General features: G+C 46.5%; 2 protein-coding genes across 2 annotated transcripts; both read right to left on the bottom strand.

The window, feature by feature from the left end:
- Window positions 1-42,466: 42,466 nt before the first annotated feature.
- LOC127049853 (olfactory receptor 1009-like) lies at window positions 42,467-43,060 on the bottom strand. Its single transcript, XM_050951145.1, has one exon. The coding sequence runs from the start codon at window positions 43,058-43,060 to the stop codon at window positions 42,467-42,469; it is 594 nt and encodes a 197-aa protein (XP_050807102.1).
- Window positions 43,061-79,991: 36,931 nt separating this feature from the next.
- On the bottom strand, window positions 79,992-141,652 carry CAPN13 (calpain 13). The gene is made up of 23 exons (XM_050948671.1): window positions 141,618-141,652; window positions 140,002-140,373; window positions 130,391-130,642; window positions 119,558-119,627; window positions 118,545-118,663; window positions 114,501-114,634; window positions 112,504-112,678; window positions 111,203-111,277; window positions 106,298-106,383; window positions 104,136-104,210; window positions 102,837-103,003; window positions 101,062-101,210; window positions 100,732-100,743; window positions 98,409-98,620; window positions 96,087-96,123; window positions 93,353-93,415; window positions 91,784-91,841; window positions 90,770-90,837; window positions 88,157-88,225; window positions 86,607-86,685; window positions 84,321-84,437; window positions 81,142-81,194; window positions 79,992-80,340 (listed from the first exon to the last, which is right to left on the bottom strand). Exons 3-23 carry the CDS (start codon window positions 130,631-130,633, stop codon window positions 80,314-80,316), a joined length of 2,088 nt encoding a protein of 695 aa, XP_050804628.1. The 5' UTR covers window positions 130,634-130,642; window positions 140,002-140,373; window positions 141,618-141,652; the 3' UTR covers window positions 79,992-80,313.
- Between the last annotated feature and the right edge of the window lie 2,527 nt (window positions 141,653-144,179).

The following is a 144,179-nucleotide window of genomic DNA, read 5'->3' as shown; positions in this document are numbered from 1 at the left end:
GCTTTAGTCCCCTACCTTGCTCGTATGGCCCACAGTTTGGCCCATGTGAGCAAAGGAGGGATGACTGCATCAGTGGAATGGCATTGGTATGCCCCAAAATTTCCGATTATGGTTCAGCAATACTGTAATTCTTGACCTATTTGTCTGGCTCACAAGGGGTGGAAAGCCAGTCCGGACTAGACCGGCAGCTCACCCCACTCCATGGGGACCCTTTTTAAATATTCAGATTGACTTTATAAATATGCCAAAATGCTGCTCTTATGAGTATGTGTCTGCATGTACTCTGGATGGGTTCAAGCCTACCCTTATGTAAAGGCTGATTCTATCACAGCTGCAAAAAAACTGCTGAAGGATTTTATTCCCCAATTTGGACTGCCTGTCTCCATAAACAGCAACAGAGGCACCCACTTTACGGGCCAGATTATGCAGCAAATTTGCAAGGCTCTCAACATAGTGCAGCATTTGCATTGTGCCCATCACCCACAGAGTGCAGGAGCAGTGGAACGGAAAAATGGGAAACTTAAAAACAAATTGGCCAAACTCTGCAGGGAGACTAGTCTCAAATGGCCAGATGCACTGCCCCTGGCTTTAATGCAGATGAGAAATACACCTGCACGGAAACACGGCTTGTCCCCACACGAGATACTCATAGCTCAGCCAATGAGAGTGCCAGTTTCCCCACCTTTGCTCCCTAGTCAATTGAACTTGCATTTAAATGATGAAACTGTTTTAGATTCTTGCAGGACATTAATCCGCCATGTCAGATTTGTTCACTCACAGGTGCAAAGCGCCCTGCCTGAACCAGTGAACACTGCCTGCCATCCGTTGCAGCCAGGAGACTGGGTCTACCTTAAGGTGCACCAACGGAAGTCCTCCCTGGATCCTCAGTGGAAGGGCCCTTACCAGATCCTGTTGACTATCCATACTGCAGTCAAGTGCAGAGGGCTCGCCAACTGGGTCCAAGCTTCGCACTGCAAGAGGACCCCACCTGTCATAAACAGATAGTTAAGGGTTAATGTCTCTTTTACCTGTAAAGGATTACAAGCAGTGAACCTGGACCACCTGACCAGAGGACCAATCAGGAGACAAGATACTTTCAAATCTCGGTGGAGGGAAGTCTTTGTGTTGTGTTGTTTGTTTGTCTGTTGTTCTCTCTGGGTTCTGAGAGTGACCAGATGTGCAACCAGGTTTCTTTCCAATCTCTCTGATACAGTCTCTTATATGTTCAGAATAGTAAGTACTAGGTAGATAAGGCGGTTTAAGTCTTTTGATTGTTTTCTTTGTTTGCAAATGTGTATTTTGCTGGAAGGATTTTAATTTGTATTGTGCTGGGGGGAGGCTTTTCTCTAGTGTCTATAAACTGAAAGACCCTGTAACATTTTCCAACTTGATTTTACAGAGACAATTTTTATTTTTTCTTTCTTTTATTAAAAGCTTTTTTTTTAAAAAAGACCTGATTGATTTTTCCCCTTGTTAAGGCTCAAGGGAATTGAGTCTGTACTCACCAGGGAATTAGTGGGAGAAAGGAGGGAAGGGAGGGGAGAAGGTGGAATTCCTCCGTGTTTTAGATTCACAGAGCTTGAATCTATATTACCTCTTGGTGAGGGGAAAAGAGGAGGGGGGAAGGTGACATTCCTCTCTGTTTTACGATTCAAGGAGTTTGAATCACAGTGATCTCCTAGTGTACCCAGGGAGGGCAGGATCTAGGAGGAAGAAAGGAAGGCAGGGGGAATGGTTTATTTCCCTTTGTTGTAAGACCCAAGGAGTTTGGGGTCTTGTGGTCCCCAGAGAAGGTTTTGGGGGGACCAGAGTGTACCAGGCACTGCAAGTCCTAGTAGGTGGCAGCACTACAAGATCTAAGCTGGTAATTAAGCTTAGAGGAATTCATGCTGGTACCCCATCTTTTGGACGCTAACGTTCAGAGTGGGGGTCATACCATGACACCATATCCATAACCCATCCCGATTTAAGCGACATTATACACGATACCTTTCCTTCTTGGCCAAAACCTTCCCAACGTAGCAATTTCCAGGAATATTGCTCAACAAGGCTGGTTTTTTTTGATCTACAATAATTCTTATGAACGTGTGATCGAGTGGGCTGGAAATAAAGTAATGATACAAATCTTTAATATCACTACCACTAGGCCCAAGGAAACACTCTTTGAAATGGACAAATTTTATGACAAGGTAGATAAGATGTTGGTCCCTGGGACTCTGCCATGCCAGTCATGAACAAGGTCCCTCTTGTTTCTTGGTCACCCAGGTCATAAACAACCATACGCATACCCGTAGAACTTGCCTAAACACAGGGATATTTTCCTGCGTTGAGGCTATTCCGGTGACCAACAATATAACTTGCACCCTGATACAGTATTCTCCCTCACACGCAACCAATCCAGAGGCCGATAAATGGCATCTTGAGATGTATAGTCAACAGCTATGGTATGGTTCCAAAAGAAAAAGGGGCCAAGGGGAATTCAGATGGACCCTACTTAATGCCACGTTGGGGACTGTAAAGTTTACTTTACCCTTATCCAACTTCCAGATTACTGCCATTTATGCCAATTGATCCTTCGGAGCCGCCATAAGGCTAGCACAACAACAAGCATCATTGCCCCCCTGGCGAAAAAGTGGCCTGACAGGATCCTTATGGGACAGGGCAAATAGTGCCATGTCTGTCTGGAATATTTATAAAAATCAACAGCATGATGAAAAATTAGGCCAACTAGAAAAGGCTACCGATCTTGTTACTGGAGTGCAGCTGAACCAGGTACGGGCAGGGCTGGGTGAATTACACGTGGTCTCCACTCTTAGAGCCATAACCCAAGACTTGCTTAAGACATTAATTTTAGATACCGATGAGGCGGGGAAGGCATTGCAGTGGGATCGAGCCTGCTCTGAGGTGCAGGATTATCTAAATGAGCAACTAAAGGCCATACGGGATGATCTTGAGCACCAGACCTGGCCCACTGCCCTTACCAATACCTCTGCCATGCCATTGGAATTGTGGCCTTGGAGACATACATGGAAATTTTCCAGGTTAAAGTGCTGGTGCTCACAGTGCTCCTTCCAGGCATATGGGCCCGTGAAAGGAGTGTGGGCTCCCACATACTGGATCCTCCCAGGACCCATGGGGAGGTTGTATGTGGGATTGGGTAATCCACCGGGAAGTGTGGGAAGTAAAGCCACCCAATGGCCCCAACTGGTTTTTAATTGGTGCTCCAGAAATAACACCTGATATTTGGATAGGATTAGGGAACAAGTGGACCTTCTGGCCATTAGAACCTCCGCAGCTTCAGTGTATCTGCAGATTAAGGCCAGGAGAAATTGTCACTGTCCATGACCACATTTGTTGGGAGGGGAATTGTCGAATAACTACTATTGCTGCGCAGCCACTTTTCCAGGCCAATAACAGCTATGTTTATGTAAATGGTACTATTCTACGGGATGTACACTTTAATCTACACACAACCTCAAGAGATCATGTCGTTTACTGGCCTGCCAATAAGAATGTTCAGGTGAGCCTCCCATTTCAGGTGCCAATTAATTGGACCACTCTGGTGCCTGATCGGTTCCACAATTTACTCTCCCTCCTACCGGAGGTCCAACAAATCTCTGAGTTGCAGGAGCAAGTCCTCCAGCTCCAAAACATGTACCAGAGTGAAAAAAACGCCTTTCAGACGGCCTATAGAGTCTCATCTCTGTGCACTAAGTATGATGCCTTGTGCTTTATAACCAAAACTTTCCAGCAACCCCAACCTCAGCACATTATCACCTGGGGAGCTATAGCGATTCTTATGTTAATCAGTATATGCTTCTGCTGCTGTTGCTGTAGGCGATGCTTCCCCCTTTGTTGCCTCCCTCACCAGACATCTATTCCTCGAGTGACCTCCGACCAGATAGCCCTAATTCCTCTTAGGAAATTAACCTGCCAAACGCAGGATATATCCACGTACGAGAAAATGACTTCAATAGGCGGACAGCAAACTACCAGTAAGGAAATTCAGGATTTAATGAACATCGAAGTTTAAATTGGTATGATGCCGGTGGGGCATCAAAGGAGGGAAATGTCTGGGAAACCCCACCCCCCCAACCCCTTAGGCTTGAGCAAAAGTTATAAAGCAACAGCCAAGCTTGCAGGCCTAAGGCCTATTGAGCAAAAGTTATAAAGCAACCGCTAAGCTGGTTTTATCCTGTACAAAGGGCATGCAAAGAAAAAAAATTGTGAACAGGACTCCAAATAAGAGGAACCAAGTATGGAACAGGGAACTAGGGGATAGGACAGAGGGTCCCTAAACATGCCAACTTGCAACAGCTGCCCTTGCACAACCTGACCACAATGAAGGGGTCGTTAGAACAGTCAAACCACAGACTTGACTGGCAAAGGCAATAACAGGAAAAACCGAACATGGAAAATTAATTGGTCAGCTCGCTTGTTATCAGCATTATATTCCAAATAAGGCAAATAACATGTGTAACCAGTGTGCTACGTTTTGCGGTTTTAACCTTTATAAGCATGGTAAAATTTGTAAAAAGCAGAGCAGCTTACCTCTTGCAAGAGGTCATGCTATCTCTCCCTGCATATATGCTTGTATCAAAATAAAGGAGCCTCAGGCCATCTGATCTAAAATCAACTGTGTGGTCAATTTTCCACAACAGTACCCCTTGCGGTTTATGTACTGGCCGCCCTGGTGTGCCGGGGCCAAGATAGGGATATGCGTTCCGTCTATCACCCCACCTCAGTTAGGGAACCGCAGCACATTAAAGCCATCCACAATGGTCTGCACATTTCTCAGAGTCACTACCTTGATAACAGCTGGTCAATGATTGCACTGGCTACTTGCAGCACTGCAGCCCCCACAGTAGATTTGCCCACTCCAAACTGATTCCTGACTGACCGGTAGCTGTCGGGCGTTGCAAGCTTTCACAGTGCTATGGTCACTTGCTTCTCAGCTGTGAGGGCTGCTCTCATTTTGGTATCTTTGCGCTTCAGGGCAGAGGACAGGAAGTCACAAATTTTCACGAAAGTGGCCCTATGCATATGAAAGTTTTGCAGCCACTGGAAATCATCCCAGACCTGCAACACTATGCGATCCCACCAGTCTGTGCTTGGTTCCCAGGCCCAGAATCAGCGTTTGACAGCATGAACCTAGCCCAATGCCACCATGATCTCCCAGTCGCCACATGCCGTGCTTCTAGGAACGTCTGCGTCCATGTTCTCATCAGTATAGTAATCACACTGTCGTCGTTTCCTCACTCGGTTTTGCATGCAATGCACATACTGCTGGATAATGCGCAAGGTATTTATAATAGTCAAAACTGCAGCGGAGATCTGAGTGGGCTCCATGATTGCCGTGCTATAGTGTCTGCATGAGTAATCTTGGAAAAAGAGTGCGAAACGTAGGAGGCCTGTTTGGTTCAAGATGGCCGATAAAAGGTGGTAAATGGTTGTCTTCTGAAGCTTTCATGGAGTTGGGAAGCTTGCTGGACCTGCAAGAGTGGGAGAGCAGAGTTTGCAGCGGAAGCTGTGCGGCTCAGGTCACAATGGCCAAAAAATGGCGAGGAATTGTTTTCTTCTGTAGCTGGCACGCAAGCCCAGGACAGACAACATGGAAAAATTAGCTAGTGATACAAGAGCAGGAAAGCAGAGTTTGCAGCGGAAGCTGTGCTGCTCGGTTCACGGTAGCCGAAAAAAGGTGGGAAATGGTTAGATAAAAGAATAGATAGAAAGATGAGAGGCCATGCGAGGTGGATTCATAGTATCAGGAGACAGTCTGCTGGCAGTATGGCATTTGCCGTAGCTTTCACGGAGGGAGGAGCAAATGATGACACATACTCAGAAACACCTGCTGGACTGTTTTTGCCCCATCATGCACTGGGAGCTTAACTCACAATTCTAATGGGCTGGATACTGTGGGATAGCTTCCCACAGTGCACCACTCTGACATTTGACGCACTCCACCAAATTCACGTGCTTTAGTGGGGACACACAACACCAAATGTATAAAATCACTTCCGAAAATTCGAACAGAATAAGTTCGAATTAATTTCGTACTGTAGACATACCCTTGGAAGAGACAACTAGTATATTTCTCTATAAAGGAAGCTCTGATATATGAGTCTGAGCTGCTAGTGACAGCCCTTCAACCTACTGTATACATGACGTACATGAAAATGAGGCACATACGTTTAGTGGCCACCTTTGAACATTTTGAATTCAGCGACTTGCCTAGCACCACATAGCAACTCTGTGGCAGAGGGGATAGAATCTAGTCCTCGATGGTGTCATTCAGTTACCTTAATCATGGGACCATCCCGTCTCTCCTGCAATCCCCAGCTTCATTCACTACACACCTTCCAACTCTGACCCCAGTGCACCTGTGTGGTGTTAGGAGGCACTCTCATTGCTGGACATAGTTTCTCTGGCATGCTTGTTGCCCGATCTATGGAGTGTGTATTACTTGTATTGATTACTTAAGACTTCCCAGTTAATACTCTGAGGTTGAATAGGTTCTTGTCCCAAGATCAGCCCCAGTATTAAAATTACTGACCAGTTGGGAACCCCGATATGCATAGTTGCAACACTCTCACTTAGGAAAACCCTTCTGTATTTGTAATAGTTTTAGTACAGTTCAGAGTCACCAGCACTCTAACCCATCAAGGCGGATACAGCTAATACAGAATGTACAGCTCAGCAGCCATATACTCTCTCCAGCCCTTGCAGAACAACCTGAAATGTTAGTCACTATCATCCTCATCACCGGTGCCTGTCATCCTGGCAGTGTCACCCGCCCTGCACCTGCAAGGGCTACATCTCTCTCTCCCCAAGCACACAGGCTGGGATACAACTTCTATAATACGTTATGCTGGCATCACTATGCCTGATGTATATTTAGCAGGGGTTTCCTCCCCTTCCCTTATTTGTATTTCCTCATCCTATTAATGTCAGGGTGCCCTTATCCCATAGGTTAGATCTATTAATGACCTCAGCTTATTATCCTATGTCAATTTGTTACCATGCCTCTCTTGTGATCAGATATCTGTGGAAGTTTCTATTGTAAAATGTCCTTGTCGCTATTTGGTAAACCCCTAAACATACCTTGCCCGGTTCCCCAACACTCAGAGTGACTATCGGGCCATCTATCTGCGCCAAAGTTCATAGACCTTAAAGTATTATGCTAATTGCTTAAGCTTATACCTCACAGGCCTGTAGGTGCCTTGTGTTACTGTCACACAAAATACATTTAAGCTAGCTCTATAGGCTACATGCTGTAGTAATACAAGAACATGCAGCTGTAGATATTTTTACAAGAGAGACATTCTGGATTAGACTTTTTTATTGTTGTGCCATTTCTACAGGCAGCCGCTGTCAATGCTGAGGAGTAACACATCCAGCAGGGCCTCTGTTTGGTTGGAAGGCATCTGTGTGGCAATTCCTTGTTCATACACTGAGCCCTGATGGGAGAATGTTACAGCTGCAGTCTGGAAATATGGCCAGAATTCAACTGTGTATCACTCACAGGACACTTGGATAGATGCTTGTCATAAACAGATAGCTAAGGGTTAATGTCTCTTTCACCTGAAGCACCTGACCAGAGGACCAATCAGGAAACCGGATTTTTTCAACTTTGGGTGGAGGGAATTGTGTGTCTGAGTCTTTGTTTTCTGCCTGCCTGCTTTCTCTGAGCTTTGGAGAAGTAGTTCTACTTTCTAGTCTTCTGTTTCTAAGTGTAAGGACAAAGAGATCAGCTAGTAAGTTATATGGTTTCTTTTCTTTGGTATTTGCATGAATATAAGTGCTGGAGTGCTTTGATTTGTATTCTTTTTGAATAAGGCTGTTTATTCAATATTCTTTTAAGAAATTGACCCTGTGTTGTATCATCTAATACAGAGAGAACATTTGTATGTATTTTTCTTTCTTTTTATATAAAGCTTTCTTTTAAGACCTGTTGGAGTTTTTCTTTACTTCAGGGAAATTGAGTCTGTACTCACCAGGGAATTGGTGGGAGGAAGAAATCAAAGGGAGATCTGTGTGTTGGATTGCTAGCCTGATGTTGCATTCCCTCTGGGGGAATAGGAAAGTACTTTTTGTTTCCAGGATTGGGAACAGAGAGGGAGATTCACTCTGTTTGGATTCACAGAGCTGGTGTCTGTGTATCTCTCCAGGAGCACCTGGAGGGGGGAAGGGAAAAAGGATTATTTCCCTTTGTTGTGAGACTCAAGGGATTTGGGTCTTGGGGTCCCCAGGGAAGGTTTTTCAGAGGGACCAGAGTGCCCCAAAACACTCTAATTTTTTGGGTGGTGGCAGCAGGTACCAGGTCCAAGCTGGTAACTAAGCTTGGAGGTTTTTCATGCTAACCCCCATATTTTGGACGCTAAGGTCCAAATCTGGGACTAAGGTTATGATATGGTGGCAGCGGTGGGATATAGACAGAATCCAGAAGCCAGTAGAAATATTATATTTTTCTTTTCTCTGCTAAGGGCTTTTTAGCAGAGAGAAGCAGTTGGTTTTAAAAGGGAACCAGAGAGAATTTTTTTTTTCTGCTCTCTCTCGCAGTTTGTGGCTTGCATGTTAAGGGTCTTTTGTCATGCAATAGCCCTCCCATTAGGAGGCAAGTACCAGCACTTATATGCATGTAAATAAAGTGGTTTTTCTGGTTTCCCTTCATTGAACATTAGCTAGAGAGAGAAAAGGAAAAAAGCACTGTTGCTAGGCAGACTTCAGGAGGCAACAGAGAACCTGCAGTTCAGAAGATAAACACCGGAGGGCACCCCAACACAAGAAAACAGGAACCATGACTTCTAAGGCGAAAATTGAGGCCGAAGAACAAATCAAAGAAGCTGAACACAGGCGACAACTGGAAATAAAACAAAAAGAGATGGAGATGAAAGAAAGAGAAGAACAGATCAAAGAGACAGCCTACCAAAGAGAACAGGCAGCCTACCAAAGAGAACAAGCAGCCCAAGAGGCAGCACACAAAAGAAAACTAGAGGAAGAAGAGTTCGCCCACCGAAGGAAACAAGAAGAAGAAGAGTTGGCCCACCGCCGAGAAATGGAAAAGCACCAAAAGAAATGGAAAAACAACAAAAAGAGAATGAAGAGAAGGAAAAACAGAGAAAACATGAACTGGAGTTGGCAAAAGCTGGGCTGCATGTGCCAGCCAACCCTAACAACCCGGCGCCAAATATTGCTCCACAGCACAGGAAATTTCCCACCTACAAGGCAGGTGATGACACCGAGGCCTTCTTGGAAAATTTTGAAAGAGCCTGTCTTGGGTACAGCATTCCCGAAGACCAGTACATGGTAGAATTGAGGTCACAGCTCAGTGGACCTTTAGCAGAGGTGGCAGCTGAAATGCCTAAGCTGCAAATGAATGACTATAAACTTTTTCAAACCAAGGCCAGATACCGAATGGGGATAACTCCAGATCATGCCCGTCGGCGCTTCAGAACCCAAAAGTGGAAACCCGAGGTGTCATTTCCCAAACACGCCTACTGCATTGCAAAAAACTATGAGGCCTGGATAACAGGAAACAACATTCAAACCTTGGAAGAACTGAACCTCCTCATACAAATGGAGCAGTTCTTGGATGGTGTTCCTGAAGACATCACACGGTACATACAAGATGGAAATCCCAAAGATATCGTTGAGGCGGGGGAGATTGGAGCCAAATGGATGGAACTGGCAGAAAGCAAGAAAGCTACTGTCAAGGGGAACGATTACCCCAGGGGGCACACAGACCATAAACCCTACAACCGAGGACAGCCAAAGACCCCACATACCACCCAAGTAAAGCCACAGATACCCTACCCTTCAACCTCACCAGTCTCCAGTAACTCACCTCGGCCCAGTGACCCATCAGATGGAAGATGCTTTAAGTGTAATGAACTGGGACATATCAAGGCCAAGTGTCCCAAGAACACCATGCGAGTGCAATTCATTACACCACCATCACACCAAAGATCCCCAAGCCCGGATGTCTCTCAAATACCCTTGGAGCGAAGGGAAAATTTGAGAGTGGGCGGAAAGAAGGTTACTGCGTGGAGAGACACGGGGGCACAAGTGTCAGCTATCCACCAATCCTTCGTTGACCCCAAATTCATCAACCCAAAGGCCAAAGTTACAATTTACCCCTTCATGTCACAAGCTGTAGACTTGCCTACAGCTCAACTGCCTGTCCAGTACAAAGGCTGGTCAGGAATGTGGACTTTTGCAGTCTATGACAATTATCCTATCCCCATGCTACTGGGGGAAGACTTGGCCAACCAGGTGAGGCGGGCCAAGAGAGTGGGAATGGTTACACGTAGCCAAACCAGGCAAGCTTCCAGACCCATTCCTGTTCCTGAGCCGTCCACAGAGGCCCCGTCTGTGTTACCAGAGACCCAGACAGAGGTAGTGGACCCGGATTCCATGCCAACCACTGAAACAGCCACAGCACCTCCAGTCCCAGGCCCGGAACTGGAACAGCAACCAGCACCAGCAAGTGCAACCACATCTTCAAACTCAACGCCAAAGGGCGCCAGCGAGCCAGAACTGGCAGAAGCAAAAGACAGCCATACCCAAAAGGCTCAGCCAGAGCCTGAAATACCCTCAGGTGCACCAGCGGAGAGCGGTTCACCAGCAACGGAAACAACCCCATCACCTACATCGCTTCCAGAGGGACCAAGCCCAAGTCCACAGTCTGAGGAAGAACTGGTGACCCCAGCCTCAAGGGAACAGTTCCAGACTGAGCAGGAAGCAGATGACAGCCTTCAGAAAGCTTGGGCGGCGGCACGGAGCACCCCACCGCCTCTCAGCTCTTCTAATCGATCCCGGTTTGTTATAGACCAAGGACTTTTATACAAGGAAATTCTTTCTGGTGGACACCGGGAAGAATGGCAGCCGCAAAAACAGTTGGTGGTTCCAACTAAGTACCGGGGGAAGCTCTTAAGCTTAGCCCATGATCATCCCAGTGGCCATGCTGGGGTGAACAGAACCAAGGACCGGTTGGGGAAGTCCTTCCACTGGGAGGGGATGGGCAAGGACGTTGCCAAGTATGTCCGGTCTTGTGAGGTATGCCAAAGAGTGGGAAAGCCTCAAGACCAGGTCAAGGCCCCTCTCCAGCCACTCCCCATAATTGAGGTCCCATTTCAGCGAGTAGCTGTGGATATTCTGGGCCCTTTCCCAAAAAAGACGCCCAGAGGAAAGCAGTACGTACTGACTTTAGTGGACTTTGCTACCCGATGGCCAGAAGCAGTAGCTCTAGGCAACACCCGGGCTAACACTGTGTGCCTGGCCCTAACAGACATCTTTGCCAGGGTAGGTTGGCCCTCTGACATCCTTACAGATTCAGGGTCTAATTTCCTGGCAGGGACCATGGAAAAACTGTGGGAAACTCATGGGGTGAATCACTTGGTTGCCACCCCGTACCACCATCAAACCAATGGCCTGGTGGAAAGGTTCAATGGAACTTTGGGGGCCATGATACGAAAATTCATCAACGAATTCTCCAATAATTGGGACCTAGTGTTGCAGCAGTTGCTGTTTGCCTACAGGGCTGTACCACATCCCAGTTTAGGGTTTTCACCGTTTGAACTTGTGTATGGTCACGAGGTTAAGGGGCCATTACAGTTGGTGAAGCAGCAATGGGAGGGGTTTACGCCTTCTCCAGGAACTAACATTCTGGACTTTGTAAGCAACCTACAAAGCACCCTCCGACACTCTTTAGCCCTTGCTAGAGAGAACCTAAAGGATGCTCAAGAAGAGCAAAAGGCCTGGTATGACAGACATGCCAGAGAACGTTCCTTCAAGGTAGGAGACCAGGTTATGGTCTTGAAGGCGCAACAGGCCCATAAGATGGAAGCATCATGGGAAGGGCCATTCACGGTCCAAGAGCGCCTGGGAGCTGTAAACTACCTCATAGCATTTCCCAATTCCTCACTAAAGCCTAAAGTGTACCATGTTAATTCTCTCAAGCCTTTCTATTCCAGAGACTTACAGGTTTGTCAGTTTACAGTCCAGGGAGATGATGCTGAGTGGCCTGACGGTGTCTACTACGACGGGAAAAAAGACGGTGGCGTGGAAGAGGTCAACCTCTCAACCACCCTGGAACGTCTGCAGCGGCAACAAATCAAGGAGCTGTGCACTAGCTTCGCCCCATTGTTCTCAGCCACCCCAGGACGGACTGAACGGGCATACCACTCCATTGATACAGGTAATGCTCACCCAATCAGAACCCCACCCTACCGAGTGTCTCCTCATGCCCAAGCTGCTATAGAACGGGAGATCCAGAACATGCTACAGATGGGTATAATCCGCTCATCTACTAGTGCATGGGCATCTCCAGTGGTTCTGGTACCCAAACCAGATGGGGAAATACGCTTTTGCGTGGACTACCGTAAGCTAAATGCTGTAACTCGTCCGGACAACTATCCAATGCCACGTACCGATGAGCTATTGGAGAAGTTGGGACGTGCCCAGTTCATCTCTACAATAGACTTAACCAAGGGGTACTGGCAAGTACCGCTAGATGAACCTGCCAAGGAGAGGTCAGCATTCGTCACCCATGCGGGGGTGTATGAATTCAATGTCCTTCCTTTCGGCCTTCGAAATGCACCCGCCACCTTCCAGAGGCTGGTAGATGGTCTACTAGCTTGACTGGGAGAATTTGCAGTTGCCTACCTCGATGATGTGGCCATTTTTTCAGACTCCTGGCCCGAACACCTACTACACCTGGAAAAGGTCTTTGAGCGCATCAGGCAGGCAGGACTAACTGTTAAGGCCAAAAAGTGTCAAATAGGCCAAAACAGAGTGACTTACCTGGGACACCAGGTGGGTCGAGGAACCATAAACCCCCTACAGGCCAAGGTGGATGCTATCCAAAAGTGGCCTGTCCCACGGTCCAAGAAGAAGGTCCAATACTTCTTAGGCTTGGCCGGATACTACAGGCGATTTGTACCCCACTACAGCCAAATTGCTGCCCCATTGACCGACCTGACCAAAAAGACCCAGCCAAATGCCGTTAAGTGGACTGATGAGTGTCAAAAGGCCTTTACCCAGCTTAAGGCGACGCTCATGTCTGACCCTGTGCTCAGGGCCCCGGATTTTGACAAGCCATTCCTAGTAACCACAGATGCATCTAAGCGTGGTATAGGAGCAGTGCTCATGCAGGAAGCAACAGATCACAACTTCCATCCTGTCGTGTTTCTCAGCAAGAAACTGTCTGAGAGGGAAAGTCACTGGTCAGTCAGTGAAAAGGAATGCTATGCCATTGTGTACGCCCTGGAAAAGCTACGCCCATATGTTTGGGGACGGCGGTTCCAACTACAAACTGACCATGCTGCACTAAAGTGGCTTCATACTGCCAAGGGGAACAACAAGAAACTTCTTCGTTGGAGTTTAGCTCTCCAAGATTTTGATTTTGAAATTCAACACATCACAGGAGCTTCTAACAAAGTAGCTGATGCACTCTCCCGTGAGAGTTTCCCAGAATTCAGTAGTTAAAAAGTGTTCTTAAAATGTAGAAGTCTGTTAGTTATATACTTAGGAGTATATGTAAAGGTGTATGTGTTGTATTAATCTGTTTATTTTCAAGTTCTAGAAGGAAATCGCCGCCAGTGAGCTTCCCCACTGTCTGCAATTTGGGGGGCGTGTCATAAACAGATAGCTAAGGGTTAATGTCTCTTTCACCTGAAGCACCTGACCAGAGGACCAATCAGGAAACCGGATTTTTTCAACTTTGGGTGGAGGGAATTGTGTGTCTGAGTCTTTGTTTTCTGCCTGCCTGCTTTCTCTGAGCTTTGGAGAAGTAGTTCTACTTTCTAGTCTTCTGTTTCTAAGTGTAAGGACAAAGAGATCAGCTAGTAAGTTATATGGTTTCTTTTCTTTGGTATTTGCATGAATATAAGTGCTGGAGTGCTTTGATTTGTATTCTTTTTGAATAAGGCTGTTTATTCAATATTCTTTTAAGAAATTGACCCTGTGTTGTATCATCTAATACAGAGAGAACATTTGTATGTATTTTTCTTTCTTTTTATATAAAGCTTTCTTTTAAGACCTGTTGGAGTTTTTCTTTACTTCAGGGAAATTGAGTCTGTACTCACCAGGGAATTGGTGGGAGGAAGAAATCAAAGGGAGATCTGTGTGTTGGATTGCTAGCCTGATGTTGCATTCCCTCTGGGGGAATAGGAAAGTACTTTTTGTTTCCAGGATTGGGAACAGAGAGGGAGATTCACTCTGTTTGGATTCACAGAGCTGGTGTCTGTGTATCTCTCCAGGAGCACCTGGAGGGGGGAAGGGAAAAAGGATTATTTCCCTTTGTTGTGAGACTCAAGGGATTTGGGTCTTGGGGTCCCCAGGGAAGGTTTTTCAGAGGGACCAGAGTGCCCCAAAACACTCTAATTTTTTGGGTGGTGGCAGCAGGTACCAGGTCCAAGCTGGTAACTAAGCTTGGAGGTTTTTCATGCTAACCCCCATATTTTGGACGCTAAGGTCCAAATCTGGGACTAAGGTTATGATAATGCTCCCTATAAAGGATGCACCCAATTTCTAAATGGCATGTTGCATGATCCAGGAGAGTGATCAGAGCACTTTCTACTTTCATTCCAGGACTACAACTCATGGTTGGAGCAGTGAACAAGGACAATGTCTCAATATGATCAGTAATCAGCAACTTTTTAAACCGGTTGTTTTTAATGCAGGACGTGAACTTTTAAAAGTCTCCCATTCCCTATTTCTGACCGGTTAAACAGAGTACACTGCTGCCTTGTTTCAAATGGCTATAGTCTACTCATGTGTTGAGAATGTGTGTGGTATAATGGTTTGAGCAAAGGCGATTAAGAGTCAAGACTCCCGAGTTCTATTCCCAACTCTGAGAGGGAATGTGATCTAATGGTTAGAGGCCTGAGAATCAGAATATTCTTGTTACAGTCCCACTTTTGGCACAGGGGTTTTGTCATCCCTCGTTATCTTCTGCTTATGAGAAACATACAAACCTTTTTATAGTCCTGAGTTGGAGAGAACAAAACCCACCTATGTCTGGCTGTCAATGTGAGTCAGCAAAACAGCCCTGCAGCTCAACACAGGGTCCCAGGACCAAGAGCCAGAGTCCTGACATACCATTATTGCAGAGGTTGAAGATTAGGTGACAAGGTGCACAATTCCCATTGGGATAATTCCTTCTTAAAACTCCTTGTCCCACCCTGTCCTGCAATAAGTAGATACAAAGTCCTTCTTCTGAGCCTGTCCTAAACTGTTGCATGGATTTGCTGCTAATTGCCATATGTCACCAAAGAGATGTCTGCATTCTAGCACTGGGAAAGTGATCCCTGTGCGGCACTGTGTGGATGGTTAAACAGCTGGCACACTTGACCTCAGAGGTGGCTGCATTTTAGTCCTGGGCGAATTGATCCCTGACTTGAATTGAGTTCTGGGGTCCCTCTGGCTGAAAAATGCAGGCTATTTGCTGTATTGTTGGTTAATGGGAGCTTCTTAAAATGAAGGCACTGAAACTGCAAGGTCCTCCATACAACACTGATTAACTAACTTATGCTGGACTCAGTGTAAAATCTAAGGGGTGGATTCCATCCAGTTTCCTCTATCTCCCCAGCAGCTGGAGGCTCAGCCAGGCCTCCCAGATACAGAGCTTCTCTGAGGGAAAATCCAAACTGGATTTCAAATTTTCAGATTAACAATTCAGTTCAATAATGTTTCTAATTCCCAGCGGTGTCCTGGGGCTACATTTGATTTTTGGAGCGATTTCTCCCCCCCGATCCCCACCAGCTTCGCTTCCCCTTCTGAAGTTTTTTGGTGGTTGGTGCCCCTACAGGCATCAGGGAGAGAACTAGGCTGAGGCAAGCCAGAGACAAAAGGAAAAAGTTTGTTTCCTGCTTTATGCTCTTATCAGGTGTCTCACTAGAAGAGATGTCTGGCTGTGTGGGCAGAGAACAGTTTTACTCACAGCCCAGTACAGACCGAGTCACCTTGACTCCCTCCCTCAGGCAGGACAGGAGCCAAGCAGGATTGCAAAAGAACTGGCTCTGAAGCAAGCAGCCTCCCATCTCAAACAAAGTTTCCACACAGTTTGAATTCCGCTTTTGTCTCCTTTGTTTACCAGGGATCACTGCTTGCTGGGAACTCTAGACAGCACATAAAGATATCTAGTGGTTGAATAATATATTGTAGTAAATATATAATTACACTGCCCACTCTGCCTATTCTTGTCCCCAGTCACCACTGGGGCAAGCCCTGTTTACTCTGGCTCAGCCCACCCAGGTTCTCTCTCCTTTACATTAGTGCTCCCACTATTGCTACCAACAGTACACATGAACTGGTGTCCTGAGTGCAAAGATGGAAGCTTTCCCAACAAAGTGCAGTGCAAATAAGGCAAAAGAGATTTTCAAGTAATCAAGGGGCTTGAATAAGAGCTGTGAACACCATACTTGCCTTTCATAGCTGAAGCTTTAGTTAATAAACCGTTCCTCCCGACAATTTTAGAAGCTCTTGCAGTACATGTTGTTGCTATCCTGGGGATGAATTGAAGCAAAGAAGACCTCACAACATTGACATGTGATTTTAACAGAAGCACCTCTGTTGCTTAGACCTGGTATAAGAACAGCAATCTAGAGCAATCACCACAGTAGCTGCTGGGGAATAGCACAGTGAGGTCTACTGGCGAGAGGGTCCATATTCTATCCCTGACTTCTACTGGCCTGTAGATAATAATGTTCAGCATCTTGACTTGCAGAAAGGTCTGTTAAAGTCTCCTTAAACAACAACAATCATTAGCTCTGTCCCCTGGTTCTGGCTGAATATGCATCTTGATCTTAAATACATGAGTGTGATTCTCATAGGTATCGGAAGGCAGAACATGAGGACGTGATAAAGAATCTGTAGCTTTCATGGCTTCTGATCTCTTATAAGCAGGACAGCAAGCTGGCTCCAAATTGGCCTCACAGCCATAGTTCACTTTTTTTTGGCTACTCTCACCTGTTCTGCTGTCAGTTAAAGAACCCTTTGTTTTCTAGTGACCAGCCATTCTGCCTATATTTACTGTTCTCTATAAGCCTTATCAGATGATGAATTCTTTGACCGTTTCAACTTCAATAATCACAATTCTAATATTAACCATTACCTGGGTCCATTCAATATAGCTTTACATTTATATCATGGTTTCCCTTTGTGACGGGTTCGATCACAGAGACCCCCCTTGGGACTGCTGCCTGATGTGCTGAGACTATCTCTGAGCTCGTTTTCCTTGCCAGCTTGGGACTTCAGTACCCTGTCTTGTTGAGCCAGACACGCCAGTCTGCTGCAAACAGATCCAGGTCTGAATCATGTCCCCCAAAAGCTGCAGACTTAACGGAAAACAGCTTAAGAAGTGCTCCTGTCTCTAGCACCCAGACACCTAGCTCCCACTGGGCAGGGCCGGCTTTAGCAAGTGCAGGGCCCAATTCCTGGGGAGGCGGGGCTTGTACTCATCGGGTGGCACTCCCAGTCTTTGGCAGCACTTCGGATTGCCGGCTGGGAGAGTGGGACCACAGGGCTTGCCGCACTCTGGCTGGGAGTGGGGCCGTGGAGCTGCCGCGCTCCAGCTGGGACAGTGGGGCCATGGGGCTGCCATGCTCCGGACAGAGCTCCAGCTGGGACAGTGGGGTCGTGGGGCTGCCGCACTCCAGCCGGAGCTCTGGCCGGGAGAGCGGGGCTGCCGAAGACCCTGGTGGAGCTGACCGCTGCCGGGGTGAGTAAAAAAAAATTAAAAAGGTGCCTAAGGCATGGGACCCTCTTAGCACGGGGCCTGATTCCGGGGAATCGGGTGAATCGGCCTAAAGCCGGCCCTGCCAGTGGGATCCAAACCCCAAATAAATTCATTTTACTCTGTATAAAGCTTATACAGGGTAAACTCATACATTGTTCGCCCTCTATAACACTGATAGAGAGATATGCACAGCTGTTTGTTTCCCCAGGAATTAATTACTTACTCTGAGTTAATTAATTAGCAAAAAGTGATTGTATTAAGCATAAAAAGTAGGATTTAAGTGGTTCCCAGTAATAACAGACAGAACAAAGTAAGTTATCAAGCAAAATAAAACAAAACACGCAAGTCTAAGCCTAATATATTAATAAACTGATTACAGATGAAATCTCACCCTTAGAGATGTTCCAATAAGCTTCTTTCAGAGACAGGACTACTTCCTAGTCTGAGCCCAATCTTTGCCCCGGTACAGTCCTTGTTCCAGCTCAGGTGGTAGCTAGGGGATTTCTTATGACTGGAACCTCCTTTGTTCTGTTCCATCCCCTTTTATAGCTTTGGCACAAAGTGGGAATCTTTTGTCTGTCTGGATCCCCACCCCTCCTTCTCAATGGTAAAGCACCAGCTTTAAGATGGATTCCAGTACAAGGTGACATGGTCACATGTCCTGTGAGACCCCAAGCCTCCATTCTTCCCAACCTGACTCACAGGAAGCTTGCAAGTAAACAGAGCCATCCACAGTCAATTGTCTTGGTTAATAGAAGCCATCAAGATTCCAAAGCACCATTAATGGCTCACACTTTGCATAATTACAATAGGACCTCAGAGTTATATTTTATATTTCTAGTTTCAGATGCAAGAATGGTACATTCATACAGATAGGATAAACACACTCAGTAGATTATAAGCTTTGTAATGATACCTTACAAGAGACCTTTTGCATGACGCATATTCAAACTCATTAGCATATTTTCATAAAATCATATGCAGTGCAACATCACACCCTTCTTAACAGATCCCACACTGCTTAAACAGATTTCACTATTAATCACTCAGTGATGAAAGGCAGCCCTTCCAATGTGCAATGTGGTAATTGTTTACCAGGTCGCAACCTAGCAAGTCCCCTACTGCCAGTATACACTGGCATGGAATAGCTTTGTGTGAGTGAGCAATAGCAGCATGGATATTATTGACACATAGAGAGGTTCTTTTCTAGCTGAAGTGTCAGAGGGCTTTACTTTTTCTACAATAGGAAAAGGGATCCAGTCCCAAGTCTTCATGAGTGTGATTTATATACCAGTAACGGTGACTCTTGCCAGCAGCACCTGAATTTCATTCTTGGCTACACTGGAGAGTTGCAGCACCGGCAGTGGCTTTATAGTGCTGCAACTCACTCACCGTCCACACTTGCAAGGCATGTACAGCCCTGTATCTCCCTGGCTACAGCGCTGGTTGTACTCCACCTCGATGAGAGGAATAAAGACTATAGCACTGCTGATGCAGCGCTGCTCTGCCAGTGTGGCCACCAAAAGGGCTGTTATTGGCCTCCAGAGGTATTCAGAGTGTGATACAGCATGGCCAGAGGGCTGCAGGAGAGTGTTAGCAGGGAGCCTTATTCCTTGCAAGGGGAGGAAGGTTTGCTATAGATTAACTAGAGCACCTGAAGCCAATTAGAGCACCAGCAATCAGTCATGTGATAAACCCCCCCTGCTTCAGTCAGACAGTGGGGGAGCTGGAGTAGGAAGGTTTGGTTGGAGCAAAGAGCATTTTGAAGGAGTTAGAACAGAGAACAGTTTTGAAGAGAGACCGAAAGGAAAGTTTGGAGGAGTGCTGTGGTGGACTGAGAAATCCAAAAAAACCCTGGGTAAGGGGCACCTGGTTTATGTAGAAGGAGGGCAAGAAACCCCTTCACAAGCTGAAGGGCAGGAGAGGGAAGTAGCCCAGGGGAAGGAACTGCTAGTTCAAGTGGTTCACCACAAACCTCAGGGCCCCTGGGCTGGGACCTGGAGAAGAGGGTGGGCCCAGGTCCCTCCCTCTCCACTCCCTCCTCAAGAACACTAGTGGGGTAATTAAAATACTGATTCAGAGGCAAGCAATGGTGCCCTGAACCTTCCCAAAGAAGAGAAAGCGCAAGACCCAGCATGACAGTACTGGCAATTTGCCACAGGAGGTATCCCAGAATGCCTGTTCAGCCACTCTGCTCATCAGTTCTAACTCTACTGCCCTGGCCTCAGGTGACCCACCCTTTAAATGCCCTGGGAATTTTAAAAATCCCCTTCCTGTTTGCTCAGCCAGGTGTGGAGTGCAATCAGTGAATCTTTCCAGGTGACCATGCCTCCATACGCCAAACGAGCCCCAGCATGGAGCAATGGCCAGTTGCTGGACCTCATCTGTGTTTGGGGGGAGGAAACTGTGCAGTCCCAGCTGCTCTTCAGTTGTAAGAATTACGATACCTATGGGCAGATATCAAGGGCCATGATGGAAAGGGGCCATGACTGGGACTGCTGCAGTGCAGGGTTAAAGTGAAGGAGCTACAGAGTGCCTACTGCAAAGCCTGCGAGGGAAACCGCCACTCTGGTGCTGCCTGCATGACCTGACATTTCTACAAAGAGCTAGATGTGATACTTGGGGGTGACCCTGTCATAAACAGATAAGAAAAGTTAATAGCACAGAAGTACTTTATATCTCTTTCACTATAGAGGGTTAACAAGAACAGTGAGCCTGGCTGTCACCTGATCAGAGGACCAATCAGAGGACAGGATACTTTCAAATCTTGAGGGAGGGAAGTTTGTGTGTGTGCTGTTAGAATTTGGTTGTTCACTCTGAGGGCTCAGAGGGAGCAGATGTGCAACCAGGTTTCTCTCCAATCTCCCCAACACAGGCTTTTATAAGTTCAGACTAGTGAGTACTAGGTAGATGAAGCGAGTTAGGCTTATGGTTATTTTCTTTATTTGCAAATGTGTATTTGGTTGGAAGGAGTTCAAATGTGTATTTGGCTGAAAGGAGTTCAAATTGGTATTTTGCTGAAAAGATTCTAATTTGTCCTTGTATACTTAGGCTGGGAGGGTATTCCCAGTGTCTATAGCTGAAAGACCCTGTACTTATTCTATTTTTTTAAATTTACAAAGATAATTTTTACTGTTTTTTCTTTCTTTAATTAAAAGCTTTTCTTGTTTAAGAACCTAATTGTTTTTTTTTATTCTGGTGAGACCCCAGGGTACTGGGTCTGGATTCACCAGGGAATTGGTGGGGAGAAAGGAGGGAAGGGAGAGACAGAGGCTAAATTCTCTCTGTGTTAGGATTACTGTCTCTCTCAGAGAATCTGGAAGGGGAAGAGAGAAGGAGGGGAGAAGGTGCATTTTCCTCTCTGTTTCAAGATTCAAAGAGTTTGAATCACAGTGATCTTCCAGGGTAACCCAGGGAGGGGAAGCCTGGGAGAGGCAACGGTAAGGGAAAGGGTTTACTTTCCTTGTGTTAAGATCCAGAGGGTCTGGGTCTTGGGGGTCCCTGGGCAAGGTTTTGGGGGGACCAGAGTGTACCAGACACTGGAATTCCTGGTTGGTGGCAGAGCTACGGGTACTAAGCTGGTAATTGAGCTTAGAGGAATTCATGCTGGTACCCCATCTTTTGGACACTAAGGTTCAGAGTGGGGTTTTATACCATGACAGACCCCACCTCCACTCTGAGGACCACCATGGACACTTCAGAGATGGGGAGGAGGAGGAGGAAAGCGAGAGTGATGGTACTGGGGTGGGCGGAGACATCCCGGAGTCCCTGGAGGCATGCAGCCAGGAGCTCTTCTGAAGCCAGGAGGAAGGTAGCCAGTCGCAGCAGCCGGTACTTGGTGGAAGACAAACAGAGGAGCAGGTTCCCGGTAAGTGGCTTTTATTTTCAGGATGGAAATTTTTTGGAAGAGGAGGGAGTGTAAGGGCTGCATACATGCATGCCTAGATGCAGAATAGCGCATTGATGTGGTCTATCACATCACGGTAATCGGCCTCGGTAATCTCTTCAAAAGTCTCAGCCAGAGCGTGGGCAATGCGCTTGCGCACGTTTATTGGGAAAGCCACTGTGGTCTTTGTCCCAGTCAGGATAACACGTCCGCACCACTGTGCCGCAAGGGGTGGGGGGACCATTGCTGCATGCAGGCAAGCTGCATAGGGGCCAAGGCAGTATCCACATTGCAGTAGAAGACCCTCCCGTGCTTCCCAGGTAACCCGCAGCAGCAAGATATCTTCCTGGATAAACTCCTGTGGAAAACGAAAGCCCAGTACAGCCCTGAACCAATCATTCCCCCTTCCCAGGTGAGCCGCAGCAGCGAGATATCTTCCAGGATAAACTCCTGTGGAAAATGTTGGGATAGTGTTCAGTGTAGGTGCCCCCTGCAGCTGTTTGCTTTCCCCAATGCACAGAAACCCCAGTACAGCCCTGAAACAATCAGTCCCCCTTACTCACCATTTTGGAGCTCCCATGGGTTATGTGCGCTCTCTTTGGGATGGGAAAATTATGCATTGTGAAGACTGTTAATGTGCCCTGCTTCAATGTAGGGGAATTACTCTGCCTGGTATAAACAATGCTGTCTCTGTTAAGTGTTGCATTTTGCCTTTATAGATGCAACCTTGAGATCTCGGCTATCCATGTTATCACCGGCTGAGAGACTACAAAACCTCCGGAAGAGGCCGTGAAAAAGCAAAGAAGACCTGCTGCAAGAAATGATGCAGCAATCTCTCACAGAGAATCAAAAAGCGTGGGAGTGGAGGGAGAGGGAAAGCAGGATCCTCAAGGAAAACACAGTGCAAAGGAAGCAATGCGCAGAGCAGCTGATAAGCATCCTCGAGCGCCAAGCAGACTCTTTCCAGGTGCTTGTAGCCATGCAGGTGGAGCACTATCATCAGCGCCCCCCCCTCCTGCCGCCCTTGTCCAAAACCTCTTTCCCTTGGGCCCCCATGTTAGCTCCACACCCCCTTCCCCAGCATGCAGGTTCTTACCACCACCAGCTGCCTCCAACACCTGTACATTCACCAACCAGCCCTGAGAACTACTACCCTTACCCTCTGTACTCAACCCCCATCACCATGCAGTACAACCATTCTGAAGTGCAGCAGTCATTGCACAGCACTCCAGACTGAACATATGCAAACCTGTGATTGTACAGTTCCCCACCCTATCCCCTTGACCTTTCAGATTCCAAAAAAGTTGTGTGTCTTCAATAGATGAATTTTTGGCTTTGAAAACAGTCTTTATTATTGCAGAAAGTTAAAGATACCTTAGCTCAGGAAAGAAACATGCACTGCGAATCGGCTTAGGAAACACAGATTCCTACTAACATTGTAACCACTGCACTTCACTCCCATGCAAGCCACCAAACATTACTGTTGGTTTTCAGCCTCAAATTCCTCCCTCGAGGCATCCCTAATCCTTGCACCCCTGTGCTGAGCCTCTCTAGTAGCTCTTCTCTCTGGCTGTGCAAATTCAGCCTCCAGGCGTTGAACCTTGGAGGTCCATGCCTGACTGAATCTTTCACCCTTCCCTTCACAAATATTACGGAGGGTACAGCATGCAGATATAGCCGCGGAGATGCTGCTTTCCCCCAAGTCCAGCTTCCCATACAGAGATCATCAGCGCCCCTTTAAACGGCCAAAAGCCCCTTCCACAGTCATTCGACAAGGGCTCAGCCTGTAGTTGAACCATTCCTTGCTGCTGTCAAGGCTTATTGTGTACGGTTTCATAAGCCACGGCATTAACAGATAAGCGGGGTCTCCAAGGATCACAATGGGCATTTCGACGTCCCTTAATGTGATCTTCTGGTCTGGGAGAAAAGTCCTGGCCTGCAGCTTCCTGAAGAGGACAAAGTTCCGAAAGATGTGTGCGTCATGCACCTTTCCAAGCCAGCCTGTGTTAATGTCAATGAAACGCCCATGGTGATCCACAAGCTCCTGGAGAACCATAGAGAAATACCCCTTCCGATTAAAGTACTCGGATGCAAGGTGGAGTGGTGCCAGAATAGGAATATGCGTCCCATCGATCGCCCCTCCACAGTTAGGGAAACCCGTTTGTGCAAAGCCATCCACAATGTCCTGGACGTTCTCCAGAGTCACGGTTCTTCTTAGCAGGATGCGATTAATGGCCCTGCAAACTTGCATCAACACAATTCCAACTGTTGACTTTCCCACTCCAAACTGGTTCGCGACCAATCAGTAGCTGTCTGGAGTTGCCAGCTTCCAGATTGCAATAGCCACCCTCTTCTCCAGCAGCAGGGCAGTTCTCAATCTTGTATCCTTGCTCCACAGGGTGGGAGGCGAGCTGCTCACCCAGTCCCATGAAAGTGGCTTTTCTTATCCAAAAGTTCTGCAGCCACTGCTCGTCATCCCAGACTTGCATGACGATGTGATCCCACCAGTCAGTGCTTGTTTCCTGAGCCCAAAAGTGGTGTTCTACGGTGCTGAGCATGTCTGTGAATGCAACAAGCAATTTGGTGTCATATGCATTACACGACTCATTATCATTGTCGGACTCCTCACTGTCACTTTGGATCTTAAGCAATAGCTCAACTGCCAAACGTGTTGTGCTGGCAAGATTCGTCAGCATACTCCTCAGCAGTTCGGGCTCTATTTCCCACAGACCGAAACGGAACACAGAATCACGCTGCACTGAAACAGTGGAAAGATGGCGCCAAAGTGGACGGAAACACAGGGATTGCTGGGATGTGAAGTGATGCATTATGGGGCGCTGGGACAGGAACCACAATGACCTGCACCCTCCGCCCCCTTCCCACGACCCACGGTGCCAGAATGGGAAGAGGTGCTCTGTGGGATAGCTGCCCATAATGCACCACTCCCAACAGTGCTGCAAATGCTGCAAATGTGGCCACACTGCAGCGCTGGTAGCTGTCAGTGTGGCCACACTGACGTGCTTTCCCTACATAGCTGTACGAAGACAGCTTTAACTCCCAGCGCTGCACACCTGCAAGTGTAGCCAAACCCTCAGTCAGGGAATAACAAACTCACTCCTGGGAAGCTTCCAATGGACATTCAGAGTCCTTGCAGAATTCACACATTCAGCAACGTTAGCACTAACAGCCTTGTGTGGATTCCTCTAGGCCAACAGTGCTCAACCTGAAGGTGAGTTTCTAATGAGAGCGGAGGTTCTCTAGTAATTAATTACCACATTTTTTACAACAACAACAAAAATCAAAGAGTTGGTACTACTTCTGGTCTCACTTAAATCTGTTTAATACTGGTGGAGTTACTCCTACTTTACATCAGGCTAAGTGAGACCAGAATCTGGCCTTCTATTTTTATGCAGCAACACCACTGTCAGAAGAAATACTAGGTGCTTTCCCACCTAAGTCGTGACCCAATCTACCACTGTTTAGCTGGGGCTAGCTGACAAGCTCCCAGCCCCACACAGCAGTGGTATAGGTTATTTTTATGAAGAATCCAGCCGCATATCCAGGGCCACCGAGAGCAGGTTCGAGCCCCGGTGAAAATGTTTTTTGGGCCACCCCAGCAAGGGTGTACTGGCTAAAGAGGGCCGATGAAGCTGGGGAAGCCGGACCCCGGGCACCCTTTCACACTGTCAGGCCCCACTAATTTGTACTGGTTTTCCCCTCACACCACCCGTCGGCCCAGAGCATATCCTGTGATCAGCTCCAAACCCTGACAATTATTCCCATGGTCAGACTAGACCAAAGGGATTGGAAGTATGCAGCAAAGCAGGGGTTGGCAATTATGCAGCTAAGGGCTGCTCTAAATGACCAATCAAACCTCGAACTGAATCAGAAAAGTTTGGTTAGCTGTGTTTGGCCATGAAAGACCCTGGCCCATTTTTTTAGAGACTCAGATATGCTCTTGAACTTTAGGGGTACTTCTCTGAAATTCATCCATCACTAAAGGGAGATTTTCAAAGGCACAAAGAACCAGTTAGGTGACCAACTCCCACTGGAACAATGAGCCTACCACTTATTAAATCAAAGAGAGACTGCATATGCATTGATAGCCTGAGAAACCTAGCTCTCTTTGGAGGAGCAGATTCGCACCAAATATAACCCTATCCATGAGTCCTCAAATCACCCCATTGTGAGACACCAAGTCCTTACTGCACCTAGAAGCCACACAATTCACCAGGAAGAGCAGCATAAAGTATTCATGGCCTGCAGCGTCTCAGAGCTTTGTGTTGTGCAGCAGCTGCTTCGTTGTCTTGGCACCAGCAGGTAGCAAGCAAACAAGCCACATCTCATTTTGAATGCCGTGGCATTTTACAGCAGGTATATTTCCCTCGCTCCGTTTGCAGTAGGCAGGCAAAGTGACACCGAACAAGGACAATTATAACTGTTCCTTAGACACACGCTTTCCCAGGAAGATGCCACTCAGTAATTTACCTTTTTTAAAGCATCTGTATTCAGAGCATGAATAGATGATTGATGTTTGGATTGAAGGAGCCATGTCTAAAAATGTCTCCTGGGCTGGCAGTGATTTGGTGAATTGCTCTTTGCGTTTCTCTCTTTGAGCAGTGGCCAGAACCAGCCCAGAACCTGTTGCCTGCAGATTTTTTTCTCTTTAAATATATTATTCATGCAGAGATCAGTGGGTTTTATTTCAGTGTGTGAACTGGATTCAGTGCATGAGGAAGATGCTGGAGTGATAGCTCTAGTGCCCTGAAGTCTCATTCTACACAGGCCACTTTACACTGCTCTGGCTGTGCAAAGCAGCCTTAAAGGGGTGTAAACATAATGTGCTTCCACCTGAAAGCCCCTGTACGCTACTTGAGCAGCATAAAGAGGATGGAGACTTAGGGCAGGCTGTGTTGTGTCCTAACTGAGCATGAGTTTCTGGAAAGAATCACACAGACACTGTAAATAGTTTCAAATTAAGATTCCACAGACTACGTGTTTAATCCTGCAACTCACAGAACACAGCACGCACCTTCCTGGGCCATAACGAGCTGAACTCCAATAAAAACCCAAAGCCTGGAATGGACTAACATGACCTAGCTGCTATACTCAATGCTCTAAAAACAACCAACCAGACAAAACAACTCTGCATGAGTCATGGAATGAATTCTCCATAAACACTGCAGTATGGTGCAATGGACAGGGCACCAGATTAGGAGGCAGGGTACGTGGGTTATATTCACAGCTCAGCTACTGGTTTCCTGCGTGGCCTTGGGCGAATGACTTCCCTGCTCCATGCCTCCATTTCCCACTCTGTAAAATGGAGATAAAGATATTGACTTCCTTTGTAAAGTGCTCTGAGGTACACAGATGATGAAAAGTGCTATTGAAGAGCTAGATATTAGTTATCTGTGGAACAGGTTTAACCTAGGCACCAGACATAGAAACTTCCCTTGATGTCCATATTCCCTAGTCTGGAGAGACCATCTCTGGATAACTTACTCTGCCTACACTACAATGGGCCTGAGCCAAAGATCCACTGACTTCAAAAGGGTCATATGGTTAAAAATTGTAGTTAAATGGGACCTAACTGTATCTCAAAGGGTGGATAACATTTTGCTTTTGACATGATTCCAGAGACAGTTTGGTCCTACCTAAAGCTGAGCAAATAATTTGTTTGGTTTTCGTGAGGGGGAAAAATCAGTTTTGGTTTGAAGTAAACCAAATTCAGGGGGAGGGGGAATTTTTTGGTTCAGACACTAACAACTAAATGATTTGGGATTTTTTGTATTCAATTTTTCATTTTATTTAAGCTTGGGATTTTTTTTTTACTTGTTTGTGTGCAAATGTAGCAAAATTTAGTTAAACGAAATGTTTTGGAATGCGAAGTCAACATGTTTTGTTTGGAAATGCTCAAAATGAACTTTTGACTTTTTGAAAAAAATATTTTCCAGCTAAAAGTATTTGCTGAATTCACAAGTAGGTTCTGTTCTCAGGAAAATGCATTTTTTGGTATATTTGCTCTTTGCCAGAAGAATTCACCCAGATCTAGTCTGTGTACACTAGAACTTTTCATGTGCTGCAGACAGGACTGAAGTGCAATGTCTTGTAATACTATATCAAAATGAAACAAGTTTACACCTGCACACTAATAACAATTAACCGGCTCTTCTCCAATGTCTCTTTTCTGGAGATTTCCAAGTGGCTTACAAACATGCATTATATACTACCTTGGGAGGTAGATATGGGGTATTCTGTAGAGAAATACATTTGCTCACCATGAAAAATGCAGCAGCCTCTAGGGTGGAATATGGTAGCTGTTTAACAACACTCAGCCATGCTCCATGACCGTTTAGGACAGGAATTGAAATACTTTACCCATTTGAAATTGTGGGACAATTTAGCCAGGAGGAACGTAACTGCTGGAGTTAGAATTTGACCAGTACACGAATACTAACGTGTTTGCTCTTACACATACATGCTCATACACAAGCAGCTGTATATGGATTTCAACACAACTATGAGAGATTTGGGGACTGCAGGATTAGAATGCTTGGCTGCAGACAAATGCAATTATAAAATGTAGTTCAGCAAATAGAATTCTGCGCCCCCCCCCAAGGATTAGCCATCGGATTTGAGTAAATTTAAGATAAAGCAAAATTGGGCACCAACAGCAGAGATTATAAAGGACCCGGACAAAGGCCAGTGCACGCTGCAAAAGGAAAAATCCTTCTTTGCTTTCTTGGTTTGGTCAGAATGCTTCCATGAGTTCCTTTCAGTGCCAAGTCAGCATCTGACCAACTTTGAAGGCCAAAGCTGGACTAGAGAAGGGATTGGGCCTCTTTCCCCATTGGAGTGTAGATGAAATTACTGAACTCTGCCAAAGAGCATATGAGAAAAAAGAAAACATCAGTTTGGCCTGATTCTTATTTATGTTGGGGCCCATGAAATTGGCTTGAGCATAAAAGCCCCTTTCCATTGCCAAAGCTGTGTAAAGGGGCCTGAGGGTATATGAGAATCAAGCCTGTCATTTTTTTTTTCTTGACAGTTTTCTGACCATGTGGGTTTGTTCTCTAGCTACAGTACAAAATGAGATGAAACAGCTGATCTGGCTCAGTATCGGTTTACTGAGTTGGACCAGAGCAAAGTGACCAGAAATATCTGCTTATGTGCATGTTAATTTTCTGTAATAACTAATGAATAAATATGAATGGTTTGCCCTTTAATAGTGCCCTTCACCTGTGGCCCAAACAGCACATTAAAACAGTTCATTCTCATGGCACGCAAGAAGGGAAGTGATTCACAGACAAGTTAGCAGTCTTGCTTAAGGTCATGCAGTGAGTCAGTGTCAGAGTGTCCTGATTCCCAGTCTCATGCTCTAGCCATTTGGCCTCTGTGCCTTTTTAGTTGAATTTGGGCCTAAAAAAACTGTCCTGGGCTTTATGTGAAATGGCTGGACACTGCCCTGCTCCTTTCCTTCTCCAGTGGAATGTTTCTTTATGCCTGTGGGAGGAAAGCTAGTTCTTAACAGGCCTTATACCCCCTCAGGTCTTTAGACTCTCCCTTTGCTCATGTTGCCCACATCCAGTGTCCCAGCAACACCTAGTGAGCAGGGGCCATACACATCTCTCACCTTGGAACACGGCTTAACCCTTTACCTCTTTCTTGATTCCACCTCCTTCAGGGTCAGAAATGAAGGCCTTTCTTGCTGCATGTCAGACATTGCATGTCATAATTAACATGCACCACTTCTGAGACTCTTAAGGCCAAGTTTGTGAACGACTCTCAACCTTGTTAGCCAAAGCACTGGGATTACGCATGCATGACACACAAACCATGCATGTAATATGCAAATGTGTCCTTAACAAGGCGTAATACTTGCACTTTCCTTACATTAAACTTTGACTAACTGAACCATGCACAAGACATGCATATTTATCAGAATAGCCAGGGCACAATGGGTTGCAAACCTGGTCACCTTTAATAAAAAAAAATTAAAAATCCATATTAAAATCCTAATGTCAAATATATGCGAATAATCGCAACTGGTCTTTGGCCAGTGCCAGAGAGTGAATAAACCAGAGCAATCAGTGATACAGTCACCTGCATTGTATCTAATCTATTGCACCAGGATGTTAGTAACAAAAAAATGGTGCCAATAATTAGTCAACCTTGTCACTTCACCAGCTGGAATGTTCCAGTGAGATGTTGCGGTTCCTATTCTATTTGCTTTAATGATTGCATTGTAACAGAGCTGCAGAAAGAGCAGCAATGTCTGGTTAAATAGGGGCACAGGCCTGGTTAATGGATGCCATTAATGGTTGAAAGCTGAGATTCTCATGTAATCACTTGACTCTAGGGGCTCGAGAAACACCAACCATCATAATGCCCATGATACACATGATGAGAGTTGGTAACCCTGCGTCCCTTGTGCTTAGATAATATATTTTTCACAGGGATTTAAAGATCGCCCGAGGGAGGGGTGTGCTGAGCTTAGCTCACTGCTCAGTTTAGGAGATGCTGCTCATGTTTTTGTTGCTGTTGAAAGTATTTTGTTAGTCACCGTGAGACCAAACAGGATCTGGGCACTGACTCTGCAGTTCAATTCTGCCATCTGCAGGTCATATCTGAACTGCCAAAGGTTTTTGAATCTAGCCTAAACAAGCCATTGTTTGTTCTAAAGCAAGTGTTGGTGCTAAAATGCTCAAGGGGGGAGATACAGGGGTTTTTTTGTTGTTTTTTAAAAACGAGCTATACTGTATATGATGAAAAAATAATCTTTTGCCTGGCAAATGCACAAGGAGAGATGAAACATGCATAGACCATTTCAATCATAAATCAAATAGTGTTTCCTTGCCCCATTGGAGTATGATCCTCATTCTGTCAAGCACTGTGTGAACACAGGCGTGCAACAGTATCTCCACATTAAAAAAAATCATGCACAGCTGTCTTCCATATTCATGTCCAAGTCCTGTGGCAATGGAGACAGGACAGTGGTGACCAGAAGCTCTTAGTTGCAGACTGGGACGCAGGTGGAGGCTGTCAGATGGTCATTTGGACAGAGGCACAAGTGCAACTCAGCTGCTGCAGCTGTGACTGAACAGCCATTTTTGGGACCAACTGCTCACCTCACATGGGGAGGGGGCTAGAAAAAGTGCCCTGAACATAGTCTGCCTCGCCATTACCTGACTGGATAGCTGCATGCAGAGGGATCACCTTTGAAAACAACAGGAAATGGAAACATGGGGAAAGGAGGAAAGAATGCGCCAAAGCCCGACTCAACAATCCAGCTCTGCCCCTTCTGCCGAGAAATGTCTGTCCCAACTGTGACAAGGTTTGTGGATCCCAGACAGTCTCATTAGCCACCTGTGTATCCACCAACAATAACTGGCTATCATTTTATGGAAGACAATCAAAGTGAGGGTATACCCTGAGACATGTAAGTGACATCATAGGTTTCTGGGTTTTGTTTCTCAGTGGCTCAAACCAAATCTGCTCAGCATACAAGTAAAACTAAAATGTCTGTTCCAACATTCCATCCCTGCAAACTCAACCTGAAATCTGAAATCCAAATGATGTGCTTTCTGACTCGTGCAGTATTGCTTGTAATTGCACTGATCTGGCATGAAACAGAATAGAAACCTATTCACTCTCCCACATCATGGACCTGAAAGAGTAAAAAGCATCCAAAGTATTTTAATTGGTAAAATAAGCAGATATGACTCTAAATGCAAGAAGGAGCAAAACAGTTTGATAAGGAGCTGTCATTTCCCCATGGTCAATTTTCTGACCATAAATGCTGTAGAACATTTTTTCCCCCCAGCTCATGAACCCTTTCTCACGCAAAAATGTTTGGGCAGCTTTTTCTGGAGAGATGAATAATCCAACTAGATGTATCTTCAGGAAACGTGTCACAAGTTTCCAGATGTGACTAGTTGTTTTGGGTGCCCAACTTGAAACATCTTAAAGGGCCCTGGTGTTTAGAAACTGTTGAATACCCACAGTCTGAGAATCAGTCCTTTTTAAAGGGTCTCAATTTAGTCAACCAAAGTCACTTAGTCACTTTTGGAAATCTTGGCCCTGGTTTCTATTGCGGGTTCTCCTACTGACTTACTGTGGAACCTTGAGAAGGCTATGTCACCTTTCTGTGCCTCCATCCCCTCATCTTTAAAATAGTGATCTTTCATTTGAAAGTGTTTTGCAATCCATGGATAGATACTGTTATGAAAGAGCAAGGTATATTATTGCAGGCATTATAACGTTTAGTAGTTCTTTTGTAGTGTCTCATTGGAATACCCTCTCCTCCCCCACCACCCGACCTCACAGGTAGTCTAGCCATTATAAAAATGATTTTTCAAGAGTGACTCATGGATCCCTGTAAACTGGGTCACTCCTGAACATGTGCCAACAGTTTGCATGGCACAACAACACAGAAAACACTTACTGAGAGGACCAGCTGGGATGGATCTGCATGCATGCATTTGTTATCCAAACCTTTTCCACAATACAAACAAGTAGATTATAGCTGTCTGATTTCACATTGACAGGTTTCAGAGTGGTAGCCGTGTTAGTCTATATCAGCAAAAAGTACAAGGAGTACTTGGGGCACCTTAGAGACTAACAAATTTATTCGGGCATAACCCTTCGTGGGCTACAACCCACTTCATCGGATGCATGCAGTGGAAAATACAGTAGGAAGATATATACACACAGAGAACATGAAAAAATGGGTGTTGCCATACCAAGGCTAACTGAGACTAACCAATTAAGGTGAGCTATTATCAGCAGGAGAAAAAAAACTTTTGTAGTGATAATCAGGATGGCCCATTTCAAACATTTGACAAGAAAGTGTGAGTAACAGTAGGGTAAAAAATAACATGGAGAAATAGCTTTCACTTTATGTAATGACCCATCCACTCCCAGTCTTTATTCATGCCTAATTTAATGGTGTCCAGTTTGCAAATTAATTCCAGTCCTGCAATTTCTCATTGGAGCCTACTTTTTAATTTTTTTTCTTTTAGGTCTGTAATTGAGTGACCAGTGAGGTTGAAGTGTTCTCTGACTGGTTTTTGAATGTTATAATTCTTGACATCTGATTTGTATCCATTTATTTTTTTGCGTAGAGACTGTCCAGTTTGGCCAATGTACATGGCAGAGGGGCATTGCTGGCACATGATGGCATATTTCACATTGGTGGATGTGCAGGTGAATGAGCCCCTGATGGCGTGGCTAATGTGATTAGGTCCTATGATGGTGTCCCTTGAATAGATATGTGGACAGAGTTGGCAATGGGCTTTGTTGCAGGGATAAGTTCTTGGGATAGTGCTTTTGTTGTGTGGTGTGTGGTTGCTGGTGAGCATTTGCTTCAGGTTGTGGGGCTGTCTGTAAGCGAGGACTGGCCTGTCTCCCAAGATCTGTGAGATTGAGGGATCGTCCTTCAGGATATGTTGTAGATCCTTGATGATGTGCTGGAGAGGTTTTAGTTGGGGACTGAAGGTGACGGATAGTGGCATTCTATTACTTTCTTTGTTGGGCCTGTCCTGGAGTAGGTGACTTCTGGGTAGTCTTCTGGCTCTGTCAATCTTTCTTCACTTCAGCAGGTGAGTATTGTAGTTTTAAGAATGGTTGATAAAGATCTTGTAGGTGTTTGTCTCTGTCTGAGGAATTGGAGCAAATGCGGTTGTATCTTAGAGCTTGGCTATAGACAATGGATCATGTTATGTGGTCTGGATGAAAGCTGAAAGCATGTAGGTAAGTATAGCAGTCAGTAGGTTTCTGATATAGGGTGGTGTTTATGTGACCATCGCTTATTATCACTGTAGTGTCCAGGAAGTGGATCTCTTGTGTGGACTTGTCCAGGCTGAAGCAGATGGTGGGATGGAAATTGTTGAAATCATGGTGGAATTCCTTAAGGGCTTCTTTTCCATGGGTCCAGATGATGAAGATGTCGTCAATGTAGTGCAAGTAGAGTAGGAGCATTAGGGGACGAGAGCTAAGGAAGCATTGTTCTAAGTCAGCCATAAAAATGTTGGCATACTGTGGGGCCATGTGGGTACCCAGAGCAGTGCTGCTGACTTGAAGGTATACGTTTTCCCCAAATGTGAAATAGTTGTGAGTGAGGACAAAGTTACAAAGTTCAGCCACCATGTTTGCCGTGACATTATCGGGGATACTGTTCCTGACAGCTTGTAGTCCATCCTTGTGTGGAATGTTGGTGTAAAGAGCTTCTACATTCATAGTGGCCAGGATGGTGTTTTCTGGATGATCACCAATGGATGGTAGTTTCCTCAGGAAGTCAATGGTGTCTTGAAGATAGCTAGGAGTGCTGGTAGCATAAGGCCTGAGGAGAGAGTCTACATAGCCAGATAATCCTGCTGTAAGAGTGCCAATGCCTGAGATGATGGGGCATCCAGGATTTCCAGGTTTATGGATCTTGAGTAGCAAATAGAATACCCTTGGCTGGAGTTCTAGGGGTGTGTCTCACCATACTCAGTGATCCTGCTTGAGTTTGGGACAGGAAGTGAAAATATCTTCTTGAGTTGAAATTGTAGAAGGGGGATTTAAATTAATAGAATGCATCAAAAGCCTGCTGAAACTGGCATGTCTACTTTTATAAAAGGACTGTTTAATGGAAAGGTTTCAGGTCTGCTCTGTTATATCACATCCAAATTTCACTGCTTATATTCACTCAGAACATCTGACTTTAAAAGCATGTTACACTATGTAAGAATGTTCCTGCAGCCCTGTTAGGGAGATGCTTAACTTGCATAATCTGCTGTTTACTGGAAAAGAAGTAGGTCTAAGCAGCAAAGATTGGTGGCAGAAGATGCTTCCATCCACCTGCCATGCAGCTCTGTCACATTGTAGATATTCTTTGCAGGGCCTGTAACAGGAAGGCAGGATTTCTGACCACACATAAGATCTCCTCGGTTCTCCACCCTGTTAGCGTAAAGCTGTTGAGTAAATTCTGCTGACTCTTTGCGGCAGGTGTAGCTTGTTGATTCCAACAGATTGAAAATGAAGAGGGCGTGACTGTTTGATTTCAAAAAGAGCTGGGGCAGTGATGGATGCTGTAGGAAACCCTCAGAAAGGGTCAAGGTTTGTGCTCTATTATTACTGAATAACCAATAAATCCTAGCCTGAGGAAGGGAGTAAGTTTGACCTTGTAGGCAGGGGCTGGGCTCTTTCAGGGAGTTAAGTTTTGCACCTTTTGAATCCCCAACTATGGAGTGTAAGCTTTATTTAGAGCAGGTAGGGAATGGCACCTGATTCTCCTCTTCCTTACAGCAGTTACTCCAGAGAAGCCAATGGCGTTAGTGGTGTGAAAGCAGACACATGCCTGATCTGTCTGTCTCTCTCTTGTCATTTTGGCTATTTCTAAGGCACAACTCCCCTTGCTTCCTGATCCTTTCTCAGTTCTCTTCAGGTTTAGCTGGTGCTTATACAATAATCCTCACATTTCATCCTGCTCAGTAACCCCTGACACCTGGTTGGCCAAGTTTTGACAAGCAGCACTGATCAGCTGTGACATGTAGTAGTGCATTCATGGAATTGCTAACCAAGAAAGCATATAGGCTAGGCTGCTTGGGAATGCAGGGATGGCACTGGTAAACAGCTCACCTGTGTCCCTCCAACGCCACCTTGCTGATCTAATTCACCTGAAAGTGGTGAGTGTGAGCTGACCTCTCTAAGCCCCAGTACCCATTTTCTCTGCCGTTTTGGTCTGTAGAAAGCAGAGCCCAGTAAACTAAGGTGATCTGTCTCCACAAGCACTATGTATAATTTCCTGTGCCACTTCTGGAATTCCCTTAATAAACAAAGAAGTGGTCAGCGTTTCTATAGTGCCTTTCACTGGAGGCTCTCAAAACTTTAAACAAATAGTCTTTGCTTAATACTTAGAACCCTCCCACCCCCCTGAGAGGTAAAGATTTATATCCATTTTACAGATAAAACACAGAGAATAAAGGTCTGATTTGTAGGTGTTTCAGACCCCCTGCAGCTCCCTTTGACTTCAGCTGGTGCTGTGAGTGCTTAGCATTTCTGGAAAAGCCACATATAGGACCTTCATAAGGTAATTTAGCAACTGACTGGCAGATCCAGGACTAGAACCCATGAGTCATGATGCCTCATTTCATGCTCTGATTGCTAAACAGCACTTTGTAACTCTCTTCAGCCCCTTGATATTGATAGGAAGCGTTCCCCTCTGGATCAGGCCCCTGTGCATTTTCTGGTTTGATTTCGAATGAAATGCTCTGCTGTGACTTTGTTCCTTGGATGTGTATATTTATCAGCTTGTCTAACCAGAGCACCACAGTCCCTGAGATAGGAGAGCTCAGGAGACTGGATGGAAGAGACAAATGGCAAAGATGCAAGGGAAGTTATTATCAAAGGATGCTTTGAGGCTAAAGGCCCCCTTTAGAATGAGGTCTCTGACTCTTTATAGGAGAAAGGCCAGGAGCTGTTTGAGACTTATACCTACATGGGCTTCTTTTTAATGGCTGAAATGACATGAGAGGGTAGAGAGGGCTGGTTGGAATAACCCCAAAATCTCTCTGCAAATGTTGGTTAATGCAATTCTGCCCCCTCCCCGCCCTGTTTCAATTGTATCTGTGTCTTGAGCAGTAGACTGGTGAATTGATATATGGTGGAAACTTAAAAGAGAAGGAATCCCTCAGCATTTGATGTTTTCTGAATGAATAATTGTGTGCCCTCAATCGGGGGCTTTGTCACATGTTAGACCTGTACTTGGTCCTTGGCAGGTTGAGAGCTATAGTGTGTGATTGAGTTTGTAAAATAACAGCAAACCACTTTATCCTTTTGAAGGTGAAGATTAGGGCTGGCTGGAAAATGGTGTGGTGGGTTTTTTTTTTATTCTCTCTCCTCCCCTGCCTATGTGCTTTCCCTCTGGCCTTACAGAACATGTCAATGAAAATTAACTTCTTTTTTTTTTTAAATCAGAATTTTCAGTGGACTTTTCATGTAGGAAAAGTAATAGTTTTGGCTTTAAAAATCTGCTAAAACCTGAAAAGTTCTTGGGTTTTTGTCCAAAAGTGTTTGTCCACATGTGACAAGCCATCAGCATTGCTGAGACGGCTCTCTGCTCTGTGTTGCACACGGAACTGGAAAGGTTGGAGGGATAAGAACCATCTGGTCACCCTTGTGTTCTTCTTCTTGTTCCACTGCATCCATTGAAGAGGAGCATGGTCGGTCACGAGGACAAATCTGCACCCGAGCAAGTAGTAGCGCAATGCTTCCATGGCCCATTTTACGGCGAGGCACTCTCTCTCCACCACTGCATATTTTTGTTTCCTTGGAAGAAGTTTCCTACTGAGGTAGAGAATTGGGTGTTCCTCCTCCCCAACCATCTGTGATAGAACGGCCCCCAACCCTACTTCTGATGCATCTGTCTGCAGGATAAATTCCTTGGTGAAATCAGGGGCTAACAGTATGTGGTTACTGCAGAGGGCAGTCCTTAGGTCTGTGAATGCTTCCTCTGCTGCGTCAGACCATCTCACCAGATCAGGTCCACAGGCTTTCACTAGGTCTGTCAGGGGGCTTGCCCTTGTGGCAAAGTGGGGGATAAATCGTCGGTAATACCCCACTACACCTAGGAATGCCCGGACTTGTTTCTTGCGACATGGTCGGGGCCAATTTTGGATGGCCTCCAACTTGTTCACTTGGGGTTTTACCAGACCTTTTCCCACAATGTAGCCAAGATATTTGGCCTCTGTAACCCTACAGCGCACTTGGCAGGGTTTGCTGTAAGGCCAGCTCGCCTGAAGGTATCAAGGACTGCCTCCACCTTCTCTAGGTGGGTTTCCCAGTCTGGAGTATGAATGACCACATCGTCCAAGTAGGCAGCAGCATAAGTGTTATGCGGGTGTAATAGCTTGTCCGTGAGGTGCTGGAAAGTAGCTGGGGCCCCACGTAGTCCAAAAGGGAGGACAGTATATTGAAAAAGACCCTCTGGTGTAGAGAATGCAGTCTTTTCCTTTGCGTCTTCTGCAAGAGGAATCTGCCAGTACCCCTTTGTCAAGTCTAGAGTAGTCAAGTACCGGGCATTACCCAGACGGTCCACTAGTTCATCTATGCGAGGTATGGGGTACGCGTTTGTCATAACATATTCCCAGATTTGGACCTTAGCGTCCAAAATATGGGTGTTAGCATGAAAACCTCCAAGCTTAGTTACCAGCTTGGACCTGGTACAGCTGCCACCACCCAAAAAATTAGAGTGTTTTGGGGCACTCTGGTCCCCCCAAAAACCTTCCCTGGGGACCCCAAGACCCAAATTCCTTGAGTCTCACAACAAAGGGGAATAAACCATTTCCCTTCCCTTCTCCCTTCCAGGTATTCCCTCCCTGGGTTCCTGGAGAGATACACAGAAGCAAGCTCCGTGAATCTAAACAGAGGGATTCCACCCTCCCTATTTCCAGTCCTGGAAACACAAGTACTGAGAGCCAATCTCTCCCCCACCCCCCCTTCTTCCAGAGGGAATGCAAAGTCAGGCTAGTAAATCTAACACACAGAGATTTTCTTTTCCCCCTGACTTCTTCCTCCCACCAATTCCCTGGTGAGCTGCAACTCAATTCCCTGGAGTCCCACACTAAAGAAAAACTCCAACAGGTCTTAAAAAGAAAGAAAAAAATACATAAAAATGGTCTCTCTGTATTAAGGTGACAAATACAGGGTCAATTGCTTAAAAGAAATATGAATAAACAGCCTTATTCAAAAAGAACACACTTCAAAACACTCCCGCAGGTACACACATGTAAATACAAAATAAAAACCCTATAAATCACTATCTTATCTTTTGTACTTACAACTGGGAAACAGAAGATTAGAAAGCAGGAGGCAGAAAAATCCTCTCATAGCCGAGAGAGTACAGGCAGAAGACCAAGAACAAAGGACTCACACACAAACTTCCCTCCACCCAGATTTGAAAAAGTCTTGTTTCCTGATTGGTCCTCTGGTCAGGTGTTTCAGGTTACTCCTTTCCAGGTAAAAGAACATTAACCCTTAGCTATCTGTTTATGACAGCGTTGAACTGGGATACTTCGTTTAGTCGCCAGAAGTCATTGCAAAACCTTGTGGTGCCATCAGGTTTGGGCACCAGTACGATTGGGCTGGACCACTGACTGTGGGATTCTTCGATGATCCCCAACTCCAGCATTTTTTTACTTCTGCTTTTATTTCCTCTCTTTTGGCTGCTGGCACCCAATAGGGCCTCATTGTTATTCTGGCCCCAGGGTTCATGACGATGGGGTGATATATCTCGGTTGTTCGACCCGGTTTTGTCAAGAACACATCTTGGTTAAGGAAGATCATCTCAGACACCTCATTCTTCTGGTCTGCTGTTAAATCAGGAGACACTCTCACCTGTTTGGAAGGCTTGTTTTCCTGGGTTAGGTCTTTTTGGACAGTTATGCATGCCTCTTGTGCATGCCAGGGTTTCAGAAGGCTGATGTGATAAATCTGTTTTTGTTTTCGGCGTCCTGACTGCGGCACTTTGTAGGTTACTTCCCCGACGGGTTCAACCACCTCATAGGGCCCCTGCCATTGGACCAGAAGCTTGCTTTCTGCTGTGGGTATCAACACCATCACCCGATCCCCTGGTTGGAACTGTCGGACTTTTGCCTGGTAATTGGAATAGGTTCTCTGGGCCTCCTGTGCCTTTTCCAAAAGTTCCCGTACAATAGGTGTGACCCGGGCTATCCGGTCTCGCATCTGTATTACATGTTCTATTATATTTCTCCCCTCATTGGGTTCCTCTTCCCAGATCTCTTTGGCAATATCTAGTATGCCACGGGGGTGAAGCCCATATAATAACTCGGAGGGGGAAAACCTAGTTGAGGCCCGAGGTACCTCCCAGATAGCAAACATAAGATAGGGCAGTAGAGTGTCCCAATCCTTCCCGTCCTGGCTTACCACCTTCCTTATCATAGCCTTGAGGGTTCGGTTAAACCTTTCTACCAACCCATCAGTCTGCGGATGGTAAACTGAAGTTCTCAGGGTATATATATGGAGCAGCGTACAGAGGTCCTTCATTAGCTTTGACATAAATGGGGTTCCTGGGTCTGTTAATATCTCCTTTGGTAGCCCCACTCAGGCAAAGATCCCCACCAGTTCTTTGGCTATCATTTTAGAGGCTGTGTTCCGCAGGGGGATGGCTTCTGGGTAGCGAGTAGCATAGTCCAAAACAAGAAGTATATATTGGTGGCCTCGAGCCGTCTTCTCCAGGGGTCCCATTAGGTCCACGGCTATTCGCTCAAAGGGGACCTCTGTGATGGGAAGGGGTACTAAAGGTGCCCTCAGGTGGGGATGGGGACTGTGCAGCTGACGCTCTGGGCAGGACACACAGTACCTCCGCACTTCTTCATGTACTCCGGGCCAGAAGAACCGTCATAGGACTCGTGCCAGGGTCTTCTCTACCTCCAAGTGCCTGCCAAAAAGATGACTATAAGCAAGACTTAATACAGCATTCTGGTGTTTTTGAGGTACTAGGATCTGCTGTACCTCCTGCCCCTGTACTGGTGCAAACCGGTATAAGAGATTCTTCTTCATTATGAAGTAGGGTCCTGGTCCCTGGGTTTTCCCTTCCATGGCAACCCCATCTATTTCAGTCACCTCCTTTCTAATGTTGTCGTACCTTGGGTCTTCAGCCTGGTCCCATCCAAAATTTCCTCTTCCGGGGCTAATCTGCCCAAGATCTAGGGGCCCAGTCTCTGTTGCCTCTACTGGTTCAGAAGCGTTAGGGTGGGGGTCAGACTCAGGTGCTTCTCTCTCCTGGGTGGCCTCCTTTTCAGCTGCTTGGGTCTGCTCAACTACGAGAGCAACCTTCTGGCTTTGGGCCAGTATTCAGGTTCCCAAGGCCTTAGCTGCCCTCCTTTCCCTTTTTGACTTTCTACCTTGTCTGGGAATGGAAGTCCACTGGCCCGCTCAGTCAATGTAAAATACAGCCAGACAGGGCCCGCCCTCTACTCTGGGTTCCAGCCGAGGGCCCTGTGGATTGCAGCTGTCTATAGAGCTTCCTGTACCAGCTGCATGACAGCTACAACTCCCTGAGCTACTTCCCCATGGCCTCCTCCAAACACCTTCTTTATCCTCACCACAGGACCTTCCTCCTGGTGTCTCATAATGCTTGTACTCCTTAGTACGCCAGCAGCACACCCTCTCATTCTCCGCTCCTTGCACCTCTTGCTCCCAGCTCCTCACACACACTTCCTCTCCTCTGGCTCCCCGTCCCTGACTGGAGTGAGCACCTTTTTAAACCCAGGTGCCCTGATTAGCCTGCCTTGATTGGCTGCAGGTGTTCTAATTAACCTGTCTGCCTTAATTGGTTCTAGCAGATTCCTGATTACTTTAGTGCAGCCCCTACTCTGGTCACTCAGGGAACAGAAAACTATTCATCCAGTGACCAGTATATTTGCCCTGTACCAGATTCCTGTAGCCCACTGGCCTGGGTCTGTCACAAAGTTCATAATGAGATGGCAAGCCTGCTGTACAGGGAATAATTAAAGAGTCAAACAGTCCCTGGGTTGAGGAGGTTGTTTTGCTGATGTTTACTGGGAGCTCCTCCCGAGTGTGGGGGGCAGAATGGGAGGAAGCACGAAGCGGCTTGTTTGAAGATTTAACAAGAGAGTGATGGTGGTTAGCATCATGGGCCATGTAACTGCGAACACTGTGTGCCCTGCAAACTGCCCCGTCTGCAGGCACTGCCCCTGGAGCTCCCATTGGCTGTGGTTCCCAGCCAATGGGAGTTGCAGGGGCACTGCTTGGGGCACGGGCAGCGTGTGGAGCCTCCTGGATTTCCCTATGCATAGAAGCCGGATTGGGGATGTGCTGCTGCTTCTGCGAGCCACACGGAGACATGGCACTCGCGTTTTTGTTGCACTTATCTGGACTCTCTGCAATTGGGCCACATCTTTCCTGAAAAATGGTGCCCAGAACTGGACACAAGACTCCAGTTGAGGCTTAATCAGCACGAAGTAAAGCAGAAGAATAATTTCTTGTGTCTTTCTTACAACACTCCTTCTCTTACCTCCATATTACAAGTGACGAACAGATGCAAAGGAAGACTAAACCCAGGTGTTTTGAAGGTATTTAGGCCACATAAATCCCATTGATTTCAATGGGAATTAGGAACTGAAATCCCTTTAAAAAATTGGGCCCAAAGTGACTTGCTCAAGATCACAAAGGAAGGCTGCAGTGGGGGCGGAATTTAAACTCAGACCCCTCAAGTCTTAGGCGAGTGCAATAACCTCTGGCATCCTTCCTTTCTCCTGTGTGTGTCTAAGAACGTGTTTCTGTCTATCTAACCCAAGACATAAGCATGTCTCTGTCTATCTAGCCCCACAGAAAAACACCCGTCTGTCTAGTGTCTACCTGTCTGTCCCCGAACAGAACCATCTGTATGACTATCTAGCTATAAAAACACCTCTCCATGTTCACCTCACTTTATTTAATTGTACAGTGATTTGGGGGGGGCAGTGGGAACTGAGATAATAGTGGTGACAAATGGAAATAATTACAGTCTGAGAATCTCCTCTTTATATCATCTGCCAAGTTAACCAACGTAGTTCAAAAGGTATTGGAACAAGCAGGGTGAGGTGTCTATATTGCAGAAATCACATATCAGTGCATAAAGGAGAAGCTGTAACACACTTACTGGGCACTGTTTTTTAAGGGAAATGGCGCCTTCCTTCATTATCAGGTTCAAGTTCCATTTCCATATTGTTTTCTCCTGTAAGTCACATGATGACAGAAATTTCTGCACAATGACTTTATGTGCGAGAACTAGCTCATATCTGCACTCCAGTACTGATCAGAAAAACCAGTCCCCATGTTTACATACAGAGAGGAATAATTTTCCAGTGTATTGTCCTCCTCAGGGCGTCCTTCACCTCCTTGTTCCTCAAGCTGTAGATCAGGAGGTTCATCATGGGGATCACAAGGGTATCGGACACGGCCACAATTTTCTTCCAGTCCATTGAGCTGCCAGATGAGGGTCGTGAATATGTAAAAATCAGGGTCCCATCTAAGAAGGAAATGACAGTCAGGTGGGAGGCGCAGTTGGAGAAGGCTTTGTGGCTTCCCGACGTGGAGTGAATCCTCAGCATGGCAAAGATGATGTAAGTGTAGGAGATGAGGATGGTGAAAATGGTGCCCATTGTTTCTATGGCTGAAAAGAGAAAATGCACTCGTTTCTTGATGCGAAAGTCAGAGCAGGAGATTTCTTGGAGTGGGTGAATATTGCAGAAGAAATGATTGAGGACAGTGAAGTGGCTGAAGGAAAGACTGAATACAGTACATGTATGCAGAGCGGCATTGACATAGGCGCATAGGGAAGATCCAGCCACCAGCTGGAAGCAAACTTTCTTGGACAGGATGACATAATAAAGCAATGGGTTGCAGATGGCCACAAAGTGATCGTAGGGCATCACAGCCAGGAGGTAAAACTCATTGTTGGCACAGAAGGAGAAGAGGAAAATTGAACCACACACCCAGGGAAAGAAATGTCTTTACTCGTCACTAGGGAACTGAGCATCGCCTTGGGGGCAATCACAGAGGAGGAGACAACATCTAAGAGTGACAAGTTGCTGAGGAAAAAGTACATGGAGCTGTTTTGGGAATCAACGCTAATCAGCACAATCACCCAGACATTCCCCACTAGTTTGCAGAAATAAATGGCAAAAAAGAACACAGAGGATGTTTTGCAGCTTTAGACTGTCAGTTATTCCCTGGAAAATGAAGCCAGTCACTCTGGTGCAGTTTCTGGGAGCCATTTCTCCTGTCACTGTGCTCTGTGTCAAAGAAGAGGGGATAGAAGCAATGGGTACCACAACAATAAATCTGATATACAGTGGAGACTTGTGTTATCTCTTAAGAGATGCCGAAATAATGGAAATTTAATTTAGTCATAAATTCCAAAGCCCAAAGGAACCATTTTGATTATCTAGACCAGTGAATTTTTTTCTCATTTGTGGATGAATCCAAAATTTTGAATGGAGGTGGAAATTGTAGACATAATCTGTGGACCCCTAGGAATCCACGGACCACAGGTTGAAAAGCAGTGTTCTATAATAACAACCACCTTTGGAGGACCCCTTAGATATAGTCTGTGGATCCCAAAGTGTTCGCAGGGGATAAATTCAACACCCCCAATCTAGTCTAATTGCTTGTATAACACAGGTCATAATTTTTTTCCACTATTTTTCATTGTAAATTAGAGCATATCTTTTAAAAAATCATCCAATCTTGAATTAAAAATTGTCCTTAAACTGAGTATCCACCACGACCCTTGGTAAATCATCACTCCCTGTTAATAGAGGCTTTTTATGTCGAGCTGGTCAAAATTCCCACCTATCCCTTGGAAATTTTTGAGCTTTTATGAATAAAACCCCAAATCCAAACTATTTTGGCGCTGGTCTATTTTGGCTGAAATCTGAAGTATTTTGGTTTTGAAATGGAGCAACTGGGAGATGTAGTCGAACCAACAAGACTGGCCTATAAAAGAGAATGGAAGCCTGAGGAAGTTCAGCTAGACAGATCAACATGTGGACTGCTCAGTGTTGAAGGTGTTTGAGATCAGGTCAGAGAAACACCCATCGGGATATTTACTTGGTGTTACTTGGTCCTGCCCCAGCATGGGGAACCTGACTTGACTCCATGAGGTCCCTTCCACCCTACATTGCTAGGACTCCCTAATAACAATATTTGTATTGATTATTGTTATTTTCTTTTATTTGTTGTAAAATGCTGACATTTCCATGGAAAAGTTCAATGCAAAAGAGATTTGTTTGTTTTTGTGGGAGGAGGGCAATTTTCATCTATTTCCTAGGAATGTAGGGTTCCCATTCACTGTAGGGGGTCTGATCCAAAACAGATTGACGCCAAGTGGAGTTTTTCCATTGATTTCAGTGCACTTTGGATCAGGCTATTTGTTAATATCAGATTTAATCATCTTTCCAGCTAGCAGAGCGAGAAGCAAGGAAAGGTAACACTCAGTGTATTTGAACCTTCTGCACTCCCTAAAGGAGGAGACCTTCAAGGCAAAAAGATTAGTAAAGTTCACACCAAATTATAAAAGTACATGAACTCAAAGAAGAAAAAACACGTCCTCTTTTACTGAACTATTCAGTATGAGATTCTGAATGCACTGAAATCGGGAAATTGAAAGCAGGGTCTAAAATCCCAAGATGTTTGTGACAGCTTAACCTGCCTTTAACTGATGAGTAGAAACAACATCTCTAACAAAATGGCATAACCAGTCCACTGGCCAGCCAGTCAATGCAAAATACAGCCAGACCCACCCAACCATCTCTCTAAGTGGGCTCCTACCCAAAATCTCTTTAAAGGTAAAGTTATGGAGTCAAATCCTGAGCTGCTATAAACTGGAATAGCTGGTGGACTTTTCATTTGAGCACTTTAATACTTTGAGATCATTTTGGGTTAAAGTCTTGCAACTAAAAACTTAAAACACGGTAAACAATATATTTGCATGAATATTCAATCATTTCCCTGAGATATGCATCTTTTGCGCAAACTGGTCTTCTTTGGCTGCTTTTTATTACAGTTCCTATTTTTTTCAGATTTGCCCATCTATGGTTATGAACAAGGTCACCAGTAACAAAGTTCTTGCATTTCTCCATGAGACTAAGAAACAACAAAGATAGGAATCAAAATTTCCATATAGAAATGGAAGCATAAAGTCACACTCATCTGGAAGCCCCATTTCCTAGTAATGTGGCTATTTTGGTACTAGATTTCTACAATTCTTTACCTTATCAATGTGAAAAATTAAAATGCATGTGCATGCGCGCACACACACACGTTTCAATTGTCCTGTTTGGACTAATCAAGTTTCACCATAATAGGAAACCACCAGAAAACATCATGGAGAAAAAAACATTATATTAAACAGATAATTGAAAAGATAAAGGATTTTTTCCACAAAATGGAATATTAATATATTATTATATCTGCTATCATTTACAGGTTTCAGAACTGATCCTAAAACATCATCAACTCTTACCTTGTTGTAACAACGCAATATCCAGAACACTTTCAAATGCCGTGTTCCCTCCTAACTGTGATGTAATGTGGGATAGAAAATAAATTAATTCAAGAATCATTTTCAGGTAGAAAGAGCCAAAATTGCTAGTAAAGTGAAAACATCTCATCTGTAAGTGAATCCCACTAATACTGTAGCTATTTCGAGAAAGTGAACTGAATGACAATGGCAGCGAAAAAGAATTACTTTAAAAAGAAGAAGGTGAGCGTTTTGGAATTTCCAAAGGCTGCTTGCTTCAAAGCAATGGACAGTTGCAAATGTTTGTGTTTGTTTCCCAACTCAGCATTTTAGAAATGCCAACCACAAACAATGCAAAGTCAGCAATTGCAAATATAACTTTCTTCTTAAGAAACTAAAAGGCCAGGTGTCACCACAGCCACCTGATCTATGGCAGGTGGATGCTTGGAGTGGTAGATTTAAGCCTCATATTAGCACTCTAGCACCTTTCCATAATTAAACCAGGAGCTATGCTATTTATAATAAGTCAAATAAAACCACAAACTAGGAATAAACTCTGATTATCTTCAATAACCAGCATTCTTGTTGAAATCAGTAAGATTATGTTGACAATATTTCACTTTATATTAACTGAGGAGATATGAATGAAGAGCAATGTTAAGCAGTGAGAGTTGAATTAAAACGATGGGTGAGACCCTCATGCCTGCTCTGGCTTCTTGCACAGCCGAAAACTGGAGTTCTGCAGTGGGGAAGCAGAGGCAGCAAGTGAGTTTGGAAAAGCTTCAACCTCCAAAGGAAAGGACCCTAATGAATACTAAGTAAAACATCTCTCTCCCTCCCATGTTCACATGCAGTATCTTATCATCCTGTACAACCTACGGCTACAAATCTCTATAATTTACCATCAGTGAGTGGAGACAGTGGGAGGACCAGCCTGTCTTCAGAAGATAGTTCTTTGGCAGAGTCATAAAACAGCTTCCTAGAGAATACCCACTGATCTCCACCTAAAGGGCCACAATGAATTGCAGGTCAAACAGCATCAAGAGAGATGGTTCCCTTGGAAGCTGGGTGGGTCCAGATGTTCCTGTTCCTTCTTGCGCTTCAAACTAAGAAGAAAACTCAACTATGCAAGAGAGATTTCATTCCATTATCGGTGTGTATCCATTCTGAACCCATGAGACCGTCCATGGGAGCAGAGAATGGTGCACTGGGAAAGCCAGTGCTGCCCATTCCATACTGTACTGTCTTTTTTCACAATCTTCTCTCTCAGGGCTGTCGACTGGGAATATTTCACCAGCACAAAACCCACTCTGGGAAATTTTAAATGAAAATGTTTGATATGCAAATAAGTGAAGCACATTTTTAGAAATAAAAAGAAAAAAAGAAAAAGCCCTCCATTAAACAAGATTCTTTGAAACCAAGGGGTCTTGCCCCAGCATAGGGAGCCTGACTTGACTACATGAGGTCCCTTTCACCCTACATTTTCATCTTCATATGCACAGCGTATGAAATCTTTTAACTCAGTACAGCACAATGGACCAGACACTCAGTTGGTATCAATCACCGTAGCTCTGCTGATGCTGATGGATCCTTGACAACTGATGCCAGGTGACGCGCTATCCTGATAGTCCCAAACTCTGACATGCAGCATTCAGGATAGCATTCAGCAAGCCTCCATCTTCACTTTACCAGATAAAGGTTAAGAGCAGACAATGGCTGGAAGTTGAAGCTAGACCAATACACAGTGGAAATAAGGCAAGGAGCATTTTTAACATCAGAGTTTGGAGCAATTCACTGAGGGTTGTGCTGGATTTTCCACAACTGGCCTATTTTAAAATCAAGCTAGGGTGTTTTACTAAAAAATCTGCTCTAATTCCTATGGGAATTATTTTGAGGCACATTCTATGGCTGAAGTGAAACAGAAAGCCAGACAACAGTGGTTTCCTCTGAGCTTGGAATTAATCTGTGACTCGCTGGGGGCGTTTGGAATTTGACCATTTTGCTTCCCTCTGCCTCCTTCCGTCTTGTCCCTTCTTCTCAATTAGATAACAGGCCACCAAAAAAGCCTGATTTCCACCCTGTGCCCCTTCCATTAGTGCTGTAAGCTGAAGGGCATTGTGATTTTCGAGTGAATTCAGCCAGTCAGTGCTAACTCTCCACAGGTGATTTGCATAAGTCAGTAAATGAACCTGCAGGTTTCTGTGGGAGCGATGCCCAAGGCAGGGCTCAGGCTTTGGGTTTATGCTCAGGGTTAGTGGAGTTAGGGAGCAACAGGTGGCTGAGTTACCTCTGGTGTCACAATGTTACTGCTCAGGTTCCTCTGCCTGCTGCACCCCCTGGCCAGTGACTGGCAAGGGGAAGGTTTTGTGGATTTGAAACTTAGAAACCGGGAAGTGCAGAAGAGGAATGGCTTAGACACTTTGGCAGTAAAATGTAGGTTTTGTGGCAATATCCTGTGCAATTGCTACTGGATCCGGGACGGAGACAGCATTCCTGCCCCTCCCACCACCTCTTAGCTGGGCCTACATAAAAGAGACCAGGTAGAGTTTTGCACACTTGTTTGTTTAAGACTGAGCAAATAAGGCCCAACAAATTACTGCTAGGATGAATTTTCCTGCCTCCCCTCCTTGACTAGAATACAAGCAGTTTCTGATTCTCTCAGATGAAGTAGTTCTTCTAAAATCAAGGGCAAGACCAATCAATGGCTTTTTCACAACCCCCCCCAAGACATTTTTTTTTTATTTAAACTGGGTTTTTAAAATTTATATTGAAATTTTTTTTTAAACCTATCAAGTATAAAATTTGAAACGATGACAAGTGATATTAAGGCCTCTAGTTGCTCCAGCCTATTAAAGTAATTTAAATAAATACATACATATATGAAGAAGTCCATGTTTGCTGCCAAGTGTCAGAGGAAGTCAAAGCACTGAACTGTTGGAAGTCATTGCCTAAGCACCTGGGGGTCCAGAAGTTATTGAAACACTCAGCCAGATTTTGGCAGCACTAGCCTCTTCTGTGGGTGCAGAAAGAATATTTTCTTCATTCCAGCTGATGCAGCTACTTCATTCAAATGTAAGAAACTGATTGGGAGCTGAAAAAGGATGAAGGCTTTTTTCCTCCTTGTAATATATGAATAAACGCTAGAGAGGAGGAGATGTGAGCTACTACTGCTAAAGTCTGGAAGGACATTATGAGCAGGAACAATCCGTTCAGTGCACAAACTAGAGATACTTCTTTACCTCAGTTTATTTGAAATGAAAACAAATGGTTCAGTCAACCTTTTTGTTGTTATGTCTTCTGCAAAACCAGCAAGTCAACACATTTTAATGGATCCCTATTCCTAGAATTCTAGAAGACTAGGACTGGAATGACCTCAGGAGGTATCTAGTCCACTCCCCTGCTCAAAACAGGACCAACTCCAACTTCATCATCCCAGCCAGGGCTTTGTCAAGCTGACCTTTCAAAATTTGTAAGGATGAAGATTCCACCACCTCCCTAGGTAACCCATTCCAGGGCTTCACCACCCTCCTAGTGAACTAGTGTTTCCTAATAGCCAAGCTAAGCTTTCAACAGTGCAACTTGAGACCATTGCTCCGTGTTCTGTCATCGGCCACCACTAAGAATTTCATGAGACTCAATCTCTCATTAAGAAAATAACTCAAAAATACAACTACAAAACATTTGGAATGAAATCAATCCACCCTGACCTGTAGTGTCTGGGAGTGTGGGCCTCAGAGGCTAGACTGAGACCCTCATTGGCTAGAACCACCCAGTAAGCCAGTAACAATATACAATCCTGTTACCGTCCAAGCCACAGTAATCCAAGGAACAGCTGAGGGCTGCAGGAGACAGAGGGATGCTGAGAAGGTCTAACTCATGATTGCCAACCCAGAGATGTGTTATTGGCTTTGGATGGGGGACGAGGAGCAAATCCGTCAGTCACTACAACAGGTCACACTCAGAGCCAGGGAGACTGGGAATCGAGTCCTGCTGGCACTTCCCAGCTCTGGCTTTCTGGAGGAGGAGGAAGACACCAGCTCCCCTAGCTGACCCTGAGGCATATTCTGGGCCCAAATGGAGGTGGCCCCCGGTACAGCTATGGAGTGTCCCAGGAGCATTCCGCTAGTGGCATTGTATTGTTTTCACAGCCAGTTTCGATCTCTGGCTTCTATCCCTTGCCCTGCTGGCAGGGCATTGTGCGGCACCCGTTGCAGGCCACCTGGGTGCAGGAGATCGAGGAGGGTGATGGGAGGAGCAACCCTGAGCATCTGCCATCCAGCTCCATCCGATCTAGAGCAAGTAAGTGGAGTTCTCCAGAGCCATCCCCAGTGTGGTGGGAATATCCCACCACTAGGACTCCCAGCCCGTCCCTTCTCAGGGTTTGTTCCCCAGGTTGAGGGTTCCTGTGCCCGGGGGTGGGATGTGTCGGGAGGAGAAATTGTCTCAGCAGAGGGGAGGTAGGCAGGGGAGCAGGCAGGCTTGTTAATGAGAGGCTGCTTTGAAGCCAGACTCCTGGCTGCTCCCCACTCAGTTCCAGGATGGAGCGAATAAGGCTGATGCTCAGGAGGAAGGCCGGGCAGGTGGCTCCAGAGCCAGCAGGAAACATCAGCCAGCCTTCCCAGGAGGAGAGCGGCTCCTCTGTCCCCGAGGGCGGGGAAGAGGCTTGTGTCCAGGAGAAAGAGAGGAGCTGCGTCTCATGCTGGAGGAGGAGGAAGATACCAGCTCCCCTAGCTGACCCTGAGGCACCTTCTTGGCCGAAATGGAGGTGGCCCCGGGTCCAGCTATGGAGGAGAGAGCCAGGAGAGGGCAGGAGCCAGGGAAGGCAGCTCTGGGGCTTCCTTTGCAGGAAGCCAAGGAGTCAGGAGCTGCGCCCCAGGGCCCAGCAGGAGCTGTTCACCACCATGGCAACTGAGAAGCCCTGCGCCAACCCAACCCTGGCCCCAGAGGAGCCTCCTGCCAGCCTCACCTTGGCGACTGCGGAGCGTCCCGCCAGCCCCTCCTTGGCCATCAAGGAGCCTCCCGGCAGCCCCACCCTGGCCATCGAGGAGCTTCCCACCTGCCCAGAGCAGGAGTTGAGTGACTGCCCGACAAACACCAGCAGCCCCGCATACTCCTGCGGGGCCAGCAGCTCCTCCGTGGGGTCTGGCAGCTGTGAGTTTAAAGGCTCCCTCTCTGGAGGTGAGGGGAGACCCAGGGGAAAGGGAGAAGGACTGGAGTGGTGGGGGACTAGTAACACCCTGTGCCCATAGGCTCGCCAAGGCGCTGGGACTGACCCATGTGAGCCCCACTAACACCAGTGGGGGTGGCACAACCACGCCCCATGGTAGGGGATGCTAGGCGGAGTCGGGGAGCTCCAGCCTCCCCTGATCATGTTGGTGGGGTGGGGGCTGACTGCCACTGGGCCCTGACGCTGATGGGGCTGAGGGTGTCTCTAGGAGGAGCAGGGTGGGGCCCTCGCTGCCATGGGGCTCCTTACAGAGAAAGGGGAAACAGGGAGCCTTCTCTGTCCACTGCATCCCCCCAGCAGCAGAAGGGATTAAACTGTCTCCTTCTCTCCCTGGTGCAGACACCCCCAGTGCCCAGGTGATGTGGGCTGAGAAGGAGGAGCAGGATTTGTCCTCTGAGGAAGATACCATCATGGTGATCCAGCAGCACCTCCAGGGCAGAGCTGAGGTATAAAAATCCCTCAGCTGCGCTGCCACCAAGTCTGTCCTGCTCTTTGTTCCATCCCCACCCAGGCAGGGGGTCTTGTACCAGAGAATCCCTCACCCCCAATGTGAGGACACATCTCCTCTGTTATCTGGAACCCCAAAGCAGGGACATGTGTGCCACACAGGCCAAGGTCCCCGCAGACACTGTCCAAGTTACAACCCTTGTCTGTGCAGGGAGACACTGTGTTTCGGGAAGGTGGTGACTGTCCCTGTCCAACTCATGGAGGTCCTGAGCCCTGGAGCTGGTTTGGAGCAGGCCCTGCACAGAGAACTGCTAAGAGCAAGGATTGACAAGGCAGCAGGCACCTGGCCATGAACCCTTGCTAAGTGTTCCTGGAGTGATGTGAATGGGAGAGGCCAGGATGTGCCTTTTGAGTCTTGCCAGGGCTCCTGGAGAATCCTCCTAATTGTCCCCTGACTGGTGTAGCCCCATGTCCCATGACTGATGGGTGATCCCTCTGCGCAACCGCTATTCGCGGAGCCTGGACACCTTCCTCAGAGGCCAGCTAACAGAGACCCCCACCATGGAGAAGCTGTAGCACCTCTTGGAGGTGAGTAGAATGGACGGTCTGGGGTGGAATTTCCCCTGAACCCTGTGGGAGGGCAGCAAAGGAGACTAGAAGAGCCACGTTTCCATTGTGTCCTCCCAGCTTGGACCCAGCCGGCCACACTTTCCCAGAGCTGCCAGTGCAAGGGGAAGGAGCTGGGACTGTCAGCCAGAGCTCTGCACGGTTGCATTAAGCACTAACAGTGAGCACCAGGCCTGGCTGGGGCCTGAGAGACTGAAACCCCTGCGAGATGCAGGACATGGACCGCTGAAAAGTCACTGGCTCCTCTCTAGGGAGACCCTAAGATACAGGAGGAGCCTCAGGGAATCAGCACTTGTGTCCTAGGGACACTGCAGTTCCTGGAGGGAATGTCCTCATGGCCGCTCCATCCATCCTACCAAGGCCTTTGCAGCTGGGGTCTGCGGTCCAGGGCATGTGCCTTGATCCTGACGTGCTGTTCATGGATCAGGGGTTCAGAGCAAATAGACCAGCCCCAAGACTGACCATTGTCCCAGCCTGGAGAGACAAGGAGCTTGTGCCCAGCAAGACGTGGGCAGTGTCATGAACCCCCTTTTCAAGCTCTGCGACCAGGGCTCGGCTACTCCACCCTGAGCACAATGTCTCAGCCACTTGGGGAGGGGGAGAGGCTGGTTTGTAGAGCATGTATGCCTGCCCGCTAACCGTCCCCTGCCTCCTTCTCCTGCAGCACATCCATCTCTCTCTCCAGTCAAAAAACACCCAGGAGAGAGCCAGGACCGTACAGACCAGCGCGGCCATGCTCCAATTTGCCACCTCCCTGCCTGGATCTGACGTAAGTGACCTCTGACCCCAGCATCCTGTAGAGTCAAGTTCCTCATCTCCTGGCTAATTGGTCCCCCCTGGGTCTGTAAGGGACTGCGTTCCATAGGCTGCTGGCTGGCAGGGTCATGCTTGGCCTCAGGGCCCTTGTTATTCTGGAGCAGCGAGGCAGCAAGTGCTCAGAGAGGGCTCTTGCCCTGCTCCTTTTGCTCCGAGCTCCCTTGGGGGCAGAGAGGAACAAGGATCTCGCTCCTCTCCCCCAGCACCTCCTACAGAGGGAAGGGAGCAGCGCTCAGGTCCAGGGGCTCTGGGGAGCTGAAGGGAGAATGGTGATGGATTCCCCTCTCCTCCTCCTTCCACCAGACCTCTTCCGACTTCTCCAAGGCAGGCGAATTCGTGTTGCAGCTGGGTCTCTACATATCCCACCCAGTCAGTGACATCAGTCGGCAAGCCAGGGGTGGGATATATTGGCTGCAGAGGCTCCTGCTCCAGAAGAGGGGTAAGAAACGCAGCTGGCCAATGGGACCCCATGGAAACTAGCCTCTGGGAGACTAGCTCCAGCTGGCCATTGAGACACCTCTAGAACTAAGGCCTCTCTGCTTAGACCTGCTGTAGCAGGGAAGAGGAACCCCAATAGAAAGAAGGCCCCTCCTTTAAGACTCCCTCAGCTGGGCAGTGGGACCCTACAGAAAGAAGCCCCCTCCTCTGAGACCAACCCCAGCTCAGATGATGACTCTTTCTCTCCTCCTCTCTCTGAATTAGGGAGATGAGTGCGAAAGTGCCAGGGAAATTGGCTTCTTTATCTCAGAGCCCGGCTCTGTCCCCTAGCCCAGGGAAATCAGCCCACCCCCATACGGGGCAGCCAGGGGACAGGAACGGAGCTATTGAGACACATGGAGGGAAAGAGCCCATCATGAGGGCAGGGGCAGGGGCAGGAACAGGCACCACAGGGGACGGACACAAAGCTTGTAGGATGCCACCAGTCGGGTAACCAGGGCCAGATCCTGACTTCAGTGGGTGTGGGGGATTCTCAGTATTAGACATCCCCATAAACAGGCACCCACTCCCAGAGCACAATGACCATAAGGGTCACATGATTACTGTGATGGCTGAAACAAATCCCCCTTCTGGTACTAACCCGCCTGGCATGGACCCTGCAATTCCATTGGGCTGTGCATGCCATGAGGAGCCTGGCCAGTGTGCACCTAGAAGGAAAGAGGCACTGAATGAGGAAAGCCAAACCTCCCCAATGGGTGTGTCTTTGTCCCCCAGGGCTCAACACCAGAGAGGCACCAGATCTGTGGTGCTGGGACGGGCTCCAGGACCCCGAGCGCCTGGGATATAGAAACCTGGCCAGGGTGGGAGAGGTAAGGACTCTCCGCCAGTGCATTGCAGCAGCTCAGGTGTGGAGCTGTCTCCTGCTGCAGGGAGTGTGTCATGGATACAGGGCAAGAGCCTGCTCCTTATTTGCACAGAGTATGTGAGGCTCCTGGGAATGTCCGTGGGGTGAGGTGTGGGAATGAACCCAATCAAAAAGACCCTGAATGTCGAGCAGGTGGGTTTCAGGAGCTATCACTGCTGGGAGCAGTAGGGGTCCTGCGTTGTCTGTGTGAGCTGGGTTCCAGAGCGCGCAGACACATTCCTAGCATCTCATGGCACCTACGGTGAATCCTGCTCCATAAGAGCAATTTGAGGTCTCAGTGCCTGCAGCCTCTTACTGAAGGGGGTTCCTGGTCCATGGGACCCCAAAGGTTGGCTGCCCCAGGACTCTTCTTCACCTTGTGAGACACTAGAGGGATTTGGAGCCTGGTTCTGGGCCATTGCAAGTGCTCTGGTTCTTCTGGTTTTAGGTCTTCGGAGAGATATTCACTGAAGGCCAGAAGAGCAGTTTCCTCCAGGCGGGGCTGCTGGCCATCCACCACCCCCTCCTCCGTGTCAGCCAGGTTGGCCTGGTGCTGACCTATTCCATCTTGGGGGAAGCCGGCCAGCTGCTAGAGGACAAGGTAACCAAAGAGGGGTCACCTGGGGAGAGACCCTCAGAGCCTTTCACCTCCAGGCCATTGAAAATCACTCCCATCCCATCCCCATGTGCTGACCAGGGAGCAAGGAGAGGGTGACCCCAGGCAGGTGCCATTGGTCTGTGCCAGCTTGTCCCTTGAGCAATTCAAAGCAGGGCTGATCCAGCTCCCCAGCAAGGCTATTTCCTAACAGGAGTCACATCAGCATGACACACTGCCATTGCTCACGCTAGGGGCTGCCAACTCCCCTAGCCACCTCTGTGAGCCTTTCATCCCCCTCCGGGCCTCAGGCCGGTTCCTAGTGCTCTGGTATCATGTTATCCCAGCCCCCACCTGCTCTGGGAGAACTGGAGGAGTCAGTCAGCAGAGGCTGCTTAAGTGCTCTATTCACCAGAGCCACTGCCCATGACATCACCTTAAGAATGGGGATCCCTTGGGGAAAGGTGTCCACTTCCTCTCTCCCCACGACACTACTGCCCAAAGCCTCCCAGCCCCTCAGCTGGAGGGAGCGAGAGTGACTGAGGGGACTCTGGGGAGCGGAGCTGGATTCTCGCTGGGTTGGGAGGTAGAACCGTTCTCGCGGGGGTACTGAGAGGAGTGGGGGCAGGAGTTCATTCCACAATGGTGGGAGAGGGGATGGAAGTCACTAGAGAAGAGACAAGATTTCGTCTCGGGGTTTGGGCAGGGGAATCCCTCCCTCAGACATGAGAAGGAAATTTTGCTGGCTCCCGGTGCTGTTAATACCCTTCGTTCTCGTGGGTGTCGGAGTCTCTGATTGATCCTTGTTCCCTTGCAACAGGAGGACATTACAGCCAACATCATGGTACAGCTATTTAACATCAAGGTCTTGGGCCAGGTGCCCAACACGCTGCAGGGGCTGTGCTCCATGGGGCAGCCTTGAAGACCCCCCATCTTCGCATGACCAGCTCCCACCCCCTGCTGCAGGTACTGCTCTGTCTCACTGTGCCTGGGGGGAAGGGCTGGGAGGAGCTGCCATAGAGCCCGCAGCACTGAGAGAAACCAAGGCCGAACACCTCGCTCTGAACACCTTGCCCCACCCCGACCCCTGGGGCTGGGGCCAGGCCAGATACTAGTTCAGAAGAATCAGGCTGTGGGGCTTGGCCAGCAATGAAAGCATCCGCAGAAGCAGGGGTTATGCTCAGGGCCGGCTTTAGGCTGATTCGCCCGATTCCTGGGAATCGGGCCCCGCGCCTAAGAGGGCCCCGCGCTTTAGGTGCCTTTTAAATTTTTTTACTTACCTTGGCTGCGGTCTGCTCCGGGGTCTTCCATGGCCCCGCTCCCCTGACCAACGCGCCGGCGGGAGCACGGCTGCCCCACAGCCCCGCTCTCTCAGCTGAAGCTCTGACCAGAGCACCACAAGCCCTGCGGCCCCGCTCTCCTGGCTGGAGCTCTGGCCGGAGCGCGACAAACCCCGCGGCCCCGGCTGGAGCTCTGGCTGGAGCGCGACAAGCCCCGCGGCCCCGGCTGGAGCGCTGGCCGGAGCGCGGTAAGTCCCGCGGCTCCGGCTAGAGCTCCGGCCGGAATACCGCAAGCCCTGCGGCCCCGCTCTCCTGGCTGGAGCTCCGGTTGGAGCACGGCAAGCCCTGTGCCCCCGGCTGGAGCTCCGGGCCCTTTAAATAGCCCCCAGAGCCCTGGGGTAGCAGGGGGCTCTGGGGGCTATTTAGAGGGCCAGGGTTCCAGCTGCCTCTGCCACCCTGGTCCTTTAAATAGCTGCTGGAGCCCCGCCGCCCCTATGCATTCCCCAGGGCTCCCACGGCTATTTAAAAGGTCTGGGGTGGGGTAGAAGCAGGGGAGTCCCAGCCCCTTTAAATAGCCCCCAGAGCCCTGGGATAGCGGGGGGCTTGGGGGCTTTTTAAAGGGCCGGGGCTCCAGCTGCCTCTGCTGTACCCTCTGCCCTGCCCGCACCAGCCCCGCCCCCTGCTGTCTGCAGCCAGCTCTGCACTCCCTGCCCACAGCTAGCCCCTACCAAACCCCCTGCCCTGTCTCCAGCCAACCCCTGCCACACACCCCTGCCCGCACCAGCCCTGCATTGCCTGCCCTGCCCTGTCTCCAGCCAACCCCTGCTGCACCCCCCTGCCTGAAGCCAGCCAGTCCCATACTCCTGTCTCCAGACTTGCCAATGCCTGCTGCACCCCTCGTGACCCTGCCTGAAGCCAGCCTGCCCCACACTCTCCTGTCTCCAGCCAGCCCCGCGCCACTTGCCCTGTCGGCAGCCAGACGCTACCTCCAGTCAGCCCCTGCCCTGCCTCGAACCAGCCCCATGTCCACTGCTGCCCTGCAGTTCCCAGGCCAGTAACCTGCACACCTGCTTCAAAGAGGGGGGCAGGAAGCAGCGGGAACCCACACATGTGCACATCCCCAGGGAGTGGCGGGGACCCACACATGTGAAACGGCAGTCATTAATAACCAATCAACAGCATATATGATGCAATGTACATAATATACAATTTTATTATTTATATAGTTATGGAAAGTAAATAATACGTGGAAGAAATGGAAGGGGTTTTTTTACACTTTTTTCTTTTTAAGTCATCCCTGCCAGGGCCCCGCCGAAAGTGTTCGAATTGGGCCCCGCACTTCCTAAAGCCGGTCCTGGTTATGCTCAATAGCCATTGCAGTCTGGGAGGGGTGGCCTGACATGGAGCCCCTCCCCCATCGTCACTGCTCAGACCTTCCCATGGCCCCTATCACTCCCAACGCAGCGAATGTCCAACCATCCCCCACCTGGGGCTCAATCCACTCACCTGGTATCTGAACCCTTCCCAGCCAGGAATGAAACTCCCCTCGAACACCCTGGGGCAGGGGAGAATCCTCCATATCTGGCAGGTGGGAACTGAGACGCAGAGGAAGGGCTGTGGGCCTGGTCACACAGTCCTGGGTGTAGTTCTGGGAAGTGGATTCGGTCCCAGCCTAGAGCCTTTCCCCCAGGGGCACCTTCGCTTTCTGCCCTTTATTCTCCCCTCCGGCTAGGGACTCTGTGAATGTGAAATGAACAGGGAGGGTGACGGGGTCCTGGCACACAGCCTGGATGGGAGCTCCCCTTGGCCTGGACCCCAGGCTCAGAGACATCTTTGTCATCCCGCTGTCCTTCTGTTATTGCTAGGAAGGGAGTCCCCCAATGAGGGGTCTCCAGGGCTTCAGTAAGTCATCCTCATTCCTGCCTGCATGTACCCCCTGCCCTGCTCTTCCCTGCCCTGCCCTGCCCTCCGGTTTCTCGCTGTTGACTCTGGCTGGACTCTTGACTCCGGTCTCTGGCTAGGATTTTGGCGTGACCCTTCTTGGCTCCAGATTTGGGTTATGAACCCTGGCTCAGTATTCTCCTTGCCTTTCTCTAGCCTCGCTCCAGGCCCTCCACTCACCTGCTCCAGCACTGCCTCTTCCTCCTCCTGATCTTCCTCAACCCCTCCGATTTCGACTACATGGATTCGACCTTTGCGTGGATATGGAATTTGGCTCATACTTCTGACCACCTGGCTTCGACCTCTGGCCTGGACATGGACACTGGCTCTGGTTCTGCCTGGACATACTCAACACCCAGCAGCAGTAGAAAGACCCCACCATTAATCAAACCCTAACCCCGCCCCATGACCCTGTAGTCCCTCCCACCTATCACTGGAAGTCCCGCCCCATGGAGGTATTACTTTGTGGTCAAAGCAGCCATATGACGGGAAGCAAGGTGTGTTATGTGACCCCTCTAAGAACTCCTCCCACCACCCTCTACCAATCAGGATGGGGTTTGTCCCAAAAGGACCACTCCAAGAGGAGATTTGACCATTCAGGGCGAGTTCTGGGATGGGAGGGTGCCGAACCCATCTGCCAGAGCTGCAAGGGGAATCTAAAGGGCTCAGGGCTCCGCGGTGGCCAGAGCCCTGGGCTCTTTAATTTGCCCCTGAGCCCTGGGTTGATTTACAGACCCTGGGGCTCCCAGCCACAGCTGGTGCCCCAGGACTTTTAAATCTTGAGAGGCCATGCCTCTTCTGGTTGAGGCCATGCCCTCTCAGGACTCCCACAGTACCGGTAAGTCCTGGAAGTTACTTTCACCCCTGCTCTGAGCCCTTTAAATCCTATCCCCAGCCTGGCTGCTGGAGCTGTGGGAGGGATTTAAAGGGCTCTCGGCTCTACGCAGCTGTGGGAGCTCTGACCCAGGGGTAAAAGTAAGCAGGTACGGTCCAGTATGGCATAGCAACAAGAGCCAGTATGCCGTGCCGGACCACACTGGCTTCCTCAGCGGGGATTTAAAGGGCTCAGAGCTCCCACGGCTGCGGGGAGCCCAGAGCCCTTTAATTTCCCCCCACAGCTCTGGCAGCCGGGCTGGGGCCAGATTTAAAGGGCTCGGAGCTCCCACGGTGGCCAGAGCCCCAGGCCCTTTAATTTGCCCCTGAGCCCCGGGTTGATTTAAAGGCCCTGCGGCTCCCAGCTGCAGCCAATGCTCCAGGACCTTTAAATCTTGAGAGACCCCGCCACTTCCGGTTGAGGCCACGCTTCCCTCAGGACTCCGGCAGTACCAGTAAGTCCTGGAAGTTACTTTCACTCCTGTTCTGAGCCCTTTAAATCCCGGCCCCAACCCAGCTGCCGGAGCTCTGGGGGGAAATTAAAGGGCTCTGGGCTCCCCGTAGCCTTGGGAACTCTGAGCCTTTTAAATTCTGGCCCCAGCCTGGCTGCTGGAGCTGCGGGGGGCAATTTAAAGGGCTCCGGGCTCCCTGCAGCCGCAGGAGCTCTGAGCCCTTTAAATCCCCACCGAGGAAGCCGGTGCGGTCCGGCACTGCGTACTGGCTCTGGCTGGTACTCCGTACTGGCCCATACTGGCTTACTTTCACCTCTGGATTAAGTGACGGTTGAGGTCGTGAGACGTTCCATACAGCTCTGTTGGCCCAGTGCCCATGACGGAAGGTGGTACGTTCCGTTCCGCCATGACATTCATAAACACATCCCATCTTTAAGGTCCATGTCTGCTGGGAACAGACCGTGTCTGGGTCAGGGCCCGGACTAAGTCGAGCATGTTAGAACCATTCAGCACGGAGCCTTTGTACACAAAAGCCCCTTTATCATTCCATGAAGAGAGATTTGTAGCCTGGCCCAGATTCTTTAGCAATACTAATGCATTTTTCTTAGAACGCTTCTTCGCGTTATCCAGCACCTGCTGAGCAACAGAGTCTGAGGGCTTTGGCGTTTCAGAGGGGTTGGCAGTTACATTCTGTCCCTGTTCTGGTAGAAGCAGACTGATTTTCACTTTATCCTCCTCTCTCAGCTTCACCTACATTAGGCACCTTTGAAGCTCGGAGCTGTAAGGTTTAGCCTTTTAGTATTCAGGTAAGTCAGTTCTTTGAAGAACGGACTCATTTCAGCATCCAGTAAGCGAGTTGCGGTCGGTCGTTAGGCCCCCTGAGGATACAGAGGTCACCAGTGTTCTGAGCAAAGCGTCAGATTTTTCCCAACTCTCTTTAGAATACCGTTCTTTTAGCCGCACCCTCACCCTCCCAGGGACACAGCATCCATCAGTTTTCTGAATGAAGCACCAGAGTCTTCCCAAATACTGGAATATAGGGGAGCGGTGATGAGCTTATGGTTTTGGGAGAATGGTTTGTCAGTCCTTGCTGTTTTTTTCAGAACCTTTAGAGTGCATGCTCCGGGTTTATGAATGTGTGTGGTTCTGTGCACGTTCAGAGCCCCTCGAGCGCATGCTCCGGGTTTGTGAATGTGGGCATTTTCTCAGGGTTTGGTGTGGCAGTGGCAGCTGAGGAACTGGAATTGTGGTTGTGTGGTTGTTTTTTACCAGGGTCTTGTTTTGCCCTTGCGTTTGACAGATATGAAACAAACCAAATACATTTAAAAAACCCTACACCTATGCCTTGACCAGACCTCTCTCACACACAAATCAGCAGGTTTAGAAACACACCAAACAGATTTCAGCATAGTAGCTAGCAGGTTAATTTAATGCCCACAGCTCTGAACTAATAGATCCTTAAGGACTTTAGGCACCCCTCCCATAGCATACCCTGTTGTGATCTGGGGTGGGGGAACCAAGCTGTCTGCACAACTGGGCTTTTTTTTTCTTTTTTCTTTTTTTCTGTAAGTTGAAATAAATTTTTCTGTGGGTCCTTTTTACAGTATTGAATAATACTCATTTCCAAGTGGGGGGCCCTTTGCAGATATCAATGAATGTCTTGGGGCTTGGTTTTTTTTTTTAAACACGTTTCTTTCATGCTTAAAGTTTGGAGTGGGAGTGTTTTCTAGAAAGAATGACCGATAGCATTCAACCAACTCCAGGGCCATATTTAATCTGTCCAATAGTGTTCCACCAACTCCTGGGGTCATATTGAAACTGTCCAATTGAGTTCTGCCAACTCCAGCAGTTATATTTAAACTGTCCAATAGCATCTGCGAATTCCTGAGGTTTTATTTCATTTCATATTAATCAGAACTCACCATCCACCCCCTCAAATTTAACCCTATGGCAACAAGGGTAAGTAATCGCAGTCACCTTGGCTATTCAGTTGGGGGGGGGTGTGGTTAAACCCACTCAGTTCAACAGGATAAGTCAACTCTATTGTACTTAAACACATGTCTGAACAACCTGTTTGTTTTATTGTAAGCACATTTTTTAGGATTTTTCCCACAACATACATTTCAGCTTTTTGCTGTAAATGGGTCACTTTTACACACAAAACCCACAAGCGCTGGTTCTCACAAACAATTGATTTTGTATTTAAAAGACATACAGCTCCTTGAAACCCAGCCAAGATGCTCATTAAAACTTTTAGCTCATTTAAGGGCCAAAGGCCTTCGAACAGAAACACAGATAGTCACAAAGCCCTTTTCAATAGGTTTTTTTTTTTTTAATTTACAGCTACCAAGTTTTCTATCGCATGTTTGTCCCCTCACCATTCTCTAACTGAATCCTTTTAGATTCCTTACAAATAGTCTTTTCCTTAAGCAGGGATCTGTAACTTTTTGTGAGGACTAGACGGCCAATATCACGCCGTGTCATGGAAAAATGACCCTGCGTTGTGTTTGGATCAGAATCGCCCAAGGCCCCTTGATTACGAGCATGCGGGGGGGGGGGGGGACCAGCGAACTGGCGTCCCCCTGAATACAGATTTTTCAACAGGTTTTATAGCAAAAAAACACAAATAGTGATACACATGTCCTTGTTCACATGCTTGCCATAGCTGGAGAAATGCTGTGCAGTTGAGTGTAGACCCTGACTGTTTTTTAAAGAAAATGAACCTGACAATGCCTGCGATTTTTCCACTCCAGCTGTAAGCAGGTTATTTTCTTTAAAACACGGTCAGGGACTCCACTGAATTGCACAGCATTGATCAAGGTCCCCCCTTGCGCTGAATGTTCTTGGCTTAGGCACAGACATTGCACAGCATAACCTCTGGCAATAACTGTGTTTAATCAGCTTTCCAAACCCAGCTCAGCACATAGGCCCCGGAGCTTGCAGTTGATATCCACTGAAGTCCAAGTCACCCAGTCATGGGGCCATTGGGCTGGCGCACCTATGACACGGCCCTCACAATCTTCACAAAGCTTTTCCCTAAGGCAGTGCTTAAGGGCAGCATAAACAGCAACACATACAATAGTCCGCATGACTTTTTTACGCTCACGATGTGGCACTGGCCCAGTTAGTTCTACGCCAAGCCTCCTCCGAAACACCTCATGGCCATCATCCTCAGAGTCCTCTTCAACAATTTGTATCGACGTTGAGCAAAACCAAGGTGGCCCCAGTTCATCTTCCCTGCTTGATGCAACGTTGTCCAGGGCTTCTGAGCCACCTAGAAAGGCAACGTTGAGCTGTTGAGAGATTTTCAGAACAGAAACAGTGTAAGCAGCCCACTGCTTGTTTTTAGATTTACACAACCCCCGGTTCCTTACCCATTAAGAAGCCATTGCTTCTTAATCATTCATTTATCTGTGTGACATCTTTTCCGTTCACCTTGTCCACCGGTGACTCCCCCGAGCCTTAATCACATTCCATCTCTAAGGGGGTGGACAAAGAGAGGACACCATGCTCATTGGGGTGTCTCACAAGCAGTTGCGTTTTGGGTTGTGGTTCCGGTTTATTCATCAATGTCTGGGCCGAAGGGCTCCCCTCAGTCACTCCTTCCTCCTCCTCGGGACTGTCGCTGATGTAGCGCTTTCTCCGCGGATGGTCCAAGACCCTCGGGGCGAAGACAGAGTCTGAAGTTCTCACGGGGGTGGTGAAGGAGTCCATGTTTCCTCTCAGCAGCCTTTCTACAATTTCTAAAACATGTGTCCTTGGTAAGAGATGGCCTCGTCTGTCTGGTGCTGGGACTTCTGGGGTAATGGTGCTGCACTCTGATTGGCATAGGGCCTTGGGCGGAGTTCTTAGTGGGGTCATATGCCGCACTTCCTTACAGGTCACCGTGCCCCAGAATTCTCCCTGATTGGTCAAAATCTCCTCTTAGGGCAGTCCTATCGGGTCAAAACCCATCCTAATTGGTAGATGGCGGTGGGAGGAATTCTTAGAGGGGTCACATGACCCACTTCTGGACAGGTCACCCCACCTCGGAACTCACCCTGACTGGTCAAATATCCTCTAAGGGTGGTCCTTCTGGGATGAAACCCATCCTGATTAGTAGAGAGTTGTGGGAGGAGTTCTTAGAGGGGTCACATGACACACCTTGCTTCCAGTCGTGTGGCCACCTTGACCCTGGAATTAAAGCCCTCCATGACGCGGGACTTCTGGTGACAAGTGAAAGGGACTAAGGGGTCAACAGGTAGGGCTTGGGAGGGTCAAGGGGAGGGGTTAGAGTTTGATTGATGGTGGCGTTCCTGATAAATATCAAGATTACATGGATACCTTAGAAAGAAATGTGGACTCGTTATCTCTGGACTGGGACTATGACTGACCTATTGACCTACCACCTTGGCTGAAAGTTGCTTTTCCCTGTATTCACACATTGTTCGGACCAGAATTAGTGGATCTCCCTGCGTAGAAGTCATGAAAACCGGTCCTAAGAGCAGGCCCTTTCTGGGAAGAAGAAATGTGGGACTCTGCTACGTCTCTCTTTAGACAATCAGCTCCTGAACAAAGTGATCATTTGAAACCATTACCCTCTGCTGTGAATCCCACAATTGTTGGCTCACAGGAAATCTGCAAAGGTTTTCATCCAACTTCATCTGCAAGGATTTCCAATCTAACGCTCGTTTGGGCAAGGGACAAAATGGAAGACAGATATCAAAACACACTATGGACATTTTAACTGTCTGATATGCTAATTGAGCTAACTAATGGTCCCCTGACCTTGCAACACGTCATCAGTGATGTATTTGGGGACAGTGTCATCTATTCGGGTGACATACGTCTCTTTTTGGAGAACCCAGAGCAGCACGCGCAGCACATCTGAACCTAGAGAGGTTTTGGCAGCATGGTCTCAAAACAGAACTGGAAAAGCAGAACCTCCAGCCAACTCTCCACAGAGATTTTGGGGTACATCCTCTCCCCAGAAGATGTTACGATTGATCCAAATGAGGTGGAAACCATTCATAAATGGGGCGAAGTTGGAAGTCCTCAAGAAGTGCGGCGCTTCCTAGACTTCACTCAGCCTGTGAAATCGAAACGTGCTGGCTCTCAGTGATGCTTAGATGGAAAACCACACACTCCACACAGAGGTTGGAACCACCCACTCCCCGGTTGTCCTGAGGAGCCATGATTTCTCCAGGAGCTGGATAAAGGGCACCAGAATCAGTCTGTCAAAGGTAGGGGAGGATCAGGTGAGGAGAGGGTCTAAGAGAGGAGAAGCATGGGCTAGGCTCTGTATTTGGGCTTGGGAGGGATCAAGAAAAGGGACAGGGCTGTTAGAGGGCAATGTGAGGTGTGAGGGGGGTTGGAGATGGGGGCAAGGCCTTTAGATCAACTGTGCCAGAGAATCACTGGTTGAAGGGACTGAAAGCTCTGACCTGGGGCTGGCCAAAATCCTCCTCCTCAGATGGGAACATCCCAAGAGTCTGCAGAAGATCAGCCTCTGAGGTGAACATTGTGGCCCTAACCTCTCTCTTCTCTTACCTCACAGGATTCCAGCCGGCTGTTCCAATCCAGGAGGAAAACTGTGCCACCAAAGTCTCCCAGCTCCTGTGCAGTGAAGTGCCACTTAACCCCGCTGCAATGCACAGACCTTGCCCTGGCTGTCTGCACAGGGCTGAATTTCACCCCTTCAGAGTGTAAGGAAATAATTAGCTGAAGGCCTTTTTCTTTTTGGACGTCTGTCTAGTGGGAAAGAACCATGGGGATTTGTAACCTGTTTCGCTCCCATGCCTGGTGCTTCAAATGATGCAGAGATGTGCTGATGCATTGGTTGATTTCCCCACCTTTTAATCGACTCTCTTCTTCTCTTGTAACAGGTATTCTAAGGCCCCTCCGTGCGTCATATGGGCATTCTTGGGGGTGCAGATTGCATCAGACCTGCACTTGAATAAATAATAGGGAATGAAATATGCAGACACTAAAGTTCAGCAGCCAAATTCTCAGAAACCTTCCTCTTCAATGTAGGATCAGGATTTTGGTTTGAATTGATTTTTTTTTAAAAAGTGCTGAGCAGAAGCTACCCTGTAAGAAGAGGAAACAGAAGCAAACACTGAAAGACTGTTACTAAAACCAATGAACAGCTGCAGAGAGTGGAGACCCGGTAAAGCAAACAAATGAATACTGTGAGTAAATAACCTGAAAGCAAATGGGGAAGAAAACCTCATCTGGGTAATTGTGGCTCTTAGGACAAAAATCAGGCTCCTGGTATGTAGCCTGGCTGAGATCATCCCTTTTCCCTGGATCCCAGACCTGGGATTCAAATGTCATTCTCTGTGTGGTGTCCTTATATTATTCCTAGGAAAAGGGTCCACAAAGGAGGTGTAAGGATCCGGGACTCTAGTGTCTGCCAGAAGCTTCAGCTGTCTCTAACAAAGGGTTTCTGTTCCCCCAGATCTCAGCCGGAGAGCCGAGTGCTGATGGGCTAGAGGGTCCCACGAGTCGCTGTGCAGCAAGGGCAGGGTCTGCAGTCACCATGGGCCACACCCTGCGCTCCAGACAACCCAGGCTATTTCCCTGGATTGCAAAGGGGACGTTAGCTTGGGGAATCGGTGCTGGTGCCTGTGTCCACAACTGGGATGTTTTCATGAGGCTACTCGATGGTCCATGAAGCGCCATGCAAGCAAGGGGAGAATGGACATTAGAGAGCGAAGCCGGGACCTCTGCGGGGCTGCTGCAGTCGAACATCCACAGCCAGAAGAGAGACGATGGGAAACGCACTTCAATGGCTGGCCACAGCTGCAGCAGCTGTCTCAGAAAGCTCTGCTCATGCTCCAGCCAACAGAGGCAGGATGAAGAGCCACACAGGGAGATCCTGGGTTGCAATTAGCAATACATGTTTTTTTCAGTGGATTATGCTACCCTGACCGTCTATTTCCTGCAGTGTGCACATCCAGCCTCCCTGGCTGACCTCAATAGGAGTTAGGTTCTCGGTACCCACAGGACAGGGCTGGCCTTACCATGAGGCGAACTGAGGTGGCTGCCTCAGGTGCCAGACTGTGGGAGGGCACCACTAGGACCCAGAGTGCAGAAAATTGTGCCTGGTGCTGGTGCACATGTTTTCTCTCTGCTCGAGATGTGCAGAGATGGTGGAGTGCTGTGCTGCAGGAAGAAGGGCACAAGAGACATAACAGGCAGGCAGGAGAAAAGGGGAGAGGGAATAACGGAAAGCAACAGGAGCTGCAGAGAGAGAGAGGAGGAGGAGCCTCTTATGTACTTCTCGAGCACCACCAGGAGCCTGGACTGATTAACACCAGCTTGTCAGGGAGCTTCCTGTTTGCTGCTGCTTCCCTGAACCCACTTGAGGAGAACAGGCAGTCAACTGAAGTAGTAGGAGACAGTTAGGCCTTTAAGACGCTGATATCTTCCCTCACTCAGGCCCTGCTACCAGCCTGCTTATTTGTCCCATTCAAGTGAGTGTTGAGAGCCACTATAGCTGCCACAGAACAACAGCCATGAGTGAAAGAAGAAAACGCCCCTCTGGGGCAGCATTCAGAAAAAGAAAGAAAGCAAAGGCAGCTTTTCTATCTAAGTAGGAAGGAGCCCTCCTGAGGTACATAGACACAAATGTTCACGGTGAGCTTCCAGCCCCAGTGAGGATGTGAGTGGTGAGGAGATGCCTGATCTTCCAGTTAGTCAGAGTGCAGGTGACCTGGCAGCTACTGCAGCATCCTTATCTCCGTCTCAAATTGATGTAACCATGCACATTCCTGAAGAAAAGTGTAGCTCAGAGAAGAGTGTGGTGAAGGCGCAAGGAACAGCTGCTGCTGAGTTTAGTTCCTTAAGTCAAGATGGTCCAGGACTGTGGACCCACTTTAGCAGTAGCCTGAGGGACTTCCTTGTACTGCATGGGCCACAGCAAGTGAAAAACTTCATGTTCCCCAAAGACAATGAAAATAGAAGTTTCCATCCAACACATTCCTGGTGTGAAATCCCCAATGGTGACAAAGTGGAAAGGCCATGGCTTAGATACTCAATAACCCAGAATGCTGCATGCTGTTTTTGTTGCAAACTCTTCCAGTCTAATGTTCCAGCCACATTGCATTCTACAGGAACAAAGGACTGGAAAAATCTGGCTAGAAATGTGGCATGCCACGAGAAGGCAGAAAATCACCAGAGAGCATTCCATAGTTGGGAAGAGTTTGAGATGAGCCTAAGGTTAAAGTCCACCATAGATGATCAGTATAAAGAGAAGATTGCACCAGAGTTCTGAAAAGGCTCTTTGCCATTGTGAGAGTGCTTGCTACCCAAAACCTAGCACTGTGTGGCACTTCAGATCAGCTGCATGTGCCAAACAATGGAAACTTCTGCATAGAACATCCTCACCACACAAGTTCCCCAATCCACCACCCTTTCTTTAATCATAATAATAATTCATAATAAATAAATGACTATTCATCAAAAGAAAGAAAGAACATCCTAGTTCTTACATCTCCTGCTTTCTTTGTATGTGTCAGTCTTCCTTAGATCAAAGTGGCTTTGTACCAGGGAGTGTCCTTATTTTCTCTGTCTTGTAAAGCACACACTATTGACACTGACCAGATAAACAATGGTGACATCACACACACACAAAAATAACCAAACCCTTTGTCATAAAGATTGTTCTCCTCAGTAAAGCAAGCTATAAACATTAGGAAATGCACAGAGGACTAAAAGGCTGCAAAGTGAAGCACTCTCACGTAAGGAAATACCAGAATGAGCATTGCCTGTGCAATGTTAACTCTGCAAGAAATGAGGCAGGGATCCTACAGGCAACAGACTCCTTCAGTACACAACCCCAGAGCAGAAAACCCTGTGTGCTGAATAAGGAAGGGGTCCCGTGGGAAAAAATACTATGGGATCATGTCATTAAAGTCTGCATCATCCTGCAAATGCACAAGAGGACTGAATTGAGGGTGCCAGGGCAACACTTCTTTGGACATTTGCTAAAAGTTTCAAATGAAAACTCAAAAAAACTTTGAGGAAAGCGGATGCTTTCTGTGAAATCTTTAGTTTTATCAAATCCTTTTCTGACCAAATATGTATTATGGAAACTTTCCAACCAGCCCTAGTTGAGATCATTCCTCTCTTTTAACCCTACAATTTAACACCAAACCTGAGAAGGCAACTTGACCGTTCCAGTTAAGACTTCTACCCCATGTCTGCTACCTGTCGCCTCTGAGACAACATGGAGTCTGAGTCTTGAAAATAACATGCACAAGTGGATTCTTAGACAAATAACTGTTTTAAGGCTTTGAGATCCCAGCTGCCTTCAGTAAATGACACACCTTTCTATTCCATGGATGGTCAACCTACCTTCTGTCCATCACAGATGAATAAAGAGGCTTCTTTAGCCTCTTATACATGTGGATAATATAGAAGGCTGATTTCCACAGCAGCAGTTCTCACTCTTAATCTCTGTTTGTTCCTTCCACTAAAGCCAGCAGCTATAATTATGGGTTCCTTTCTCTTTCAGTCAAACAAAACTATAGGATATAATACATAATAATAGGTGTAGGGGAGGGAATTTAATCTGAGCTGACAGCCATCAGAATGCTCTGGCAGTGATGGCTCTCTTCTTTTCCAGCCTCTCCCCAGGAGGTACTTGGCTTCAATTATATTTGAGCACTTGGTGAAACTTCCTTCAATCATAAGTGTGCCCAGGAGACGACCAGACAACAGTTTACGCATGGCAATGTGGCTGGGAAGTCAGCAGCAGTGACTCCTTCCAACTGTACCTCTGTTAGTCACCCTTGTGCTGCAAGAGAAAGGCTCTTGATGAAGGATTTGGTGGCAGAAGGAAGGTTCTCTCCTCTGGACAGAGATGGCTGTTTTCCAACATTCAAAATGATGTTTGCTTTCATTTTTAAAGTGGATTTAGTTTGGTGGATGGTGCCATTCTCCCAGCCACAGAGAATGAAGTCCTCTGACCACAGAAGTGATGCAGGATTGGCAGATGCAATGCAAGGTTTCTTCACCCCTGATCCCAACCTCAATCAGAAGGTGTGTGGAGGGTGAGGGAGAATTCATTCTCTAAGTCCTAGGCAGACCTTGGCTTCTTTGCTTATCATGATAGCAAGAGGTGGCAACTAGTGCCAGTTGTGGTTTTGTGTTGCGGATGCTTTTCTGTTGGAACTGGGCCTGGCTACCTAACTCAATTTCCACAGACAACCAAACAACCTTCGTGTGGGGGAATAGTTTTCCATCTCTACCCAGCCCACTCTACATCTAATCAAAAGCATAGTCTACAGACATATTCTCCCATGGCCAAATTCTGCTCTCTGTTACACTCCACCAGCTCTAGTAGTTACTCTAGATTAACATGGGTATAACAGCCGTGAAACTTGGCCATGAGTGGCTAGCTGAACAGAGATAGGAAGAGGGATTTGGCTGAAGATGACTCTCTGTGACTCAGCCTGGGTGAAAAGGAAGTGATACTTGTTCTTTCTACCTCAGTTCTGTTACCATGCCCTTGACCAAGTGTCCAGAGGGATCTGGCAGACAGTAGGGTTAGAGGAATAGAGATATTTGGTGTCTGCACAATGATGGCTCACAATCATTTCTTTGTTCCCCTGAACCTGGCCTGGCTGCTCAGGTCCTCTCAAAAGTTGCACTAACATACCGTAGCAACCAGTGACTCCAACAGGCAGTTTTGACAACCAGAGATCCCTGAAGTACAGGGAAGGCCTGCCCACATTGCCTGTTCCTGGACATGTCCCCATGCCAGCCGTAGAGTGTCTGGAGTGGGATATGAGCCATTATGCTGGCTTTGTGCCACAGGAGGAGACCCTAGACAATTGGAAGAGCCTCCTTTGGCTGGTTGTGCTGACTTTCAGACACTTTGACCTGATGAGGAGGCACAAGGTAGCCTGAGCACGGAGGAGAATCTAGGCACTGATCTCTCTTCCAGACCAATTTGCAAGTCAATGCCATATTAATCTCGTGGGTACAAGTTTCTTAGGAGGCCATTCTTATGTGGACATTAATATGATCCAGCCATCTCTATATGGTAGGCATTTTACCTCAAGACTATTGAATGCCTCAGGGAAGTAGGCAGATGATGAATTGCTTGTGAAAAGGGTAGGGCTGACACTATACACTTTAATCCCTTGCTTGTGTAAGCGGGGGAATGGTCCCGCTATTGTGGGGAACTTTCCTGGCTTCTGCACTACTCCGGTGAAGTGGGCTGTCAAAAGGATCTGAGTCATTGCTCCCACTTCCTTTACCCAGAGGCCTCCCTGCCCTGGAGGATTCCCCTTCCACTCTCCTGTCTGGCAGAGTCCTCATAATCCCAACAAGGCTGGGCCCAGGATTCCTGGGGGGGCTCAACCACCAACCCTGCTGTGGTCACCCAGGACAGGGGCTAGGGTGTCCCCACTCCGGAGTACTCTCTTTGCACTGCACACCTCCCTGACCCACTGATCACATCATACAATTTAAAGCAAATACAAGTTATTTAACTAACAATTAATTTTAAAAAAGAATAAGGAAAAATGGGAAAGGTTAAAGGAAAACACATCACCCTGCTCTGTGGCAGGAACCATCACAAACAGTGTCTCTGGACATCAGGGCACTTCACAGTCTGTTCCTTGTAGGTCCCAGGCCTCCTCCTCAGGCCCTGGCTGTGCTGCAGGGATGCTGCGGGTTTGACACTTGCTCTGGCAGTGGCCACACACGCTCAGGCTCTGGATGGCAGGGACCCTTCTCCCCAGTGTCACCCCCGCTCTGTCAGGGTTATGATTCCCCCTCCAAGTCTGGCCTGCAGAGCCTCTTGGCTGAGGCGTCTCCCTGTGCTGGGCCCACTGCCCAGGGTCCCCCTTGCTCTCCCCAGCTGCTCACCGCACCCAGCTCCGGACTGCTTCTAGGCCCAGCTCCACACTGCCTCAGCATGGCTGCTGCTGCTGCTCTGCCTTCAGCTCTCTGGGCTGCTTCTCTAGCCTCCCTGGCTCCAGTTGCTGCAGCTCTGCTCCCAGGGCAGGTCTGCTCTGTAGGCTGCTTCTGTTACTCTCCCTCAGCTCTCACCTGCTTCCTGGGCTGCTTGTCTGGCCCCTCTGGCTGTGGTTGCTGCAGCTCTGCTCCCAGGGCAGGTCTGCTCTCTCTGGGCTGTGCTCTGGCTTTTTGGGCTGCAGCTCTGCTCCCAGCAGCTTAGCTTGGGCCCCTACTCTCGCCTTAGCTCGGCCCCACTCTGTCTGACCCAAGCAATTTCAGCTCACACGGAGGACGGGACCCACCCTGGCCTTCTGTCTCTTTGATGAGCTTGCCCATCTTGTCAATCAGGCTGACCTGGAGCACTGGCCTCTTGCCATTGTTCCTGGGGACTGTCAGTCTCAGGGTCCTGATTTGCCATCGATCCCTCCCCTTTTAGTGCTGGGAGCTAGCAACCAAACACCCCCACTGAATGTTAGTAAGGGGATAACAGTCCCTTTACACTTGCACTTGTTCCTTTGACCCACTGGAAGAAACTGATTGGCCTGATATTAGTTTTTAATCTTACAGTAGATGGAACGATGCGCAGGTTGAGCTGTGTTCCATTTTGTAGCGGTTTTCGCTTTGAGGCCAGATTGAAGTGAATATAAAGTCCTGTATGTAAAGCAGGGAGATAACTTTGCCACAGGCAGTATATTTTACATGCTGCCTAATCAGCATCGTAAAGGCATGGTCCAGAGTCTGCCTTTTAGAGAAGGCATCTGAGTCAGCTTCTCTGAAACAGCCTTGTGCCTGGTCAAATTTTGTACTGTTCATTTCTGTAAGATGCTATAAAAGAGTTTACTCATGTTGTTGCTAACACAGGTACCTTTGTAGTTGTCTGGGGGTGAGAACAATATTGTTTGTATGTGATGGAGTAATTAGCCCTTCTGATCTTATTGCAGTGTTTCTGGATTGGAGGAGTACTTTGTCTATAGTAGTTTAACCTCTCCTCACATAGGTAACAATGGTGTATTTAATAAACTGTCTAGGCCACAACATTTCATAGGTTAAAGATCCGAGAACCTTCTGAAAGGCTTCTGCTTGGAAATACAGTATATGGATCAAGACAGTAGCTGTGATTAGTCTAAGCAGCCCCTAGGGGTCACTCTGACTCCACACATAACAGCGGATCATTGCAATCTAACTGGGTTTACACTGACACCATCATTGAAAAAATACCTGAAACGCAGCTGATTGTGAATGCTGTAGGTAGCAGTGAGGCAAGGGAGGGACTGGCAGACAACAGAGGGTTGGAAAGTGCCTCAGTGACCGGTGATGGCAGTGTAGGGCAGAGGGCACTGTTAAATTTGTTCAGAAAAGTCCGGTACCTTCTCTTTCCTCTCCAATGCGCTGCCCTCAGTTCCCGAAGAGAAGCAGCTATTCTGCTTGGTATAAAATGGTGATTGTGGTGCCTGGGTAGGGCTGGCACTAAATTTAGACTATATAGATGTATGCTCAGTGTGCTTAACTTTTAGGGGTGACTCTTGCTCCATTGCCTTTCCCACAGTTTGAGGGGCGCTGTCCCTTTAAGAGCAACTCCCTGCATCACTGAGGGTAGCAATGGCAGCCAGTAGCTGATGCATTAGTGTGGTTTACAGGACCAGCTACTCCCTCCCCACCGGCCAGGACAGTGTGTGTCTTTGTGAGATCTGTCCCTTTAATGCCGCTCATTTGTCCACACCGAATAACACTGGTCTAGTGTCTAAAAAATGGGCTATACCTGGAACCAGCTAGCTCGAATGGCCCAGGATAGAGGACTCTGGAGATCTGTGGTTGGCGGCCCATACCCCGATTGGGGTGACGGGCATGAGTGAGTGTGAGTGAGTGTCTAGCCATGGGGCTGGGGCTCGAGCTGGGAAGCACCTTGGGGTCCAAGCTAGATGTTGCTGAAATAGCTTCCTGAGATGATGATGAGACAGCAGAGCCAGTGCAAGGATGTTTTGCACCCTAGGTGAAACTTCCACCTTGCGCCCCCTGAGCCCCCACCCTGAGGCACCCCCTTTGTGGCAGCTCCCCACCCTCCGCCCTGAAGTACACCCCTGCCCCAGCTCACCCCTGCTCCGTGCACAAGCACCCCAAGCACACTGTCGCTGCTTCACTTCTCCCGCCTCCCATGCTTGCGGCACCAATCAGCTTAAGCGCTGCAAGCCTGGGGAGGAGGCGGAGCAGGGGTGAGCTGGGGCAGGGAGTTCCCCTGCATGCCGCCCCCCCACTTACTTGCTGCAGGCGGCCCTCCCTGCACTCCCCTGCCCTAGCTCCCTCCGCCTAAATGCCGGGCGGCGACCGAAGATCTGGCTGCCGTGGTCGCTGCTGAAGAAAATGGAGCCCCCCAAATCTCAGCAGTTGCCTAAGTGGTTGCACCGGCCCTGAGAGACAGCTCTTGTAGGTTAGTGGGTGAAAACAGACAGTGCCTCATTACCTCAGATAGTCTCTTGCGATGCTGCTGTTGTAAATTGCTATCTAATTTCTCTAGGTATTTATACCATGCCCTCACCATGGAATCCAGTTTCATCAGCCCCAACCATTAAAAAAAAAAATCCTGGAGATTGGCTGTAAAATGATGAGATCTTACACACCATTTGGGTTGTCTTTCTTGTTGCCTTCTGGTGGTGGATCCTTTAAGGGTCATGTATCAGAGGGGTAGCTGTGTTAGTCTGGATCTGTAAAAGCAGCAAAGAATCCTGTGGCACCTTATAGACTAACAGATGTATTGGAGCATGAGCTTTCATGGGTGAATACCCACTTTGTCGGATGCAACAGGGTCATGTTTTCAAACTTTTCTCCACAACCCTGAGGGCTGGAAACTTTCATTATAAAATGTAAGCAGAGATTGCCACACAGTTTCTGAAAGCCACATCTCCTGGGTTCATGTAACTTCCCAGATATCATGCAGCTTGTGATTAAAATTGCAGGAGATTGCTGACGCTTGGCTGAGCACTTACATATAAGGAGTGGTCAACATTACAAAGTCAGCAATGGACAAAGATAACTATGTACTGAGATACCCCCATTCTCAGCAAAGGGGAAAGCTGTTGTAGCTATTGACAAATGTTGACTTTAAAGGCAGCTTGCATGCAAAAATAATATTATGCCTCTATTTGTTCTGAAACATAATCACTGCTGTACTGCGGGCAAACTCTTGTTCTCATTATTGACCTATTTTTTTTCCAGGATACTAAACACCTTTGACGCTGCTTTTGGGATAGTTAATCAACAAGGCTGTCAGGATGATGGATTCTTCCTGAATTATTGCTTAATTGGCTTTGTTGGAGGTATAAATCAAGTGGAATACCAATTCTTTTAAAGCTACAGCCAGGCAGTCATGCTGAGCCTGACAATAATGAGTTATCAGCTTCTGCTGCATAGCCATATGGGTGAGCCACCTCAGACCCACAAAGGCAAATGGACTGCAAATTCATTTTGAAGACCCCCATGTCCTGCAAAGGCTTAAGTATGTGTGTAACTCTATGTGTGTTTGTAGACCCATTGATTTCAGTGCTGACTTGCATAACGGTTTTCAGGCCTGGGGCCTTAGATACCATGTGGAATCTGGTCAACATCAGACTGAGTAATGACCAAAAGTCAACACAACCTGGGGCCAATTAAGTGGCCTATGTGTATAGAGTTACACCATTTGCTTCCTAGTATTACAAACCCTTCACCAGTACAACAGGCACTGATTGTCACGCGCAGAGGCCAATTTCAATGGGCCACAAGACCTCAATCCACAAAGAGACTGAGACATTGCAAGGCCTCACTCCTAGGTACCTTGAAAATCACTGGAACAACAATGGGATCCAGAAATGCTGTTAGATGCCTAGGCGATCTGGACAACAAATCGCGGGGGAGAGCATGAGAGAGGCACATAAGAGCGGGACCCACAAGAGCTAGGTGGCACCCCACATAAGCTAGCCAATGCAAGATAACTCTGACAGAGTTAGGCGCCTAAGTCTGAGCTGCAGAAAGGTGCCTGCCTTTGCTTGCAACCCATAGCCAGGAACCGCTCTCCAGAGTCAGGTGGCTTAGGTGTCTAAGCTGTTTCTTGAGAGACTAAGTTAGGCATCTGTCTCACTCCATGCAAAACCTCCAGAAGAGGCGGTGAAGGAGGCCTCCCTTCTACCCGTTAGCCCAGTGGTTAGGGTTCTCACCTGGGATGTAGGAAACCCTGATCTAATTCCCCTCTCTGCCTGATGAGGAGAAGGAGGACTGTTCAAACCCCGTACCCCACCAACACCAATTCTGGGGAGTGAGAAGGCCTCTGAGCATGCCCACCAAATCAGGTGTGTCTCCTGTGTCTCTCCCTGTAGGCAAGAGAGAGAGAAAGAGGCATGCCTGTCTTCTCTCAGTTCATGGGAGCTGAGGCAGCAGGAGATAGTCCAGATGCCTACTTGAGACAGCAGTGCACTTTTAAAAGCAGAAACATAGGTGTCTAGGGAACTTTTACTGCATATATTCAGGCACTAAGTGAATTTAGGATTAGGTGGTAGCCGATGCTTAATTTGTTCCAGAGCTGAGCCCCAGCCCCGCTGGGTTGGGCAGTTCAGAGCCCCAGCACTGCTGGACTTGCTGCATCAGTTATGAATGTAAAAAAAAATAGCTTGAGCCATGGCACCTCTTTCATTACTCCTTAGATGCCTAAATACCTTTGAAATCTGGCCCTTCGAGTGCAGAGGACACATTTAAAGGAAGTTTATGTCTAAATCCCAGATCTCTATTCATGTATTTAAATGCAGTTTTGTCATGGAACTTCCCATATTTATTACCTTTTTAAGTAGCCTTGCCATAGATGGTTGCGTTTTGATCTGTGTTATTAGAGAGAAGGCTTTTCATCAAAGGTAACATTGCCTTCTTTTCCAATGCAGTTTTGTGTTGTGGTATCGAAGTTATAGAGATTGCGGTTTAATTCTTTTAAAAGCCATACTACACATGCCTGGTGAACTGACCATGAGAACTGATAGCTCAATTGCTTTTGCAGACGTGATTAGTTCATGTAACACAGATCCTGGTCAGAATAATTAACTTCAAAAAAAACCACACCCTTGAGTCACACAGGTGGGAAAAACATAACTGGAGTGTTAAAATTTCTACTTATTTTTGCATTCCTAGAGCAAATTAAGTTTAGCTATTTTTCTTAAATGAATTTACTAAAATTAACTTTTTGCAAACAAATCTTTATTTTCTCCAAATTCTACATGTATTATGTACATGTGGGGGTGGGGGAGGAGAGGGGTGAAGGGCTGTGTGCAGTGATGGGTTGTTGTTGTTTTTTTAATCATTTTTTGGCTTTGTTTTTCAATTTGGAGGAATTAAGTGCTGTTGCCAATTTTGGCTGGGTTAGCTTAGTCACACTTTGAAAAATGAAGAATTGGTCTGCTTAGAAAACTACTGAAACAGAACAGTTTTAAGTCTTCATGGACTTTTTTTTTTTTTTTTTTTTTTTTTTGGACATTTGAGATCAATGAGACTGCCTGTCTGACTAATGCTTTGTGGGTGTACACTCTAGAACCAGAGTGGCCAACCTATGGCGCCGGAGTCACATGCGGCTCTTCAGAGGTTAATATGCTGCTCCTTGTATAGGCATCTACTCTGGGGTTGGAGCTACAGGCGCCAACTTTCCAGTGTGCCAGGTGGTGTTCACTGCTCAACCCCAGCTCCGCCATGGGCCTTGCTCTCATTCCACCCATTCCTGCCCCTTCCCCTGAGCCTGCAGTGCCCTCGCTCCTCTCCTCTCCCCCTCCCCCCCCCAGCCTCCTGCATGCCATGAAACAGCTGATCCGGAGGTGTGGGGAGGTGATGATTGGCAGGCCTGCCAGTGGGTGGGAGGTGCTGGGGGCAGGGTGGGGGAGCTGAGAGGGCGGGGACTGCTGACGTATTACTGTGGTTCTTTGACAATGTACATTGGTAAATTCTGGCTCCTTCTCAGGCTCAAGTTTTCCACCTCTGCTCTAGAAATATAATTATAGAATATTAGAGTTGGAAGAGATCTCAAGAGATCATCTAGTGCAACTCCTTGCTCAAAGCAGGACCAACCCAAACTAACCCTGTATCTTATTGAATGTTCTATATGAGAGACACTTTGGAGTTACTTTAACATATTAGCTGCTCCAGCATGGAATGTCCATGCTGCCACGTGAGTACATCCATTGCTTGCATACAAAAAGCCTGAAGGAAACTTGTTTTGTAGGTTCTGTTGAAGTACTCTGAGAGTGATATTGCCATGACAACACTGAATAGCCTTCATACACCAATATTTGCGTCCTTCTTGGCATTTGCACAAATAGAGCCTGCAAGGGCGAGGGTCTTGTTTTTTTTTAAGTGGTAGATAAAATATCATCAGTTTGTTTAATCCTCATGATAACAGCAGATGAGCAGATCTTGTGCCTGGGCTAGGGAATGTCCATGGTTGTTTTGTAACCTTTGGAGAAAAACTAGTTCCCGTGTTTTACGATGTCAGGACAAAGACAGAGAATGGAATTCAAATAAACTTGTTCCTTTCCAGTCTGATGCACAGAAGCTAATAACTGGAAAAAGATCTGTTGCACTATCCAGTCTGTCTTGCTGCCAGGCAAGATTGTTCCCTATCGTCAACTTCCTAATGCAGTGTCCAGTCTCATTTTTAGAAGTTCTAAGCGATGGGCCTGCTACCAGTTCTGACTGAATTTGTCATGGGAGAGGGGGATCAATATTATTGACTAGCTCAAACCTGCCTTTTTGCTTTGGCAACAACAAATATCTCCCTGTTCTGATCAATTTAAATACTTACACACATTTAAAGAAACTAATTTTAAAAAGAAGTCCTAGTTTTATCTGCATATGTGATTCATTTTCTCACAGCACAGTTCTGGCATTTAGACTTAAAAAAACAAACAAAAACCCAGAAAAATTCTGCTTACACACAAACATTTTCCATTACATTAAACGGTGAGTTCTCTCTAAAAATACAGGACCCAAGTCTGCTACCATTTGCTTTACAGTAGTGTACATGGAGTTAATCCTGATTTACTCCAGATTACGAGGCTGATCAGGAACACTACATGCATGAGGATGGGAGACCACTTGCAGACAATACTTCCAAACATCCCTTATCCATGGATGAAATGGGCGCAAATACGTTCTTCCCAAAGCTTTCCTGTTTTCTTCCATGAGCATCTTTTAGTATTCCCTTTCCTACCTCTTCAGATGAAGTCCAGCTTGTCTAAGAAAGAGTCCATGTCCACAAACATAAATAACTAGTCGTGTATTATTGGTCCAAGAAAGCCCAGCTCATCAATCAGTGCTGCTTGGCTTGTTGAAAGCCACATCAATAATTCGTGTGTGAAAGGCACTTGAGCTGCATCACATCAAGAAGCATATGAGCTGCATAGAATGGGGAGGAAGGGCCTCTTAGAGGCAGCCAGTGGGCAATGTCTTATTAAAAAACTAATCATGATATTATTTGTGTCTCCCCTTCCTAGATCATTGCAATACTGCAAGGCCTGCTGAGAAACCATGTGCACAAGAACCGAAGCCCAGATTCACCACTTGATTTCTGCAGGAGATAGGTACCTTGGTAAATTGTCTTCTCCCATGGCCAGCAATGGGGTGGCTCTCTCTGAACTCTGTTCTGTGTAGCTGGCTAAACACAAACGATCCTCCCCAATCTGCAATCAGATTAATTTGCTTTAACAGGCCGGGTACTCAGATGAGTTTGCTGTGTTCCGTGGCATCTTATGCCTTATTCACAAGGATTGGTACAACAACAACCAGGGATCTGAGAAAATGTTCACAAATCCCCACAGTTCTATGAATGCCTGCACTGTGTAGTGCATTATCCGTGAGCCTGTGTTCATTATTGGTTAGCCTCTGGGCTTAGAGTTTCACTCGCAGTGGAGATCAGAAACAATTGCGTGTGACATAAGTGACCAGTCACATGCTACAGCTAATGAGTCACTAAAGTGAACAATTGATGAACACCCCATAGGCTGAATTTAATTCATCAAATTATCAGGGGAAAATTATAATTCATGATATTTGCAGGAGTTGGGGTCAGCTGATGAATGATTCTTGAATAGAAAAGAGTAAAATTGGCGTATCATTTGTAATGGATAATTCAACCAACTTTACTCCCCCAGGGCAAGGTCCTCATATTATCCTGCTGTGCTATTTACATGAGGATATGTTGTGAGGTATTAATGCTGTAATGCAAACACCATCCTCTTGCTATATGAACATCACCACAAGGCAGCTTCATTGCACCACGACACCACACTCCAGCAAAGGGCTTGAGCCTCCGTCTGGGCTCTCACCCAGGAAACTTTGACAGGCCAGACTTTCAAACATGCAGTTGCATGCAAATGCACACTGTACACATACAAATTTGAGTTGATTTTGTATAGAAGTGCTCACTTGAATGGGCAGACACAGGGTTGGTGCATGCAAAACTAACAGTACAGGTAATGACTTGGAGCAAATCCACCCCCCCTCTTCTGTGATTGTGGGGAAGTGGTGTGGTTCTGCTGAACATAACAGGACAAGCTAAGACCCTGTCCGTCATAGTTCTGAGTCCTCTGTGCTCAATGTACTTTGTTTACTTTTAAGTACACTGTGTCAATAACAGAGAGAGAGGCAGAAAGAATTCCATCACAGCTTCCTTTTAAACATCAGATTTTTTTTTGTTATAATTCTGTTCCTTGAGGAAGGCTCACATCAGATGCAGCTTCTGCGTTTCAGCAAAGTTCCTGCTTTTTTTCTTTTTTTTTTTTTTTTAAAGCTCAACTTTCCAGCTGGGTTGATAAGGAAATCAAGTGTCTTTGCCCAAAGTCATACAACAGGTCAGTGGCTTAGCGGCAACAAGAACTTAGGAGCCTTCTGCTGCTTCCTAGTCCCCTTTTCTCTAAGCATCAGCCCAGACTGCCTCCTGTTTCATCTCTGTTACCTATGATCACAGCACACTGTCTCCCAGGGTAGGTGGTTGCAGTTGTTCGACAGTGTATTAGAGCACAGGTGTGTCACAGCATGCTAGGAACTCTTCTCCTCTGTTTGTACAGGATTGAGGTGACTCCTTACCAACAATGTAGAGCCATATCGCTGCCTTAGCAGTACATGGTAAAAGTCATCCACTGGGAGAATGAAGAAAATGCATTTAGATAGTTACAGGAAATCTAAGTAGTGGATGCATAATAATTTAGAATGTAAATACTGGAGCACAGCAATTCTCATGCTGTGGTCCATGGGGAGGAGGCCGGTGACATAATGCTGGTGCATTTTCCTTGTTTCCGGCTGCTAAATTGCACTAAATACTTTCCTAATGTTATTCTTTTAAGTTAATGGGGCTATGTTCTTTGTACTCCAGGAAGATCAGAGGTGTCAGAAAGGAAGGAGTTGCCACTTAGTCTTGTGTCTGCTTTAATCTAGGGTATGTCAGCATCTCAGTCACACTTCTGACTGCAGCATATAGACCTAGCTAGCTTAGGTACCAATTGCAGCAAAGCTGTGGCCACATGGACTTCAGCAGGGGCTGTACTAGCCTGCCCAGAGCCCCAAGTATGTATTTCTAGACCATGCTTCTGTGGCTTCACTATTATTGGTACCCAAGCTAGCTAGATCAAAGATAGCTCACGTATGTCTACATTCTGCAGCCACATCTATGACTGCAGTGTAAGCATAAGAGACATCCTTAGAGTGAAATCTGGCCCTGTTGAAGTTAATGGGAGTTTTGCCATTGACTTTCAGTGGGGCCAGGATTTCACCCTTAATGCACAGTTACCCTATGTAAGAAGATCTCCCACACCCCTTGTGCTAACTTTTCCGAAAGTGATTCAGTGAAGAAGGCACTAGTAATGATTCCACTTTGAATCTGAGGAGGAGAACAAGAATCTATGAAGGCAGCAAAGGGCACAAACACAATGAGGGCTCCTCACCTCTGTTGCAGTGAAGCAAACCTTTCCATCCTTTGATAAATTGCGAAATACACCTAGGGAGAACAAAGACAGCTTCACTTCAATAGGAAGAGGAGGGAGGAGCTTGTAACATATAAGAACAAAGTTGTTTCCATTCTGGATCAGCCCAGTTTCATCTAGTCCAGTATTCTGTTTCCTTCACTGGCTGATGCCTGAAGATTCACAGGGAGATCAGATGTCCCAGTTTTATAGGGACAGTCCCAATATTCAGGGCTGTCTGATATAGGTGCCTTTCATCCCCACCCCCCCCCACCCCCTGTGCTGATTTTTCACACTTGCTCTCTGGTCATCCTAAGTATGACACATACATAATACATCTCACAATGAGGTGGGAGGGAAATTCGTCCCCTACCCAACATCCACTGGCACCTGGTGATCACAGTATTCTCAGAAGCAACTCACGTAATCATTAAGTCCTGCACACTTATCAACTAGTAATTGCAGGTGCTGTCTCGATTCATGTAGTTGTCAAAACTAAAGGTGGTCAAAATTTTTCCAACAAAAGGTTTGGCTGTAGGAAAATGTTGACTGGAACCTTTTTTTTTTTTTGTTTAAATTGCCACTTTGTTCAGATTCAAAAAGAAAACAAACTTTAAAATCCTGGTATTTCCTATGACAGGTCTAATTCCTGCCCAACTGTAATCAAAACATCTTTTTACTCCCTCCCCACCCCCCAAAAAAACAAAAACAAAAAAGCTCAAGGCTGGTTGGAAGATCCAGAATCATAGAAACGTAGGGCTAGAAAGGACCACGAAAGGTCATCTAGTCCAGTGGCTCTCAACCTTTTTTGGGCCCAGGATTCATCTGTAAACTTTGATGGCCTATTGTTACTCAGTAAATAGCTTTAGTATCAAAAGCATATGGCTTACTAACTATTTCTTACCCACAATATATAATATGCGTGAATGTAAAAAGTATTAAAGAAGTACACTGCATATACCAGAGTGTGGATTCCTGCCCAGGAGGGCTGGCTGAGGTTGGCTCCTCCAGGCTTGCAGCGTTGATCACTCAAATTTTGGCCAGCCCAGTCCCCGGTCATCATGACAGAGAGAGAGCTGGGCCAAACCTGAGCAGCGCAGTGACTCGGTACATCAGGTCACAACACCTGGGGTAGGTTAAGGGTGCAACCATACTGTAACCTGGTTTCCTGACATGATTGTATCAATGTACATCAGATCTAGGTGTCTTCTAGGCACAATGTGCAGCACTAGTGTTTCCTACTTTAGGCAAAAATGAGTCACTGGTGATTTCTCTATCTCCATTTAAATATGGCTTGAAAGTAGAAGCTGCTTCTGGTTTAGGTTGCATCACTCTGGTTATCTTAAGAATATGAGTAACAATTTAATGGGGGCAAATTTTATCTTCCCTTCTGTATTCCCACCATGAAGGTGAACTGTCTCTTATTCACATTTGGCTCAGTTATCCTCACCTGAAAAAGCCGTATTCACAGATTTGAAATGTTTGAAAAAAATATATTGTATTAAACTTTCTGGAAAACAATAATTGAAAGACCCGAGGGCATTTTTAGGTGCTTGTTAGAGACACCAGTGGAACTTACAGCAATTCATTTCAAAATGGATTTAAGGGTCTTTCTACCAGCACTTACTGTGCAAAGGGGTTTTATCAAACCATTCATTTTTTTAAAAAGATGCAAAAATGGACACACTTTAGCCAGAAGAAATTCCATCCCCACTGAAGGATGTTAATCATCTTGGAAATGTTGAGCTTCTAACATTGTTGTTCTATTGCATATGTTTTTTTCATTAAGAGTTAAAATTGGAGATTCTCAAACTCTGAGCTGCCTCTGCTACCCAGCCTTGAACTAGTGTCTGAAAGCATTATAAGGTATCACTGAGTTTTGAATGACTGTTTCATGTCACCAGAGCCCAGATCCTCCAAGGTATATAGATGGCTAAGGCCCATTGAACTCAATAGGTATGAGGTGCCTAAAAACCCTTTGAGGATTTGGACCCAGGATATCAACTGTCCTGTGAGAGGCTTCAAATATCTCCCAGGGGAGTCAATGAGGCCTGCTCATATTCTCCAGTAGAAAAGGTCTCTAGAAGCTGCAATTCAGGCTTGTGACTGTTAATCAGGGATACTCCTCCTAACCTTAATGACAAGCCTCTTTTGCTGGTCATGAGTGCCCCATCCCCTGATGCAGTTGTATGTGCTCCTCTACTCAACAGAGCTTGAATTTCTCCAAACCCCTCTACCCCAAGTTCTGTTGCAGGCTAGAGTGCACAACAATGATTAAAGGTGGCAGATGCTGTCTAAGACAGTCAAAGTTTTAAGGCCCAATTTATTTCATGTCTTAGAAACACAGAATATCAGAGGTGGAAGGGACCTCAGGAGGTCATCTAGTCCAACCCCCTGCTCAAAACAGGACTAATCCTTCCTTTTTTTTTTGGTCGCAGATCCCTAAATGGTCCCCTCAAGGATTGAACTCACAAACCTGGATTTAGGAGGCCAATGCTCAAACCACTGAGCTATCTCTTCCTCCAGAACCTAGACCCCATGCCTCCAGCAATGGAAAGTCCAGTGGGGTGGGAGAAGGGGACAGCAGTGCGTGTTGCACACTGCCTCCATGCCACTATGAGCCCAGAGTCCACTAGGGCAGCACACACAGGGGTGGGGCCAGATCAGCTAAGAAATGCACTGAAACAGAACATCTCTTGGGCTGATGGGTCTCTGATGTAGCCATGCTTGGAAAACCTGTTCTCTTCTGGCAGTGTCTTCAAAGGGCGTCATCCACAGCAATCCTGCCAGTTGCTCTCTCTTGCCATTGAATCTCCCATTAAAGGATAGCTGCCCCCATGGGTGAATCTGGCCCTGCATCTGGTAAATTAGTGTCAAGTTCCCAAAAGGCAGAGGGACACTGACCTAGCCCAGCTCCTGCATAGTAGCAAGTTCAGTCTTTCCAAACTATTCCCTATAAATAGGCATCTTTCCCTGGTTCTCAGCATCTCCAGAAAAGACAATGAATTCCCTATGCTGGCAGGCAGCCAGTGCCATTAGGTGCACTGTCCTTAACCTGTAGTTCTAAGGATATTGTGATATGTGGTTGATGCAGTGTAAGCCCATATTTTCCATGTTCTGAGACCCCCACAGGACTCTAGCTAGCCAGGAGCATGACTTACTTGCCATGGTTTCGAGACGGATCATGCAGCACACAAAATCGGGGAAACAGATTCTCATGGAGGAATCGCTGTACCTCAGAGCTGTCAGATGGAGGAGCTGGTCATCGACAGCCAGGCCTATGAGCAAGAGTCAGAAAGAGCAGTGAACATGCTAGCAACAGGAAGAAGCAAGGTCCAGGCATCCTCTGAAATGGCGGGGAACTAAGGCGGTTACATGTGCCCAGTTTATACACCCACCAAGAGACCCCCCATCCCTGCTTAATGTCCCCTAAGATGGTAACTTCCTCCTTGAGGACCCTCACAAATAAAATCTAGTCAAAATCCTTTCCCAGCCTCAAGTCTGGAGATTGCGCTCACTTTGTATATGTGAGCAAGAATCTCAGCAGTAAAGCAACTAATCCCATTCCCCTTTGTTAATCCATCGCAGGCACATGTAAAAAGTGCACTGACTAAAGCCTTAAATGCATAGGACCTGGCTATGCTCCAGATCTCCTTGAGCCCAGACTTGTTGAAATCTGCCTTCAAGACATCTAGGAACCATCCAAGGATCCCACCATCCCATCTTAAACTGGTAAGTGGTCAGGAGTTTGGTGTGGGCAGTCCTGGGGTATGGCATGTCCTTGCCCCTGAAATCCATCTCTGTCAATGTCTCCCCATCCTTCAAAAATACCTTTACCTTTTAATTGCAAAGGCATGCATGAGTGTATTCACTTGTTGGCCCTAGAGAGGTTGCCTTTCCTTGCTCCCTGCCCTCTGCCCTTTCTTTATCCTTGTGCTCAGATCCCTTTGGCTGGGTTTGTTAAAGCTTTAAGAGAGTGGCTTTTCATTTTAACTGGATGGAAATTATTCCATTACATCACTGAGCGTCCCAAGCACTTCATTAGGTTGATGCTTATGAAGAGCTGGGACCAGTTCCTCATCTGGTGTAGAAGAGCACTGAAGCCAGTAGAGCTGTGCGGATTTACACCAGCTGAGGATCTGGCTTATTATCCTTCTAAACATTAAGGCCTCAATTAAGGTTAAGCTCCTGCTTTGCTGAATAGTGATGGACTCCAGTAAAATGTTTCAGTACTTGCTTAATTGGGGCCTATATTTAGCAGCATTCTTGGGGTGAATTAGGCTGTTGTATGCTATTGCTGGGTCTGATAATTCTCCTTCCTCTTCCCCTCCCTCCCCCAGGTAAGAAAAATCCATGCAGGGGGCAAGGGAGGCAGTCTTTTGGAGAGACGACTCTGACCTGTGCTGTATGGTGTGGGAGGAGGCAAGGTGCTGGGGTGAGTGGGTGGGTGTGGGTGTGTCTCCCCTTCAAAAACTGCTTAGTGGGTACAATGTGCTGAATTTGCCATTTTTTAATATTCCCTGTTTATCCCTTCAGTATCTGTATCTGTATGTGTGCAATCTTCCTCTGTATTTTATACTGTCGTCCCTTTATTACAATAGTGATACATTTCAGATCCCTGAACTCAGAGTTGCTTGCTACACCCTGATGACGCATCAGGAATTTCAGTCTGTACAGGCCATGTTATATCTTCCGCCTGAAAAAAATCCACCAACTTTGTGGCTTCTGTTGATTACGTTTTGCCTAGAGTTCCCCATAGGGGAAAAATTTATATTCTACTAGCAAATGCAACTTAAAAAGCCATTTAGCTAAATGGAAGGATCTCTAATGCAGATTTGTTGGACAGGCTCTTCCTCTGGGATATCCTATCGCATATACAAAATGTAACCAGATATAACTAAACAAATTCAATCATGCAACAGAAACTGGATTGCTTGCTTAAAATTGTGGCACTAGTCTAACCAACAGAGGTCAGTGCAAACTAAATAAAAGGTCCTTCAACGCAGCTTTCTCCTGTACAACCAGTCACAGCCCTGGACAGAGACTGAGTGAACTAGTGGCTGTTAAAACTTCCTTGCTCCTTTCCCCTACCAGGTGCTTCATCCCTGACCAAGAGAAGGCACCTCGGGGAGTGAGATGGAAATTAACTCGTTCTTTGGCCTCTTTGCTTAGCCTTATTGGCCTTCCCACCACTTGACAAATATCCATCATCAGCACCAGCTCAACGATGCTCCACTCTATTCCTGTGCTGCAGGACCACTCAGCAGGGGAAATGGCTTCTTCCTCAGACACTCTCTTTGGCTTGGTTACATGGGGAATGGATAGTGATCACTTTGTCCTTGTGAGATGCATTACTCACGGATAGGAGCAGGAGCTCACCAGATCTTCCATACAATCCCTCCACCTTCATCTTTCCAACACTCTCCTCATAGCACAGCTGAACATACCTGCTCTCTGTACTGCATTCTTCAAATCGGAGATGTCCAGGAATCCAGAACCAGTTCCCTCCACCCTCCTGAAAATGTCCTGGAAACCATTTTGAAAGAATTCAGCTTCTTACTTTTAAGCCAACGTCAGTGGCCCAAACTTGTGCTATGACCTAGCATGCTGGCCACTTGCCAATGCATTTCACTTTCTCCTTAATGAATTAGCTTAGTGGAAACTCAGTGCAACATCTGATAGGGGGACTAGAATAAGACAGACAACTTTCCAGAAAGAACAGCTGGGTGATCCTTGCTCCTGGACTGAGGGGGCTTACTGATGGGGGCAGTGAGGGATTGATGTAATGCTCCTTCAGAGCATTGGCCTGGCCTAGTGCACTGAGACAGGGGAGAAAGAAGACAGAGGGGAGCACTGATCACCTTGGGATATCCTCCTGCCAATGACGGCATTGATGTGGAACTGCAGTGTAAACATGTCTGAATGGTTATAGAGTTGTGACCTTTTGCGTATATCCCCTGCACTGTTTTACTTGTTCAGACCAAAGCTTGTATCTTCATGACTCTGCCAACACAAGGAGCCCATCAATAATGACTCAACTGAAAGAATAGTTGCAGAACTAATTTCTGTGGCACTAGGTGGGGTGATATCCTCCTATACACTCCATATTCTAAATACAATAGGCTATGTACTCAGCTCTATTGACTTGAATAGGGCTATGCCCACTTATACAACAGATGAGGATCTGGCTCAGTATGTTTAGCTTGGCCAAAAACCATCCTGTGAGATACTAACCACCACCAAATGGTGGTAGGCTATAAATAGCAAGCATGGAGAACAGTTGTTCAGGATAGCCCAAACAGATCTAACAGGTGAAACCAAGAAACATTGACTGTACCAGAATGTCTTTCCTAATTCTGGGGTCCCTTTCTCTGTCCTAGAGTCTCTTAAAGGAAGTGCGGGAGGGGGAGAAGGAGCCCTGTTACAGTATTTGCATTGTTTAGAAAAGGTAACGGACAAGCAAAGTCTGTATTGGCCAGGGAGCATGGCCTTTCCATGGATTGTATTATCCTGTGCAATGTGCCTGGCTGCCATGAAATAGGGCAATAGCCTTTCACAGAAACATAGGGTGGATAATAGGATGACAAATAGGTAATCCAGTCTAAGTGCTTGTACTCTCCAGGGATACTCACCATCTTGCTACTGCATATGAGCAACCACAGTCCCATTAACCTGTGGGATTATTCCTGTGTATGTAAGTGCAGGACTGGGACCTAACAGCTTCTCTAACCTACTCCTCAGGATCTGCCGCAAGGACAGAGCACTTAATCCTTGCCAGAGCTGTTCTTACCAGTCAGAACATTTGACGGGGGCCTCTCAATCCAATATTTGAGCTTCCTACTTTTGAATTATAAGCCAGGTGCTTTATCTGCTAAGCGTCAGCGCCTTTGTTGCGGTCTTTCCACCCTGCACTATTTTAATTTCATAGTGTCTGCATCCCCTTGATTAAAAATGCAGCACTAGCTGAGAAAATGGGTTCCTGACAGCTCACATGTACCTTGTACTTAGCAAGGAGTTTCCAGAGGTGCTTAAATTCTTGCAGGGAGAGTCTTCCATTAGACTTGAGCTGCATGTGTGGTTAAGGCTTAAATGTTTAGTGGGCACTAATCTTGGGTTTCCGAGGAGCAGGATGCCATTTAGGCCAGGGCTTGCCTCACCGAAAAGCAGATGCAGGAAGGACCCTGCTCACGCACACCATGAGCCCTGCTAAAGGTATCCTGCAGCCATGAAGGTTGGAATGTCAGGCTTTAAGCTGGGGAAAGCTAAGGTTTTCCATGCTCTGTGCAGGAGTGGGAGGAGCTATAGAGTGCACAAAATAAATGTGATAAACTAAATATAACTGAGGGCCATTAAGCAGCAAAGTTATATGGTGCCTTTCGCAGCAAGGGATCATGAGGCTATAACTCCAGTGTATGCATGGCCCTATGGCAATGCAGCCACCTTTGGGGAGGAGTAAAAGATGTTGTGGTCTAGCCCCCACCAATACCCCTGCTTGGGGCCCACAAGCATTACCTGTGGCTAGATTCTGGGTATGGCTAAACTGCACTGAACTTGACTATAGCACAGGTAGGCATATCTGGGCTGGCTTTAATGTAGACAGCACTGATAACAGTAGATGTGGTGGCATGGGCTTGAGGGTGGGCTAACTGCACATGTAGGTACTTAGGTGGCTAGCCTAGGCTGCCACAGCTACAGTTAGCTTTAATCTAGCTATTGTTACCCCTGCTAACTCAGGTACGCCTCCCTATCTCTTCTCTGAACGTATTGGGGTGGTGAACAGGCTTGAGATAAGAGGGGAAGATAGAGCCTCCTCAGCATAAGGTGTAGAGTAGTCATAGCCCCATTAGTGGTATTAGCCCCCAAGATCCCCATGGATCTATCTTCTGTTGCACCCTGCTCCTACACTGGCACAAGGCATTTAGATGTAATGCTGACGGCTCTCCCCGCCCCAGTCGTTGGCAGGCGGGCTCAAACCTGGGACCGCTAGAGCTTAGTGCCTGAGCCTCTACTGCATGAGTTAAAAGCCAGCTGGCTGTTAGCTAAGGCTGTGGAGTAGACCTCTCTTGGTGCCACTAGTTGGGACAGAACACCACACCCAGAAGATGTGGGGGTTATACACACAGCATCTCCCTGAAGGAGGTGTAATATCTGACCCTGTGTGTCCTCCCATAGTGCTCTGTTCTCTGTAGGTGAGGCTGTCTCTGGCCGCTGCCTCTCTCACCGCATCATGGCTGTGGCTGCCACAGCCCTGAGAAAGCAAAGCCCCTTACAGTGAAATAAGGGACAGTGGGTGGTGCTGCCCTCAAACTTGGCTGAAAGAGGCTGCTCTGGTCTTTAAAGGCCAGTATAGGTTACACTGTATGGGAGTGGCTACCAAAGTAGTGAATGAAAAAAAAAATCTTCAGTAAAAATGGAATGGGGGTGGGTGAGAAAAGTGGCTGTGTCAGCACCCTCCATGTGTCCTGCATTCTGTGCCTGTTTAGACGGCAAGAGGATGCAGTAACAGGAAAGCTGGAAAGAAGGCAACTGGCTGCTGGTCATTTTTATTCATTTGCTGCAATCTGTAATGGTCTGGCACTATCTCAGAGTTATTCCAAGGCCTGGAACAAAAAGACAGCACGAGAGCATGCAGCGGGGAGAATTTATGTTTTCATCAAGGAGCACTCTTGTTTTACAATGGCCAGCAATGCATTTCCAGTGTTGTCTTGTTAACAGTTGGAGGACTATGCCATCCATCTAACTAGAAGAGGTACACACCAAAGGATGAATAGTTTGCCAGGCTTTTGCCTGTGATTCAGCAGTGACACACTGCTGCTGGCCACTCCAGCCCTGGCTGATGTCAGAGGAAAGGCAATCATAGCTTCATTGTTCTTGACATAAATCCAGAGCGGTGGCAGGGGCGGCTCCAGGCACCAGCACGCCAAGCGCATGCCTGGGGCGGCAAGCCACGGGGGGCACTCTGCCGGTCGCCATGAGGGAGGCAGGCAGGTTGCCTTCGGCGGCTTGCCTGCAGAGGGTCCGCTGGTCCCGCGGCTTCGGCGGACCTCCCGCAGGCTGCCGCCGAAATCGCGGGACTGGGGACCTCCTGCAGGCAAGCTGCCGAAGGCAGCCTGCCTGCCGTGCTTGAGGCCACAAAATACCTAGAGCCACCCCTGAGCAGCGGGCTTGGAGTTCCAGTTCATAGGCAAGCCAAGGTTGGCAACCTTAGAGGAAGGATGGGAAGAAGTAGTGTTAGGTTGAGCTATCCAGTGGATCTTACTGAAATCCAGCATCGTCCTCTGGAAGCTGTGCAATGTCCAGACTGGGGCCAAGGCTTGTTAACCACAGTGCATGGAGAGTTCAGAAGAAGAGGACAATGTAATTAATAGAATAGGTTTTAAAGTAACTAGGGAAGGCCTATAGCACTCAGTCAGCTCCTGATAGCAGATTCCACCCCCCGAGGGAGTGTGCATGACAAAGTCCTGCATACATTGTGGGAAAATTATTTGATGCATGTGGCCAATATTTATTTGCAGGTTGTCCCAGGGGAAGGCTCAGCTGAGCCATAACTGAAGGAAAGGATGGGCTGCACGTGGGGGGGAGGAGTTTAGTGCCTTTGCTGAAAGGATACATCCATCAGAGCTAAAATGCCTCTGCATGACTCGAAGCAGAATCCTCCGCCCGGGCTGGCCATCCGATCTATAAGAATTGATAAAAGAAAAGTGATCAGACAAAGAACAAAAGGCGCCCTGGGTTAGGTCTCTACCTCCAGAGAGCAGGGCCCCAACCAGGTCACTGTTGGGAGGTGGATCTTAGTCAAGCCCCGAGTGGCCCATATCACTAGAGGGAGGGAGGGAGGGTTGTGTGTGAGAGACACTTCTCCAACTGGACCCCTTCTGAGGGATGTCATTCAGCAGCAACCCAAAGGTAAATAGATCCCATACAAATTTGGTGATCTCTCTCCTTTATTGTTGTTTGACCCCCTCCTTTTCGGTCTCTTTCACATGCTGCACCCAATATTTGAGAGGTAGGGGAGTGATGAAAACCAGGACTAGACTTCCACCAGGGAGTGTTGCAGGTGGGCATTGAGTTGACCTGGCAGAGCTGTGAGAGAGGTAAGGACTGGGATAAAGGGGGTGCTGCATGTCCGGTTGGAGAAGACCTGTGACTGGATCCCATAAAAAAGCAAGTGTGCGGCCTAAGCAGAGCTGTGTGGTGCTCTAGGCCTGGACCAGCAGGGTACTCTGCAGGTCAGGGCTGTGTGGGGACCCAGGACTGGAAAAACAAAGGTGCTGCTGGTCCCAGTAGAGAGCACTTAGAGACGCAGGGGCGTGCCGAAGTTCAGCAGCATGAGCTGCAGCAGCCTCGCTGCTGTCTGTATGCTCAATGTGCTAGGAAAGGCTAAGTGCTGACCTGGATTGGAGCTGGGCTGTTTCACATCTTCCTACATGTGAACATTAATTTTTTTAATAAAAATTAAGCATAAAGGGAATCCTAGAGAGGCTTTTTCAATTCGTCAGAGGTCTACCAATCCTGCTGAGCATTTTCCTAGGACCATTAGAGTTGGTTAGATCTACGGCTCCATCTAGTTCACACTAGATCCAGGGTAGGAAAACACCATTAACTGAATCATAAAGAGCTTTACCTTTCAGGAACACTTCATTGAGGAGCCTTTGCAGCTGTGAGGCATTGATGTCTGAACCCTAATGCAGAACAAAGCACATGAGTTTATAAGCACCAGGCTTCCTTACTCTCGCCCCTTTCCTTATTCTCCACTTGCTTACACCATTGCGAATCAGGAGTAAATCCACTCATGGCAGTCAAGTTACACAGCTGCAAATCTGGTGTGAGCTCAGAATCAGACTACCTGAGTCTCTGAGCCATGCTTTCTTTTTAGAACAATAATTTGTGCTGTCCATGAAAGGGTCTTGAAGTGCTTTATAAGCATTCCCATCATTGCTATGCGCAGAGCAGTATTATCATCCCCAGTGTTGTACAGATGGATGACTCTCTTAGGGAAACCCAAGCCTGAGAGATGTTAAGGTCCCACAAGAAGACCGTGCTTGAGCTAGGAATGGAACTCAGGTCGCCTGACTCCCTGTCCTATGGTTTAGCTACATGACCATCCTTCCTGCTTGACTATTTTTATTTTAATTGTGGAGTATTTGTTATGGAGAAGTTGGGCCATCTAAAAGAGTAGCTGATTCCTAGAGCCAAAGGGTCAGTGTCTCTGTATTGGCTGACCCATGCTCAGCGTAAGTCTGAAGGCCTGAAGGAGAGTGGGGGAAAGACATTGTTTAGCCCCCTGTGTCCCTGGGGTGGCTGGGCACCGGTAAGGTTCCTGGGATAAGTTAGAGCAGCCTGAAGTCTGCTTTATCTTGTGCCAGCTGTCAGCAATCTTCAGGGGTTGTTGCCAGAGATAAGCTGATGCAGGAGCACAGTAGCACCCCACCACACACACCACTTTTCTGGCCATGAGACATAAGAGCTGATACACTGCATTTACACTACTGTACATTTTTGCACTGTTGCAAGCTAGTGAGAATCAGGCTCCTTGTCTCCTGCTCTACATTGATGCTGTAGCTCTCAGCTGCCGGACTCATGAGTCATGTAAAATCTTCCTGCCCTGCCCCTATCGCTCCCCAAGGCCCTCCAGGGCATTCTGTGTGACAGATTGTGTTATTTTTCACCTTTATGCATTGATATAACTATTAACTGTGAGAGATCTATTGTGTAAAGGCTTTTGGCAGTGATTTTTCTCTTGACTAAGTCAAGGAGTTCTTTTATAACAGTTTATTAAACCATTAAGAGCATCTCCTGTGAACACGCACAGCTTGGCTCAGAGAAAGCTGGAATCAATTACTCAAATGCTGACTGATGTCTGCTTTCCAAATGCAGCAAGTGCAAACTGGAAACAGTTCTGATCAGAGGGAAAAAATATCCAAGGATTATTTCTAATTGCTTGTTTAAATAAACCCCAGACAATCATCCCCTAATATAGTGAGCAGTCCATTCTATTCCAGCTCTCTCTCCCACTTTTCAGTGGATTGTGGCAGCCAGATCAATGCTGTTTTGAAGGTATCCACTTCAGGAATGATAGGCCCACATTTCCAAAGACATTTTTCTACATGGATTGATAGCAAGACGGGAGATTTTTCTTTTACAATTCCACCTGTCTTTTAATTTTTTCAGTAATCGGCTGTATTCAGGGTACCTGTGTAGCATATCTGAGAAAGACGTTTTCAGAGGAGTTGTCTTGACTCTGCCTGGGTATGTCCTGGATCACAGCAAAACATGTACATATGCAAATTAGTGACAAAAGCCATGGGAGCCAGAGCCAGAACTGTATTATTCGCATAGCTCTGCAGCTGTGTGCAGCACTTCAGAATGGACAAGGTATATACAACAAAGCATATAGTGCTGCCTCAGAGACCCGGCAGTCTAAAGGCAAGAAGAGATACAATAGTGATCAGGCAGGAAGTGGTGTGTGGCTGTTATAACTTTGTAGAATGAGGGATTTTGGGGGGAGGAGGGAGGGAGATTCAGAAAGGATTTGAAGAGGGGGTGAGCTTGGCCTCTCTTAAGTGGGAGGATGATCTCAGCATAGGGAACCATGTGAAGCCAAAAGGTAAGTAAATGGAGGAGTCAAGTGTAGAGAATTTTAGGTAGAATACAGGAAATGGGAAGAAATCAGGGCTAGTTTGTCACCTGATGCAAACTGATGTCGCTATATTGAAGCCAATGGCTCCCTGCCATTTTAGACCATTTAAAGAGATGGCCCATAGGCAGGGATAGAGTTGTGGACAGCTTTGGAAGTGGAAGAAATGGGAAGCAAGTGCAGAAATTCAAGAAGAGGAGGGGAGAAGTGATGGGAGCTGCCTGAGAAGAGGAAGATTGCCTAGACAGCAGTGAACTAATACTTTAGGGCCTAATCCTAACACACATGTAGCCTCTGACTCCAGTGGGATTACTAAGGGCCACCTACCCATGTGAAGTTTGCAGGATTGGGCACTGTACTTACATATGACAAAATATAGGTTGTTGGTTAGTGTCATTATTTAAGGAAATTGAAAGTTTGTTAGTGTAACTGGATAATAGACTAAACAATAGGTTTCTCTCTCCATAACAGGGCTTAATAGCTGACTGGAAAATTAATGACTCAGAAAGGGCTTGAGTCTCTCACTTACACCGTTAACTTCAAAGAAGTCACCCCTGGTTTACATTACTGTGAGAAAGCAGAATCAGGTGCAACCCAATCTCCAAAGTACAAGAGGACTGTACTGTTGAATGCACCATCACGGGTGAGTCATAGCTCACAAAGAGAGAATTCTGCAGCTGGACTGACAATTATACTGTGCTTGGGCTGTACTTATCTAGGCCTGATTCTGAGCTCCTGCTAGTTTAAGAAGTGCAATTCCATTGAGTTCTGTGGGGTTACACTAGTACAAACCAGAAAATTCAGAATCAGGCCTAGACTCTTGCAAAGAACAATTGTGTCACCCAGTCTGACAGACAATCAGCTTTCCACAGATCTCTGCCTTATATTAGATGGACGAATCCCTGTGTGGAAAGGGGCAAGAATGCCATGCTTGGGAGTGTGATAGTGCTAATGTCTAGAGTGGAGCGAATGCGTGATTATTGAGTTTGGTGGCCCAATTAAAATGAATCAGATGAAAAAATGTCGTGGAAATATTTTGTTTTTTCTCACTAAAATGAAAACATGAAAAAATTTTGTTTCTAGTCAAATGACAGGTTACATTTACTTTTCATGTGATTTTTACCTTTTTTTTTTTTTTTTTTTTACAAAAATTAAATCTAGCTACATTTCAAAATGAATCGTCATTTCAAAATGGAAAGCTACACCATTTCAACTTTTTCAATCTTCCCTCCCCTTTGTTGTCCAAAACTAGTTATTGAATTTGATTGGAATTCACAAATAGTTTCAGGAGACCCTGAAATTTAACTCAGCTCTACTGCTGACAGCGATTTACTTGATGAAAATGCAAATTAAAGACTAAGGGCCTATTTCTGAAACTGTCCCTCACATAGACAGGTTACTTATTCTGTGAGTACTCCCTGTCATAGTTCAGTACGAAGGTGGCAGAGCTGTGCCCAGAGACGTAAGAACAGCCATACTGGGTCAGACCAAGGGTCCATCTAGCCAGTATCCTATCTTCAAACAGTGCCCAATGCCAGGTGACCCAGAGGGAATGAAGAGAGCAGGTAACCATCACGTGTCACCCTGTCGCCCATTCCCAGCTTCTGTCAAACAGAGGCTAGGGAAATCATCCCTGTCCATCCTGGCTAATAGCCATTGATGGATCTATCCTCTATTAAACTATCTAATTCTTTTTTGAACCCTGTTATAGTTTTGGCCTTCACAACATCCTCTGGCAAAGAGTTCCACAGGTTGACTGGGCATTGTGTGAAAAAATACTTCCTTTGGTTTGTTTTAAACCTGATGCCTATTATTTAATTTGGTGATCCCTAGTTCTTGTGTTATGAGAAGGAATAAATAACACTTCCTGATTTACCTTCTCCACTACAGTCATGATTTTGTAGACTTCTATCATATTCCCCCTTAGTCGTCTCTTTTCCAAGCTGAAAAGACCCAGTATTTTCAATCTCTCCTCATATGGAAGCTGTTCCATACCCCTAATCATTTTTGTGACTCTTTATTGAACCCTATCCAATTCCAATATATCCTTTTTAAGATGGGGCAACCACATCTGCACACATTATTCAAGATGTGGGTGTCCCATGGATTTATATAGAGGCAATATGATATGTTCTGATTTGAGGCAGGTGGCAGAAGAGAAGACAACAGCCAGGGTGGGGTGGGGAGAGGAGGGTTGCAGCAAAGAGACTGGTTAGTGGCTAGTGCCAGGAGATACATAATGTTGATTCACACACGTCCAGCATCTAAGTCATTTTTCACATGTTCCTACCTTTGGCATCGCTGGGCTGAGCCTGCTTTTCAGGTCCCTATAAAACACCACAAGAGTCACATCAGAAAAAGACAGCCTTCTAGCATTTATTTGCAGAAGGTAGGTAGGGTGTGTGTGTGTGTGTGTGTGTGTGTGTGTGTGTGTGTGTGTGTGTGTGTGTGTGTGTGTGTGTGTGTGTGTGTGTGTGTGTGTGTGTGTGTGCGCGCGCGCGCGCGCGCGACACAGAGAACTCTAAGAATGCTTATGAATCCCAATCACCCTGTGATTGTGCTGACACTCTTCAGGTGTTTTGGTTCAGAATCAGGCCTTTGAACTCTGTCTAATCATCTCTGCTGCATTAGTAAGCACAGTGGACCTGATTCTCTGCTCACACTGGTTTCAAACTATTTCAAAAAGTTCACTGACTTCTCTGGAATCACTCTTGATTTACACCACTGTAGGGAAGAGGAGAATCCAGGGCTGTGTGTGCAACAGCAAGACTAGTTTGGCAGCGCTTTCATCACCAGGAGGCACTAGGGGGTCTGTATCCACAGTCAGCTCTTACATGAGGAAAAGCTCCTGGTTCCCTTAAATTGAGCTGTAACATTATGAAATGTCTCTAATTTTCCTTTAGCATGTGAATACAAGATGAACATTAATAAAAAGGCAAGAGGATACCTGAGAACATTTAAAGGCAAATTTAAAACAGAGCACACATTTATAGCCAACATAAAATTAACCTGTGGCCCTCACTGCCGTAGGATGTTACTGAGGCAAATACAGTTGCAGCTCCTAACATTCCAGTTTTGCCTTAGATGAAGGAACCAGCTCAGCTCAGGCTTTTCAGCATTACCTATGAAACCCTGTGCTTGTGATAGGGCAGCAGTTCCCAGACTGGGGTCCCAGGGGTCCCTAGGGTGAGCTACCTGGTCAAATGATGACAGCTGCTCCTCCACTTTTCCAGCCGCTACCCTTACTGTCCATGAGAAGTAACTTACTACTCAGCTAGAGAAAGCATGGCCCAGTGGTTAGGGCACAAGCCAAGGACCCAGCAGACCTAGGTGCAACCCCCTGCTCTGCCACAGAGTTCCTGTGTGACTGCGGGGAAGTCACTCAGCCTACCTGTGTCTTAGTTCCCCCATGTAACATGGGGATAATAGCACTGCCCTACCTTGCCGGGACATTGCAAGGATAAAGACTGTGAAGCACTTTGAGAGCTACTGCTGGGAAGTGCTGTATAAGAGCTAGGTACTATTACTACTGTACTCCCAGGATTTGAATGAGACTGTGCGTGGAGGACGTTACTACTGAACCCGAGTAAGAGTGGCAGAATCCCGCTTGCTGGAAGAAGCTCAAAACACATTGGCCCAGACTGTGATTCCCTTATTCCCAGGGAGGGCAGTTACTCACATGAACAATCCCAGTGAAGTCAAGCTAGCTGTTCCAGAAGGAGGTAATTGCTGTAGCTGGCTTGGGGATGCTTTGCAATGACAAATGAGAGGACATGTGTTCACAAGACAATATCCTTAATTAAGCCGTGGGCCATGCTATGCAAAAGTCATGGAACCCCACTATAGGGTAGATTGAAAATACCAAGGCAATGCCACTGTGCAATATTACCTAAGGAAATTTTGTCAAGGGTGAATGCTGTGGCTTAGATTTTTTTTTTAATGAAGACTAGCCATTTCTATGAAAACATCTGCATTTATGCTGACTAGGATAAAACGTATATCCTGTGTCCCCAAACTTACAATCTTATCCTTGTGGGTGGAACCGTACATCTGTGTAGAGTCCATTGAAATTAATGGATCTATGCAACAAGTTCGCCCACAGGGAACAGACATCAGGCACTTGGATTGTAAACTCCTTGGATGTCTTTGCATACACTTAATGCAATGGGGATCTGATCCTGACTGGGGCCTATTGGTGCACAGCAATATAAATATTCAAGAACTACTAATACAAGTCATCAGCCTTCCTTTCTCAGAGCAAGTGTCCATCCCAAGCTGGAGGGAAGTCTCCCAAACATGTATAGCATAGTATTGCTCTTTTTGGTGCTCCATAGGGGATACTCTGTTCTAGAATCATTACTGGACTAGATGCTTCTAAATAGACCCTTCCTCTGTTCAGCTATGGCAATTCCTGCGTACCCATCTGCGTGCCCAGTCTAAACTCCTAGCATCCCTGCCAATACACTCCTTGTCACTAACCTCTCTCTGTGCAATAAACTTCCATAAAACATTAAAATAAAACACCACATTAATGGCCCTGGTCTTAGATGTTCAAAGACAACCCTGGAAGCTGGAAAAAGGTACATATAATCAGTATGTATAATGATCTTACTCATTGGAGTCTTGGCACCTCAGGAAGATTCGTAGGAGGAATTCAGCCTCTTGGCCTTCTTCTGATGTGGTTGGAACAACAACATAGGTCCCAGGGCTCAAGTAAAAGTAATTGGTGACATCTCGGGTTGACACGTTGAAACCGTACTTCAAAACTTTGTATTTATACTGAGAGAAAAATGCAACTGGCAATCTGTCCCTCAGGCCCTGGAACTGAAGGAAATGATTAATTGTACCATGGCAGTCCTCTATTCCCACAGCCCCTTTCATCCACAAAGATCTGAAATAGCTTTTCATATTCAATCTTGCGTATATGGGAATCATTTCACTCGCCACTGCAATGCAATCATCTCTGGGGTGGAACATGGCAGTTAATAATGCACAGCAGTGCTACACAGCAGTTAAGGAAGTGAAAAAGAGCTGGGAGAATTTTAGGTGTGTGCAGTGTAGTTAGTTGATCTGAAATGTGCCAAGAGAGTGGGGTAATAGCCTAATTCCTGTGAAAATTTCCTGGGGGTATGTCATGTACATGAGTGCTCAGAGCCCTGGTTAAATATTTCATCCAGAAGACAGCGTCTTTAGCAGCAGTTCCATCCTTGCATCAATTCTCATAAGAAAATAATGTAGCTTGATCTTTCTTTGGTTATTCCAATACTTTTGCTGAGATGAAACAATAAATATAATGTAACAAGTGTTACTATGATGACATGTAAAGATAGCGTAATAAAAACCCCTTACTAAACAAATTCCCTCAAATACATTGGAGTGTATAAATTCCATTTAGAAGGGCTATACAGTGTGACACAGTTATTTATGAGCCATGCTTTTGGGAGAAAATAGTACAAATCTGCTATCTTTGGGGAGAGGGAAAGACTGTGTGCTTGTCTAGACAAGCAGTTAGAGCACAACAAGCTGGTGTGTAAATCTACACAGCACTGGCTTGCTGTGCACTAACAATCTGCCTGAATCCTACTACCACACACTAAAAGTTCCCTAGTGCACTTTGATCTACCCCGCTTTGAAATGGGAGTAGGTGAATGTGCACTAGGAAATGTCCAGTGTGTGATACCATGGTCCGCATGGACAGTTAGTTACAGAGCAGGCTAGTGTGAAGTAGATTTACACCCCAGCTTGCTGCGAAATGAGTGCTCATCCACACAAGCCATGTTATAGAGGACATGGGAGCTGTCTGGACTACAAGGCATTAGGGGACAGATCCACAGTTGGCGCATCCTGAAATCAATGGAGGTGTCATTTGGCATCTGGGTCTTACTCTGAATTCTTGCTGGTGGAAAGTGGAAGTGACTCCCATTTACATTACTTAAGGTAAAACTGGTATGACACCAGAATCTGACTCTAGATATTTACCCAGCTGTATCACACAACATTAACCCTCCATGTCTGTCTATATATACCCTGCACAGCAGTTCTGTTATACTGCCAACACATAACATCCAGTCTGCTTCAGAGTGGCGATATGATTCGTCCCACAGTGTATCGAGTGATTAATAATGATATTGCTGCTTTGTTCTGGGAGCGAACGTTAGTACATGCTATAGTCAGACCCAGTGCCAATGTAAACTTCTTAGGCCCAGTCTATGTGGGAAAGCTTTTTCGGTATAACCTAAGGAGTGAATCTAAACCAATATACTTATAACAGTATACACCCTGATGTAGACACACTTATTCTGGTATAAGAGTGTTCAGATGGGGGATGATATTCCAGTATAACTAGTAAAACCTTTCTGTGTAGACACACAGCCTTACACAGTTCTGTTACTGCCCCTTGCTAATGACTTGTAGCAACCTCTCTTCAATTCTTGAGCTTCCCATTATAAAGACCTACATTGTATCAGAATTCTGAGGTGTACCAGCATTCATGCTTGAGATAGATTTCTGATAAGATCTGAGCCATAGGCAAATGTCCACTGGAGACTATACTAGGCTGTTTGGGGAATAGGGTGACCAGATGTCCTGATTTTATAGGAACAGTCCTGAATTTTGCATCTTTTTCTTATATAGGCTCCTATTACCCCCCACCCCCATCCTGATTTTTCACACTCACTGTCTGGTCACCCCATTGGGGAGACACAGCCTTCCCTATCTGGCCCTCCATACCATTTGGCAACCCCAGTGTGGCCCTCAGGCCAAAAAGTTTGCCCACCCCTGATATAAAAACACACAATTATTTGAGTTGATCAGATTGTTCTGATTTTTTTTAATGAAAACATCGATTGAAAATTCAACTTCTGATGGTTCGACTCCCCCATCCAGCTCTGGTAACTATGGATCAATCAAAGAAAAAGAAAAGAAAATGCACATACCTCGGGTTCAACCTGAGGGGAAGAAAGAGGAAAAAGCAGATTTTAAATATAAAATAAGCATGTAGCTGATCTAAAGCTCTGTTCTCTATTCCAACTCCCCTAATTAGACAAAAATTTCCTTGGTACTGTTATCTAATATCAAAGCTGTTAGTTCACAAAAGTCCCCCCACTTCTTATCACCTCCTCTTCCCTCAGCCACACTGAATGGCAGCTGATCATGTGTCTCTGAAGAGAGAGTTCAGCCCTTAATCTCTATGCAGAGGCAAAAAACAACACCCCCCCCCAACCCAAAGTGTTATTCTTGCCTCCATACCAGTGGATGCTGCTTACCCTGAAGATCAAAAAGCCGGTGAACAATATTTGTGCATCTGGCATATTATTGACAGGTTTTCGCATCAGTGACACCACCACATTATAGTTTTTCAGGTCAGGCTCCTCCACTTGGACAAAGTACTGGGGGTTCCTTGAAAATGCACCTACTGTGAAATTGTTAGTAGTAATAGTAGTAGTAGTACATAGCAGTCAAAGGCCCCTGCCAAAATCAGGACCCCATTGTGCCAGCTGCTATACATACACATAGTAAGAGATTGTCTCTGCTCCAAAGAGCTTACAACTGAACAGACAAAGACCAAGTGCAGGAGGAAGGAAGTGTTACTATCCCCAGTTTAGAGATGATGAGCTGAGGCACAGAGAGACTAAGTAACTGGCCAGTGGTCACCCAACAAAGCCGTGGTAGAGTCAGAAATTTAACCCAGATCACCTCAATCTCAAACCCAGGGCCTTAACCACAATCCCATCCGTTCTTAAGCCAGTAAAAGCAGTTTCTATTAAAACCCATGCAGACAAGGATACTCTAGTGGAGGAGAGGATTGTGGCTTAGAGGTCATAGCTGCACAACCATGAAAAGGAGGAGGTCCAAATAAATTCTCCCCTTTTCCCAGAGGGCTATTATTCACCATGAAAAATATAGGGTGTCAGTAGCAATGATGCAAATCTAAAGATAAAGGCCTTTTGGAGACCAGTTAGACAATGGAGCCAAGGTTTTGGTTAGTGATAAGTAATGGCCTCGAGGAAAGAGAGCTGGGCTGGCATGTGCATTTTCAAGATGGACACGCAAGACTGAGAAGAGAGCTCTCTCTTAAGATAGAATAGACTTAATCACAGGGGCAAACACTTGATTGTGTTGGTTTGGGCTTCAGAGATGACGGTTTGCTGACGAGTGGTTGTACTTTCATTACAGCATGTTCAGTCACGAACTATACTAGAAGGTTGATGGCAAAATATACGTCCATGGAAAGTGGTCTCCTCCTACCCACTGCCAATAGAGTACATCCAGCCATCTGACAGCCACAAGCACTGACGTGTTCATGGACTCTTAACACAGCCATGTCTATCAGTCTCACATTGTGATGAAAGTATCTCATTCTGTTCTTTACAATACGTTGACAAATTGTAATCAGTGTTACTAGGAGACTGAGGCCTGTCTATTGCTGAATAATGGAACAGCGATGAAGATAAAAGAACCCTTTCTTGATCACAAGATGCTCTCATAGACTAAAATAACAAAACCGAATAAGAGGTGTAACAGCAAAAAAATACTGACGCTTGACACAACTGAACGATCAGAGCACAGGCAGCAATACTGATGTCCTCATCTACCCAAAGGACTGTCCTACTGCAATAGAGCTTTGGGATTCTAGTCAATTAATTCCACATGTATATATGTTCTGTAATATTATTTCTTTGCAAAACAGGCTGGCTTCTTGCCAGCTCAGATTCTCCAGCCCCATCCTAGCCCTGGGTCAGCCAGGCCCAATATAATGGACCAGTGAGTTTTGATCTAAGAGAGTACAGGGTTTTTAAATCATCAATTTTGACTCAGCGGCCAGTGCTGCTTCCTCAGTTCTGCCTGTTTTGTTTGGAGTTAAGTGCGAGGGTGGAAAACATCAAGCTCAACAATTTTTAATCAATACTTTTGCAATCCAATCCTCAGAGTGGCTTATTATTTGTATGTGTGTGTGTGTGTGAGAGAGAGAGAGAGAGAGAGAGAGAAGGAGGGGAGATCATGGGGATGGGGTAGGAAATCAGACTAGGACATTCATTACCATTATGATAGTTGCTTCCACCTGCAGTGAGTCCTCGAGCCCATTGGTTTACATACATGGCTAGGGACCACCTTGTACCACGCTGATCTCCAAAGTCCAGAAACGATGGGGTGTTATTACAAATACACAGTGAGAAAAATTGCTCTGCGAAAGCATGACCTGACATCCTGGAAAAAAAAGAGAAGTTTGATGTTTCCGTTTAATTCATCGGTTGGACACTAACGCTTACACTTGCTGTGTGCGAAAGTGGATCTGTAGCCAAGGCACGAAGGTGGTGTTGCAGGCTTCAGCTAATCGTGACAATGCCTTGTGGAAGATGTGAAGTCTCAGAGTGATCACATTTGTACTACCTAAAGCCCCGATCCTACAATTGGATCCTTGGGGGCAGAGCTTTGTGCCTATGTGGAACCACATTACAGTCAATGGGATCCACCTGTACACATTCAGCTCTAGGATCAGGACCTACCATGGTGAGAAAAGCAAGCCATGGCTGTGAAGTGGTTGGTCTCCAGAGAGGAAGATGCTGGACCACCCTCCACTCTCCAGTACCGCAGGCCAGCCCCCACCCATACTGCATTCCAGCCCATGTCCACATGGCACTCTACAGTGCCCCAGCACAGGCCCCACACTGCTCTCTCCAGCACCATCCTGGCCCCATCCAAATTACATCCCAATCTGCACTCTCTCTCTAGCCGCAGTCTGGATCCATGCTGCTTTCTCTGCTCTGCTACCCTCTGAGCCTGGCCACACAAGTCTGCAATGAGGGAGACTTCCCGGTGGCTAAAGAGTCTGTAAAAGCTGTGGCAAAGCTGTACCTGAGCAGGACCAGACACCTGAAAAGCTACAAGCCTAGACCCCTCAGGAAAGCCCAAACTCTGATGGCCAGAGTCCTTGCTACTGTACTATGCTCCTCCCTGCATCCCCTTGGGTAGCTAATCCTTGAAATTTTGTATTTCTTGTTTAACAGGTCACTTACCTTGTGATGAGCAGCCTGGCCTTGTGGCAAGGGCACTGCACTGGGAACCAGGAAACCTCAGTTCTACTCCTGGATCTGCCACTGACCTGGTGTGTGATGTTGGGCACATCCCTTCCCCACCGTGAGCCTGTTTTCCTTCCCACCCTCGGTCTGTTAGATTGCAAGTTGGGGCAGGGATTGTCTCTAACAACCTGTTTACAGAGCTTCCAGCACAATGGGGCTCCAAACTGACCAGAGCAGAGACCAAGTTGACACCTAAGCAAAGTGACTGAGCCATGGACCCCAGGAAAACCCAGAATATCCAAGCATCAATGTGAACGTACCAGAATTCTCCATCGTCCTTATCTTCACAGAGATCTTTCTTATATTCAACTGGAACTCGATCCCACTGGGGAGAGCTGTGAAAGGCAACAGAACAGCAAGCAGCAATGAGAACTCTGCCCTGGGCTTCGTTCAGTGATTCTCAAACTTTTCCATCCTAGAGTCACGCTCCCATCTAGCTCCAGGATCTGGCCCAAGAGTGCACATGAAAAGTGATGGATTGAGAGCCTGACTTGTACCCGACATTCAGCCCCAATACCAATGGTTGCATTAGCAGCACAGTGTGTTTCCACCCACAGCCATTGTGAAGTGGTGAAGTGTCCTCCCTCCCTCCCCTTGAAAAATTCTGTGAATTTTTTCTGTGAAATTTTTCAGGTTTTTGTTGAAAAAAAAACTGAAAAATGTCCAATTGCCAAAATACTGAAAAAAGTGGGGTGGGTTGTTTTGGTTTTGGACAAAAATTGGAACGATTGCTACCAAAAATGGAAATTTTTTGGTGCAAGTTTCCATTTTCTTGAAAAACCTTTTTCCATCAAAAAAAATCCTCTTCTGACCAGTTCTACTTCCACCTGTAGGTTCTGCCTGCTTCACCCCTGATAGGGGCGTGGGACAGCTGCAGTGAGTGGAATAGTACTTCTGTCCCCATGGCATAGCCAGTCCTTGGGCTGGCTTTTAAACCAGAGAATTAGCAGTGATGGTTCTGGCTCTGTGGACAGCTGTCTGCGGGGAACCAGATTGGGACTGCTAGCCATTTCTCACAGGCCAACAACCAGCTATCATGTGGCAATGATTTGCAGCTACTGCATCTGAATGACTATCTAGAAGTGGAACGTTCTGCATCCCATTTCCAGTTCCCTTCACATACCCTTCGGCATCCAAATGCTTAGTGAACTACTGAGACTTTACATTGATATTACTTTGCAGCGCCCCTGCCACACAGAGACCACATTAGCCAGTCGGTTGTGTTATTTTCAAACAGCAGTTTTATAATTAAGTGATAATTGTATTTTCTGCAGAGCAAAAGATAAATAAACAGAGCATGAATCAATAAGGTATTGATTTATGCAGTTTACCTTTAAGCACGCTCCACCAAAATTTCAATTACAGCGAGGATTATCGTTCACCCTTCCAAAAAGTGGGAAATTCTGCCTGAGCAGATAGCTATTATCCCAGCCTCAAACATGTCTGCATCACCTACTATGTTCCCACCAGCCCATCCAGACGTTAAGTGCCAGACTTATTTTCTCCGCGGAGAAGTTATTAGTGTTATCATCCACAGAGGGAAGGAAAATTGTTGCTATTAAACCACAATGTTGTAGTGGAAGCTTTACAACTCTCTAGTTAGAAGAACACCAGCTTCAGTCAGCCATACTGGATTCCCCCTTGATACCTATGTGCAACAAAGTCATCATAGTGTTTCCTCTGGATCAATCTCTTACACTTGGAGGGGAGGGTGAATCCCCAATGGAACAACCAGGAGGTCTGGCCTGCAAAACCCATTCATCCCTTGAGATTCATGCTGGTCCTAGAAGATCCATTCAAGACAAGGGCTAAGTGAATGGAAGCTCCATTCCTCTTCACTACCTCCAGCCTCTTCCCCCTCCCCAGCCCCTTGGCTTGCAAGCATCCATCCATCCAATAGAGCAGTGCTATCATGGTCACTCCCCCTGCTGGCTACTCTCCCTCCAGATTCAACATCCTGGAAGGGGAAAGCAGCCCAGGTAAAACTGCAGCTGGAGCATTCTGCATTGACATCCTTAGAAAGTTCAACAGCACACAAGCTGCACCCTATATTGGATGCCTGTGGAGCATTAAACAGCAGAAAATTGTGTAAGGGAATGTCCAGAACCTGTATTAGGTGAAAATAGTAGCTATCCAGTCCGAGATTTACCTGTAATTATCCACTGTGAAAATTGTTAGCTGAGAGAAAGAGGGATGTCTGAACTAGACCCAGTCTGGAGTAAGTATAAAAATAACATTTCATTTATGTTTTCAATCCCAAATTGGGCTCTAGTGGGAGGTGAGTTTGCAGATGAAAAAAGGGCTTAAAACCGGTTAATTTAGAGTTGCCTACTCCATTGCAGTTGGCCCTGGACAGAGCCTCCTTGCAGTAAACCCACAAAAGTTTCACCCTTCTTATGAGATCAAATCTTTAAAGTCATACCCATCACTCCAAGGCCCTCTCCATTCCCCGTGACCCCAAGGATTCCACACTCTGATTATATCTTCCCAGCCATTCTTGTATGGTATCTGTAAAGGAAAAGAATAAAAAGCCAACCATAGTCACAGCCTTCTGTGATCAGAATATACAGTAATACAAATGCATTTTTTTTATATATCTTTGAGGACTCGTTTAACTCCTGCCCTCATTTGGCTGCAGATAAAAATCAATGTCTCTTTGCTACATTGTATTAGAAACAAAGCATCAGAGAACACTGCACCCATTTTTTCCTTAGCATCATGACTAGAGGGCTGACACAGTCAGAAGCACGGACTGCCTTGCCACATCACATGACTGCAATATGCTAATTATGTGCAACTGCCAGCAAAGCCAGTGACTTCGTAGTACAAGGCCGCCCATGATTAAAATGTATCTATATGGAGTGGGGAGATGCACTGCAGCAAATGCTGAGAACAAGGGACTGGGGAACCTGTCTGTCTGGCTATTTGTGGTATTTCTAAGATGCCTGTCATCTGGGAAGCCAATTCCTGACTCCTGGCTTCTATTCCCAGCTTGGTGTTTCCCATTAAGGCAGTGACCTTCTGTGTTCTGCACAAATTGGAGCATCTGGACTTGCGTCTCTTCTTGCTTTCTCTAGTGTAACTGAGGTGTAACTCCACCAAAGTTGGCAGGGGTGGGGTACACTGGTGTAACTGACAGGAGAACCAGACCTTCTGTGTGGCTTCCAATTCTTGTCCAGATACAAAGAGTTCCTAGAAGTAATGAAGGCCTGGCTCACTGTGGCTAGGACACCTTCCAAGGCAAAGAGACATCATTTTCTGGTAGGCGTCAAAGTGCTTTCCAAACACAAAACCTCCCAACCTCCCACCCCAATGAGGTAGGCAAATATTATTTTCCCCCTTGCACAGAAGGGAAACTGAGGCAACAGAAAGTTAAATGATTTGTCTGTGCTCACACAGGAAGTCAAGGATAGAGCTGAGATTAGAAGCCCAAATTTCTTGACTCTCAGGCCTGTGGTCTAGTCAGCAGATATGCCGGGACAGCTCCTTCACAGGTGTAAATCTTCACAGCTCCATTTACTTCAGTGGAACTAAACCAGCTGAGCCTCTCACCCACCCTCTTTTTCTTTCCATCAAGTGGTGGTCATCTGCATGCTCTCATGCTTCCTCAGCTTCACCCCTACCTGCTCCTCTCCTCCACAGGGCCCGAGGTCACAGCAACCCACCTTTACCTGGGGGTAGCTGAATGGGGCTCACCCTGGAGCCCAGCAACCCCATGCTTAGATCGACATAAGGGGTCACTGCCAAGTGAGTTACAAGGGAGGGAGTGACGGCAGCTAGGAATCAAAGCTAGGCCTTTGGCAGTTCAAAGCTGTTAGGGCAGCAGGACCAAAAGCCCTTCCTGAAGCACGCAGACTTTAGTGTGTGTGTTTAAAGGGGTTAAACTTGAAAACATTTAGACAAGAAAGAAAGAAAGAGCAAATTTTGGAAACAATCCCCTTGCTAAGTGCTTTGAGATCCTGGGATAAAAGCTACATATCATGTATCCTGGGTCCCTCTGTGAATGAGACTCTTTAATCACTGCTGAAGGCCATGCCCCAGGAATTAGTCCAGGTCACTGTCTGGCTTCTCTTTTATTTGGTCGCTGTTGAAACTAGCCATGGGAGTGATAGATTCATAGCTTTCAAGGCCAAGAGGAACCATTGTGATCATCTACTCTGATCTCCTGTACAGCACAGGCCAGAGAACTTCCCCAGAATAACTCCTAGAGCAGAGCTTTTTCAGAAACATCCCATCTTGATTCAAAAATTGCCCATGATGGTGAGTCCATCATTGGGACAGCTTCTCGGGATGAGCTCTGTCCTCACTCCACGAGAAAAGGTGCTGGCTGCAGTAAGTCATTTGCTTTCCTGGATTATTTTATTGTGCCAGATTAGTCCCTTCTAAATCAATATGAATATTTGGTCAGGGGAGGTTGTGTGTTGGAAGGATACACCTAAAAAGGTAGAGAAAGTCATTTTTTTATCCGGCTGAACTCCTGACTTTAGGCCACAGTTTGAAGCCAGACAAAGTTTGCTCTTGGATCTGTGAAGTGCAAGCTACATCCCTTGACTACAGAAGATAAAGATGATACAGCCTCACCCTTAATGGGATTTTATAACCCTTTGTCCAGATTCTTGACAAAAAATATGAAAATTTAATGGAACAGAAATTGTGAGAAATGTTGATTCACAAGTGTTGAAATCTTTCATTTTGACATTTCCCAAATCTATGTTTTGTTTCAGTTTGTTGAACTACCTTGAAATGCTTCATTTCAAGCCTTTCAATATTAAACTACATTTTCCCATTATGGCACATTGCCTCTAAGGAGCTGTACTTTGGGTTCCCTTATGTACCAGGCTCCCTGGCTAGACTACATCTCCTATGATGCATGCCAAGGCATGTCACTCCCATTATGCACCACACAGAGTTTGGGCAGTGGGAAATCCATATTGCATTATGGGAGATGTAGTCCTGCAGGGAGTTCAGCCCACAACAAAGAATGTGAGTTCCAAACTACAAGTCCCATAAGACATTTCACTGACCGGAAAATACAACTTTGTTTTATTAAACTGATTCTAAACATTTCAGATCAGTTCAACAAAATGAAGTATTCTGATTCAGGTAAAACCCACAAGAAAAAAAATAATAAAAAAAAATTTTTTAAAGCAGAATTGAGATTTTTTCCCACAGAAAATGTTGATTGTGCAGAAACTGCATTTTCCATCTGGAAACTCCTAACCAGCTCTACTACCAGACCCCTATCAAACGGAAAGGAACTTTTGCCCCTTCAACAGCAGAATTTCCTCCAAAGTCCCCAACCGTGGCAGCCTTGCCATTCTGTCATATCCTAATCACAGGCATTCCCTTCCCTGAAAGCCATGCGTACATCTCACGTCCCACTTATTATCACATTCACATTCTCCACCTATCCACTCCCACTCCTCACCCCTACAATTTAGGCGAGTGGAATGGACAAACCATCAGTACAGAGTAGGCTTCTTTTCAAACCTCTCACGTTGTGGCAGCTATTACCAAGATCATGTAGGCCTTGAGTCTAAAAGCCCCTGTCTGCTGCACAGCAAGGGGCTTAAGCTCTTTTACACCTCAGTGCAAATGCACATGGCGGCAACATGTGAATGCTAAAAGGCTAAATTGTGAGGTGCAGTCCACTAACTGGTAGCAGCCCGCTGCACATGTGCTTCCTTACTGAGGCTGGGTGTAGGTGTAGAATGGGCATGGCTGAGGAGACATGGGCTTAAGTTCCATCCTCACTATGCCAATCTGTTTTTGAGCTACATGCTCCATTCCTAGGCTAGACTCCTGCAACTCATGACGAGTAACTTGATAGTCTTACAGCAGTGCTGTCTTTAATGACCATCAGGTCCCCTGTGTTCTAATCTGCTCATCACTTTTTACCTTGTAACTGGCTGCACCTGCTCTGGGGCAGTGTCCAGCCCATAGGGCCAGATTTTCAAAGGTATTTAGGTGTCTAAAGATGCAAGTAGGCACCTAGTAAGATTTTCAAAAGTGCCCAGGGACCTAACTCCCAAAGGGATTTTAAATACTTTTAAAAATCTGTCCCTTAGTGCCTCTCCCTCCTAACCTTCCTCTAACCTCTGATTGAGTGGGAACCTTACAATATATAGCATAATGGGCCATAATTTCCCTTAATTTGATTACCTATCCTATCCTACCAATAGTTTATAGCCAGGAATTAAACTAACTCATGGACATACAAGAGTCTCCGTGCATTTAACTTGTTTTTGTCTTTTGAAAACCCTGAAGGCTTGCTTACAGTCTTGAATTTCTGGTAACAGGTACCCAGGGTCGGCTCTAGCCATTTCGCCGCCCCAAGCACAGCGGAATGCTGCGGGGGGCGCTCTACCGCTCGCCAGTCCTGCGGCTCTGGTGGACCTCCCACAGGCGTGCCTGCGGATGCTCCGCCGGAGCCGCGGGACCAGCAGACCCTCCACAGGGACGCCTGCGGGAGGTCCACCAGAGCCGCCTGCCACCCTCCCAGCAACCGGCAAAGCGCCCCCTGTGGCATGCCACCCCAAGCACATGCTTGGCACGCTGGGGCCTGGGGCTAGCCCTGCAGGTACCTTTGGCAATGTCATTGGCTGTGGGCAACTGAAGCCAGGAGTGTTAACGATGGGCTCTACTCTCCATCGCTTTGGTACGTTGCTTGAAAATGGAGAACTGACCATATTCCCTTTATTCCACACACAATCCTAGGCCACGTCCACACTACAGAGTAAAATCGAAATTAATAAAATCGATTTTATAAAACAGGTTTTATAAAATCGATTTTACGCGTCCACACTAGGGCACATTACTTCGGTGGTGTGCGTCCATGGTCCCAGGCTACCATCGATTTCTGGAGCGGTGCACTCTGGGTAGCTCAGTAAAAGAATGGGACCAATAACTTCGATTTCCGTCCACACTAACCCTAAATCGATATAGTAATATCGATTTTAGGGTTACTCCTCTCGTTGAGCAGGAGTACAGAAATCGATTTTAAGACCCCTTAAAATCGATTTTAAGTGCCTTGTAGTGTGGACGGGTACAGCGTTAAATCTATTTAACGCTGTTTAAATCGATTTAACGCTGTAGTGTGGACCAGGCCCTAGACTGCAGAAACTTGGGGTTTAGTGCAGCAATTACAGGTGAAATTCAGTTGCCTCTGTTATGCAGGTGGTCAGACAAGATGATCATACAGATCCCTTGTGACCTTAAAATCTCTGAAAGCAACTGTGAGTGGAGCAGCAGTCAGTGTGCTAATCAGGAGAAGGCCATGGAATAATACAGCAAGAATGATAGGTAGGAAAAAGGTCCCAGTTCTTACTTCTGTAGCCCCAGTGACAGTATAGGCATGGCCTTTCACGAGTCCGTTCTTCAGTTCCATTTTACCAATGGATTGCTGCGGAGAGAAAGCACAGCCATGAGCTCCCGGAAAAACTTGCAAACATACATTTGTTTGCCCCCCAAACTGCTATTTGGTTAGTTTGGGAAAAGAGAGAAGTGGAGCTGACTTCACTTACATCAGCAGCTCAGCTATAGTGTTTAAGTGCCTGGTGTTTGTTCCCCTGGTGGTCCTAAGCAAATCCAACCAAGTTAATGGAGCTACAAAATCATCACACATCTGAAAAGCTCATAAGGATCCAGTGTTGGAGCAATTTCCACAGCAAGTGCAGTTGTGACAACAGCTAGGGTGAGTCATTGGTAGGAATTGACTTAAGCACCAGCCTCAGCACTTGAACTAAAAGGGTAATTCAGTTAGTGGGTAGCAGCAGTTGGCAGCTCTTCTTTAGTGAACCAAACACTAGAGGCGGCATGACACACACACTTTGCCAGTGCACTGCACAGTCTATATAAAACCATGGAAATCTCTTTGCAACACACCAGCAGACAACATGGGTGCTTTTATGATGGCCCCTATCAACTCAGCAGTGTCCCACCAAGCAGTATTATATCTTTCCCTGCATCTCAGAAGTGTGTTGTCAGTCAATGAGGAGCTTGCCTTATTCAAATGTGAACCTGCAGTTCTACCGACTGAACTAGCAGCCAATACCCAATAGCTGTCAGCAGCAGACGTACTGGGTGTCTTCTCCAAAGACCTCCTTTTGGTCTTCCTGCCCTAGAAACTGATCATCTCAAATTCTGGTCCTGAAGCCATAAGGCCAGTTTCTATGCTGGTCTGAGGTTCCGATGAGGAGCTATAAAAATACATAGTTATGGAATCAAGCATTTTTGAGTCAGAAAACTTCCTTTGGGCTTCAGCATCCGCTTTCTATCCAAGTAGCTCAGCCCTAGATTTCTGGCATCTTTGCTGATTAGCCCTGTCAAATAGTCATCCCTTCTAGAATGGTTCAGTCCAGGCCAGGATTTAGTGAGAGACTCTTTGGTGATGCTGGGTAGCATTGTCAGTCTGAAAGCTTTGGAAACTTCTGGCCAGCAACCCCAATAAAAAAACCACCCCTTTATATTCAATACAGCTAAGTATTATTTCTTCTCTATCACTAGGGACACTACAGGCCCCCTCAGAGAGTACCTATGGTACAGGGGTAGATATGGATTCCTGGTTTCCTCAAAAAAATAAGTAATATAAATATGGTAAAGGCAAGAAGGCTTGTCCCTCCTGCTTACCCCTCCTGGCGTGGTACATCCCATCAGGCAGTGTGATTTGGCAGCTGCTTTTATTATCTCCTGCAGATCAGAAGGAGGTTTCTGTAAAAGAAACTGCACTTGGACTCCACCTGTCAAGTCTACTAACGCATCGGAAATGTAACCCCAGTGCAAATTCTGATAGGAGCCTCGCAACCTGAAAAAAAAAAAAGAATAGGGGTGGGGGTGAGGGGAAAAGGATTTGTTCCTATGATCCACCCAAGTAAGCAATGCGTAGAAGAAATTAACTGAATGGATGCACATTAAATAGTCTCTGTGGTGCACAAATATATTACAAATGTACTATGTGTCATGAGCTGGGGCTGAAATGCACATGCAGGTAGGGTGATCAGACAGCAGGTGTGAAAAATTGGGACAGGGTGGGGAGGGGGTAATAGGAGCCTATATAAGAAAAAGACCCAAAAATCGGGACAGTCCCTATAAAACCAGGCCATCTGGTCACCCTACATGCAGACACAATGGTAACCCCTAGATTGAATCTGGTTCCTTCAGCACTAGAAGAAGAAACCTCTACTGCTTGAGCTGAAGAGGGATTCCTCTAGCTTTCAGAATGTATGAGGCTGTCTAGATATTGGGATCAGCCAGTGGAGGGAGGCATGATCAAATGTGTGTGTGCATATGCACATAGACACACACATGGCTAGTGTGTAATGCACAAAGAAGGAAATCCCCCACTGTGCAGAGTGCCAGCATGCACCATTTCAATCGCACTCAAGCCCAAAGAAGTGGACTGAGACCCCCACTGGTTGTGCATCAGCAGGTGAAAAACCATCTGATAGTAACAATGTTTGAGCACTAGGGCTCTCACAGAGCCATATTGCAAGCAGGATCTGTGTTTTCTTGTCTTGTGCTTTTATTGCAATTGCAAAAAAAAAACCTCACGTTAGACTGTACTGTAGTTAAAGCATGAATATATACATTATTAAAACCACAGTGTACAGTGAATTTCATTAACTGGAGAATCAGAAAATGAAATCCTGGGCTAATTGTATTTTGGAACAATGTCCTTGGCCTACATTGATTAAAGGAATTTGCCATATGCTCTGGAGAAAACTTCTCAATTGGAATCACATAAACAGCAACTCTTGCAATTTCAATTGAATAGAGGTTAGTTTGCTCTGTAATTAAAATCTCACATTGCAAAGTGGTGCCTACTTCGGAGTCAGTTTTTCTAAATTATGTTGTGGCAAAATTCTCCACTTCTGTGTCTCCCAGTTACCATTTTACCATTTGCTTATTCCTTGCTGAATTCATTAAACTACCCAGTATGTGCTTAATGCACTCCCTGTGTTATATAGGTAAGACACTGACTTAATTTATGTCATAGCTCCTAGCTGCAGGTCTCAGTGAGTATAACAACTTGCTACTTACTCACAGCTGAAGTGTTCCGCTTTAACTCAAGTAAGACAGGACTTGGCTTTTGATGCTGAGAATCCAAAGTTCAGTCCCCACTGATGACTGTAGTTTTATTCGTTAGTAGTATTAAGGTAGAAGCTAGAGGCCTCAATTGAGACTGAGGGCCCTTTCTGCACAAACACTCAATGAGAGACAATCCATGCCCTAAAAAACTTCCAGTCTAAATAGACAAAACGTGAGAGGGACGTGACTTCTCCAAGGCTAAACAGCAGACTAATAGCCGGCCCAGAAATAAAACCTAGGTCTCCTGAGTCCCATACCAATTTCCTATCCACTGGACCATACTGCCTCTTGAAAAGAAAAGCACATAAGAGAACCAGGGAACTTTAGATCTTCAGTTTAAAATCTACAGTCTTCAGCCTGTACTATCTGCCAGAATGTGCAGCCACAGTTCATTACATATCCAGTGCTCAAAATATTGGAGCATGGTCCTGAACAACACTCCACAAGGTACTTTGTCCAAAGCAGCTGGCACAACATATAACCACACAAGCACAAGACTCAGGGATGGCAGGAAAGACAGACTTGGTGGGTATATTTACTTGGCATATGCTTTTTCTAGCAGGGATGGCCAGAATTCATTTCTGCTGCGAGGTTGAACAGACAGGTATCTCCCATTGAGAAAAGGCAGCCGGTCATCTATCACCACATCCACCCAGTCTCCAAAATGCCAGAACTGGAAAAAGAAAAGAAAAGGAAAGGGAAAAAAAACCCTATTGTAAGAATAAATAGTGCTGCCAAATGACAGTCTCCAGAAATAGCCCAAGAGTGAATGTAAACTATGAATGTAAGTAACTTCTTTGCTTTCTCTCAGAAGCTATTTTGTACTGTTGCTGTGTACTGTTAAATAGGTGCTGAATTTCATTTCAGAGGTGGCTAACTTTCAGTGGTGGGTCATTTCTGGACACAACGTGCTCTGAAATTACATGGGATGAAAAGTACATGTAGGTGAGTAAGTATTACAATGACTGGACTAAGGCAGGTGTTTCAAAAAGGGCAGAAAACTAAGTGTCCAAACAAAGTGGTACGCCTTGCTACTCAGCTCTACATGGAGCTTCTCTTGGGTACATCTCGGATTCAGAGATGCTCTTCACCAAGAGATAGTCTTTGGATAGTCCTTTCCCTCCTTCCTGTGTCTGAAACCTCTCTAGAGCTAGATCTTTCTAAACTTTGACATGGATTGCACTGGGCAGGCAGAGCACAGTTGGAGCTATTATCCATCAGCTTGACAAATGAAAAGGAGGCAATTGGTCACTTCAGCAGTTGGACAGAACAGGTGTTCTTCTGACTGATCCAGCTGGAGAGTGATCAGCAGGGGGTGAACTAACGGAACTGTTGCTAGAGTCATTAGGAAACTAATGTAGTGCAGCAGGACTTCGACATCACAACTGGCCAAATCTATACCTGTCGTAATGCTAAGGACTTCCGTGCCGTTATGCCAAGGATAAATTTGTCCCAGCATTGCTATATTTCCATGGCTGTGTGAGCAAAAGTTACAGGAACGCATTGTTCTGTTTGAACAGTATTGCTATTTGCAGTGGGTACCCTCAGTGGCAAACAAGCTTGGAGTTCTAAATGGAAAGCAGGTTTGATAATTCTCCCTAGTCTTTCTCAATCTAAATCTTCCATTTATTTTAGGTTGAAGACAGATGAGGAGTAGTGTTTTAGATTTTGCAAAAGTAAAACCAGGATTGGCTTGAATGCAGGTTCTATTTTTTCTGAACCACCCAGATTTGAGGAGAGCCCAGCTGAACAAAAGGCCCTGGGTTCAGCCCATCTTTAACTTAGGCACATCTGCACAGGAGAAAGACACATGTGAGAGAGCTTGGAAGATCTGAAGCACTGTCCTTCCAAAAGGAGGATCCCTTTTCTGCCACAGCCAAGAGCATTGGCTCAACAGGGAAAGCTCATGCAAGAGCCAAGCTGCATGCAGTAGGCCTGTAGATACAAAGGATTTGGGTTTGAGAATCAGTCACACCTTCATGCCGCACCTCATGTGCAAACATAGCAGGCAAACTCTTTCCAGAGTACAAACAAGAAGGTGTCTGGGGGATTACTGCAATTTGAATCCAGATAGACAAAAGTAAAGTTCAGAATGTAATATGACTCTTCCTGCTGTTTGGGGATAAACAAAGTCTAAGAGGGGATCCAAGTATTGAATTACATTTTCCTTTTGCTAGTCTTCTCTTGGAGAAAGGGTGCTGCAGATGTTCTGATTGCCATACCCTTTCAGGCTGTGACCCTGTCATGTCTCAAAAGCTTAGAAGGTCTGGCCTGGCTAGCACTTGGGTGGGAGTCCTCCAGGCAAACCCCAGGATACTGATAAAAGAGATGTTCAGCACTCAATAAGGGGCATTTTGCCCTCTGAATCCACCCAGGAACCAGTGACAATGGCCTAACCTCTGGCTTTTGGCCTGAGACTCAGGCTTTGTGGGATTTCGGAGAGTCTGGAGGCAGCCCTGAGAAGTTTAGGTGCTGCGGCTGTGAAAGTGACCATGAACTGAATAGAAAAGGATCCTGTTGAGGCAGACTGCACCCACTATTGTGCCAATTCATGTAAACTGAAAATAGATTTTGTTGGTTAAAAAAAAATAAAGTCATCCTTTTTATGTCCTTTCTTTATTTGTCTGGAGAGGTGGCAAACTTCAAGGATCGGGAATCAGGGGCAGTCAAGAAGAAAATCTCATGCCATTGAACTCTCTGCTGTAGGCAGTGTTGTGACCCACTATGGTGTTAGGAGGTACTTCTTGGATGAACCCTGAAACTGAAGTTCTGACCATTTGTTGTCATTCAAGCTCCCATCAAACTTTTCACAAGAACAAGGACATTAATCCTGGTGCCGTGGCTAGTTTCCATCTCAGGCAGTTCCACTCTACCTTAATTCTTCCAGAGGTTTCAACTGGAAAAGAAATACTTTTTCATTTCTTAGCCTGAGCTTCTGCACAGGGCTGCAGTATATCGTTCTATTGGCTGCCATGTTCCACTCCAGGGCTAGCTGTGCTTCTGTAATGGGTAACAGGATTCCTGTACACACAAAGGGCTCATTTCATCCTTGATGTAACTCCATTAACTTCACTGTACTTACACTAGGGATAAAATTTGACCCCAAGAATCTAATCCTTGTGAGATGCTGAGCCCCCTTAACTCCCACTGACTGCACTGGGAGTTGAGGCAGGTTCAGCATTTTGTAGGAGGCCTTCAGCAGCTCTTAGGACTGTAGAGTGCTTTGAGATCCTGAAGGATGAAAGACACTATAGGAAGATAAGACATGTTTATATCTACTAATGAAAGTGATGCCTTGTTTGTGATGTTACTTGGAATTGAATGTGGAGACATACAGTTTGGACAGCACTAAAATATCTTTGGTGGGATGATTTAAGGTTATTAATGAAGAGATGCTTTCATTCAGTCTTTTGTTGTCTTGGCTGCTTGTTGGAGGAAAAGGAGAAGGACGTGTATTGATTTGAAGGCGAGAAGACACGGAAAACGTATTTTCAAATATTGGAATGTATTCGTACTGCTCACGAGTTAAGGTTTGCTCCTAAATATTCTTTTTGAGAAATCTCATGAAAGAAATTCTAGTTTGCCTCATTTTAATGTATGGTCAGCTGGTTTATCTTGTATAATGCCCCTCTGCATATTGGAGATGAGTCAGGATTTAAACATCTGGTATTACTAGGAACAATGAAACATAAGGAATAGCAAGAACATTCTAGTACAAAGATCTGTTACACTATGGAATAGTCTTTCAAGAAAAAATGGTGTGAGTGCCTTTGCTAGCATCATCATCTTTAAACTGGACAAAGTAAAAGAGAATGCACTTGAGAACAATTTTGCATTGGGTAAAGGGAAAGGACAAGATAAACTAATGGTTCATTTCCATCTTTAGTTTTGGGGACTTTGTGATACTCCAGGGTAAAGTCTCCCTCTTCTGACAACTCCTCTAAGAACAGATTATATGATACTTGCCCTTCACCCAATCCAATCTCTCAGAGTTGAATAAGTGGTGCACGTAAAATAGTAACATATCTATCTGGGGGATACTGAGTATTTCAAGATTAGTAAATTTCAGTTTCTTCCAAAAGAGATTTGTCCCTTAGAATCAGACGCATTTTTTAAATATCAAAACCAGTTATCTGAGCAGTGTTAAAGGGCTGGCAATTCCTGCCTAGCTAATGGAATCTGGCAGGTGAAGCTGCAGAACACAGAAATAAAAAGATCAAACAGACAACAAACCCAGATTTACTATCAGTCATAACTGCCAGATTTGAAACAGAGGCTGGACTTCTGTCTAAAATACACATTTGCACTAATTAATAAGAAGAACAGCATTCACTAGAAATGGGCTCAAACCATAACATTCAGAACCAGGTTCAAATAATCTGACATTTGTGGGCGTCTGGATCAAGAGGGTTGGTTCAGCCCATTAGAAAATCAGGAACCATTTTCAAAATCCTGTGCAGGGGATCAGCTTTTGAACTTCTCCAGAATTCAGGGGTGCTTGGATCTGGGATTGTAGTTCAAAACCATCTGAACACTCCACCCAAACAAGGTGGAGCAAAATCACTACAGCACGTAGTACATACGCGGAAATGAAAAATCCCAGCATAATTCTCTTTGAATCCTTGGTCCTTTGGTAGAACATTTTCCAGAAATTGCCTCTGTAACGTCAAAGATCCCAGGGCAGCCAGAACCCAGCAATCACCTTCAGGGAGACAAGTAACAAACCAGATGCAATTACACGTATTGCCTCATGATCTCCCTCTGCCTTGTCAGGGTCTATATCTTTCTAACACTTTTCTTTGGAAACAAGGTTACTGCAGAAGGACTGGGAGAACCAGTTCGGGTAAAATAAAAATGTGGGCAGACTGTCCAAGACTCAGAGACACTCAGCCTCAGGGAGCATGCTGCCATCCATCCACCCATGCACGTATGTTTCTATACTGCACCCATCTCTATGGGCATCACACAGAAGCTCCTTCCCTTTGTGGGTATCCTAGTTCTACAGGATAGGAAGTGGTGCAGGCAACTGCCAGACCCTGGGCTAGGATGAGCCATTTAATGACAGTGCTATTTCTTCAAGGGGAAGACTCTTGTTACTGTCAAAAGGAAACATGATGGGGGGGGCGGGGCTGGGAAGGGATGGAGCTACAGCAGGACAGAGACAGGTATCTCGTGCATGGATCAGAAAAGTTGGTCAGTAGTGACAATAAAAGAGAAGAGCGTGGAAAAGAAAAGCCAAGAGTCACCAGACAAGGACTTCAGGGTCACGAGGCCAAATCCAATTCTGATAAAAGAGGGCACACAATGGGAGTTGTACCCACTTTACATGAGGGTTGAATTTTTGGCCATGGAACTTCATTTTCTGTCTGGTCCGGGTCTACCCTTCTGCACCCATAATTCTGCAGACATAAAGGATGATGGGAGTCAGTGAGACATGGAAGTGCCTTGGCCCAAAGGCAGTGTAAAAAACAATGGCATTTAATATCTGGGATGGTGTGTGCACTAATCCAAACCAAGCTCTCAGACAGAAGCAAAGGAAAGGACTCCGGTCTACAGCTCAGGCTGGCTATCCTGTGAAACAGAACTTTGATCTTACCTATTTCTCCTTGAATAATATCAAATCTGCTAACACCATCCACGATTAAATGGGGATTTCTCTCAATCATCTGAAAAAGAGGGAAAGCAAAGACCAGTGTGAGTATCCAACACTTGCCCGCAGTGCATCCTTCACAGTTACACTGCCTCTCTTACGTCACTTTCAGCTGAGACCCAATGAGGTCATTATGTGCTACCTCACCGTAGTGGGATTTGAAATTCATGACTGTTTAAAAGCAGCGATGGGAGAACTGCAAAAGCCTTGGAGATTTGCTACACACAGGCATCCAAAAGTTCAGATGCTTCTCAGAGGTATAGTCCAGATGAATGATGTAGTGCTAGTATAGTGCTTTGCAAACAGAAAGCACTATATAAGCGTGATGTTGCAGCCTATATGTTTTTATCAAAATATGCCAATGAGTGAATATAACGTAACTGGAATATGCTTCATGCAAAAGGTCTCTTTTAAGGTATCTTTACAAAGCTTATAATCTACTGAGTGTGATCATCCTATTTGTATAAATGTACCACTCTTGTATCTGAAACTAGAAATACGAAATATAACTCTGAGGGCCTATGGTGATTATGCAAAGTGTGGGCCATTACTGGTGGTTTGGAATCTTGATGACTCCCATTAACCAGTGCAATTGTCTGCAGATGGCTGTTTTACCTGTAAGTCTTCCTGTATACCTGTGTGCTGGCAAGTGGGCAATGAAGTCTTGCAGTGACATGTGATCATGTCACCTGAACTGGAATCCATCTTTAACCTGGTGTCTTTCCATTGAGAGAGAGGTAACAGTATTACTCTGTGATTTGGAATCAGCTACATCAAATAAAAGAGACATCAGATGACCGGAGGCTATAGAGATGAAAGGGCATTTTTGAATGACCAAAAGTATAAAAGGGAATGATTTTAAGACAAAGTTATAAGGCGAGTTGGATGTGAAATCAGGGTACAGAATTAGCTACAATTGAAAAGATGATGATAGCAGATCCCTGCAGAAGACAAACAGATGACAGGACGCCACGGGAAATAATACAAACACAGCTGAAGTCAGTCCGACCATGAGACTGACCATTGATGAGATGGCGGGATATCGTATGCAAGGACGTGACCAGGCTGGGCTTACTGGAGGAACAAACCATGGACAAGAATGAACGGCAGTGCTGTACCACTCCCCAGGTCTGCAAAGATGCTTTGGGATTAAAGAGATAATTCCATGGGATTTTAGTATTTATGGTAGGAAAATGCTCATTTAAATATCTCTCTGGGTCTTTTGTACGAGTGACCCTTATAACCTCTGCCAGCTGAGTCAAAAATTTTACACCTCTTATGTCTTGTTGTTTGCTTAGGCATGTTCATTTGCCTCTGCATTTAGGATTAAACACAATTTCAAAACAGACATGTGGTTTGAAATGGTGTTTAATCGTTAAAGGATGAAGCAAATGAACATGCCTAAGCAAACAAGAAGACACAAGAGGTGTAAAATATTTGACAGCTGAAATTACAAAAAATAACGTAGCAGCTCTTCTTTAAGCTGGGGTGGGCGCTTCCTCCCACCCACTTGATTTGACAACCCTCTACACAAACACGAGACTATCAGCTGACGTGACTCATGTGGCTGGGTGAGTTGAACGCCAGTGAGACGTGTCAGCTTCCTGAAACGTTTTCATGGTGACTGAAAGCACGCAGTAGCCCATCCAAAGTTCCCCTTTGGGGAGATGGTACAAAGCAGCTCTTCCCAAGCAATGGTGCATGGCACCAGTACTAGTGCTTCAAGCTCTTGTGAATAATCCCCCAGGCTCCCCTAATAGTGAGGCTCTCTGCAGGCTCATGGAACACTGCGGGTGCCCTCCTCCCATTCAAGAACATGTGCATGGCTGGGCATCACAAGCCCTGGGCTCTATTCCCAGCTCTGCTATTAGCCTGCTGTGTGACCTTGGGGAAATCTCCTTTCTTTCCCTCTCCATCTCCCCTCCCACTCTTTGTCTATCTGCACTGTAAACTGTTCATGGAATGGACTGTCTCCGAGTATGTGTTTGCATAGTGTCTAGCACAATGGGTCCCCAGTGCACTACTGGGAGACCAAGAACTGTGCTTAAAAATACTCATAAGTTAATAAAATCATCATTGTATTGTTTCCCCCTTCTCCATTTTTGCCATGCGGCGCTGTGGCGTGGCAGCATAATCCTAACTGTGGAGTTTAGGCAGCTACGGATTTGTTACAGATCATTGCTTGTACACCACAAACAAGCAAGGGAAATAAACAGCTATAGTTTGGGTATGAAACTGCTGGACTGCCTTTTCTTTGGTTCCAATGAAATGGACTGAGCATTGTTGGAGAGTACAATAGCAGAGCTTACGCTAACATTGGAGCCAGAAAGCCTACAAGAAGACTAGAGATGATATGAACAGGTTATGGAGATTCACTTTGAAACTGACCCATTGGACTTAGCAGTAGATTTCAGTGCAGCCCACTGAGATGTCAGAATACTTGGTTCTCAAGTGAGAATTCGGCTGACTCATTAGAGATGCTTCTCGCTCAGAGGCAACCAGTAATTCTCTCCAAACAAAGACACTGTACGAAAACAGCCCAGCCTACATGCCTCAGTCATCTTTGTAGATGGGTTAGTGATTGTGATACAAAACAAACAAAAGCAAAATAAAATACTCTAAAAATAAAATCCACCCAACACAAATTCAGCTCTAACTCCAATTTGGCTTACTCTCCAGGAATCTAACTGAGAATACTGCATAAGTAGAAAGAATCACTTCTTCCAGGGTGCTTGAGTTAGAGCATATGTCCTCACCTACCTTCACAGTTACAGCGTTACACCTACCAGTGCATGGTGTAGGAGATGGAGGATGGGGTAGTGATTAGGGCACTAGCCAGGGACTCAGAGACCTGGATTCAATTCTCTGCTGTGCCACAGACTTCCCATGTCTCCTTGGTCAAGTCACTTAGTCTCTTTGTGCCTGAGTACCCCATCTGTAAAATGGGGAATCAGCACTCCCCAGAGGGAGTCAGGAAAATAAATGCATGAAAGATTGTGAGGCTCTCAAACAATATGTTAATAAAAGACTTATAAGTACCATAGATGGGAGGGGTATGGATTTTGTGCTATTCTCATAGGTGATTTAGAAAAGCTGCATCTAGGAGGAAGGGAAGACTGAACAGAGAAGTAGAGAGGCTTCTTGTGCATTAGCTTTGCAAGCTCAGATTAGTGAGAGTCTATCAACAGCAGCAAAGCAGGAGCCCATAATGGACCTCAGAGAGGAAACTGAGGCTTCCCTTTGGAATAATAGCAGCCTCTGTCAGCTCAGAACTGTGTCCCCTGAGGTCAAAACTTGAGAGTGAGGTTGTAATGAGAAAGTTAGCAATTCTGAGTATAGCCAGAATGGAGCTTGCCTGGGGGCTAAAGTGAAACGGTATCAGAAAGCTTTGGCGAGAGGGACTGGAAAACTGGTTGCATTTTTCACAACATTGTCCTGGCCTAGGGTGGATGCTGGAAACATTTGGAATGGAGCGTAAGGAGAGTTGGAGGCACATAGTAGCAGCAAAGAAAAGCTCATGTTGGCAGTGGATGAAGTGAGGAGTGACCGCTGCAGTCTTTGGCTTATATATTGTACTGAGGACTAAGGGCCCAGACTTTCAAAATGGCTCAGTACCTATTTAGGGTTTGAGCCAGCTCTCATCCAAGTCAATGGCAAAACTCTCATTGACTGGACTGGGGCAGGATAAAGCCTCAAATTAAGGATGCAGATTTTCCAGAGAGCTCAGCATGCCAGGTGCACATTGAGTGCTGAGGTTCTTTGACAATCAGGCCATAAATATTACAAGGGTAAGTTGTGGGATGTCGAGCAGTGTGCCCAACACAAGACCAACAAAAGAGCTCAAGCAATTGCAATTTGCTAATCAATATGGCTTAAGGGGGATTTTTGCAAAATGTGGCAAAGCACACAATCATTTCCAAGTAAACCACACAGCCATCACAGTCCATCAGCATGAGAGACATTGAAGCTACACAGCTATTTTAAAATATAGTTATGATGATTTTATGTGACTAGGATGAGTGGATGGTTGTCGGTTGGGATAGGGATGTAGGGAGGTTTGGATTCACTCATCAGCAGTAACACCACTGATACTTCTGGTGGTACTTTCACTAGTAGTGTCCACCCTCCGCTCCTTATCTTTGCACTCCACCTGAGTTTTACATAGCCTTCCGAAGTCCAGATAAATTCAAGGTGTGCAGAGCAGCAGTTCCTCCTACCTGGATTTTACAGACTAAACTGGGTATCTCCTTCCATCTATTTATGTGCGGCTGTAGCTACATTGTTATGATGCTAAGCCAGACGGGAGCAAGAAAATAACTCAAGAGGCAAACACCATGCAAATGATCACCAGCGATGCAAAGAGAGGAACACAGATCTATCCCATGCAAATACATCCAAAGGACGCTGTGGAAGAGTTGTGAGAAGGGTCATTCCTCAACTCTCCCAGAACACTTTAGAATCCCTGAAGACCAGTATGCCCTTTCCTTTGTTTACTGTTACTTCTTTCCCTTCTATTTTCAACTCAATTTCCCATCAACCTGCACTTAGGACAGAAGAATCCCATCCACTGCTACAGGCTGGGGACCAACTGACTAAGCGGCAGTCCTGCAGAAAAAGACATGAGAATTACACTGGATGAGAAGCCGGATATGAGTCAAGAGTGTGCTCCGGTTGCCAAGAAGGCTAACGGCATCTTGGGCTGCATTAGTAGGAGCATTGTCAGCAGATTGAGGGACGTGATTATTCCCCTCTATTCAGTACTGGTGAGTCCACATCTGGAGAATTGCATCCAGTTTTGGGCCCCCCACTACAGAAGGGATGTGGACAAATTGGAGGGAGTCCAGTGGAGGGAAATGAAAATGATTAGGGAGCTGGCGCACATGACTTATGCGGAGAAGCTCAGGGGACTGGGGTTATTTAGTCTGTAGAAGAGAAGAGTGAGGGGAGATTTGGTAGCAGCCTTCACTTACCTGAAGCGGGGTTCTAAAGAGGATGGAATTAGGCTGTTTTCAGTGGTGTCAGATGACATACCAAGGAGTAATGATCTCAAGTTGCAGTGGGGGAGGTCTAGATTGGATATTAGGAAAAACTATTTCACTAGGAGGATGGTGAAGCTCTGGAGTGGGTTTCCTAGGGAGGTGGTGGAATGTCCATCCTAAGAGGTTTTTAAGGATAGGCTTGACAAAGCCCTAGCTGGGATGATTTAGTTAGTGTTGGTCCTGCTTTGAACAGGGGGTTGGACTAGATGACCTACTGAAGTCTCTTCCTACCCTAATCTTCTATGAACCTCTGGAGTCACTATAAAGGAGCCTATTGATGGAAGGCCAAATTCTGCTCTTAGCTACAAGGATGTTAATCCAGAGTAAGCTCATTGCCTTTAATAGAGTTACTCTGGATTTAGACCACTGTAAATAGCTCTGAGATAGTAAACCCCATGGGGCAGAGTCATTGTCTAACACTGTGTTTATAAACTGCCATGCACACCAAAGTTGCAATACATAATAAATTATTACTACTAATTGCTATCTTGGAATAAGCCTAGAGAGCAGCCACTTAGCTGGGGAAGAATTGTTTGGTAGTTCGCATGCTAGCTTGAAACTTAGGAGACCCTGCTCTGTTGCAGGCTCTGTATAAGCTCAGACAAGTCACTTAATATTCAGACCGAGAGAGTCAGTTCCCCAAGAAAGAGTGGCAAGAGGGGAATATTAATACTTTCCTAGCTCACAGGACAAAGACTGGGAGGTGCTCAGATATTATGTAAGTATCAGAGAGAGGGTATATTGTAGAAAGAATTACTGCCAAATAACCACAGGATATGCAAGAAACAAAATAAGACTCCTCCTACTCCCCCTCCACATAGCTACTTACCTGGCTGTTTGGATTGCTCAGTTCAAGGTCCAAAAAGAATGAAAAGAGCAAACAGAGAGAGTAAATATAGTGTTGTTATTAATCAAAGTCTCATGACAACACATCAGCCATATGTGTGAGCACATGGCAGAACATAGCTTCAGTGATTAGAAGAGGAGGTCTTAAATCCTTTACCTGTGTTAACTGTGGGAGTTCACTACATAGATTACACTCCTACTTAGTAAGCAGAGAGGTCAGTGAGATATGCAGCCTACTAATACAAAGGCATTTAATACATCAACTCTTCACTTTTGTTTCGTTCCAAATCTAGGGTCTACTATGTGATCTTTTTGGCCGTACCCCATTTTTCTTTATGGACAAGGAGCCGAGGCTAGAGGAATAAGCCAAACCTGCAAAACACTTAGACTGGTATAACCGCATCTATGCTAGGAGAGTTTTGCCAGTATAGCTGTTCTGGCAAAATTTTTGAGCATAGACTAGTCCATCATGTGGCTTCCCCAGTCCAGAGATCAATTGAGTCTGAAGTCTCAGTCTGATTCAATCAGCTTGAACAGGCAAAGATGCCTCTTGCATGAAACAATCACAGGTTGGAAATGCTGTTTCCACATATCAAGCTGCTTTTTCAGGCAAACGGAAATACTGAGTGGGATCTTAAGGCTCCACACCCTTGTGACCCTCCAACAAAATATCCAACCTTGAAACAGCCCAGCAGCCTCTGCTCACACCAGAAGACAGCCCTGTAGATGGACTGAATGACAGGTAGCACACAACAGCTGCAGTCCTTGTCACTGTGTGTTTCCCATGTTTCCCAGGAGCTTGGGGCATCTCAGATTAGACTCAGAATTCCTAAATTCTTCTTTTGTGCATGGTGGGGGAGGGGAGGAAGTGGGGGGTATTTTATTTCTTCGGGTTACCGTGCAACAGTATTAGGGCCACATTTTTAAAGTGGCTTCAAACCAGTCTTCGATTTTGTGCCTGGATAAATGCCCCCCCAAAGCTACGGGCACACAGGTAGGTGGTCATAGGGATTGTGAACATTAATATTGCGGCTTCATTACTTGTAGCATCAATCTGATTTTACAGGAACTAGAACTGTGGCCATGGTATAAGTGGTCTCTGGGTGTGAATGTAGCTAGCTGCTCAGGCCTCCACCAGGAAATAAATTATGTCTGTGCCCAGTGCAGAATGCTGATTTAAAAAAAAAAAACCAATGGGCAGATTGTTTCTTAACAAAGGTAGTGCTTTATTTAGGAAGAGGGTGGGAAAGTTAACACTGTGGGTAAGCCCTGTAGGCACAATGAGCGAAACAAATCATCCATAACTTAAACCAACAGGCTACATGGTTCAGGCAGCAGGGCTGGGCCCATCCCCCAGAGTGCTCAGCATAGCAGCAGCCATTAGCCAGGGATCAGTGAGACCTGGGTGTGTGGCTGTGCACACAATGCAGCACCTCTGCCCAGGTTCTCATTCAGCAGCCTTTCTCCAGGTCAGTGTCCAGCCTGGGGGCTCTCTCTGCGTTACATGCCAAGGAGTGACCCATTCTCACTTTGACCCTACCTCCTCCTTTCAGGGTCCTATGGCACAGGGAGGCAGGTTACACCAGAGAAGTCCCATAGGAATCTTTGCTCCCAAAGGGCCTCAAGCACCCTCTGGAGGCTGGGATGGTGTGACCAGAGAAAACCTGAGTCAACCATTTTAAATGATTCTTTTTACCTGAAACCTACTAATCGTTACAGAGCTAATACTGATAACCACATACATCTCTCGCTGCCATGCCATGTCATCCAGACAGCCCTTCCAGCAGCCTGGCACACCCTCCTGCTGCGTCTTATCTCACGGTAGGACCAAACTTCAGTGCCCTAACTCATGCTGCATAGCGCCTTCCTTTGTAAGCAGTGGGACAATGTGCTACTCAACTTGAGTTAATCTGACCATTAGATTGCTCTTTTGGGGCAAGGATTGTCTTTAAATGTGTTTGCACAATGCCTAGCACAGGAGGGCCCTGATTCTGAACGCGGCCTCAACGGCTGACTACAATACAAGTGATACATACTAATAAAGAGGCAGCATGCTTCAGTGAATAGAAGATCTGCCTGAGAGTCAGGAGACATGGGTTCTTTTCTGGCTCTGCAACTGACTCGCTGTGTGCCCTTGGGCAAGTCACTTCACTTCTCTGTGCTTCAATTTCTCTACCCACCCTTTGTCTGGCTTCTCTATTCAGATTGCATACTCTTCTGGGCAAGGATGGACTTTAGTGAGGTGTTTGTGCAGTGCCTAGCAGTGTAGGATCTTGATCTCTGTTGCAGCATCCTGGCACTACTGCAGTATAAATGATCTCACACACACACACACACACATTCTCCCCCTACATTAAAAGAATGTTTTAAGGTTGCGAAGTCAAGCACTCAGAAATCAGAAAATGCCAGAATTAAAGTTGCCTGTGCAATCTTGATTTAGCCTCTTTGTGCATATGTATTACACTTGAGCTGTGCGAATAACTAAACATTCATTTTTTTTGCCTGAACCAAAACAAAAAATGTTTTGAATCAACCTGAAATAACCTTCCCCCCAAACCCCCTTTTGGGCAACATGAACCCTCTCCTAACATTATTTTGGAGTTGGCCGAAATGCTTTGTTTGACCCCAAATGGTTTTGTGGGAGGGATCCCATTTCTTTTCAATTAAATTTAGGCAAATTTCAAAATGAAACTGTCTGAAAATGAAAAAACAAAATGTTTCATTTAAAAAAAATTTAGATGAAATATTCGAACTTTTTAAAATTTTGTATTTATTTGTTCTACCAAAAACTATTTGCCAAATTCAACATGAATTGGTTCATAATTTTTGTTCATCTGAAACTATGTTTTTGGTAAATAAAATATTTGTTCAATTTTTTTGTCCAGCTGTAATTATGAGAGAGTCTGTAATGAGATAATCACATATGATTTTTTCCACAGAATCCCTGTCTAATTCAGTGTTAATCACCCCTAGCTAGAACAACCGTGCTTGAAATTGCACACGCAGAACATGTGAACACACAGTTTTGAAGGTGCAAATAACAGCACACACCTTTCCGTGGGCACAAAGCCAGAGGCTGGGTCTGAAAACATGGCCCTTAATCTTCACAGCTACCGTTCAAGTGCGGCTGCTACATAATCAAGAAAAGCGACAGTAAAAATGACATGGTGGTGCTCCCAATCTATTTCCCCTCAAGGACTCCCATAACAAATTGACTCACTTTACAAGTCAAAACAAGTTGTCTAACTGTCATCACTGCCTGGTGTCTGAAAATCAAGCTGTTTCTTTCTGCTTTGCACATTAGCACCAGATATAAAGATCTCAGACTCTCAATGTAATTGGCAATTCTCTTGATGACGCACAGCATAAAATAGAAGGCAGCTTGCTCCTCAGCTGCTATATTGGATCTGGAACAATGACAGCAGTAAAAATGATCTGTCACTTAAATAACCAGATACTATGTGACTCAGAAAATGCAGAATGAGGAGAGAAGAATAGGACCAAGGTGCTATTTTTCTTTGCAGTCAGATTTCTAACCAGACTTTAAATGTCAGATGGAGCTAAGGAAAGTGAGAAAATACAGTCATGGGGCAAATTTGCTTGGGACTTCTTAAAAAAGTTGGCTGGACAAACCACTAGAAACTGGGCTGTAGGGACAATGGGTATGGGAGTGGATAACAGGCTGTTTCCATTTCTACAGTCTTTGATTCTAGGGGCCAAATCCTAAAATGTTGATAGTTTCAGACCCCCTTCCAACACTGGTGACTCCCTTACCCATCTGTAAATATATGATGATATACCTATCTCAGAACTGGAAGGGACATTAAGTTCAGCCCCTTACCTTCACTAGGAGGATGAATTACTGATTTTTCCCCCAATTCCTAAATGGCCCCTCCCAAGGATTGAGCTCACAAGCCTGGGTTTAACAAGCCAATGCTCAAACCATTGAGCTATTCCTCCCCCCTTCTCCTGTAGGAGAAGTGGAAGTAGGCTTGAAGAGAGTCTGAGCGCATAGCTATCACGATTAAAGAAACAAGGAAGGGTCTAATTTACACCATTCCCTACATCTGGCTCTATCACTTCAGTGGAGTTGTAACCAGAATTTGGCTCCATGGCTTTGCAGAACTAGGACTGATTGCAAAGCTTTCCCTCAAGGTTTTAGGGAAATGATGGAGGAAGCTGACTAATGATCTGAATATGTGCCTTAAAAGTGAGAGAATGGGCCAGATCTCAGCTGATGTAATCAAGGGTTGCTCAGCTGAAGTCAGTGGAGCCACATCAATTTGAATCAGCTGAGGACCTGATCCGATATACTTAAAAAAAACCCTAAATAAATGAAAACTTCAGCTTATATGATTTCTATTCATGTCTACTAATTTAAAAGCAGGCAGGGAGGTTTTCAGGGCCGAGAAGACGTTGTGGGATAAATTGAAACAACGGCAGGGCTCCATCCCATGGGACTTTGGGACAAATACTTGTAATGAAGTGGTTCAAATTAAGGGCAAGATTGTGGCTGATCCCTGTACAGGTGTACGTGTGGGGGAACACATGCCAGGAACACCGTCCCTTAGTGCCCTTTCACAAGGGCAGCTGTGATCTCAGTCCCTGTTCTCTCCTGCTCATTGCCCCCATGTGCTGGCCAGTGGAGAAACACACACATTTCACCCCCTCACTCTCTAATGGAGATGTAACACCAGGGCCCTTCCCCACAGGCCTGAGAGCCTTGGTCTGTCCATAAGACACAATGCTTCCCAGTGCTTCCCTCGGGTCAGCACAGCTGGGCATAACTCTCCACGCAGGGATGTAGCTAACAGCCATGAGACAAATCAAAGCTGTTGTCTTTTTACACCCAGGAAATCAGCTTTGCTATTGAAAGCCATCAGGAGAAACTCACCATTGGTCTTTTCCACTGTAGGCGGCTCAGCTTGTCTTCTGAGAGCAGATTGGGACCAATGGAATTGACATGTGCTGGGAAGGTGTCATCTTCAAACAGCAGGCCTCGGCTCAGGCAGTAGTCTCTCAGGTGGGTGAAGTCCTGATTGTTAAATTTCTGGGGGCTCTGAAGGCTTCCAATCCTCCCTTTGGTTTGCCAGCTTTGCTCTAGCTTCTGATATGGGTCAGAGGCAGGCATCATCATGTCTCTATCCTGTGAAGGAGAAAGAGTGTCAGCTATTGTTAATGGCCACTTCTGAAACACTGCCCTCCAAGCGCACAGGGAGTGCCCAGAGAGGATTCTGGAGCAGCTACTCACAAGGCTGAAGGAGGCAGTTGTGACAAAATCCTTCATAGCTGGAAATGCCTGGGGAAAGAGAAAATCCCACCTGGTTTATCTTAAACCAGTTCTGCCATTGCTTCAGATTCAATTCTAAGTCTTCCTGGCAGACAGGCAGAGCAAACTGGGAAACTCTGAACTACTATATAGGTAATATAAAAGAACATGGGGTATGTGTGTGGGTGGGTTGTGGGGGGCTGGAGAACAAGGGAGGGAAGGTAAGGATGTTTCACAAGAAGCTATGGTAACCTGAGGCATTTGTAGTGGGCCCAAAAAACACTTTCAGCTGTTGGTTACTTTTGTGCACGGTGTATTTTTCTGAGAGTTTACTCTTATTTTCTGAGCTCCTTTGACTCATTTTTGAATGCTCGGTGGCTTAGGCCACATTCAGATGCACACTGCTCAACCATTCACTGTGCTGCTGAGAGTGATAACCAAGACAAACACCCCTCCCGCCATTGCCCTGCCTTGGGGTCTGGTGCAAAGTCCATTGATGTTAATGGAAAGACTCTTGGGGATGGCTGCATCTTAGGATCAATTTCTCAAATAACTTGGAGGCAAAAATCCAGACCTTGATCGAAATCTGCATTTCATCCACACCTTCCAAAGAATGAGGGATTTAGATCCATTGATTCAATTGGAGAGCTGAGTTAGGGTTTAGTATGAAGTTTAGAGTCATATCCAGATTTGGAAACCCACTGCCCTGCCCAGATTTGGGGGTGTTCTCATGTTGGTTGAGTCCATCTCAACTAGGAGGGCCTTTCCTTCTGTACAAAGAGCAGCTGTCAGCTGGGAAAAGTGTTTCCTCGCACAGCTGGGTGAGACTCCTCATTGGCTGCAGTCATGTGCCAGATGCATGCAAATGACTAGTCCTGACACTAGATGGAGGGATTCTGTCTACTTCTGGGCTGATGCAGCACTGAGCATCCCTGCTGGTGAAGAATTTAAGTAGATGGGACTCTTGCTATGGGCCCCTTCCCACTTAGGATTGTCAAAGAGCACAGCAGTAGAACAGCTCGCGAAAGCATCACCAACAGTCAGGAATGATAGGGAAGAAAGGTTGAGGGCCACCTCAGAAGAACCCTCTATATTACCAGCCCTGAATCCACAGATATGGGAGCTAAGACAAACAAATATTCTCCCGGGTCTTCTGCATCATTTTCCAGCCCCATTCCTGATTCGGTCATGAGATGAGGAGGGAGAGGGGCAGAGGTTTCAAAGGCTCCAAGGCTTTACCAGAGCCCCAGAGTTTTAAAGAGCAGTTGGTTCCTGATCTTGTTATTCTGCATAAAAGCAGAATGTGAGGATTTTGGTTTGTACTGGTCTCATGACCTTCCCAAAGCCACATGTAGGCACACACATGCATTCATATTGTGTCACCTGGGGCCTTCTGTTATTGAAAAACACTCATTGAGAGGAATAAAACCTATAGAGAGCCTTTATCTCAAGCCACATATTTCTGAGGCCATGGCTACACTGGCGCTTTACAGTGCTGCAACTTTCGTGCTCAGGGGTGTGAAAAAAACACCCAAGAGTGCTGCAAGATATAGTGCTGTAAAGCCTCAGTGTAAACAGTGCCGCAGCACTGGGCGCGGCTCCCAGCGCTGCAAGCTACACTCGTAGAGGATGTGGAGTACGTGCAGCACTGGGAGAGCTCTCCCCATGAGGAGGTGGAGTACGTGCAGCGCTGCGAGAGTTCTCTCCCAGTGCTGGCGCTGCGACCACACTCGAAACTTAAGTGCAAGTGTAGCCATACCCTCAGTCACATTTTAACCCCAGTGCATTCTGGTTTTAACCTAAGCCATTTCACCCTTCTCTAAAAGTACTGAGCGTTCCTTTGAGTCCTATCCCTTCCAACAAACACAACCCACCTTCCCTCGAATTCCATTCCAGCCATCTTCATTCACAGCATTTTGTTTTTTAAGCCCACTAGTCACTTTGGGCAGATGATTCATAGATTTTGAGGTCAAAAAGGGACCACTATGATTATCTAGTCTGACATCTTGCATAACACAGGCCAAACGGCCTCACCCAAGTGATTCCTGCACAACGTCTGGCACTTCTATTAGAGCTATAGAATGTATTTTAGAACGGCATCCAGGGTTGATTTAAAGACTTCAGGTGACAGAGAATCTACCATCTGCCTTGGTAAATTGTTCCAGTGGTTAATTACCATCACTGTTAAAAATCTACATCTTACTTCTAGTCTGAATTTGTCTGGCTTCAGCTTCCAGCCACTGGATCTTGTTATGCCTTTTTTGCTACCACAATTTGAAGACTTCTATAATTCAGGCATAGGTTAGGGGTTTGTTATAGAAGTGGATGGGTAGGGTTCTGTGGCCTGCTTTGTGCAGGGGGTTGGACTAGATGATCACATTGGTCCCTTCTGACCCTAGAATCTATGAATCTATGAAAGATACTTCTATTATCAGATGATCATCTTTATTGATCAATACGCTCCCAACACCAGGTTAAGAGAGCAGAAACACTGATATTCAGATGAGAGCCTGGCTTCTGGTTTTGTTGTGAACATTTCACACAGGATTATTAAAAACTTCATCTAGATTCACTGAAACTGCTCATATACCTTCCCCATGTTTTATAGAGTATTATTGTCCATCTAGGTAGCTAAAGTCCTTTCCTCTTAGGGCTTTAACAATCCTCTGGAAAGAACAGGAATGTCTTGTCTTGTTATTTAATTTTAGAAAGCAATTTCATTTCAAAGAAATCAGATGAAATTCAGAAATAGCCCTCCGCTGACACAGAGAAAGAACATTCCTTTTTGGCTTGCATTTTTCAATACAATGGAAATAAATCTCATGTAATGTACCATAACACGACAGGGAATGGTTTCTCCTTAACAAATACTCATTTGAAACGGTACCTAGGCCTTGTGCATGCTAAGATCTATTTCCCGCAACAGTGTTCCAGCAAAACTGATTACTAATTCCACAACTCAAATTAAAACTAACAGAGCTTGAAGGCTGGGACTGACGTACGCTCGCTCTCTCTCTTCTGATGGAGAACTAGGGTTTTTAGTGTGCATGCATGTGTTTAATTACATAGTTTAACACACTGGGAATAATTTAGCAACTGGCATGTAGAAGATAAGGCAGTTAACTACCCTCCTCTTGCAGAATAACTTCATCAGCTTTGCAAGAATCATGTGTGTCTGCGCATGTGCATATCCAAGCAAGATATTTCTTTGGCTGGCTGAAATTCACCCCTGAAATTGAGCCTACACAAGGCCCATGAACCATGCGAGTTCCACTTAAGCTGGCAGGACTCAATCCTTCAGCCACTGAAGTCAACTTCAATGCGTAGGATCAGACACTCAGACCCTGATTTTCTATTGCCTTGCACTGTGCGTAGTTATTTACACCTGTGCAGAGGGGACACAAAATGACGCTATTGTGATCTGGCAGCTTCTTACAATTGCTTTCCACTAATGTGAAAGACTATGCAAGGCGCAGGGCAATAGCGAATCAGGCTGTTGGGGTTTAAATGAGACTTGAGTGTGTGGTGTTCCCCTTGTGCTGGACGCCTCCATACGGAGGAATTTCACTCTGAGCATTAGAAGGTTTCTTCAAACCAACATCTGTGTTTGGAGGGAGCAAAGCATGGCACTATGAAGACCCTGAAACACCTTGCATCATGGACAACCAGAGATCAGCTCTCCCTTCATCACAGGGTAAGACAATGCTCTCTAGAAGAGGTAAGTCAGATAGGCCGGGGTCCTATGAAAATATAAGTGATCATGAAATTAAAGATCAGAGGGGTAGCTGTGTTAGTCTGTATCCACAAAAACAACAAGGAGTCCAGTGGCACCTTAAAGTCTAACAGATTTATTTGGGTATAAGCTTTCATAGATAAAAAACCCACTTCTTCAGATGCTTGAAGTGAAAATTTACAGATACAGGCATAAATATACTGGCACATGAAGAGAAGAGAGATACCTTAGGAGTGGAGAACAAGTGCTGACGAGGCCAATTCAGTCATGGTAGATGTGGTCCACTCCCAATAATTGATGAGGCGGTGTCAATACCAAGAGAGGGAAAATTGCTTTTGTAGTGAGGCAACCACTCCCAGTCCATATTCAAGTCCAAATTAATGGTGTTAAGTTTGCAAATGAATTGTAGCTCTATAGTTTCTCTTTGAAGTCCGTTTTTGAAGTTTTTTTGTTGAAGTATCAGTTATTGAATGTCCAGGGAGACTGAAGTGTTCTCCTGCTGGCTTTTCTATGTTACCATTCCTGAAGTCTGATTTGTGTCCATTATTCTTTTATATACAGACTGTCTGGTTTGGCCAATGTACATGGCAGAGGGGCACTGCTGGCACATGATGGCATATATCACATTAGTAGATGTGCAGGTGAATGAACCCCTGATGATGTGGTTGGGTCCTATGATGGTGGCACTAGAGTAGATATGGGGACAGAGTAGGCAGTGGGGTTTGTTACTGGGTTTGGTTCCTGGGTTAGTGTTTCTGTGGTGTGATGTGTAGTTGCTGGTGAGTATTTGCTTCAAGTTGGGGCATTGTCTGTAAGCAAGGACTGGCCTGTCTCCCAAGGTCTGTGAGAGTGAGAGATCATTTTCCAGGATAGGTTTTAAATCACTGATGATGTGCTGGAGAAGTTGTAGCTGGGGGCTGTACGTGATGGCCAGTGGTGTTCTGTTATTTTCCTTGTTGGGCCTGTCCTGTAGCAGGTGACTTTTGGGTGCCCGTCTCACTCTGTCAATCTGTTTCCTCATTCACTGGATGGGTATTGTAGTTTTAAGAACTCTTGATAAAGATCTTGTAGGTCTCTGTCTGAGGGATTGGAGCAAATACGGTTGTATCTTAGGGCTTGGCTGCTGGATCGTGTGATGTATCCTGGATGGAAGCTGGAGGCATGTAGGTAAGTATAGGGGTCAGCAGGTTTCCGGTAAAGGGTTGTGTTTATGTGACTATCACTTATTTGCACTGTAGTGTTCAGGAAGTGGATCTCTTGTGTGGACTAGTCCAGGCTGAGGTTGATAGTGCGGTGGAAATTGTTGCAATCCAGGTGGAATTCTTCAAGGGCCTCTTTCCGGTGGGTCCGTATGATGAAGATGTCATCAATGTAGAGGAGGGGCATTAGGAGACGAGAGCAGAGGAAGTGTTGTTCTAAGTTAGCCTTAAAAATGTTGGCATACTGTGGAGCCATGTGAGTACCCATAGCAGTGCCGCTGACTTGAAGGTATAAGTCGTCCCCAAATCCGAAATGATTGTGGGTGAGGACAAAGTTACAAAGTTCAGCCACCAGGTGTGCCGTGGCCTCATCTGGGATACCATTCCTGACAGTTTGTAGTCCATCCTTGTGTGGAATGGTGTAAAGAGCTTCTACATCCATGGTGGCCAGGATGGTGTTTTCAGCAAGATCACCAATGGATTGTAGTTTCCTCAGGAAGTCTGTGGTGTCTTGAAGATGGCTAGGAGTGCTGGTAGGATAGGGTCTGAGGAGAGAGTCCAAATAGCCAGATAATCCTTCTGTCAGCGTGCCAATGCCTGAGATGATGGGGCGTCCAGGATTTCCAGGTTTATGAATCTTGGGTAGCAGATAGAATATCCCTGGTTGGGGCTCTTGGGGTGTGTCTGTGTAGATTTGTTCCTGTGCTATAGCAGGGAGTTTCTTGAGCAGATGGAGTAGTTTCTTTTGGTACTCCTCAGTGGGATCAGAAGATAGTGGCCTGTGGAAGGTGGTGTTGAAGAGTTGCCTGGCAGCCTCCTATTCATAATCCAACCAGTTCATGATGACTACAGCCCCTCCTTTGTCAGCCTCTTTGATTATAATGTCAGAGTTGTTTTTGAGGTTGTGGATCGTGTTGCATTCTGTACAGCCAGGGCCGATGCAAGGATATTTTGCGCCCTAGGTGAAAATTCCATCTTGAGCCCCCCCCCCCCAAATGCCAGCTCAGAGGGGCTGAGCTCAGAGCCGGGGTTCAGGGCTGTTGGGGGGATGGGGTCAGGGGGTTTCCAGCTCAGAGGGACTGGGCTCGGAGCTAGGGGTAAGGGCTGTGGGGGAATGAGGTCGAGGGGGTTTCCAGCTCAGAAGGACTAGGCTCAGAGCTGGGGGTCAGGGCTGTGGGGGGGATGGGGTCAGGGGGGTGCCTGGGGGCACTGGGGCAGCTCAGCTCTGCAGGCTGCTGTTCTCTCCAGCTGTCCAGGCACAAGGGGAGCAGGAGCAGGGACCAGCTAAGGACCAAGGGGGCAGGAGCACAGGCAACTGAGGCTGACCCATGGGGAGGCACTTGCTTACCTTGCCCAATGCATGAGCGCTAGGGTACTCTTTTTTCCTCCGCTCCACCAGACCACTGCTGAGGCTTTTTTCTTCTCCGTGCCCCTCGCTGGGGCTGACATGGAGGCTGAGCCAGGGGGCAGCCGCTGCTTTCCTCCAGAAGCGAAGCCCTGGTGTTGCGCCCCTGTCGATGGGCCCCTGCCACGTGCCCTAAGCAGAGCTGCACAGCTCTGCCCAGCCGCCAGCGCCCCCGCTGGCAATGAGAAAAATTGCAGAGGCTGGAGCCCCTGCTCTGGGAGGGAGAGGGTTTCTGAGCCTCTGCCTGCAGCCCAGGGATTCCCCTGGGTCAGCGCAGACACCGTCAGCTCAAACCTCTGTGCTGCCGCAGCGGCTCCCTGACCCGGGGGGCGCCCTGGGCTGCTGGGCTGCCGCGCGGCAGCGCGCTGATCCCGGGGGCGCCTTGGGCTGCTGGGCTGCCGGGCTGCCACCTTGACCCCGGAGGGCGCCCTGGGCTGCCGGGCTGCAGCAGCGGCTCCCTGATCCCGGAGGGCGCCCTGGGCTGCCGCAGCTGCCACAGCGGCTCCCTGACCCGGGGGGCGCCCTGGGCTGCCGGGCTGCAGCGGCTGCGCGCTGATCCCGGGGGCGCCCTGGGCTGCCGAGCTGCCACCCTGACCCTGGGGGCGCTCCGGGCTGCCGCGGCTGCGTCCTGATCCCAGGGGCGCCTTGGGCTGCCGGGCTGCCACCCTGACCCTGGGGGCACCCCGGGCTGCCGCGGCTGCGTCCTGATCCCGGGGGCGCCCTGGGCTGCCGGGCTGCCACCCTGACCCTGGGGGCACCCCGGGCTGCCGCGGCTGCGTCCTGATCCCGGGGGCACCCTGGGCTGCCGGGCTGCCGCTGCGGCTCCCTAACGGGGGCACCCTGGGCTGCCGGGCTGCAGCGGCTGCGCGCTGACCCCAGGGGCGCCCTGGGCTGCCGGCTGCAGGCAGCTGCTGCCGCGGGCAGCTCAGACTGCCTCTCCAGCAGCAGCAGCTGCAACCATTTAAAAAATTTTTTGAGGGCGCTGCTTTTTGGTGCCCTCAAATCTTGGCTCCCTAGGCAACCACCTAGTTCGCCTAAATGGTTGCACCGGCCCTGTGTACAGCTGAGGTTATGGGACAAGTGATGCTGTTTGTTCACTATTTCAGCCTGTGCACGTCTGTGGAAGCACTCTATGTAGAAGTCCAGCCTGTCATTTTGACCATCAGGAGGAGTCCAGGCAGAATTCTTCTTCTTGTAGTGTTAGCAGGAGGGGTCCTGTGGGTTCAGTGGTGAGTTGAAAATATCCCCTGAGTCAGAGACGATGAAAGTAGGCTTCCAGATCACTGTAGAACTGTGTCATGTGTGTGGGGGCGGTGGGGCAAAAAGAGAGTCCCTGAGATAGGACAGACTCTTCTACCAGGCTAAGTGTTTGATTGGATAGATTAACAATATTGTTGGGTGAGTTAAAGGTACCAATGTTGTAGCCCCCTGTGGCATGTAGGAGTTTAGATAGTTTACTGTCCTTTTTCCTCTGTAGAGAAGTAAAGTGTGTGTCATAAATGCCTTGTCTCGTTTTTGTAAAGTCCAGCCACTCGGAAGTTTGTGTGGAAGGTTGGTTTTGTAAGAGGGTCTCCAGTTTTGAGAGCTCATTCTTGATCTTCTCCTGTTTGCTGTACAAGATGGTCTCCACTGATCAGATGCTTCCTCAGTTTCTTAGAGAGTGTGTGGCACAATCTCTCACCATAGTAATTAAAGAGTGCCTCATAATGCATATGCACAAGTGTGCTGAATTAAAGGTGCACAAGCAACCTTCGTTCTGGCATTTCCTAACTTCAGAGTGCTTGGCTTTGCAACCTTAATGTTTTTTTAATAGCGTTTTTGGTGCAATATTATATACCTCACTATTCAGTGGCTCTTTCTGCAGTTTTCCACTGAGTCCAAAGTAGAAATAAGGCAGTAAGCAAGAAGGAACGTTTTTTTCCTACTTCATATTTGAACAGTTCAGCCTCTTTTATTGCCCTTCAGAAAGTGTTCGCAATCCATCTTTTAAAAATATTTCCACCAAATGTTGACCCGATTGGCTTCGGTCTCTTAGGGGGAAACAACTGAACTTAGCCTTATAGGTTGTTAGAAGTCTGGGAAATCAACAAATCCTGCCCACCCCTATTTCCCCTCCCCCAGTGTACCTGCATATTTAACCTTGACTACAGCCTGCATTGTGCAATCACAGGGAAAGTCTTTTTTTCTTTATAGACCGTGTCCTCCAAGGATCTCAAAGCCCTTTATAAACACCAGTGAGTTAGCTTCACAGTGCTCCTCTAAGATGGGAAAGCATTATTCAAGTAACCCCACCCCACCACATTGGGAGACAATGTTGTGCAGCTTACATGTGCTCTGTGTGAAAGCCAATAATGTCTCTAGACATCAAGACAAAATTCACAATACTATTGTAAGTCTTGCGGATGTTACCTTTCCAGTGACACATGACACGGCCTTCTAACTCTTCACTATCCATGAGAAATTCTCATATACTATTCATTAAGTCAAATTTCCTTCATTTTACATATACAACACAGGTCATTGCCAGTTACCTTTTTACTGCATCGTTTAACTACAGCATATAATGCAGTCATTGTTATCTTAGGATCTCCACTACCAGTTACTTCTGACAACTTACCATTCCACAGGGAGGTTCTTTAGGGGAAAGCAAACCCATCTTGCTTCTTTGAAAATGTGTCTGTCTGTCTCACTCACACACACACACACACACACACACACATATATATTGGAGTCAGAGAAGCAATTCCTCCAGGTCACATTATACCTCCAAGACTATGTTAGAATCCCAGTCCATCTCCCCAAGCCAAATCCCTTTTGATGCATCTGTGATGCTTTTCCAGTACTAAATATTTCTCCTATTTAATCTTTAAATAAGTAGAACAGCAAAGTGAGGTTTTACCTGTAATGCCTCCAGTGACAAGGCGACAGATACGTGGTTTTCAGTTTCAATCCAGTGCTGCTTTATACAAGAACTGCCCCACCTCCTTGAGTAAATATTGCCAGGGTGAATCTCAGTTCAGGACCAAAGTATAGAATCCATAGTGCAGGTGCAGAAGGGCCACAATACACATCTCTTCTATCTGACCTCTACAATGACCCTGTTTGCTCTCCTATACAAGTTGATGGTTGGTCTCTTATGGTTTTTGTTACAACAGAGCAGGGTTTGTTGACTGCTGCCAGCTTTCACTTAATTGGTTTTCTTCTTGGCTCCACCAGGAAATGCAGGCTCACCACAAAGTGTGAAATCTAAGATCATGCTTCATTCTTCCACCTGTAATACAAGAAGTAGGTATTTCAGGCCAATCAATACCTACTAATGCTTAAAATCTAATTCTTAATCCTTTGCAATAACGATAAGTCTGATTCTGCATTGTCTCAGTCACGCGAGTAGTTCAATTTACTTTATATGGTACTGCTAGCATGAGAAAGGATTACTCATAAGGCTTTCTGGGATTGGACCCCATCTTAACACAGCCTGAAGCCAAGGCTTAAAAATGCACCCAGCAAACATAACATTTTTGGGACCCCCAACTTGAGGCATCTGAAAGTCAGGCCCTTTTAAGAGGAAATGTACTCAGTGCTTTCTGAAAACCAGGCTCCCTTAAGGGGTCTTAAATTAGGCACCCAAAAATTGAGCCAGCCAAATCACATATCGCTTTTGAAAATCTTGGCCTTCGATTTTAATCTTAACTTCAGGCTAAATGATATATTGGCGCATTATACATAGATAAGATTCGATAGATTAGATAAATAATCAAGCCCTAAAGACAAGTAACTCTCCAGTCTGGTGAAAAAAAATCCAGAGCTCCCAGAGGAGGAGCATACTGGCTTCTGCAGCTGAATCCCCAGCTCTCAGTAGAATAAACATTCTGCCTTTCAAACTATTGCATCATTCCGGAGAAGTTCCATAGGGACTGGAGGAAATACATAAATAAATATACAGACACTCAAGAAAGGCAGGTTCAAATGCAGGTCTTCGCCTTGAGCCCTTATCACCCCTTATTCAAGGTAACAAGTTTAATCACCATGGCAAGTGCTTGTTACTAGTGATGTGTTCAGGAGTTGCTCGGGATGATCAGCATTGGGGTTTGACATGGGAAAAAAGTCACCTCAATATTCAGATCCTTATTTCCAGACTTATCCAAACTACCTGAAGTGCTTGGGTGTGGAAATCCCTTTGGGACGGGCTTCCTCTTGATTCTGGGTGGGCTGGAATCGCAGCAGCACAGAGGAAGGAGAAAATGAAGAACAGAGGGCACAGGGGCTGGAGCTAGGGGTGCTGGGGTGCTGCAGCACCCCCTGGCTTGAAGCAGCTTCCATCGTATACAAGGTTTACAGTTTGGTTAAATGGCTCTCAGAATCCACACTATACAAATTGTTATAGTGCCCCTGACAGAGGGGAAAAAAACATTGAGCAAATATTTCAGCCTCTTCCTCAACATTCAGTTCAGCTCTGGGTCATACAGGGGATCACTGTTCCTGTAAAAGTGTTGCTCCTTCATAACTACTTCTTACCTTGTGAACATTTGAGGGGGGTGGGGACACGTTTCTCCATCAGAGTCCTGCTCTCAGTCTGGATTTCGGTGGGAAGCGCATCTGTGTAACTGAGAGCAGAATTTACTCCCGAGTGCAAAACAGGTACAGTTTTCCTTTAAGAGCAGTTTCGCACTTGTCTCACATAAATAAAAGCTGATTGCATCAAAAACAGGAAGGAAAGTTCCTTTCATTTCAGACAAGGAGCTCTGAGGTGATAAACACCACTGCTGCCAGCACATCTGACAAGCACACGTGGTCTGTTAATCACCTGCTCTCTGGGGAAACGGCAGGTATATTCCCCTCTAGGTATTGTGATTCATTGTCTGGAACAAATATCTCTGCTTAAATGGTGGATTAACAATGATTTAAGAAATATTCATTGCAAAGTTGATTAGAAAGCACCATCAGCCTCCTGGCAGGGGATTTTGGTTATTGCAGCATGACACTGTTCTGTGACTGTCAGCTTTTCTGTGGAGGGTTGTATTGATGTGTCCATTTTCACAGTGGCTTAAAAGTACTCAAACCCAGGAAGCAGACAGACTTATTTGTGTTAATGAGTGAGTGGATTATTTGCTCTGTTAAGTGTTTGTGATATTTACAAGAAATCCATGAGATGAATAGACTAATGGCTGAAAAATACAGGCCCATGAATCAGGAGACATGTGTTCTGTTCTGTCATTGACTTCCTGCGTGACCTTGGTTAAGTCACTTAAACCTCTCTGTATCAGAGAGGTAGCTGTGTTAGTCTGGATCTGTAAAAACAGCAAAGAATCCTGTGGCACCTTATAGACTAACACATGTTTTGGAGCATGAGCTTTCGTGGGTGAATACCCACTTCTTCAGATGCATGCATCTGAAGAAGTGGGTATTCACCCACGAAAGCTCATGCTCCAAAACGTGTGTTAGTCTATAAGGTGCCACAGGATTCTTTGCTGTTTAAACCTCTCTGTGCTTCAGTTTCTCCTTTTGCAAAATGGAGAATACTTATCTACCTCAGAGAGGGTGTTGTGTGAATTAATTAATTGACTGCAAAGTGCTTTGGGATCTTGGGAGTACAAAACACAGTAATTTCTATGCTGTCAACTATTGTCTCTGGGTTATAAAAAAACAAGGACCAACAACTATTCAACCCTCATTCAGCTATAATTCCTATTGACATCAGCGGGCCAAAAGCTGAGAGGTGATGGGAACCCACAGCTCCCAATAAAGTTAGTAGGTGCTCAGCGCCTCAGGATTTGGCCAGATAGAAGTTTTTACTGAGTATGGATTAAGCAAAGTTGGAGTAAAGACCTCAGGATCTGGTTCAGCAGTCTAGTAGTTAGGGCAAGGAGCTAAAAGTTCTGGGTTTGAGTCCCATCTTTGCCCCTGAATCACTGTGCAACTGTGGATACGTCCCTTAACCTCTCTGTGGTCTTAGATTGTCCATGTAAAATACCTGCATCAGAGGGGTGTCATGAGAATTAATTCAATAACCTTGGTAAAGCACCTTGAACTCCTCAGATGGAAGGCACTAGAGATGCTCAGGCCTGGTCTACACTACGCGTTTAAACCCATTTTAGCAGCATTAAACTGATTTAACACTGCATCCGTCCACACAACGAGGCCCTTTATATCGATATAAAGGGCTCTTTAAACCGGTTTCTGTACTCCTCCCTGACGAGAGGAGTAGCGCTGAAATCGGTATTACCATATCGGATTAGGGTTAGTGTGGCCGCAAATCGATGGTATTGGCCTTCGGGCAGTATCCCACAGTGCACCATTGTGACTGTTCTGGACAGCAATCCGAACTCAGAAGCACTGACCAGATAAACAGGAAAAGCCCCGCGAACTTTTGAATTTCATTTCCTGTTTGTCCAGCGTGGAGCTCTGATCAGCACGGGTGGCGATGCAGTCCCAAATCCAAAAAGAGCTCCAGCATGGGCCATACGGGAGATACTGGATCTGATTGCTGTATGGGGAGACAAATCTGTTCTATCACAGGTTCGTTACAGAGGACGAAATGAGAAAGCATTTGAAAAAATTTCCAGGCTATGATAGACAGAGGCCACAGCACAGTGCTGTGTGACAAGCGTAACGGAAAGCCAAAGAATCAAATGGATGCTCATGGAGGGAGGGAGGGGGTACTGAGGACTCCAGCTATCCCACAGTCCCCGCAGTCTCCAAAAAGCATTTGCATTCTGGGCTGAGCTCCCAATGCCTGTAGGGTCAAACACATTGTCCAGGGTGTTTCAGGATATATGTCGTCAATTTACCCCCTCCTCCCCCCCGTGAAAGAAAAGGGGAAAAAATCGTTTCTTGACTTTTTTATATGTCACCCTATGTCTACTGCATGCTGCTGGTAGACGCGATGCTGCGGCACTGAACAGCAGCATCCTCTCCCCTCCCCAGTGGCAGATGGTACAATATGGCTGCTATCCATCGTCATCATCAGCCCGTGAGTGCTCCTGGCTGGCCTCAGGTGAGGTCGGCCGGGGTCGCCTGGGTAAAAATAGGAATGACTCCCAGTCATTCCCGGTAGATGGTACAGAATGGCTGGTAACC

Source organism: Gopherus flavomarginatus, chromosome 4 (genome assembly GCF_025201925.1).
Source record: "Gopherus flavomarginatus isolate rGopFla2 chromosome 4, rGopFla2.mat.asm, whole genome shotgun sequence".
In the NCBI taxonomy this organism is placed as follows: domain Eukaryota; kingdom Metazoa; phylum Chordata; order Testudines; family Testudinidae; genus Gopherus; species Gopherus flavomarginatus.
This window is presented reverse-complemented; position numbering and strand designations above follow the sequence as displayed.

What these genes read in the sequence shown, in the direction of transcription:
- LOC127049853 (XM_050951145.1), bottom strand. Translation starts at nt 43,060, where the DNA reads ATGCCCTACGATCACTTTGTGGCCATCTGCAACCCATTGCTTTATTAT.
- CAPN13 (XM_050948671.1), bottom strand. Translation starts at nt 130,633, where the DNA reads ATGATGATGCCTGCCTCTGACCCATATCAGAAGCTAGAGCAAAGCTGG. An exon ending in TATTATTCAAGGAGAAATAG is followed by an intron (nt 118,664 to 119,557) that starts GTAAGATCAAAG and finishes GTCTCCCTGAAG; the next exon opens with GTGATTGCTGGGTTCTGGCT. An exon ending in AACTCCTTGCTAAGTACAAG is followed by an intron (nt 86,686 to 88,156) that starts GTACATGTGAGC and finishes AATGGTTTCCAG; the next exon opens with GACATTTTCAGGAGGGTGGA.